General features: G+C 36.3%; 3 protein-coding genes across 3 annotated transcripts; 1 reads left to right on the top strand and 2 right to left on the bottom strand.

Moving 5' to 3' along the window:
* Nucleotides 1-9,011: 9,011 nt before the first annotated feature.
* On the top strand, nucleotides 9,012-25,816 carry LOC121411790 (synaptic vesicle glycoprotein 2B-like). The gene is given in 12 exon segments (XM_041604647.1): nucleotides 9,012-9,317; nucleotides 11,151-11,204; nucleotides 15,984-16,034; nucleotides 16,665-16,826; nucleotides 17,568-17,730; nucleotides 18,493-18,775; nucleotides 18,978-19,061; nucleotides 19,356-19,534; nucleotides 20,192-20,400; nucleotides 21,480-21,639; nucleotides 22,583-22,595; nucleotides 22,597-25,816. Coding segments are annotated over 12 exon segments (1,620 nt in total). The 5' UTR covers nucleotides 9,012-9,226; the 3' UTR covers nucleotides 22,768-25,816.
* A 3,980-nt stretch (nucleotides 25,817-29,796) lies between these two features.
* On the bottom strand, nucleotides 29,797-83,205 carry LOC121411789. Its single transcript, XM_041604646.1, has 8 exons — nucleotides 82,274-83,205; nucleotides 62,997-63,058; nucleotides 56,231-56,524; nucleotides 42,412-42,629; nucleotides 41,214-41,367; nucleotides 34,316-34,430; nucleotides 33,050-33,126; nucleotides 29,797-32,409 (listed from the first exon to the last, which is right to left on the bottom strand). Exons 1-8 carry the CDS (start codon nucleotides 82,516-82,518, stop codon nucleotides 31,322-31,324), a joined length of 2,253 nt encoding a protein of 750 aa, XP_041460580.1. The 5' UTR covers nucleotides 82,519-83,205; the 3' UTR covers nucleotides 29,797-31,321.
* Nucleotides 83,206-95,783: 12,578 nt separating this feature from the next.
* Nucleotides 95,784-116,058, bottom strand: LOC121411788 (UBX domain-containing protein 4-like). The gene is given in 13 exon segments (XM_041604645.1): nucleotides 95,784-96,471; nucleotides 97,231-97,472; nucleotides 98,909-98,956; nucleotides 98,958-99,041; nucleotides 100,215-100,317; nucleotides 101,776-101,924; nucleotides 102,304-102,447; nucleotides 105,166-105,282; nucleotides 105,773-105,904; nucleotides 106,175-106,296; nucleotides 106,821-106,849; nucleotides 110,948-111,053; nucleotides 115,829-116,058. Coding segments are annotated over 13 exon segments (1,506 nt in total). The 5' UTR covers nucleotides 115,911-116,058; the 3' UTR covers nucleotides 95,784-96,323.
* Between the last annotated feature and the right edge of the window lie 4,929 nt (nucleotides 116,059-120,987).

Raw genomic sequence — 120,987 nt, 5'->3', positions numbered from 1 at the left:
ATCTTAATTCTAATTTCATATATCACATTATCTTTGAAAGATTATTTGCAAAATTCACTCACGGTGAAAACAGATTATATGAAAATATAAAAAGGCTCAAAGTTATTTGATCACTGAGACAGTCAACAAGAAAGGGCTGTGCAATAAACTACCACATAAAGCAACATGCCCAACATAATGAGTACATGTGTTCTTTTTAGGAACCAAATGAAGAACAAACTGATGCCGGAAATGATCACACTATAAGCTGAGGCAAAAAAGGGAAAAAAGAAAGAAAACAAATGAAACATCATTGTGTGTCAAAAACTAGTAATTGTTTCGTCTTGTTTTGTCGGGGGTTGGGGGGGGGAGAGTAGTAAGGTAACATTTTGCATCATTTCACCGTTATATACAGTACATTATTTTCACTATTGAAATATCGTTGTTTAAGATCCCAAATGTAAAGGATGTGTTCTTGGAAGACCTCTGCTATATGACTTGCTAAGTTGCTCTATATCATCTAATAAAAAACTTTAAGACAAAACACACACAAAAAGCACCCTTCATTATTTGACCATTATTTTTCTTCATAAACCTTAATTTTCAAACCAAGTGATCTCAGTGGAATATTTATAAAAAGTCACTCAATATGCATAAAATTCAAACAAACAGAATAATTGTCGGCTTTGGCTCCCTTGTTGTTCCAAGAGTAGGTCTTCTTAAAAATTTCAAATGCTTCTCCTCATCACCTTTTTAACGAAGAATAGACATAATAAATCAAAATTAATGCCCATCAATACACCAACAATACTTGTAGCTTTTCAAAACCAGACAGACCCTGTAACCATGGTAACACAAAAAGACACAATAAAGCATTACTTGCAGTCTAGGGCAAACCATGTATAAAATATTTTCAATCAGTCGTAAATATTTAGTGCCTCCTTGCGATGTTACACCCCTCATAAAGCTATTTGTAAAGTTTCACATGCCCGACAATGTAACTACAAATATTTTATTGATATATCATCAAGGCACATATGCTTTCAAATTGGAAGTCGAGACCTACCCCAAATTACCTCAGCATCTTATTTTTGCCACTGTCTTAAATTGTTCTGAGGACCGAAATCAAAGCAGGAATCAGGCTATAACTTTGATTTATTTATTTACCAACAATATTCATGTTTACAGGCTATGAAATAAATTACATAACAGTTACACATACATCTATTTAAACAAATACCATTGTAAATGGAACCAGAATATAAAGTGCTAGTCGAGCCTGGCACCACAAATATTACAAAATCCACATTTAAGAAGGAAATGAAGTTAAAAAAAATATAAAACTAAATTGCATATTCCTTGTAAATCAAATTGGTAAAAAAACACTTACCTTAATAATATAATTAAGTCTCTCTGGCATGTTGTGACCAATGATGCAGATGGTATGCAACAAAATGCCACAAAGACTCCCTAGCTCTCGTAGCTAAAACCATCATCGGTGTGGAAACCAACATCCCTGGGTATGGTCAAGCGAGGGCAGCAGCCATGCTGTTGTCACACTTCCAGAAGGCACAGACAGTACTTATCTTTCCTTTGTGCCTGGCTGGTTGAAACTCGCCAGCATAAGAAAAGATGAGGGCATGCTTTCACCAAGCCTGGATGTTAAAAAAACAATGTCATAAGAGATTCTTGAATCACAAATTAATGAGAGATATCTAAATGAATCTTACCAAGAAAATTGAAATAAATCATACAATGGCTTTGTTTGTTGAGGACCGACTTGGAGTTCTTAATGGTATATTTGATATCGATGACAAACATTTTACATTACACTCACAGCATAGTCATTTTATAATTTTATAGAGTTTAATGAGAAGTTGAGGTTAACATGGAGATACTGCACTTGCATCAACAAAAGCATATGCTGCGTTTCTATGCATGGATTAAATATCTAGAGGTGTCTTTCCCAATATATATGCCATATAAGAATTTCATGAACAGAAATTCTGACAGAAACATGAAATGAGACTAAATAAAACACTGATGGCCAAAGAGTAGATGAGAAACTGATGACACCCCCAACCATCCGCAAAGCAACCCCAGACGTATCCTCCTAATAATATACATGCGTGAAAATAGAATCAAAGAAATTGAGACTTTATTGCACTTATTTGTCCAATGTACACATACACACAACAAATTATCAAGATATTTATTGTTACAGTTTCACCAGAATAAAGACAAGAACACAATTTTCAACTGAAAAATACATTTAAAAAAATACAAGCTCGATCTTTTAAAATTATTTATGTCCTCTTTATATCATTCATACACATGAAATAAACTTTTGATAAATTATGGCTATCAGTCACAAAGATTGCAAATTTCCAAATAATAATAATAGACAGTTCTTGTATAGCGCATAACACATTATAAATAACGTCTCTATGCGCTTCCAAAGGACTTGGATATTATTAGGTCCAAGAAAATACCACCAGTAACATGTTTTCGGTCCATTTTATCATACAAAAAGTCTGTAGTCTCAGTTAGATAAGTGGCAGTGGAATAAGACGGTCTGAAGTGAGATTGACAATTTGCAAGTAGATCATTTACATTTAAGTACTTATACAATTGATCATGTATTGCTCTCTCTAGTATTTTGAACAGGACTGGAAGCACAGAAATTGGTCTATAATAACTGTCAATATCAAAAGATCCTCCCTTATGTACAGGAGTAATTATTGCTGTCTTAAAATCTTCTGGAATAACACTAGTTTGTAAAGTTCAATTTCAATTTTATTTATTTCATTTTCAACAGAAGAACAAAGTAATGATGTCAAAACAGTTACATACAGACAAAATAAATTCAGGCATGCACAGTATATGATATTTATCTATAAGTCATGTAAGTAGAAGTAAAACAAAACATAGTAATATATATAAGCAAAATGTCATAAAGTTGCATTAAATAAATGGGTTAAAGGTCCAGTTATACTCTCTGCTGCCAGCTTAAGAAACTTAAGATGAATGCCATCTACTCCGACCGCTTTCGAACAATCAATATGTAATAGCTCTTTCAAAACATACTCCTTTTTGATTGCACAAAATTTAAATTTAATAATTATAATAATAATATATAGCATTTATGAGGCGCCGATCTATCTAGTTGCCTATTCAGTGGCGCACTATATTACCCGGCTGTAGCTCCAGCTGCTAAAGGCGCTTGGTGCATTCAAGGAATTAATCCTGCCGGGTACCCATTTACCTCACCTGGGTCGAGTGCAGCACAGTGTGGATAAATTTCTTGCTGAAGGAAAACACGCCATGGCTAGGATTCGAACCCACGACCCTCTGTTTGAAAGGCGAGAGTCAGAACCACTAGTCCACGACAAGCCCACTTTACACACAATTACACACAAAAGTAGAATGCAATGGAGCACATCTTGGCATTACGCTTTACACTGGTTGATTTCAAGTTTGGTGTTTGACTTTTCGTTTTTGGTGTTAAGTTGATGCTTACACCAGCACCAATAAAATTAAGCTGCTCCTGAGAAGAATCTTATTTAGGTGTTAAGTCATATACTACTGACATAAGGTGTTGTTAAGAAAGGTAAGCTAAATTATGTTTCTAACACTAACACCAGAACCAACACTGATCTTGAAATCACCTCTAATGTTGCTGAAAAAATAATGATCAAAAGGCTATCAAATTTCAAATTACCTGCTGCCTCGACTGTATCATTCAAACTTCCCAGACCTTTCTTTGTATTATCTGAAAAGACAAAAAATAACAATACCAAAGTTGTCATACACAAGAATTTGTTCCTTTAATAATACTAATAGCTAAAACTTAAAACCACTCAAAATTTCGTTTATAGAGTCTGGGGTGCAATTTTATACAGGCCTATCGTAATGTTAGATTATTGATTCACTGATCATAAAGTGAAAGAATTTGTCACGGGTATAAAGATCAAGGAGATAGGCCTACATAACAAAGAATATTGTGAGTGTTAGTGGCTGTATATATCTTTTTCTAATTTTATGCAACTGGACAGTTAACTGCAGAATAGCCACTTTTCTCCTATAAGTACCCATTCCCAGGGGCAGTAATCTAATTATAACTCAGGTAGTAGTTGTTTAATGTCCTCATGAAAGAAAAATATCATTTGAAATAAAACTTTTGGGGAAAATGACATTTTAGCCAGAATATGTATTGGAGTACATGGAAGAGTAGTCCTTGCCTTACATCACTATGACATCACATAAGCGGCCAATTTGAAGTCTCCATGGGTATAGTGATTACCAATATTTACAACTTTTAAAAATTCATAACTTTCTTGTTATTTGTCCAATATTTTTCAAACTTTCACCTATCACCTTGTCTGATTTTTCTTTTTCTTATAAAAACAAGTTTTTATTTGGGTTGGATTCCCCTTTAACTTAGCATAATTATATAACAAAAGCTTGTATAAATAGTACATATATTGTACTTGTATAAGCTTGTATAATCAGAAACGAATATGAACAATAATTATGAATAGGGATAATTATGCTCTTTAAAGGTCAAGTCCACCCCAGGAAAATGTTGATTTGAATAAATAAGAGAAAAATGAAAAATAGCATAACACTGAAAATTTCATCAAAATCGTATCATGTAAAATAAGAAAGTTATGACATTTTAAAGGTTCGCTTATTTTCCACATAAGTGATAAACACAATTCAGTGATAAGCAAATGAGACAGTCGAAGATGTCCTTCACTCACTATTTCTTTTGTTTTTTATTGTACGAATTATACAATATTTCATTTCACATATTTGACAATAAGGACCAACTTGATTGAACAATATTAAACAATGTCAATACCACATGTTCAGGGAGGAATTAATCGCTGTTTCACTTGACAATGAGGAGAAAATTAGAAAAAAATTTGTATTTCATACAATTAAATACAAAAGAAAGAGTGGGTGGATGACGTCATCAGTATACTCATTTGCATACCGACCAGGATGTGCATATAACTGTTTTATGAAATTAAGCAAAACTTTTACATCCGATTTTGATGAAATGTTCAGTGTTATGCTTACAGTTGGATTTTTCTCTTCTTATTCGAATCAAGTTCTTGTTTGGGTGGACCTGTCCTTTAAATATTTTGACATGCAAGATCTTGCAAAGAGGCAAGTCATAACTAAATATTTCGTCAAGATAACAGAATTGAGGATTAATAGATCACTTATTAACAAAATCTCAATTGATTTATTAACACGATATATATAAAGTACAATATACATAAAAAAAGTGAGACATAATATATATGGCACCCTAGAAAATGTGACCCTAAACAAAATAGCATCATTTTGATTGCATTAAAATAAGATTAAAAGTCAAAATGAATTATTGTCTTATGTTTGGTTTTGAACAAAATTTTAATTTAATGCAACATTAATGAAATCTTCAATCATCTTCCACTCTGTACTTTATTTTTGTTTCTAGCTTTTGTTTCTGAAATGTAAGATACTGATAAAAATACTGCACAAATTCAAAGAGAAATGCCACAAGATACAAAATTAAATGCAACCAGCAATAAGGGAATATATATACTAAAAAACCTTAACCACTGGATTTTTTCCCTTTCTAAGTATGAATCTTATCATTTTTACCAAACTTGTCATTTTCTAAAAGATGTAGATTTACTTCTGTCAGAATTCATGCTGAATGTCAATTTGAATAAATTCTAAAGGCGCGATGACTCAGTCGGTAGAGAAGGGTTCGATCGATTTCCACTTGGTGCACCGTGACTAGTGCCATTCGGTAAACCTTAATCCTCATGACCAGGTCATCCGGAGAGGACCTTAAGCCGCGTCGGTCCTCTGGTTGCTTGCCTACTCAAGCATTCATGCTTATTCCGCAATCAGGTGAAAAATCACCACCAAAATATGAATGAAATGTGAAAACATTACACTGACAGTTAGCAAAACAATTAGATTCCTATATATAACGCCTCTAATTTAAGCTTGCCGTGGAATGAGCTAAAACGCTGCATGACCTAAAACATCGGCACACAGCTAGATGATTGCCAAGCATCACTTTGGACTCAAATGCACCATGCTGTACAGTGTAGCCTATTAAGCATAAATTGAAATTATACCTGACTTGTGGGATGTTTAGATGTTTAATCAACTCATTTAAACATGGATTAGATTCTTTTTTGGTCAAGCAAACATTTTGAAATTGCCTGACATCCACACCCGCAATGTACTTGTTAGACAGTTTTAATTATGCATCAAGTGTTTACGACGGGAGACCTGCAGAACTATACCCTCCAGTACAGATGATGGTGGTGATGATGATGATATAGTAGTTACCAGCGTTTGTTTAGTCTTACATTTTTTTGTTTAATTTGCTAAACCTCCCGAGACCTACAGCCCACATTGGTGCCTGACAAGAGCCGGGTACGGGCACTCATCCAATGATGACAGAACAGTGCATTCATATCCAGCAGACACTTTGGAGAGCAGAAAGGGGGGCAGAAACTCCTGCAGAAAACCAGCAGAAACTAAGCCCGAATGCAAGCGGGATTTGTGTGTGCCACAGTGTTGTAAAATATAAATTGAATGTTAGCTTCACATAAGACTTCCTTACAGGGATGGTCTGGGCTGAAAATATCTATAATTTAATACATATGTAGAATTCACCCAATTCACGCAGCAAAATCCCGAAAATTTCATCAAAATCGGGTAACAAATGATAAAGTTATTGAAGTTTAAAGTTTAGCAATATTTTGTGAAAATAGTCGTCATGAATATTCATTAGGTGGGCTGATGATGTCATATCCCCACTTTCTGTTTTACATAAAATCATTTTTTTTTCATTATTTCATACTTGTGTGAATAATTGTCTCCCTTGTAATGAAATAAGTTGCAACAATAAATGTCTAATGCACTAAATCAGATGTCAATCCAATTTTTCTAGTTCTTGGAAGAAAAAAGTTGAATAAACCTTATTTACAAAAGAACAAGTAGGGATCAGCCCACCTAATGAATATTCATGACGACTGTTTTCACAAAATATTGCTACACTATAAAATTCAATAACTTTTTTATTTGTTATCCGATGTTGATGAAATTTTCGGCATTTTGCTCAGTGAATTCTACCCCGAGAATTCTACTCTATTTATTTTGCTATAAATACTTTCAGCCCGAATCATCCTTTAAACTCCAAGTCAGGATTCGGCCGTACATAAGGTTAACTTCTTTTTGGCTGCTACCCTTTCAGAATAATACTTTATTTATATCTATGTCTAATTTATTTAATGTTTGTACTATGTTTGTATTGTTTTTATACTGAGAAAATAAATTGAATTGAATTGGAATCGCGAGAGGGGTAGTTTCCCTACTGGAAGAATTGCTAGTCTACTTCGAGATAATTTAAATACAGAAATGATAAATTATAAATTGAACTTATCGACTTAAAAGTATTCATAGCAATAAAGCAAAGATTTTAACATTGCACCATAATTTTTGGTACGATCATAATAGTTTTCACCCAATAATTAGTACTTTATTTGAAAATATATATTTACCTTTTCATGAATAGATAAATCAAAGTCTTGTACGCGAAATACGTCAAATGTTTACGCTGAGCATGCAGCAGAGATCGAGAGCTGGATTGACGTTGGACTCTGAACAGTGTACTTGCATGAGCAGATGATTAAGCAGTTTTGTGTTGTTGAATTTATCTAGAAATGATGTTTTGAACTCTTCTCCTTCTTCTTCTGATAAAGTACAGTTCACCGACTGGTGTATTGATATATGGAACTCTTGTCCGATTTTAGCCGAGTTGTTGCTATTGGCCTGTCTGCATCTCACGACCAGCGAAAGAAAAACAAAACCCACACAGGCGCAGTTGCGGCCTGCGGTGGACTTCTCTGAGGACGGGGAGCTCACCCGCAAGGACAGTGCCATGCTAGGGCTCGGGCCAGTCTGGCCTGGGGAAGCTAAGCCAAGCTGGATCGACGGGTCAATATCTCCATTCAGTCTGTTTTTTCCGGAACCTTAGGTAAAACTCCAGCTTCACACTTGTTCGAAGAGCCATGTTACCATCCCGGGGGGGGGGGGCACTCGACCAAAAAAGTGGTGGGGGTGTGCCTCGGGCGAGACAAAAAACGGGGGCCTTGGAGCAGGCTTATTGTAAAAAGGAGGGTCCTCGGAACGGGCTTCGGAACGACAAATGTTTGTGAAAACGGGGGTCCTTGGACAGATTGCCAGCGTATGCATCCCTACAGAAGGTTCATGCGTGCATGATGCAGCTAGCGCGGCCTCCGCCGGGGAGCTCTGCGGCCGCTTTTCACCAAAATTGCAGCTCATTCAACGCGATCGGAGCGGCGTAACGAAAAATATGCGAAGCTTTGGAGCGGATTTCTCTCTTCTTTTTTCTCGATAAGAAGAAAATGCTATGCCTTGGAGCGGCTTTCTTTGTTCTTTTTTAACAAGGCAAAAATGCTATGCCTTGGAACGGAAATTTGAGTGTAAAAATGGGGGTCCCCTCCGCGGCACATACCCACTATGCATTATATACTGAGTGCCCCCCCCCCCCCCCGGGTTACCATTCAACAATCTAGGCCTATAGCCTAGGATTATGATTTGATTTTTAAAGAGGAAATATAGTCAATAATAAAGTTATAACTTATAATTTATTCAATAGAAATTTAGAGAAACCATATTGCATGCAACACTTGCTACAGCCACCCAAATTGAAACGAAAATATAGATTAGTTTATTCATCATGAATTTATATAATATATGACACTTAAATATTAGAGTTCTAAGCTAAAAACTTCAAAATTGTAAATCTTTAGTTTTATATTGCTCATCTGTTTCGTTAACATATTTGTTAGAAGTTTGCATCAACATTGGCAGAAACCAGAGAAGATGTACTCGCTAAGTCTGTCCTTTCTTTCCTTCTTTCTTCTTTTCTTTCTTTCATTCTTTCTTTCTCTCTTTTTTCTTAATTTCTTTCTTTCTATTTCTTGTGAAAAGAAGGAGAAAGAGTGCCCCCCTCCCTTCCTGATAAATCCTCACTCTGTGACTGGGTCTACATTTTGATGGCTTTGTTGATTTACTCTTTTCATTTTGACAGATTAAGAGTTCAGTTCGGCCAACTGCTTACATGTACTTATCAGTTCCTGTGATAGAGTTAAATTACATGTATATTAAGTGACAAACTCTGTTGTTGACAAAACTCATCAAGATGTCAGCTGAACATAATAGTTCTGTGCCTTACACAAGATTAGAGGTCGATGATGACGTTGATGAAGATGAAGCTAACTGCAATGAAACTAGTAAGTTCTAAGGATATCTGTTTGTTAATTCAACTCCAAATATATATTGTTAATTCAACTCCAAATATATATAAACTGGGTGTTGTGGCGTGCGCCTGTAATCCAAGCTGTGGGGAAGTTACAAATTGATGCAGAGGTTCGAGGTTCGAGCCCTGATCATGTCTTTTGGATGGTGACGTTAAAGGTCGGTCCCAGACGTAAATAATCATACCTGATTGATACACGTCTGTCAAAAACTCAAAATACACACACAAATATAGCACCTACTAACATAGAGTATCAAGGTCCTTATGTTTGCTTGGAAGCAGTCGTAAGAAAATAATATTCAAGTCAAGCCCTATATAGATAACAAAAAAATAGTAATCTATTTCATTTGTTTCTACTTTTGCCACCAAATTGTAAAACTAAGTTATTAAAAACAAAACTTCTGGAAACTATAGGCCTATACATAATCAAACCGACATACTATGTACTATAGAACTATATTTGGTGTATGATCGAAGTTGCATACATGTAAATTGCTTTCAGTGGGTATGTGAGTTAGGGATATTCACTCTAAAGATTTCTATGCATGTGACACTTTTAATGGGTCTTTTTTTCTCACAAGATCCTTGATATTAAATGTGACTTGTTGTTTTCCCAAATTTATCGCTGATTTAAAAAAATAAGATTAAATTCACTCCCCTCCCCCCACCCCGATACTTTACTATCTCTCAGCGTTTATGGTTTAAAAAACACACCCATATTGGATCCACATCATAAGTTCCTCAAGTTTGGTTTCAGGGCGTCTGAAATTGGTTATGGAATGTTGAAACGTCAGCAACCTTAGCCCACGGCTGCCCACCCCCTCCTTTCCTTGCCCCCTCCAGTTAAACATTTTTTTTGTATCATGATAGCACATGATGTGTTAGTTACATCAGAGTTCATGTCCCAGACAATAATTTTGTGTCATATAAATAAGGAATCAGAGCTCTTCATTTAAAAGGAATATTAAAGTCAATACCAATTAAAAATTTCCAATCAAATAGAAATATGGAGACCTACTTTTTATGATATTTACCGAGCGATAGAATTAGAGTTTAGAGAAAGACACATTATTTAGCATCATGTTATTGTTATCAAGAATAATTCAAATAATACATGTATTGTATGTATTACTGTATGTAACAATGATTACAAGTATATTAACAAGGGAGTGCATGTATGTATGTTGGTGAGATTCGGTAATGAATTCCATTCAATTCAATACAATATATTTCTTTTATTCCCAAGAGTCCAAAGTCTGCTTATGTTGGAAAGGCCTTTCATGTCATTTGGTTTCATTATACAGGAGAAACAAATTAAATCTGCAATATCCATTAACAGCCATTCTCTCTTTGTTAAGAATGGTTCATTCAGGTGCAGTTCCAGGATAAAGGAAGGGCAAACAAATTTAGTTTTAAGACAAAAAAAAGTCTTCATAAAGGGGGGGGGGCATGTGCCAACTTTGCCCCCATTCGTTCATTTAGCTCACTGGTTTTTCTCTTTTTCCTGTTTGATTGAAAATTCATTTGATGAATCATGAAGCATTAGAATGAGACACTGCATGTTCACTGATTTTCTTACTTTACATTATTCAAATCTCAGAATAACCTCTTTTGTCATTTTCTTACAATCTCTCAGGCTGCACAATATTTCATATATATTTTTCTTCATTTTTGTACAATTTGTGAGAGTTGATATGTTGTGGACCCAAAAGTTATTAGATCTGTCTTGAAGTTCCATTGTCCCAATATTTTGATATCATCATTTCGTGCAGCCCTAGTACATTCGCATGTCTTCTGATATTTGCAGGTTCCCTCGTACAGCATAGCACGGGAGGTGGAGACTCGGGCAAAATAAAAAATGGCATGTATTTTTTTTCCTTCTCCAATATATCTTTGAAATTGCCAAAATCAAAACTCATCTCAAAATAGTCTATTTTCTTGTTTGCTGTGTCTTTCTATACTCATTATTCCCCATGTAGCCATTATGTTCATCTATATTCATCACATTTAGATGTATGTAGTTTTAAATCCTTTTGATACGGCACCTTTCTTTTTTTCATTTCACTTAGTTTCACCTTTATCTCAAATTTAGTAGACATTATCTTAAATCTCAGTATTATTAGGGACTAAATTTGCATGATTGTTACCTAAAGGAGGCAAATATACAATATAAAGGTGTATTTTGTCAGTCTAATTGATTAACTCAACACAAAGTATGTCACAGTGGCCTAGTTATGGTTCAAATGTACTAGGGTAAAAAATGAAAAAATGAAAATCCATATTTTATTGTCCAAAATAGACATGAAATGAAATACTCTGAAAAGTTGCTTTGCCCAATTGATCATGGGTCCGGCAGCCGCTGTGCAGCGCCATATCGACGAGGCTCTATCCCTTTAATCATTGAACGCCAAACAGGGTAGCAGCAACTCCCATCTTTTAACGTCTTTTGGTCTGACGCGGCCGGAGTTTGAACCCCCGACCTCCCGGTTATGAGACGGACGCTCTACCAACTGAGCCAACACACCGGTTGGTAAAAAATAACTGCATTCCCACTTTATTGTACCCAAGTGCAAATTTTACGTTGTATTTCTACGCCATGCATGATGTGCGCCTGTTATGTATATACTTTATGTCAGAATTAGCCAGGAATGATGTAGGCCTATTGACTGACTTCGGAGTTCTGGAGATACCACAATAATACATTTCCTTTCTTTATATGCATTCAATTTCAACATCAAAACACATGATAGGCAGTGCATAATGAAAACTATACAATATCATGCATCACTGGAGGACCGTACATGAAACAACATCATTTTGAATTTGAAATAACGATATTCTTGATTAAATGCTTCTCAAAATGAATATTTTTCTCCAGTTTACTTTATAACATGCCTTCCAGATGAAACATTTAAAGGTTACTATATTATTATGTAGAAAATTTTACAAAACAGTTCAGTGAGCAGCACCAACAACTTGTTAATACACTGTTGCCAATCACAAATATGTGCAAACAACTTTTTAATATATTAATTGGTAATCAATGTATTAACAAGTAGCAAGTTTGCACAAAGATGCATTATTATTTTTTATTCTCATGCCAATACACGGACTACTTCAAAGGATCAACTGTAAAAATACAAAAACATCTAGCTGTATCATATGATATGAACCATACCATACTAATCACCTGACTGTTGTAGAGATCCATACAATATTATAAGTTTTACATGTACCATCATATGACCAGATTAAATATCAGAACTGATATGAATGGGTGCTCAAAGGGTACTTGAAGCACAGATTGTAAATATGGGTCACTTCCTCAGTATGCATAAATCATGAAAACACGCAGTAAGGTGAACAAACTAGCCCAAATGGTATAGTACAACAATTGAGGCTCTATTAATATACAATTATGTTTCAGTTTCCTTATCGCACTTTTGGTCAGTTTCCATGGTGTTGGTCAATAAAGCCCTGTGATTATAACATCTCATTATTTTTGTTTAAATAGTGTTTACTTTTTAGTATAAAAGGCATGCTAAAAAATTGATACATGTATGGCTGATCAATGTCAAGTGATATATATGTAATTGATATAAAGTATGATAAAAGATGTTTCAACCATACAAATATGAACTTTTGAATTAATATATATATTTTACACACTAGATTCATGATGAAAATATGAGTTTAGGCATAAATGCATGCATATCATGTATTATGCAGAATCCACTACACTATACATGTATAGGGCTTACAAGTTTTGGGTTGGTTCCTCTTTATTGGTCATCATTTGCAAATTATGCATTCATTATGCATTCACACCGCCGAAAAACATACCCTTCGGACAAGTTCCTGAATTTACAACGATGCGCAGTATGGTCTGATAAGGAGGCAAGGTGCGAGATTCAAAATTGCCAACTCAGCAGCCACCCAAAGCACCCATGTCCAACTACACACTGGGCTAAAAATTCTTGTAATTTGCCTTCACACTGCCAAAATACATGTCTGTGACCTTGCAAAAAAATCCCTGCGAAAGTTTTCATAATTTTGACAAGTACCTACTATTTAGCGGTTATTTTCTTTCAAAGAGATTATACCCGTAATAATCGTAATTTGCTTTCACACTACCAAAATACCTGGAACTGATAAACTTTGAGGCAGTCTGAAACAACCTACAGTGATTTTGTTTGCTTTGTGCCTTCCAGCACACAATAAATTTATAATGATAATAGATGCTCACTTTGTAATAGATAAATTGAACTAAATTCAGTCAATAATTTAAGGTTTGAACACTAATTTTTTTTGTGAATCTTGTCTGTGTGAACCTACATGTACATGCAGGCCAATGTTTTCCTTAATATTCTTATCTGTGCCTTTATGCTCCTCTTTTTCTCTAATATATTCCAATTTGCTCTGTGTTCAGAGACCTTTGATTATATTCATCAATTCCACTGCTATCTGTTTATCTCATTTTATTTCATTTTTTTTACTGTAGGTTAATAAAGTATCACTTGTTATCATTTAGTCCTTTCGTACTAGAAATTGTTTATTTGTTGGCGGGAGACACATTCATATATTTACACTTAGGTTATGTCATAAACGCATTCATGAAAGATGTGAAAAGTTCATATTTAATGCTTTAAATGTTCGCCAAACTTGCAGGGGATTGGAAGTGCCCCCCCCCCCCATTGTCCATGGGAGGCAGGGCAGGATATGTTTACCAAAAGTTTGATATTTGTTTAAAATTATGTTTACCTAACTGCAAAAAAAGGAATAACCTTTCCAAACCCCTGCACAAGTATTGCTTACTTTTGGATTGTAAAATTCAATTGTAAGGTTTTGCCATTGTCTATCTCCACTTGAATGATCGCATAAAAAACAACTACAGTGTAGAAAATAGACTGCTATACAGTGCATATCAAAAAAAGTTTACACTTTGAAAAAGCCCTTGGAATAAAAAAAAAATATATACAACATGTGGGTAATTTTTTTCACATATAATCTTTGGTTTGGGTCTCATGTATCCAATGAAAGTAAAAGTTTTGACAGAATGTTACACTTGAGTGAGCACTGTCCATTTTTGTAAAACTTGCAGAAATCTGTTTGCGCAGAAATGCTCCTTTTCACGCTGTGTCAAAGGGGAAAGGGCAAATGTCAAACTTACCTTGTGAAACTGTTCTCGTACATTTCCCTTGCACTTTTAGTCAATTGAAGTAAAACATACATTCAAGCATTTTGTAACAATTTTGCCACCCAAATTGAAATTTCAACACTTAGTAAGCACAACGTGTACCCTTTTTGTGCCAGCTGGATCTCAGGACATAACTGAATCTGAACTAAATTTTATATCAGACATCTCCAGCATTTTTTCACTAAGTTTTTATCATTTAGAGTGGGTTTACATTTCATTTATCATGGCTTCGGTGTGTGGGGGAGTGGGGTGGGGGTGCAATTCACTCTTTGAAGTGTTTTGGGCAAGGAAACGGGTTAAAAAAGGTAAAAGATATATTCAAATAAATTTTACTAGCTAAATTCTACATGTTCTTCATGATTAACGTCTATTTTTATTCCCATAACTATTTCAAAGTTCTGCGCAATTCATTTTTCACTAACTTTTCAAAAGTAAGTGGTGCTCACTCAAGCTGAAATATAGTTTTCGACAGTTATATCGTCATTTACTTAAATGGATCTGTACCAATGTTAAAATGTGGAAAAATCTTCAGGATATTGCAAATGTATAATTTTACAGGATTTTTTCTAAGTGTAAATTTTTTTTTGATACGCACTGTATAGGCCTTTCATGTGAACTCAGCCTCAAAAGGATTACTATCGGGTACTTACACACCAACTGACCAAGCCTGGGTTGCCAAATAATAAGATAAATGCTCAGTATGAATGGGGATGATAACGGTTTATCCCTGTATATTGCAAAAACAACCTCCCGAACATACCATAGAATTTGAAAGGAAATTTCGAATGACAGCTCAGAGGTGGGGAAAAGATCTTCCCTGTATATTCTTCTCCCCCTCCCCCCTCCATACTTGTGTGCAACTGCTGTACAAACTAAGCTGACATTCTCAAACAAATATTAATTTTTATCACCCTTTATAGAACTGCACTGGCTTCATTTGAAAAAATGATTTTATTTTATTAGCATGGAAGTCAATGCACAAATCTACCCTGCAATATAATTTATTTCTACCGCTGCAGTATGTACATATAGGCCTTTTATGTCTATGTATTTCTACTCCTTGGCCCGTTGCATAAAAGTTACTTAATATTATCGTAACTTTGCCATCGGATGAAAACTACCATGGTAATGCTGATCACCAACCAATCAAAATGTAAGATTTCATATTTCAAAGTTACCATAATGTTAAATTTTATACAACGGGGCCCTGCAATATATACTTCTGCAATGCATGTACAGTACAATTCTGACCATTTTGGCATTGTATCATAAAAGATACCATCAGAATGACTGTATTTCAAAGTTGAGTGTCATTTTAACATGATTTGCAGTCGATTTACATTTAGGCTTAATTGCGCCATCCGTATTTAAGAGCTAGTTTTTAAATCATTACTTATGTTGTCATATTATATTGTTTTATCTTGACTTTGTATTTTGTTCCAGGATATACAAAAGATGGAGAGGCGACCTACAGTGACGCTGTTGAAGCAGCAGGTATAGTTATATCGATTTTATTGTGTGTCTGGCTTGAAATAGTTTTTTCATTGAATAGATAGGTAGAAGAATGAGTAGATTGAAAATGGCATGAGTAAGTTAATGAATCAAGTGGTTAAATTCATAATTTTATAAAAAAGAAGGCATCTTAAGAGAGTCGGAACTGTATCTTTTAAACAGAAATCATGCAAACAATCTATGAGAGATGCTATTTTTTTTTTACATTTTTATGTTTTTTGTGTTTCCTTTTGGTTTTGGAAAGTTCCATGCCCTTTTACCAATAATCCATTGATGTGCATTATATATAATTAAAACATAAAACAAAATACCATTACTACTATTTTGTTTAGACTTTATTTAGATCGTACTACTGTCTCACACGTTCCCAGGGATATATTTTTAGCAAACTTGAATTAATTGAAGATGCCTTTTTTTGTTCAGATTACATAAGTTGCATTCAGTTTCAGAATGTCTCATATCCTGTTCCTGATAGTCTATGGATGTGTTTAACATATTTTTCAAAAATTGATTTCATGTGGTGTAATTAGTATACCAAGACCTCCATGATAATTTTCTTGTTACTAAGCTGTTTGATGATTCTACATTGTATCTTTATTTTGTTCCATGTAGGATTTGGAAAGTTCCATGCCCTGTTGCTGATAGTCTGTGGCTGGGCTAACATGAGCGATGCAGTGGAGATTCTCAGTGTATCCTTCCTCCTACCCGATGCTTCGGTGGACATGAACATCAACAGTGTAGAGAAAGGAGCTCTCACGTCCATCATCTTCGTAGGTCAGTACAGCCTTTTCTTTTCATGTCTTCGTGCACTGCAGGTGGTTGACCAAGCAATTATACATCAGGGTCATTTTGTCTGTCTGTCCTCATATTTTTTCCTCATGTGTACTTTGGAACATTTTCGACTGACCAACTTATCCTTAAGGGTTAGGGGGTGCTAGGGGTTCATGTCGAATAGTTACCCTGATACCATGATCTGCACACTCAGTCCTTTGAATTAAATTTATGAAACAATTTTAAGCAGAATTCAACTTTTTTTGTAATTACAAGACTTGTAGACCCAGTGCACTTGATATAAAGTTTAATAGCGATTGATTGTTTTAATGAATTAAATGATTGATCATACTCAATATTCCATGCATCAATCCCAGAAACCAGCTCTAAATCGCTTAGCTCTATATTACATCTCCTGGGCCCCATCTTACAAAGAGCTACGATTGATCAGATCATTCTCAAGTATATGGAAATCCATCCATGTCATAATTTTTCTTGAGAAAATTTGCTCAATGTCCTTTGAAAACAAAGAGAATAAAATTATATGACTTTACATCATTTCCAGAAAATATTCTGAACAAACATGTATTTTAGATGTTGACGTTGCTGGCTTTCCATAGCTGCGATTGATTGGATCAATCACACTTCTTTGTAAGACAGGGCCCAGGATTGCATGCATCATCATGATAAATGTAACCTCCGATCACCCCATTCTGACTGTCCACTGTATATGTGATTTTTCAGGTATGTTAGTAGGAGGCTACCTATGGGGCTCCTTGGCTGATATCCGAGGACGACGTCAGATCCTCATCTACTCCTTGACCTGTAATGCTTTCTTTGGTGCTGCTTCAAGTGTCTGTCAAAACTTCTGGCTCTTCCTCGCCATGAGATTCCTCAGTGGTGTCGGGTGAGAAACTCCTGCTTCTTTTAAAAATCTACCTCTTGTACTGCGTAGAAACGTAACTTTCGATCTCAACACACAAGAAAATATACCTCAGAATTTTATGCTATTCTCTGCTGCCTGTGTGACCTTATTTGGCCTTTCTGATATAACAGCCAGTGATCAGGTTGATGTTTCACCAGGAGCTAGGTGTGACTTTCATGGAGTTGTGCTTGAATGCCAATGCGCACACGGTAACAAACACATGACTTTATTGATGGACTATGCAGTAGTCCGGAAGTCCAACTTGTGTTGCAGTAGTACACTTCCTCTGAGCATGATGTGACTTGTGCAGTGATGCGTTTTATACTGCATGTAACTTTGAATATAAGAGCAAATTTTAGTCGGACATAAATCTCTATGAAACACCCCTTAGGTCATAGACATTTAAAGGCTTACAGCAGCCGATTCCTATCAAGAGAAGACTCTAATTTGTTAAGATCAAAGGTGGAATTCTGAATATCTTCACCTAGCACCAAAATTGTAACCTATATGATAGTTTAATTTTCAGGGAAGCAGAGAAATACAAGATAAAGAATGATGAAAGATTGAAAGAAGTTTGTTATTGATTATTTACAACTATTTGATATGTATATATGGACTGACGTATACCTGTTGATGAAATGCAAAACTGTCTTTGTGTTTGCTTTATATAATGAAATTCAATGTAATGAAATGCTGTATAAAAGTTTCTAGAGCATTTCTTTTGAATTGCTTCCTTTGCATCAGTGTCGGTGGATCTATCCCCGTCATCTTCTCCTACTTTGGAGAGTTCCAACCCAACAACCATCGGGGCAAGATGATCAGTGGCCTCTCCACCTTCTGGATGGGAGGCAACATCCTGACTGCTGCCCTCGCTTGGGCTATCATACCCAGGGATATCGGCTACCACAACGACGATGGCTTTAGCTACGAGAGTTGGAGGATCTTCGTGGCAGTTTGTTGCGTACCCGCCGCGTCTTCGGTCATCACGTTCATAATCATGCCAGAGAGCCCAAAGTATTTGCTGGAGGTAATTAAGTTTTCCTTCAATTTGTTTTTGGTATATTAGCCGATATCCTGACATAATGTTCATTAAAAATAATTCACATGTGATGATATTATATGTCATTCATTATCATTCAGTAAAAGTGTTCTCAGCAATTGATTAAAAGCAAGTTTCAGAGATGCGATGTACAGTATTCAATTTTGTATTATTTTGTATACTTCTACAGCAAGGAAATGAGGAGAAAGCCCTTGCCATTATGAGGAAGATCTATTCTTGGAATCATAAAGGAGCTAAACCCAGCGATTATCCAGTAAGTTATACTCCTATTTCATATTTTCATGATTTAGTGATCAGATAAATGTTACCATAATGACTTGACCTGAATCAGTTGGACCTTACAATGCAACTTGTCCCTTTTTTCAAATATACTGTTGAGAAATAATTTTTCCTGAAAGTTTGGTTGCTAGTCCTATTTGAAGGTCATATACATGTACTAAAAAGACATTGACAATACTGATTAGAAATATTAATTCCATGTCTGAATATCATTCAATTTGACAGAGATAGTCAGAATTTTAACTGATTTTCCAAAAATGTATTTCAGGTAACTCACCTCATACCATCAAGTACAAACAAAAGACAGCTCTATGCAGCAGATGGTACCAAGTTATCCTTGTGGAAACAGTTTCTTGCTCTCTATCATGCGACAAAACAACTCTTTAAGAGCCCATTGACTGGAATCACCATAGCTATGCTTGTCATTATATTCACTCTTTCATTTGGGTAAGTAGTCCGTTTTCTGCCCGAGAATGTCTGGTGCAGAATCTTGTTTTCATTATAAAAATCTATGTATGTCAAGTGATTGTTACGTGAATTTGTAGAAATGGGGAAATAAAGAAATAGATCAATAGTGATATTACTATGTTCGGAAATGAATGAATGATGAATAGATAAATGATTAAATGATTAATCAGATTAAATGAAAGAAATCGCAGTGAAGAATTAATTAAAAACTATTTATCGATTGTTTTTGTTATACGTGAACCTTTTGTTAGGTGCCAGGAGTGCCATATCTGATTCAGACGTCTTGAACTCTTTCCAAGGACCTACTGTTATCATTTGTCCATTCACATATGTCATATATGTAATAGTGATGCAACGTGGTACTTCACTCTGTTTTCCTCTTTGAGGTGTGAATGTTAAATACTAATGATAATAATAGTCAGTTCGTGTATAGAGCATATCGCATTATGAATAGCATCTCTATACGCTTCCAAAGGACTTGGATAAATGTATACCAGTAATGTATATTTACCCAAGTTGTTTGTAATGTTTTAAGTATGATATGGTGGCAGCGGTGGGATCAAACCTAATACCTCATAGGCCTACGGCAATGATTTTCAAATATTTCACTATTTATGTATTCTTACTCCATTCCAGGTATTACGGTTTGTTCATGTGGTTTCCCGAGCTATTCAAGAGAGTAGAGTATGGTGGTTCCGCATGCAGTACGTTCAACGAATCAATCAACATGACTGAACCGAGTGATCGTATCTACGTGGATGGGTTCTACACAGCCCTATCCAACTTACCTGGAAATCTCTTGACAATAGTTCTCATGGATAGGCTGAGCAGAAAACTCCTTATAAGTGAGTGCAATGTGGACTATTTCAGTGTAATGTATGTTACCTATTTTACCTTTGTGGACAAGATGAGAAATACATCATTATGATGTAATGATGTTATGTCATGTGAGTATGGATGAATAGGGGAGTTTACTCAAGTATCATGGGAGGAATAAAAGCTTATGCATTGAATTTTTGCCAACGTACAGTCTTAAATGATTTAAAAGCAGTAGGCCCATCAGATGATGATAGAAAAGCAGATTATTTTGTACTCGTAGAGACGTATCGTTTTCTTCCCAAAGTTCCATTAATGAGAAGTATGAGGAAGTTGACTCCAAATGAAAGCCAGAAGCAATCAAGGTGTGTTTCAACTGCTAGAGTCCAACAAAATTGCAGTTTAATACTAAGATACATTACAGTATTTTGCAGTCATCTCTGAATTGGGAGAAAATGTTTAGGGTACATGCAAAACAGTGTCTATGATTGGGTGCTTTAGTGGTCGTGTGTGATCAATCATAAAAATCGGTGCTACGATCAATCGCTAAGCTTTATGTTACAGGGCCCTGATGTCTTTCCAAAGGAAGACATTGCCTCTCTCAACCCAGGTGAGGTGTGTGGTTACCAGGGCCCTGTCTTACAAAGAGTTATGATTGATCCAATCAACCTAAACTATGATGAAATCTCAATTTTTTCTCCAGGGAATTTTGCATGATGTTCTATGTAACAAAGAGAAGCACATGTGATTTTCAAGAAAACAGTGAATGTATGTTTATATATCATCTCTAGAAAATATTCTGAACAAACATACATTTTAAATGTTGATGTTGTGGGCTTTCCATAGTTGTGGTTGATTTGATCAATCCTAACTCTTTGTAAGAAGGAGCCCAGGGTCCCCCCTAAAACTACGCCTAGTGATTTATGATACGACTAATTTTTCCAATTGTTTACAGTGATCATTATGTACCATCAGTTATAAAATCATTCATATAATCAATTGCTAAAATTTGTGTTATACTTATAGGACTGAATTCCTAAAGAGGACTTTTAGTAGCATTCTTTCACTTCTAATTGAATCAATTCCAAATCTCTTGAAAATGTCACAGCTTCTAGTATGATCATCTCCGGCGTCAGCGTGTTCTTCATTTGGTTCCTAGAAACGAGAACCCATGTACTCATCATGTCGTGTTTGTTTGGCGCCATCTCTGTCATAACTTGGAACACTCTCAACGTTGTTGGAGTGGAGCTCTACCCTACTAGCTGCAGGTTTGTGACCTTTACACTCAATTTGAATCTGTTGCTTATCTAAACTGGATTGTCTGTCTATTGATCTATGGAAACTTGATTTTTTAAATCAGGGTAATTCAGTAGTGCAGGGTCAAATTCTGTAGGAATGACAAGAAATGACTCATTGTGAATTCAAATCATTTTGTTGAAATTAATCATGAGGTTTCAAATTATTTTTGTTAAGTAAGGAGGGGGGCTATTGAAGACAAAATTTATTATCTAAAAGGTCTACTGAGAATGATTGCTTTTCAGATGGTACCCCATTTAAATTATGACACCCCCACCAAAAAAAATATATATGGTCAGTTCCCCCATGTCTGCGCAGTCTCCCAAGTCTGCGCACCCGCGTATCTGTGCGATGCTAGTAAAAGAAGATACACAACAGGCACGAATTTTACACATGCAATGCATAGACAGGTATTCATTAAAAAATCTGACTCAAAATGGTGGAAAAATAATGAATTCAGGGCATTTCATGTGATGGCCTCAAAATGCAGCCTTTGTCATCAAAATCCCCGAATCATGTGCAAAGTGAATGAGTGCGCAGACATGGGGTACCATATTTTTTTTCAATCTGAAAATGACTGCCTGTGGTTTTTTTAAGAAAATCTTATATTTTCTTTCATTTTTGAATGAGAAATTTGGTACACGTACTCTTAATAATGTAAGGAACACTATTAACCAAAAGATTTTGTGAAATAAGAAGAAATTCATGTTAAATCTTAACTCAAATTGTTAGGTGCGCAGACTTGGGGCCCACCATCATATTTTAGTTTTGCTGACCGGTGACTTGGAATATGATCAGTGATTTCAGTGGACCACTCAGTTACGGAACCTTGGCCGTGGAAATTGGACGAAGATAATTGATTGAATGTGCTAATCATTTATGTTTTCTAACATGTATCTTTTATCTTGTGAACAGGAGTACGGCATTGGGGAGTTCAATCAGTACTGAACCGACTGGGTGCTATAATAGGAAACCTCATGTTTGGTATTCTTATAGATCTGAACTGTGCCATTCCCATGATATTGATAGCTGTCCTACTAGCTATTGGTGGTCTAACAGCGCTGACTCTACCCAACACTAGCAAAAAGGAACTCAAGTAAAGTTGAGTGGAGTTGTCTTATAGTTTGTACTACCACACAAAGCCATTGTATGAAGCTTTTGAAATAGTGGGGCCTTATTAATGGAACTTGTATCAATGGAATAGGGTATGCTGCTGTGATAAGCTTCTGAAATTGTGAAATTAAAAAGCTGAATGTGGGTAAGGTATAGAATTCTAACATATTTGAAATTTTACTGAATCTAACCTGTCTTTGAACATTAACGTCTTCCAGTATATTCTTACATTATTATTACTTACGACTTCAGGGTCCTAAGAGGTTAAGAGATACAATCAATTGTAACGCCTAAAGAACAAGGTTTGCCATAGATATATATATATATATAGACTATAGCTATCAATCATAAGATTGTATGTTTTTTAATATGTCACAGGGCTTCTATCAAATGCCCTGTGTATGTCCCTTTTACACTGTAGTCCTAGTCCCAAGTTGAATTGGTGACACAGGGTTTAAATCCCACTGCTGCCACCAAAATAAAGTCTTGAAACTGTTAATTTATTGAAACTTTGAGTTGCTCTCACAATTGATAGAGAACAGGATGATGGCATGTGCACAATTCTTTCACAAGGTGGCAGCATTTCACGGGTCAATGGAGTCCCATATACTGAGAGAGACTGACTCAGAGCCACCAAGTATACTGATTTCCTGTATTTTGTACTGAAAATGAGAATACTGATGGTTTCTTGAAAACAACTGATTTCTAAAGTCTCAGTTTTATGTGTTGTCCTATGGTATTTGTTTGAAAATACTGAATTCCTCACCAAAACATTGATTTTCAGCTTTGTTCTTGTTCAAGTTTGCAGATCTGCTGACCAAACTGGTTTTAGTTACAGGTTACAACTTGGCCATTGTTTTGACAGGCAAAGACAGGAGAAAATATTATCAACGTAGACGTTATGACCAAATTTAATCAAGCTGGTTATTGGTAGAGTATGCCCAAATAGTTGGCAAGTTAAAAGTGAAATATTTTGTAATGCACTGATCTTAGAAATCAGGAAATTTGTTTTTCCATATGTGTGGTAGATTCCGGATGTATTGTATTTTGAAGCAAAATAAGTTATTTTGTCTCAATCAATTCTATTTGATAAACTCGTTTTCTGCTTGTGCCATGATTATGAAATGGGGTATCTCCAGATGAAGTTTTGACCTTCATTCTGATAATGATATTGTAGAACGTCATAAATTAATGATTTATTTGTTTTAATTTGTTTGAATTGATTGTGCTATACCTGAGCACTGAGCAGTTGTCGTAAAATTACAAAACATAGTTATCTTTGAAACAGAGTGCCCTTTAGGTTGATAGAAATGTGCACTGAAAAAAAATATAGCTTTTTTATAAGATTTGGAAAGTTCATGCAAATACTGAACATTTGTCATTTGTATGATAAGAAGTAAAATTGTTTAATTTTTAAACAACAACCAAAAAGTTGTTGCTGACAAATTGAAGAATTTTATTCTGAAATATTTAGTACTAACGAATGATTGATAGTTTATTGATGTCATAATGTGTGACTTGACCATGAAGCTTTCAATGTTCTGAGATGTTGAGAAGTACTCGGACAATGATGGTGATGAGGCGGTGACACCACGTTTGCTCCGGTCTCAGGGGGTTAGAGTTATACCCCTTTCATAAACCCAATTAAGGGTATAAGGGGTGAGTGTATGGTCCAGAATAATGTAAAAATAAGGATAACTGTTCATTTAGTTACGGACGTTAAGTTTAATCTTTGGCTTAACGTGCCGATTTTCCATTGGAGCAATTGCCTATGGAGCGAATGTCATGGAACTAATTAGTCAAGTGATTGGGAGACTAGCTCAGGAACTTTTTCCATTTTGAAGTAAATTAGAAGTACGTTGTACGTACTTATGTTTTCTACATGTATTTTATATCAATTATCAAACACATATATACTCTACAATTACCTAAGGCTTTTTTATGCTATAGTTCATAAAGTAAAACAATATTCTTTTACTCTGAAATGATCTGAATAGATTAATAGAAGATCATTTCTGATTATTAGTACTTTGATAAAAAGTAGGCCATTATTCTCTAGGGTAGCCAAAGTTATAATTGGTCATTATGTGAAGTGTTGGCTCAGTTATATGAGCCCTAAACAAAGTCTGTGTACTTACATATATTAATACACCAACTATGGTGTGTCTTGAGGGAAAATAAAGCCATTCCACTTTCATTTCTTTAATTCAATTTTGATACCTGATGTTGAGATATACATAAAAAGTTTGCATTTAAAAACATGTGTTATAATAAGCACTTAACATTTGATATTTTTATTATTAGTAGTAGTATTTTTGTTATTCTTTCTCAAGCTAGATTTGAGGAAAGGTAATTTTATAATGATTTTGTTATTTTAAGGAAAAACATCACAAGAAGAAATTAATGTCCTGATTTTGTTATTTAGTATTTGAGTTTGTTATAATGAAGAATTAAGAATAATCTTCTTCCAGTATAATATGCATGTAATTAATTATGAGGAAAGAGACTTTGACTTATATATTTTACTTATAAATCTAGTTTGCATGATATGTACCAAGGCATTTTTTTCATACTGAAGTTGGGATAACATACTGTGTGTGTGTTACCTTTTGTTTTAAAGGGAAGTGCTTTCAATTTTTATAAATAATATTCTTAGTATCATTCATGACAATTTGTCCTCATGATTTTGTACTTCCTAATTTTCTGAAAGTTGAACCAAAACATTGATAATTTTTGTAATGTGTGTTTCCTTTTCCATAGGTTTTTTTTTTTGAACAGAACATTCCTATGACCTAAATAATTTCAATTCAATTTCAATCCAATTTATTGATAATTCATAAAATGCAAAGCAGATATATTCAATAGAATGTGTATGGGTATCACAAATATCAACAAAAGCCTATGGCTTGCTAAACAGTGATCCCCTTACATACAAAATATACATTATGACATGGTAAATCAAGAACTTCAAGAACAATCAAATCTACAGATCAATTACAACCAGATTACAAAACAACAGACACACACACATCCCCCCAAAAAATGTTTGTGTAGGTTTTGTCGAATCACTATGCAGATAAAATAATTTTTCTATATTTAGATTTAAAAGCATATTGTGAATGTATATTTTTTTATTTTTGTGTAGGTTTTGTCGAATCACTATGCAGATAAAATAATTTTTCTATATTTAGATTTAAAAGCATATTGTGAATGTATATTTTTTATTTTTTGTATAATAATCCAAAGAGAAGTGGAAGTGTAGTCTGCAGGCACAGACCTTGATTAAAACTTTGATCAACGAGCGTGTCTCCACACAAAGACTAGCACATACAAAACTTGCTGTTCTAATACAGGAGCATTTGGTACACAAGGCATGAGTAGGCTGCACATTCAGACCCTTAACTCAACTGAAGGGTTTGCCAAGCAGACTAGTCGGAGTGTGTCATTAATTTTTCCTCTTTTTGTAAATTCTCTGAGCTAAAAAAAAACCAAACATTTGTATTTCCACTTAGAGAAATTCATTTCTGTAGTGTGATTGCTTATACTGCACTTTCACACTATCAACCAATATTTGCCTGCATCGTATTTGAATACTAGTATCATATCTGCATCCAAACATCTCATACACTATAGGAATCAACATCAAGGCCCATATTCTGAAGTCAGGTTTAACTTAGACCATGGTCTAAGTCTGTGCTAAAATTATGGATAGCCAAATGTTCAAAGATTCTGTTTATATTTTATATTTCTTATGTTCACTATTTTGTTTCTTTTTGCTTTCATAATGAAGAAAAATGCTTCAGTTAACATTCCCAGACAATTATGAACAATTTGGGTGTCATTTGAGTTAATAAATTTGATTTGTATTGTTAGGGATTTGTGAACCAATTGGCTCTCCATAGTTAAACTACAACTTTAAACCAGAGTTTATTTTAAACCCGAGTTCAGAATACGGGCCCAATAGTTCATTTTGCAAGACCATGACATGCAAGTAGATTCAGATGTAGTTCTCTTGATTGTATGAAAAAAAATGAACATAGTGTGCAATGGCAAGTGATTGTTTTTAAAACATTTTATATGATTTTTTTTGTGCAAATACATTATTTAAACATTGATTTATAGAAAAGTGTGAAGATATAGTATCATAACCTAATAGAAAGTTCTTGAATGTGCAATTTCATATAAACCTATTTGTTGATATTTTCTTAATGTCAGTACCATTATAGAATAGGAAAATTAAATTTTGATTTGTAATGGATTTACCAAGATGATTATTACATATCGTAATTCATCATGTTAAATGAAAGTCTGTTGAGAATCTGTGGTTCTGCAAGTATCATCATTTTTTTTTAAAATGGTGCAATTAATGATAAGGCTGATTTTTGCATTAGATCGTAATGATTATTGATGAGTGATCGATCCTACAAATCAGCTATAAGATTGATCATTCAGCATTGAATGGCAACTATTCAATAAGATTATAAGGTCTTTATATGTTGTATGTATTTCTTACATTATTTTTTTTGGGGGGTATTCTGTATTTTTCAAGTGTATTTGATAAAACAGAGACCTTCGTCATGACAATCAATCAATCAATCACAGCTATTCTGAAACTTGCAATCAGTTGATTGTGCCTTACATTTACATGATGTTGATTAATGTTCTTTAAATGTCTGAATAATTCTGATATCTTAGTGAACATCGGATCAGTGATATTTTTCAAACCTTGTATTATTTTTATATATTAGAATTATGGTCAGTTGTAATAACATGCTGAATGTATTTGTTAAGAACCCAAGATATGTGCATATATTGAATATATATTGGGAAATATATATCTTGACATTTATGTCTCTGTACAGTGCTGTTTTCATATAGGTGGATGTGGGTGCGTCATGTGTGAGTGCGTGTGAAAACAAAGGGATGTATATGTAAAGAAAAAAAGTAATGCATGTGGTGGAAGTCAGGCTTTTGAAATTCGTAAAACTTCGTAATTCCGAAGGTTCGTAATTCCAAAACACGTAAATTGCCTATACCTTGATGTTCGTTAATCCGAAAACGTAAAAGGGTTCATTAATCCGAACATTTGTGGCGTTATTCCGAAGGTTCGATAATCCGTAAAGCGAAATAAGGTTCGTTAATCATTTCGTTTTCGGACTAACGAACCTTTGGAATTACGAACCTCATTTCGTTTTTGTCTCACCTGCGAAGCAAAGTGAGACTATAGGCGCCGCTTTTCCGACGGCGGCGGCGTCAACATCAAATCTTAACCTGAGGTTAAGTTTTTGAAATGACGTCATAACTTAGAAAGTATATGGACCTAGTTAATAAAACTTGGCCATAAGGTTAATCAAGTATTACTGAACATCCTATTAGAGTTTCATGTCACATGACCAAGGTCATTTAGGGTCAATGAACTTAGACCATGTTGGAGGAATCAACATCAAATCTTAACCTGAGGTTAAGTTTTTGAAATGACGTCATAACTTAGAAAGTATATGGACCTAGTTAATAAAACTTGGCCATAAGGTTAATCAAGTATTACTGAACATCCTATTAGAGTTTCATGTCACATGACCAAGGTCAAAGGCAATGAACTTAGACCATGTTGGAGGAATCAACATCGAAATCTTAACCTGAGGTAAAGTTTTTGAAATGTCATCATAACTTAGAAAATATATGGACCTAGTTCATGAAACTTGGACATAAGGTTAATCAAGTATCACTGAACATCCTACATGAGTTTCACGTCACATGACGAAGGTCAAAGGTCATTTAGGGTCAATGAACTTTGGCCGAATTGGGGATATCTGTTGAATTCCACTTGTTGGATTAACGTACCTTCGGAATTATGAACCTCACTTCGTTTTCGGACTAACGAACCTTCGGAATTACGAACCTTCGGAACTACGAACCTTTGAAATTACGAACCTTCGTAAATATGAACCTTTGGAATATCCGAACCTTCGGAAATACGAACCTTCGGAATATCCAAACCTTCGGAATAACGAAGCTTCAGAATTACGAATGTATGCAAATTATTCTTGGGGTTATGAGCCACTTAATGATTACAGGAAAAACAGTTCGGCATTTCATATTTTTGGGAAATTTCACACCAAGGATTTTCCAGTTTTCTTCAAATGACATGAGGTCAGATGTGGTACCAAGATATGTCAATGTATTTTTTGTGGATGGGGGTAGGATGATGCAAAGGGCGGTTTTATTTTAATTTTGAATGTCTAGTGTTACTATTTCGTGACACAACCATAATATCTCTCTATTATGCTCCTTTTTCCAAATTCATCCGATTTCTCTCAAACTGTCAACATGTTTTCTTTTTAATTGTTACATTCTGACATGAATATATGTATATACATACCTATACATATATCACAATAAATGATAAGTGAAATAATGAAGCAAAAGATAAAGGAGATATTTCCACAAGTAAAGTATATTTCAAATTTTATTTTTTATCTTTAATTGTATAAATATTCAATCATCAACTTCATACATGTACTTTTTGTTACAAAAACATCATGATACATACATATAGTAAAGTACATAAATATATTGCCACGCATGAAAGAGTCTGTCTCAATCATAATAATGCCCAGTCGGATTGTGAACCAAAGAAATTGCAAAAATTCCAATATACAAATAATTATGATCGTACTAAAGAAACAAATATTGGTAATTGATCGCGATGCACACACTCAATTTCTACGTTAAAGTCGGCATTTAAAGTCATATGTAGTATTTAAGTAAGTTAAGTGAATAAAGAGATTGAAGGAGAAGAATAATGTGAAAGAGAAAGAAATGGAGAGGGACAGGGGCCGCGGAACGGTTTCCAAAGTGGGGGGGGCTGACCATGCAAAAATCACAATCCTATGGTTATTTTTACGTTTTTATACACGATTTTGGAAAAAAAAGTGGGGGGGGGGGCTGAAGCCCCCTCAGACCTCCCCCCCGCTTCCGCGGCCCCTGGGGGAGGGAGAAGATGAAAGCGGGGAGGGGTGGGAAGATAGAGATAGAGAAGTGTGGGGGCAGGGAGGGGAGAATGCGGATGGGTGTGTTTGAATGTGTAGGGTGTCTGAAGTTAGAGATTTGTATTTGGCTCGCATTTGGCGGCCTACTCGCACACCCCGGGCTCGCAGTTTTGAGAAAAAAAAAAAAAAGGTGTGAATTAATATTGGCAGTAACGATGTATTTTCTTCGAATAAATTAAAAAGAGAGACAATCACGGAAGGTAATAAAAAAAAACCAAGACTGGGATACGTGACATCTTAGTGGGCAGAGTGAAAGAACACTTCATCAAGATAGTAAAGGGGCGATCATACATCGCCGGCTTAGGCCACAGCACACTTCTTTTTACGACTGATCTACGATCCGATTTTGGACAAAACTGAATATTGATCATTCTCTAATAGAATGATCATATTTAAAGTTCAGGATTACTATTAGAATACTAATTTTAACATTTTAAGTAGTTGCAATCCTTCAGTTAAGAGCAATGACCAAATTGGCTAAATATCTTAGCTAATCGCACAATTTTTTTATGACGTCATTACGATTTTGAATTTAACTTTATACCTGTGAAGAGGAATGGAATAGCCATAAGAATGTATTGAAGTGTTCATAAGACGATTCGGAACTTTGAACTCTAGTTTGTTGCACGATTTAACCCTTTTTTCGATTGTTGTAACGGTCTATTTCAAAGTCGGGTCGTGCTGTGGCATAGATGGCGGTTCATGACTCGAATATTGCCTCAAAAATGGATGCAATTAGAGTACTTTATCACAGAGTATGGCCAATTCGTTTTCAGTGGGTTACATTAATGCAAGTGTTGCTTGGTTGGGCATGCACAAATTAAAAGAAATTGCGAAACATTGTAACCCACTGAAAGCGAACTGGCCACAATTAGAGCTCCTCGATGATTCCATCCACTAACCGCCTCGCCCCGTCACCGAGACCGTTGACGTTTGGTGTAGTGAATGGATGTGGGTTGCTTAACTTGAAAATATCTTACTTTTATGAAATGAAGCGAGGTATATTTCACTAAAGAGAATATGATTCCACTAAAGAGAATATGATTGACCGAGTTTGACTGTTCATTTCTTGTTAGCTTAGTCCAATATTAAGCATTCTTTGTAATGACAAATATAAAAATCCTTGAAAACTTAATTCCATAATATCCCATTTGCAGCCTTAATGTTGTGTTTTATAAATTATTTCACACCTTCATCCCACCCACAAGTACAAGCTTAAACAATTCGACAAAAACTTTGTTTTAGTAGATACACTAGATCAGGAACGCGTAAGTTGCATATTAGGATCGAACAGACCGTTTATGACACATTCGGTCGGATCGCGTTTTCGACGCCCATTCCTCGACGCATGGTGTCTACTTTTATCCTGCAAAGTATTCTTCCAAATTACCCATGGATGAGAAAATACTGTTGTTAATCCTTCAAAACCACAAATTATCGGGGAGAAAAGTTGTCACGAAGCTATCTTGTAGTTCATATCTCCATGAGATCATCAAGAACTCAACTGATCTGTACTGCGTGATTTGGCAAATCTGTAGCATGGTTTTCGAATTTGTGAGTTTTCGTAAATATGATCATCCGAAGAAGTAAGAATATCTTCTCCTTCATCGTCATCGTCTCTGTATGTTAACGGACTCGGGACTGTTCCGGGTCGTTCTTGAATGACGGGTTTAAGCTGCTGACACGAAATCTGTTTTGGATTGCTATTTGAGTCAGTTCTCATATCTGGGTTATTGTTCCGTCTATTCGTGCCGTTCGTTAACGAACAGCCATTGAGGATCACGTGTTCACTTTCTGATTCTGTACTCTCGGATTTCTCGAGGAGTCTTTGGTGAGGGCCAGACTTTTTGCTGGGAGGGACACGTTTCAGTCCGTCTGGTTTCGGCTTGATGGTCGGCTTCCCGTTCCGCCGGAACGCAGATTGGAGAATCTCCCTTGCTTCATTTCGACCACGGTTCGCCGCCGCCCCGACGACGACGGCTGCAGGCGTATTCGAGTTTATGGGAAACGGCGCCTGCCCGAACGGAAACAACCTCTTGCTGATATTTCTATCCTGCCACTTGGCCACGGAGTCGTTCACGTAACCATGTGGAGCATTGTTCAGCGCCCTCATCTGCCGTTGGACCATGTACTGTAATAAAAAACACTCCGGCGACATTTCGAGAGGATCGTCGCCGTTTAATCCACCTCCCAGCAACCCATTCTCTCCGTTCTTGTGAAGGTATTCGTATGGGTGTGAATAGTCAATGCTATACATGGAATCTTCGCGGTCAACTTGATCGACGTTCAGATAGACGTGTGAATCATCGCTACTGGTTGAGGATTCCAGGCTTCTGGAGTCTGCTGGTTCGGGTATCGGAGGGTCCGGAGGAGGACTGTGTTTCAGATGCGGGGAGGCGCCCCCAGCGAACCGGACGTGGTGCTTGTTGACATCCGGAGGTCTCATGGGTAGTGCCGGTGACGATGACGATGATGAGGGCGGCAATGATGCCGGAGGCGGTGGTGGTGGAGGTAACAGAGAAGGCGGAGGAGATGACGAGGATTCGTTTGCTGATGTGTTAATGTCTGATGCAGTAGTTACTGTATAGAGTATTGGAGAATAACAAAGGAGCGACAGTTAATAAACGTAAAGAATAACAAGTAGAAGAAAAAACATTTCATGAATAGAACATGTTTCGAGGTTATTCACATATAACCACATGTCTGAAAACTACATAGGGCCCACAGAGTGACAAGCAATCAAAGATGTCATAATTGGTGACAGAAATATTGGAAAATGCCTTAAATTTCTTTGTATAGTTCTGACCTGTACGAACATTGATAAAAGTGAAATATTTGTGGAATGCTGTCGTCACTTCAAAAGTGTAAGCGGAGGTGCCGTGGCCGAGTGGCCTAAGGCGCCGGACTCGTCTTATTTGAAAGCATTGGGTTCGATCCCCAGCTATATACGACGCCTTTGTCCGACTCCGTGAGCATGGCGTTTACTCGACAGAGCTCCTGTCCTACATTCAAATGGATTCAAATAAATGGAAATGCTATATTTTTGGTAACTAGGTGTGCACTTCTTATTCAAAAAATAAGGGGAAATATCAATGGGTCAAAAATCGTTTCTCTATAAGTCTATATTTTGATAAAACTTGAAAGTTTACACGATGCGTGACAGAATTTTACATTTTGATCCTACTACATGGTTTTCATTTCAAATAAACATGATACATACCTGTTGTAGGTTGGGTGCTGTTGGTCCCCAGTTCTGTCTCTTCATCCGAGTCTAATTCCTCACAATAATCCGAATCTCTGAAAGAAACAATCATAAAAGACGAAATGAATAAATAGAAATTAAGATTGAAATCTTGTGGGCTAATTTAAAGATTTGATTTTCGTTCTTAAAAAAACGTCTAAAAGTAAGCTTTTCAGAGCAACGTAAAACATAATGGGGGAAGGTAGACGGAAATGCGGACACAGCAGAAAAAACATCACTTTGCCTCAGGAATTCACGAAATATACGTCCGAAATAGCACATAGATAAACTGTAAAGATCTGAGCTTCGAAATATTTTCTGTCATTGCGTTCAAATGATTTACGTAATATTAGTGAAAAGTTCTTTAAAAAAATAAATAGCGTCCGGTCCGAACAAACTGCCTATCTAGGGTCGATATTCCAAATCTCATTTGAGTGTGACCTGGGGAGCGTTTCATGAAAGGACTTGTCGGACGTTTTATCCGACAAGTCCCATTTTATCCGACAGTTACCATAGTAACAGTGCCTCACAGCCAATCAGAGTCAGAGAAAGATGTCAGATCTGACAACTTGTCGGACAAAAATGTCAATGAAACACTCCCCTGGGCTCCGTTACACAAAGATTAGCGATCAATCGCTAAATCAACTGACCAATCATTATCAACGTTACACGCGCATTAGGTTTAAAATATTGACCAGGGACCAATCAGAGCGATTTTTTCATATTTGCAATTCATCGCAAACCTTTGTGTTACGGAGCCCTGGTTGAGGCATGTGATGACCAGAAGAAATATTTAAGAAGTCACTTTTGTATGCAATAAGAGACAAAGAGAACAAAGAATTGTGCATATGATCATAAAAAAATTAAAGACGTATAAGAATTTGAGGGGGGTGGGGGAGATGCATATACTGATTCATCCAAATTTCATTTACATAGGGGATTCCCCTAAATATTCAATTTTTGAAAAAGTGCCACAACAAAAAGAAAGGAACATTGATGACTGCGATATATAAGGGGATTAAAAAAATCCCAGGGATGCTCCAAGCTCTGCTTGGCGGGGAAACTCGAAAGGGATACCCCAAACTTTGAAGATTAAACCATGGGGGGAAATAATGGTAACAAAAAGGATTGGGATTTTAAAAAAAAGGGTAGAACATAAAGCTGATATGAGAACCCAAGACAAAGTAATACTAGTAAGCGTGGGAGGAGGAGGAGGAGGGGGGTTTCCCTTGATGCTTGACTCACCGTTTGTATTCAATCTTAGACTTATAGCGCCGCCTACGGATACTGCACACCACACAGACGCCCCCTAGTGTTATCCAGGTTGTTATGGAAACCACAAATAGGGCGATGACGTAACCTGTGAAGAGACATTAAAAGAAACACAAAGAAACAAATGTGAAAATAAGTAATATGATATATGAGTCAATCTTCGATTATTGTAAGAGAACGTGTAACTTGCCCGTATAGAAAGGGTTATGAAGAAAATAGAGAACAAATTGTCTCGTTGTCATGATGATACCCCGAATTCGCATTCGGGTTTTTAAAAGAGTAGTTTGTAGATTTCATTCCCACAAAGGTGTCTAGAATTATTAAATGGCAACATCATGTATCGCTGTATGCCCGGGGGGCCACTTCCATTCACGAGTGGATACCATGCGCGACCATGGGGTCTCGAAAAGCACCCTAAACACGTAATTTCCATATTCTGAAAATGCACCCCTTAACAAGTATTGGAGTGTGAAACCCTACCCTTAACAAGTATTGGAAACAAAACGATACTCTTGGCAAATATTCCCTGAAATGAACCCCTAAACAAGTACAGGAATGTTTTATTGTTACGGGTCCTTCGGTCGTCGGCTTTACCTTATTTGGTTTAGTACGACCCCGCCTTCTACATCTCGCGCAAATCGGACTCTAAACACTTAGTGTTGGGGCAAAAAGGACATCCTTTATAAGACATTTTAATTTTGTGCTATCATCCCCGCAAATTCGACCCTAAACACGTAATTTTCCTAGCGAAATAGATACCCTTTTTTCATTATTTTCGCGTTTTTGACACCCTTATCACGTTACGTACGTAACGTGCCCTATCGTGAAAAAGACATCCTTTTTACGTGTTTTTTTGGTCGCGCATGGTATCCACTCGTCAATGTAAGTGGCCCCCCCGCGGGGATCGCTGTAACACCAATGGTTTTTAATTAACCACCAAGTATGGTGTTAGTCATGGTAAAAATGGTGGTATCGATCTTCTCTCCACAATAGTAGTGAAGGTCTCAGACCGTGTTTAGGCAGAGGAGGAACCACTTTGTTTTTTCGGGACTCCATACCATTTTTTTTCTTGTTACAAGTCACTTCATGTCAATTTGTCAATCGTCGAGACTATATAACAGAATCCGAAAGACGTGCTTGCGGTTAGTCTAGCACAATCACCAAACATTATTATCAATGTATAGCTTGGTTAAGTCTTAATTCCTTAATTAGCCGTCATTGACGTAGAGAAGGTGGCTCCGCATCGCAGGTGCCTCCAGCGAGTCGATTTTTATTTTCAACAGTGATAATTTCTTATGTTTTATTTGACAAGTGCATGATGCGACAGTTATGATCTGGGCTCGTAACACAAAGGTTAACGATTAATCGCTGATTTGAAAGACGGATTCTGATTGGTTCCTAATCAGTCTACTGAGCAAATTGCGCATGCAACGTCGATCCTGATAGGCCATTTCATTTATCGATTAATCACTTAACTTTGTGATACGGGACCCAGGTAATTTCGTCAACGGACTGTTAATCTCCCATACGCCCCGTAACAAGAAAGGTCAAAGGCTAATTTGAAACTAGTATTCTGAATTGGCTACTGGTTCTCCTTTTAATCAAAATGCACTTGCAGAAGTGAGCCTGATTGGTGCAGCTTCTGCCATTGGTCGCTAGTGCCACGGTAGTCCAGATTGGACCTTGTTGTTTGGAAGTGCCCTTTCCCAAAAGCTAACATAGAGGGCACATGTCTCCCAATCTCTAATCAGCGACAATCCACTCATCTTCGCTCCCCACCACTTGGTGGGGAGCGAAGATGAATGGATTGTCGCTGATTAGAGATTGGGAGACATGTGCCTCATTGTTAGCTTTTGGGAAAGGGTACTTCCAAACAACAAGGTCCAATCTGGACTAGTGCCACGGCAACCGGGTCCGGCGAGAAATTTAGAACTCGAATTTCAGGTTTGAACGGGCACGTGGTCACATACACCTGTTCACATATAGGAAAGTGATTACCAGGGGCCCGTTGCATAAATTTTTTACCTGAGAAAACTCAGGTTGTTTTTACCGGAGTTTTTGCCCTGTGCTAAAGTCAATGGCGGAAATCAGAATAACCATAGTTTTCAGTTTTTACCAGAGTTTTCTCAGGTAAAAAGTTTTATGCAACAGGCTTCTGATGATAACTGCAGCTGTACAAGCTGTATAACCGCTTCTAATTGGTATAAATGGTACAACAAATTAGTATTACAGTTCGTAATCAAGGTAATTTTCTTAAAGAGGTGGTCGGGCGGACAGTATTCATAGCTTAATAAATAGAGTAGAATTCACTGAGACAAATGCTGAAAATTTCGTCAAAATCGGACAACAAATAGCAAAGTTACTGAATTTTAAAATTTAGTAATATTTTGTAAAAAAAAAACAGTCGTCATGAATATTCATTAGGTGGGCTGATGATGTCACATCTCCACTTGTTCTTTTGTATTTTTTATATGAAATTAGGTTTATTCAAATTTTTTCCTCCAAGAACTAGAAAAATTGGATTGACAACTGATTTAGTGCATTAGATATTTATTGCTGCAACTTATTTCATTATATGGGAGACATATTATTCACACAAGTATGAAGTAATGAAAAAAATATGATTTTATGTAATAACATAAAAAACGGAAAGTGGAGATGTGACATCATCAGCTCGCCTAATGAATATTCACGACGACTGTTTTTCAAAAATATTGCTAAACCTTAAACTTCAATAACTTTATTATCCGATTTTGATGAAAATTTTAGTGTTTTGCTCAGTGAATTCTACTCTGCGTATGAAGATATAAATATTTTCAGCCTGGACCACCCCTTTAAGCCTTAGGCGGTTAGGAGTTTCTTCCCCTTCCTTTAAGATTGGGAAGAATATACCGGCTATAGTCCTATGTATATTTCATTGTGTTAAGAGGACATAATTATGTGACGATCAAGGTAATGTGGTTCCCATTTGTTTTCACAAAGGGCCTACACGGAGAAGTAATAAACACGAAACCAAGCTTCAATATCTCCAGACTTTGCCAATGATAAATTCGTCGTCACAAGACTGTTACAGAAGAAGAGTGACATGGTTCTTACACAAAGTCGTGTCTATTTATTCTTGAACACTCATTTTAAAGGTTCCGACATATTCCCAAGAAAGTATTTCCATTTTTATATGTAGTCGGTTGATTCATGCATAGGCCCGGCCTATATAGGAATTAATTTGAAGGCACCGATGTATATAGACCCTGCAGGGATTTTTCAAAACGGTCAGTTTTTCATTTAGTTCATCCTAAACCAAAATTGTTTGACGATTTTCCTGGTTTGGTTCATTCGATGATACATTTCTCGTCATGCCGGGGGCCTCAACGCAGCTTGTCAGGCATTAGCTTACCTATGAGGGAGGGCAGACTACCCGCCCTGACAACCCATGCAAGGGACGTATCCCTGCCCCCCCCCCCCCCGACGAGTTACAACTGATCCCTGAGGCTCCTTTAAATTGAATACTTTTTTTTTTGCTTGTCACTTTTTTTCGGGTACGAAATCCTTTATTTGTTGTTGAAGACCTTTTTTTTGTTTGTCAAATTTTTTGGCGGACGAATTTGCCCCCCTTGGAAAATCCTAGGTACGCCACTGTTGTCAGGCAAACCATTTTTAAAGTAAAAACCCAATTTTCATCATCACCATACAGACAGAATTCTAAATGAATCTGTCATTTTGTTATCTAGATTTTCAATTTGATATTATGTAAATACCTAATATTCATCTATTACAGATATCAAATATTTAACAGTGTTTTCACTGCATTGACATTTTCATTCTCATGTAAAGCCTTTTTATACAGAAAGCATAACAGAACATTTAAAACGAAAAACATGAAATCAACGAAATTATCTTGATTTACCACAAATCTTATTTTGGAGCTGTTTTGTCACGTTTGTCACCTTTCTTGAATAGAATCTTCTTTATTTAGACCATCGCGTACAGAAAACCAATGCATGATTTTAATGTAATTAGTGTCCAATGCATGATTAAAATGTAATTATTGTCAAGCTCATAGTTGAAATAATTTCTCATTTATAATTGTGAAATCAAATCGGAATCAATCTTGCTGATTAATTGTCTGAAAAATTCGGCAGTAAACATCAGTAATATTCTATCCATCAATAGAATCTAACGAACATGACAATTGCAATGATTTCATCTGAAAAAAAAAAGATTACTGACAAACCTAAAAGTAAGTCGCCCCATGAACTGAATTAAAAATATGTATAACGCATGGTCCAAAGTCTTGAAAAATCTGTATTAAATTTGCTTCTTAAAATTCAACCCATTCACCAATTGCCGTGGGAAGGGTGCACGCACCTGAAATAGGTCACCCTTATACCTTTGCAGTTGGTATTAATCAAAATGAAGTTTGAAAAAAAAGATGATTGCCTTGTTTCGTTGAAATGTGGTTGTAATTACTGGGTATGAGTAAGCATGATTGAGATCAAACGGCTCTTCAATATATCATAAACCCAGTATTCTGAGCAGTTATATATGTTTAGAATTGTATAACACTACCGGAGAGCAGTAAAATAGAGTGAACAAATACAACCGGGCTACTTTGAATGGACTTGCACGTAACACACACCATACGAAATTTTGATGAAATGAAACAGGTTTTTATCGTTTATGAATTCAACTGGGGCGAGTAAAAATATTTTGTAAATCAGAACCACTCCGTTCCACCTTGCCTGTAATTTGATACCTATACAAACTTGATGACATTATCTACCTTTTTCATAAACAGGTTTATCACGAGTGGATTTAAACCGGGTCGGTGAAATTGTGCTGTGTCACAGTGTTGAAGAACGTGTTCACGGATTGCTTGAGGTACAGGGTGTATCTGCGCGTTGCTCCTAATACCGAAGGGGGAAAGATCTGCCTTTTCTTATTACCCGGCTGGTCTGCCAAAAATGTTCAAAACCATTTCAGTGTTGGTAAACCAACTTAAATTGAGTTTGTCAGGCTCCGTAGATTTGAAAGGAGATATGAACGGTATAGGGTATCTAAACTGTAGACGACTACAAAATTGTAGTTTTATCATTGAAGTGATGCATATTCCAGACGGTACAGAGTGTTGGCTTTTTTTCCTTCTCAGTGCCAAACTACATGGGTGTATTTGCAGTTGAGTGTTTAGAGGAAATGATATCAAAGGAGTAACTTTTCGAAAAGATTTCGTGAAAATTGGATTCAGGTTTTCCAAATACTTGTTAAAATTATGATATGCATTACGATTGTGTTAGACCGACCTTACGCAATTCCCTAGGGCGAATCTTGATTATATTTTATTATTGTTTATTAAACTATTATCTTTGAAGGTTTGCATGATAGTACAAAATACAGATTGCGTAGATGCTCAATCTTCACCAAGTGATTCGTCTTAAAGAACTGGATAGTTGAATGAAGAGAAAAAGTTTATAAGAAATTAAAATGGAAGTGATTGAGTTAATTGGAATCGGAAACTCTTCGGAAGAGGTACTATAGAAGATGAGAGAGGCCGAGACTTATATCTGTGAAAATAGGGATGAAATCCTTAAAAGGACTATAAATGAGACAAAATGTGATGACTTGGAGCTAAGAGTAGATGAGCTAAGGGGTCTGGGCAGCTTGACCTTCGGACTCTTGTCCTGATAGTCCCAACATTCCTTTTCAGGACTAACTACATGGTGACCCGAATTATACGCGAATTTTTTTCCCGTCAGTACTTGTGTACCCGACGCGAGGGGGCAGTATACCGTAGACGCTCTGGTAGCCGCCAGACCAATACCACCCTTCTACACAAACAGTTGGTTGAAAATGTAAAACACTGTCATTGGGCTAAAATGGCAATTGCATACTTATGACTAGATGTTACGGGATGACAACATAGTGTCAATAAATATACGATCATGTCCCAAATGCTATAAGAAGCAGTTCAGATTGTTATGAAATCTTTAACCATCTTGTTGAAGTCAGAATAAATAGATCCACACGCGTTTGATAATGAAATATGGTCTGATAAGATTTGAAAATACATGTGAGGGAAATATCGCGCGTAGGAGTAAATAAGTATGACACCTTAACGGGCAGATTGTATATCGTCTTGACTGCTTGGGGCCCCCGTAAATGGTTTGGGTTATCACTGATTCAAATGTTATGAATTGTGGCGTAAATATTACTGCAAGTCATACATCTTTCACGAGAGAATATGTTGAATGTATTGGCTAATACCTAGAATACGTTCTATTAAAGGAAGCGAAAGTGCCATGGGATCTCAAGCAAAGTAAAATCAAATTCGTAAGAAAAAAATGTTTATCGTTAAGAAGCCTATAGATTCGAGGGAATCTCGGAATGCATTTTGACGGTTCATACCATAGTCTAAAATACATTATGTAATTCAATTCATGCTGTGCAGTGTAGAAAAAAGACAATTCAAGCATAAAGGGGGGGGGGTTATAGTCTATCCAAGTAGTAAGAGCAGGAACATTACAAATCTTTAAGAGTTCGCTGGGCTAGTAGGCCTACTTATTTTACAGTAATGTAGGTAGGGCTTTTAATCTTCAGATCGACGTCCCATCCGGTTCCAACACTCTAAAGGTCACAACTGTACCTGTAATTAGACCAATATCTGAACACAACTACCTTTTTCTTTGACCCATGTCATAAAGAGTTAAAACTATTGCAGAGCTCGTTATGGTAACGACCATTGTAACAGGGCTCAGTAGCCAATCACAATGAAGGTTTTCATAGAAATTACAATGCAAAAAGAAGGAAAAAAAACCTTGCCAAAAAAAGTCATTATGAAACGGGCCCCAGTACTCAGCTCGTCCTGTGTTCAACTCACCTGGGCATTTACACGTCCCTCCATCCAGGGCACACGTACATCCTATCTTGCTAAGCACACCACAAGACGACCGGCACATGGCGGTTCCATTACCCGGTGGTAGCCGGTCGTATGGCCGTAGCGGATTCATCATCTCTTCACCGTCCGAATCATCCTATGATAAGAAAAAGAATGATGTGGGTGGAAGATATAGGTAAGATTGGTTCTGCTCCTTCATTTTCCAATCGAATCCATCTTTATATGCTTACGTCAGATTTTTCAAGATGCAATCGGTTTGTTAAATTGTGTGATGTCATTCATGTCGCTAGCTTATACAGTAAGTAGCACCAGGAAAGATGCAGATTACATCATCATAAGATATGAAAGAAGTGGCGTTACAAAAGGTTAAGGTCAGGCTTGATTCTGCTTCCTAATTTTCTAATCAAATGCATTTATGCCATGTCATATTTGCAAACACTCATTTGGTTTGTGAAGTTACGTGATATCATTCACGTTGTTCGATCCTTTGTTAGAGTAGAATTACGTCATCATTAGATGTGAAAGAAGTGGCGCTACAAAAGGTTAAAGGTCAGGCTGGAATGGCATCCACTGGTCAACGCTACCAAATAAAGATGAATTGGACCGTTATTATATTTGGACCTTGTGAATGATCTTTTAACAAGAAAAAGCGGCTGGCAATATGACATTTTACTCAACAGTTACTCCGAGGAAATACTTTTTTGGGAGAAACTTTCCAAAATTCATGAGAGCCATTTTTCCAATTTCACACTTCCATTTTCAACTGAGGTACTCTTAGGTCGTTTAGGCAAGAGTGCTTTAATCAAAGCCTCATTTTCTCGCTTATGGATGGCAATTGAGAAAATATTGCGGCAAAAAGGGCGCTTTTCTGAGTAATATTAATAGTAAATCAAAGATTAACCTAGCAAATGTAACTATGTCACTTATGACAAGGAAAATTTTTTCCGAAAAGTTAATGGACTTCCTCCTTTTAATTCATGAAGGCGGAAGAATTTCAATTGTATAATAGCATATTCAATAATGATTGAAATATAGTACTATATTGTGCTGTAGTCTGTTAATCAGTTTGTGATTTTCAGCCAACAAGAGGCCGAATGCCCGGAGACCAACAAATAGCCTGCTTAACAGCCAAAAAAGTCAGTATTCTACTGGGACTTCCCCGGCTATTTTTAAAACCCACCTCTGATGAGCTGCATGTGCCAGTGACGTGGTGACACACCTCGTAATGGCTGCACACGCACAGTCCCCGGCAGTCCACACCGTAGTGACCCGCTTCACACTTGCGGTCGCATCTCGGTCCGCGGTAACCCGGTTGGCAACCGCAAGTCTGGCTCTGCTCGTCGCAGATCTGACCGCGGTTACAGGTGACTTGACCGCAGCGGACGCGGTAGTTCGTAGCTGCAGAGATAAGAAAAGAGAATGGCGTGTTAAGATCATACATATGTGAATATAATTTATCTACAACATTGTCATGAAAGGACAGAATTCGGTCATGGGAATTATTTGGGGAATGCTCCTTAAGTCTTAATTCACAAGTATTAAATAACAACTATTTGGTTTCATTAATCCAGTTTTTGTGAAGCAAAATTGACATTTCTACAAGTTCCCCAACTGAAGTTGATTCAGACATCAAGGGGCAATACAAAGTTCACAAAGAGGTAAACAATTGTTCCGATGTATAAACGTTATTGCCCCTTGACAGTCCTCGTCGATTTAAAACTCCGAAAAAAAACGGTTCGCTCCAGCCCCGACTCCTCCGAGTGTTAAAAATGAGAATCTAACGATGACAGATCCGACACACTTATAGGGTTCTGATTCAGCTTGGAGTCATTGCATGTGTATTCACTCATGGTTTAAAAACGTGCTGGAAAAAAAGTTTCGTTGCCATGGCATCTGCAACTCATGTTCCCGCCGCATCCGGCCAGGGTAGCCTTGCGCTGCATTTTTAGCTCCATATTCGTCCGTTCTCGTGCTTTCGCCTATTGGATACAGGTTATGTCAGTCAACAAATAGCTTGAGTATTAATATAGTAACGCGAATGATCGGCGAACGAGAATGATACTTGTCCTTCTTTTACCGGAAAGTAACTTGTTGCTTTTAGATTAATTTTACCCTTCCTTATACCTTTCTCTCCTGGATCTTGTTCATTCATCCTTTTTTTCTATTCTAAAACCCAACATATCTGCTCTTACATATTTCTTATTGTAGAATCTCGCAATAGTTTTCTTGTCGATATATTCAGGCCTGTGCCAATTAAAAAAGGAACAAACGCCAAATACAACTGGGCAGTCCTCAACATAAAAAATGAACGTTGTGGCCTATTGTGGACTGAACCTATAAACTATATAGTTGCATATAAAAATAAGTACAAATCTATTCAGCGCTTCAAGATAAAAATTAACAAGATCTGTGCTAAATTTGTCAGTTCGACCAATTCTTCTTATAATACTGTAGACGCAAATGATCACGTCTGATTTAAATTCAATCATACTCTCATGCCCAAATAAAATGCTATACACGAAATATAAAAATAATGGGATCCTTCACATCTAACCATATACAGTCTTAAATTTCAATATAGGTGACATCTATTTAAGATGGTCATAAAATGATCATAATCTTTGACTAACAGCAGAAATCAATTAATATTTACGATGTATTTGAGTGTTATTTTCATTTGTTTAAAATCAACTTTACTTAATTTTTTTGTCTTGAATGCTTATCTCTCTATTTAACTCTTTCTACCTGTCTCTCGTTTCCTTAGTGCCAATGTCTCTCATTCTCTCCGTTTTATTATCTCGCTCTCTATCTGTATTCAATACTTCAAAGTTTCCCTTTTAGCTTTCATTCCATTCCTCTTTCCTTCCACTTTTCTCCACTGGGTTCGATCAGCGGACACGAGCGAGGCAGGTTCCTAAAATTATCCCACCGTGAGTCATTAGTTAAATTAGTGAGTTAGGGCAGACATTATAATTTCATGTTGTTCTTGCTGTCAGTCCCTTGATGGACCGCCTTGGTGAAGGGTGAGTTGTGTAAGGGATGTAGTAATGAAGAGAGGAAGAGAGAGAGAGAGGGAGCGAGAGAGGGAGAGAGAAAGAGGGGGAGATATAGATCTATACAAGATACAGAGATGACGAAAAGTAGGGACAAAATAAAAAGGGAGAAATAGAGGGATAAGATGAAAAAGAAAGAAGAGTGCGACAGAGAGCTAGAGAGAACTAGAATACACAGTAAAAACGCTGTTTAAATTTTTACACAACGCTGTTTACTATATGAACCTTACAGTAATTGTTTAAACAGTTTAAACAAGTGTTTAAATCTTAAACGGCAAAGTTTAATTTTCAATATCTAATCTTCAATAAATTAAACATGATTGTGCATATAAGGTAAGGTTCATATAGTAAACAGCGTTGTATACAATCTTAAACAGCGTTTTTACTGTGTATGAAGACCCTGTGCTTGCAGAGTGTAGATGCATAATGTGTGTGCGTGTTTGTGTGTAAGGGTGAGTGTGGGTGTGTAAGGACAGTGTGGGGGTGAATTTGCGTGTAAGGGTGGATGTTTGGGTGTGTGCATGCGTGAAAACAGCGTGCAAGTCGAGGAATAATGCTTGGGAATAATGTGCGTGTGTGTGTCTCCATTATGTAGAAAATAGCACTGGGTAGAAAGATGCAGCATGACGTGACAATGATGAAAACAAATTTGATAAAACATTAAAAATGTACCTCACCTCAGGGGTACAGCAAGAATATCAATTTACAATGCATAAAACTAATTTAGGCTTCAGTCGCTAGTCGTAAACGTATATGCACATCTTATTGAGCATCTGTAAAAATGCAAGGCAAAGGCTCAACGTACAAATATTCAGATTTATATATCAATTATACATATTTCTTTTAAATCTTAAGTGTGATAAATAAATTGATTGCTCTTATAAGAGGTGGATGTGTGATCAGCCCAAGACGCTACTTCGAGTATACTCTACCCTGACTGTATCCCCTCATCTTCAACATTCAGCGTTCAATAATTAGAGTATGACGTATGGGCTATTTTGAACGTGTTCTAGTTTGATAATGAAATGACAACAAGATGAAACCTTCATCTGACCTCGACCTTCAACAATTGGGTCAAGCTTCCAGACCTGATGACATTTTGATATGGACATGGTATAGGCTTGGTAAACGGTGAGGGAGAATGGTCATTACCGTGGAGAAAGATTGTTAATACAAGGGATCTGTTACACAACGCCCCGGCACACAGCAACCTTTCTCTACTGAAAATCATCACAGATTGGACTTCGCTAGGATGTGATACACACTGTTAGAATACTCAAATTTAACAATGTTCACTTCAGTGGCAGCAAACCTGGGGGGCGGAGGGCACAGTGCCCCCACTTTTTGAAGCACTAAAAAGTGTCTTTTTATGCACGAAAAGTGCCCTTCACGAAGGAGTGCCGTTGTACTATGCCCCTGTCACCTGAGGAGGACCCGTTTTAGGTGTTACCAAGTGCCCTTTCTAATAAAAGTGTCATTTGTTTAAAACGAAACAATGCCCCCTCTCGAAGGACCCGCTTTATGTAGATATTCATCGTAGATGTAATTTACACTATTAACATGGTCAAATTCAACAGAGAGGAGATAATTTAACGTTGCGTTCCACACAACTTTGGACACACTGCGGAACGCATTGGAGGACAATTTTATTTTTTCAGCATTTGCTATCAATGCCAGTTTGAGAGCTTTTATTACAAGGCACAGGTGTCATGGTTGGACGAATTAAAAAAAATAAGTAAGCATCTGCTGTTTAAGATCCTAGATGAGCAATTACAAATCTTTCTCTCTCTCTCTCTAAAAAGGGATAGATGGCAAGGCACTGTGACGCAAAAGCAGAAATCAACCGTAACACTTGCTAAGAGCGAAAAGTAACCAATCGAATTCGTCGTAACAACTTTTCAAATAGTTGCACGTCCCCGTGTAACAGGGAGGGCCAGCCTCGGATCTTGAAAACATGATAGAAGCAGGCCAGGGCTATCGTGGAAGGCGACCTGTTCCGGTTGACTATAATCCTCACGTCTACATGCAAGACTAATTACCAACATAATTTCCAGGGGATATCTGTGATGTACGTCGGAAGGAAGTCAAAGACAGCACACTGACCAGTCTCGACGATGATGAATTCTTGAAAAGAAAGTCTGTGATGATATCATAGAGAGGTGAACATTAAAGATAAATTCCAGTTCTGGTAACGATCTCAAAATGACTCTTTACAGAATCTAATATAATGACCACCCAAGTGTCTGTTTGTATGAATAAAAAATATGTGCCAAAGGGTTCTGGAAGAAATTGTGTAATTGCTGAGAAATAAGCAAAATAAGCGCGGATTCGGTCACTTCCGTCGGGTCTTTATTCCAGCAATAATAATACACTGTCCCACGTGTGCTATCTGTGTTGGTGATCTTCAGTGTGGACATTTTTCATGGTAGATTTCAAGATTTCACAAGGTTCAGTTCATGTAACTGTACCAGATCTAGATCCTCGATGATATACTGACAATTCTCTTCAACTCTAAACGCATTCAGCACACAGGGACAGCACACTGACCATTCTTGATGATGAGACATCCTTGAAAATAAAGTCACTGATGAGATCATAGAGAGATGAACTCTAAAACCCATTCAGCACACAGTGACCATTCTCTGGTTGGATCAAGTATCTTCCGACGAAGATCGCAAGAAAATCATGCACAATAATACATCAGGGGGGCGTTTCATCAACATTTTTGTCTGACAAGTTGTCAGATCTGGGGGCCGTTTCATAAAGCTGTTCGTAAGATAAGAGCGACTTTAAGAACGACTGGTGAACCTTTCTTACGCGCTTAACCATCGCCAATGTATATACCATTTACCACAAGAAAGGATCACCAGTCGTTCTTAAAGTCGCTCTTAACTTACGAACAGCTTTAAGAAACACCCACCAGACATCTTTCCTTGATTCTGAGTGGCTGAGAGGCACTGTTACTATAGTAACTGTCGGATAGAATGGGACTTGTCGGATAAAACGTCCGACAAGTCCTTTCATGAAACGCTCCCCAGATGAAAGAGGAAGGAAATTCCACGAAATATTCTAAGCTCAATATCATATTCAACATTATACAAAAAATTGAACTAAAATAATCATAACAATCAATGATAAAAACACAAATATTGTAACTTTCTAAAAGGTATAAACGTTTTAACTTTTCTATCATTTGACCAAAATCAAATGACTGTTGTCATCATGGTTCGTTTAAAGCCATTTCTCAAAGTTAAGCACATTTAAAAGTTTCGCAGAAGTATCATAAAAGGGGATTTTGAATTCGGGGTTTATGTATAATGATTGAAAACTCTAACTGTTAAGACATCAGTTGGAAAAAGAAAAAAAGAGACTTCATTTCGGGTTTGGAGCTGTGTCTGGTGTAAAAAAAATCAGTCTAACACTAACACCAGCTGTCAAAACCGAACGTAAAATCGGCCAATGACGCCCATGAATCACTGTCACGTGGTTAACCATTAAATGGTGATTCAGCAATCAATTAAAGACAACTACAGACAGAAGATGACGAAGTAACACTGGAAGTGATATATTTATGAGAACAGCCCATCTAAATCAAATTACTATTAAAGTAAAGAACATCGATAGTATTTTCTGTTATGGATTTCATTTAGGGACCGCGTTCTCTGCTGTGTTCCTTGATGATTTAAAGTAAGAATTCGCAGGTCTCGGAAATATATTTTCTACACCTTATTCTAATTCAGAAATGCAACATCAACGCTCTTCATTATGACGGAATGAAGAAATTTCTGGAGGGGGGGGGGCAGAATGTTAAAATGGTCAAGGCATACAATTAAGCCAATCGGAAAGGCATTTTGAGTTTTTAGATTGAGACAGAAAAATGTGGTGCACACTTTGATATGGATTTTGTAAAAAAGAATAAAAATAAAATAGGCATTCATAAAGATGTCGGCATCGTATCCCGTTCCCCATCTGCGCATGGATACAGACGCTGCATATATTGGGTTATTTCAAGTTCGGTGTTGACCTTTTGGTGTTGGTGTTATTTTTACAAGATTATAACGCCAAACATGAAATGAAGATGGTCCCAAAAAGTCAGTCACTAGTTGTTGAGATGTTATTAATGTGATCTGGATCAATTTTACAAACTCTGAATAAGTTTTGGAGCTAGGGGAAGCAATTCAAATTTCAACACCAACACCAAGGCCAACACTGGACTTGAAATCACCCAATGTTTTCAATCATCAAGTAATCTAAGCTGAGACTTCGGATTCTTTATTAAGTATTCAAGCATGAATGAATTGAGGATTATTTAGTTTCATGAATATAAATCTTGTGGAACAAACGAGCCTATTATTATATGCGTTTCATTTTTCTTGCTCGTCTATATCGAAGGTGCTACCTGTGGGAGCACATTATTTCTTATGCCTTTAGTCGAGTCTATAGTACCTGCTGGCTTCTCATGTTGTTATGGAAACATTCAGTTGCTATGTAGTTGAGCTCCCCCGAGTCTGACATAGCAGTATTGTAGCCATCCGTGTTCCATTGCATGTTATGAAGAGAGACACGAACATGGCGGTTACATGTAAGAAGATGGGATTAGAATGGGACAATTACCCCCCCACACACACACACCTCCCCGTCCCACACGCCTTTTCAAAATGAGATCTATCTCCGAGTTTATTTGATATTTATTTCTCTTCTCATCAATTTCTTTTTCACAGAATTGCTTCTAGCTTATGTACATTGAGTTCATTTAGTTTTTTACCCTTTTTCGAAGTAATTTGATTCCTCAACAGGCCTGCATTCTAATCTAATTGTTCGTATGATGCATGGATTTAGTTAATTATAGTTGCTTATATAGCGCTTAATACTTACTTTGTCAGAAGTCTCTAAGCTCTCTACAGTATATGCAGCATAATTACCCTGGCTTTAGCAGTGCAGCTGTTACGCGCGCTGCGTTTCAAGGAATAAATTCCTGCCAGGTACCCATTTACCTCACCTGGGTTGAGTGCAGCACATTGTGGATCAATTTCTTGCTGAAGGAAATTACGCCATGGTTGGGATTCGAACCCACGACCCTCTGTTTCAGAGTCCGGAGACTCTTCATCATCATAATCGTATGTTTATCATATGTTTATCTGTCGATTTTTTATGTAGCCCTTATATGATTTCAATAAAGAAATTCCACTCCATTGTTTTGCGGGGTTATTTTGACAATTATTTGACTGTCAAAGGATGGCAGCTCTCCAATAACCGTAGTATAAATCTCACATTCCCTCCCATCTATAGAATTTATGCCTGCATGTAAACATCGAAGAAAATTGCTTTGGCATATTAAATGATACCTAACAATTTCTTGTCTCGCAATGCTTAATCCCCCCTATCTACAATGTCCATAGACCCGCCATTTATACTGATCTCATCATCTTCCAAATATGCCATGAGGCCCCCAATTTCTGAATCAACATACCGTGTCATTCCCAAAGCCATTGGCTTGCGTTTGAAGATAAAACATGACTACTCATTCGAGAGGTTTATATCGTATGAAGACGTGAATATATTATTATATACTCTTGGGTATCAATTTTAAGTTTGAAAGTGATTGAAGGTGAATGGCAACGTACATATTGGTAGATAAAATTTCAGTCATAGGCTATTGCCTACATTACCTAAATTTGCAATGTCACCGACTGAACCCCTTTTTAATGAGAATTAAATTATGAGCATAAATTTATTCCAACAACTCTCTATTCATCAATTTATAAATCTATTAATTAATGTGTTACATCTATTAACATTACATTCTTCTACCTTTTCTGCTCACGCTATGACCTATTGAATTATATATCAATTCATTCTCTAAAATTCACTTACCAACGATTGGCAGCGTTTCGAATTCTTATTTATTCCTCAGATATTTCCTGACTGTCATACTTATTCAATAAATAATAAATTCATTCATTGAATTACTCATTAAAGGTCTTTATTTCTATTATTGATTATCTAAATCTGATACAAGAGCTGGGTAGTCCCTCATTAATGCCTTCGCGTGGAGCTCTTGGGCCCGTCCGAAACGCTTTTTAAAATGTTATATATGACTCTACGAACATCTGCTACATAAAAAAGTGTCAAATATGAGTCCAATGTTTATCCTGATACTGTAAAAAAAAGAAGAAGATGAAATGAATGTGTGTTGATATTAAAAACAATATCGATATCTATATCAGACAATGTTATCAAAATAACTGAAGAACGCATTTGGCCTGTCGTTGTCCACTCGCTCATAAAAGAACGCATAACTTTACTATGATGAGCTTTGTGATACGTTCCCCTAATGTATCGAATATGATATTTGTATGAAAGATTATGATATTAATAGGCACTCATCCAGTATATCTGTACTCATTGGACGCTGTCATAATATTCGTGACCTCACCGTTATAGAAAATTCACTTTGAAATAAAGCTTACATCATGGAATTTGACACTAGAGATGTTAATGATTTTATCTTTGAACATACAGATTATGACTTCTACGAAAGTTGATTTTGTTGGTTTGTAAGGTCTGAGATACTATATCTCAAATCCATCAATGCTGCTCTCTTTGAAAATACTAATCTGTTATTAGGAAGGTCTGTTTAATTCCTATTTAGTCCCGTTTTATGTCATGATTTGATTTCTATCTTCGATGTCTAATCCTTAAACTATAACTCCGGTATATTATTTCAGTAGGAATTCAAAGGCCTATCCTGCTTCTGTATCTCTTGTCTTATTATATTTCATCTTTTGCACCCTCTCATTTTCTTTCTCAATAAATCATCTCCATTACTATAATCTCGACGGTGAAACAGCTGTTTCAAACAATTTCTAATTTTCTCGGAAGACTATTCGAGCATTTTGCGATGGCTTTACGCGATAAAGTTGGGGCCTTGTAAGGAGTTAAGAGCTGAAGTATTATTAAACGTGTCGAATGAACGATCATGAAGGAATAACAGGAACCCTCGTTTGCAGGGGTATTTTCCAAAATAGAATGATTAGGGTGAGCAGGTGAAAAGACCAAGTGTCCCTAGCATCGATTGTGCGATAAATCCTGAAAAGGATTAGTAGAAGATTTAGTAGAACATGAATTACAGAAAAGTGAAAGAAGAAGGAATGATATATGGACATGGTTAAAAGGTTCTCTTCTTAAAAAATGTCTGATCAATGTGACAATGTATTCTTGTCTAACTAATTAAGGAGAAATTGTATTTGACGATTACGAAATTGAGTGTTCACTGGTCAGAATGAAAAGCATTTTGTCTAATGCAGTGATAATGCAGTGCAATGTAATGTAATGTAATGAAATGGCATGGAATGTGGTATAAGGTAATTTTATGTAATGTAACGTTATGTATGATACAATGTTATAATTATACTTGCTTATATAGCGCGTAATACTTACTTTGTCAGAAGTCTCTAAGCGCTCTACAGTATATGCAGCATAATTACCCTGGCTTTAGCAGTGCAGCTGTTACGCGCGCTGCGTTTCAAGGAATAAATTCCTGCCAGGTACCCATTTACCTCACCTGGGTTGAGTGCAGCACATTGTGGATCAATTTCTTGAAATTGATTTTTATGAAATATAAAAGAACTGTATTGGAATAAGATGTTGATTGTACAATGGGATGTAAGGTAATATAATGAAATATAGTAATAATAACAAAGAAAGTAATGCAATATTTCATTGTGCAAGTATGAGGGTGCGTGTGTAATGGAAATGAATTTTTGATATCATGGAAGTCGAAAATCCATTTTTGCTTTGCCCAATAATTGATTGTGAGCCCGGTAGCCGCTGTGCAGCGCCAGACCGAGGTGGCTCTATCACTTTAATTGTTGAACGCCAAATAGGAGTAACTCTCATCTTTGGACGTCTTTTGGTCAGAAGCGGCGGGTTGTGAGATTGACGCTCTACCAACTGAGCCAACATACCGCTGTAATGTCATATGATATAATTTATTTCATTGCTAAGTAATGTGAAAAGTGCTTTTGATACAGGTAAGTATGTAAAGATGAATGGAAACCATATATCATTATCAGTAGAAGCAGCAGGAGCATCATCACCACAACAAACACATTCATGAACCTACGGTGTAGAGATATTATAAGGTGTATATTCTCTTACGTGATACATCTGGCGGAAGCCATGTTGTGGAGCAGTCAAAATGTCAAACGCGATACATATGGCCGTGTTCATAGTATGTTATCACATTAAGACTATGGTAAAGGTAGTATATTTATCAGAGAAACCCTCACGCGGGTCGTAAAGTGTGGGAAATTTCCTTTCGAAAATAAATGGAAGGATGGGTATGAATCAACATAAATAAAAATCGACGAATAACGATTTTGTTTCAGTACCCATAGGTAACTGTTCTAAACTAGATTTCAGTCAAATCTTGGGTGGCCTTTCTCGAAAGAAGGCTCTTCATGACTTGTAGCTTACTTCGAAGTATAGACTGCTCTCCATTATATATGACTTTACTACTAAAATCCTGTCGTAGAGTAAACAAAATTAATATACATCAAATATTAGCACTATCGCAACATCAAAGTATCTCACAATGTGATAAATATAAAGAAAAAATATATATAAAAAAAACCAACAACGATCGTGAAAAAAGTTAGATGATTTATTAATTACTCTACACACAGCATCAAATTATCTTATGAAATGATGAATGTAAAACTTAAAAAATAGCATCATCGAAGTAGGAAAAAATGATAGATGATTTGTATACGAATAAAGCTGTAGTGTCATACAAGAAAACGCATCAATAATATATTATGAATGTTTGTTATATTCAGAGTGAAAATCTGAAAGTTAGGTAAGACTTTAAATTATCTATAGGGAACGATCGAACCTCTGACTTTTACCCCTCCCTTTCTTTCTCCACTTAACGGAAAACCCCCTTCCTCCTTAAGAGCTCTTGTCCTACAGATGACTATGAATCCACCCGTCAAATAGCTCCTCAGGAAATTGTTCTCATAATGTGGGGTATTAATCATAAATGGTGACAAAAATAGAATGGGATAATTTTACAGAGAGGGAGAGAGAAAGAGAGAGAGAGACGAGCAGCCCCAACATGACTCAAATTAAGCACCGCATCTCCCAGGGGTCCCCGTTCATTTTTCCGCAAAATGAATTAAAGAGTTTTAAAATGGTCCTGAAGTTTTGAGTGAATAAAGAGTCTTATCGTTCTATAATCTAAGCTGGATAATAATGGAAAACTTAAGGAGTTATACAACTTGACTCATCGACTATTAACTATTTAGTGGACAGAGGAGGACCATTAAGCCGTCATGCGGTAATTGGAAAGCAATGTTTCAACACGATATTTTGGGGTGGTGCTTTTTAGTTTTTACCATGGTGCCACATGGTGCAATCGCTGTATATATGCATCGCGATATTTCTTTTGGGGGAAGATAATCATTGTGATCAACGAAAAAAAAATCACTAATATTCAAGATTTATATTTCATGATTTAAATAAATCAATTGAAGGGTATTCTTAAGACATTCAATAAACATATAACATGTATAATTAGATCTCTTGAGACGCCAGAATTTCCAAAGCAGTTTCGGGATTTAAAAAAAGTCGAACATGAAAGTAATGAAGTAATAAGATATTATCACTAGAAAAATGTAAGTTTCAGGTTCTGTCCCTTTAACCACACTTCTCATGGATGTTTCATATCTATAGGGTTCATCAATCGTTCGACTTTCCATACAACATGCATTTCTTTCTGAGTGCTGTTTCAGAAAGAAGGTCCATTTTGAAGTTATACATGCCAAGGAATGCATTCCTTCGCCCCATCTTCTCTCTCATAATTTCAACAGCGAAACCGACTGCATGCAGACCGACTAAATAAAACACAGTTACAACGGCGAACTGACTCAAGCCCGACCAAATATAACACAGTTATAACGGCAAAATCGACTCCAGACCGACCAAATATAACACAGTTACAACGGCAAAACCGACCCCAGGCCGACCAAATGTAATACAGTTACAACGGCACAACCGACTCCAGACCGACCAAATATAACACAGTTACAACGGCAAAACCGATCCCAGGCCGACCAAATGTAATACAGTTACAACGGCAAAATCGACTCCAGACCAACCAAAACACAGTTACAACGGCAAACTGACTCCAAGGGCCCGTTGCAGAAAGTGTTGCGTTAAACGCAAGCCAAAAAATCAATCGCCGCAAGTCCCAAATGCGCGCTGTTGATTGGTTGAAATCAAGTTTCGCGTGATTTTTAGAGTTGCAATCTCTTTCTGCAACGGGCCCCAGACCGTCCAAATAAAATACAATATATTATTTCCTATGACGTAACATCAGTTTGTAAAGTTTGTTTCATCGGTGTGGTTGTAGCATTCGTCCATCCAAAAGCTATAGCCTAATGCTAAATTTACATTTTCTTCATAACGTTCTGACACTTCAATAATTATGGAAGACGGAAGATGATATAATCCTGACATTACCTGATCACATGATGACACGTAACTGACAAATTACAAGAAATAACTCTGTGTCATCCCTTTCCTTTTTCTTCAAAACCGGCCGACAGGTTATGTAATACAAATGAAATGATGATGATTGATTTCGTATTCTGTACTTGTTACTCATTATCTATTTTACCGGCTCGAATTTCAGACTGTTTCCATGCATTTGTGTATTTTTCATGATTTGATTTAAAAAAGGGGGGCTAGCTTTGAGAACGTCTTTCAAAAAGATCATCCATAATATGATGAAAATGGTTAAAATGTTAGCACAATTATGTTTTAATTGTAATTTTCATTATATTGTATAGTAAAAATACTATGAAGGTAAAAATACTAGTCAGCAAGTATGTTTATCACCAACAAAGAAAACTATTTTCCCGTTCGATTTTCCGCATTTTACGTCAAAATCATCCAGAACTTTCGAAAGGCTCGTCGTTGTACGTACAAAATCAATGTAATTATTCCTGTGCAAGTCAAATCTCCCTCGATCAGTACAAGTTCAGACAGGTAACATATTCTTCCTCAGTAATGATCAAGCTTAACCTAATTTAACACCTTACCACCTGTTGAATTATGGAGATGGAACTTGATATTCAAGCCACAAAACCGAATATTTACCAAAGGATGAATATGACGTCACCATACAACTTATGACGTCTACCAGTGTACTTTCGGTAACCTTGAGGTTGGAATGGAGTATTTGGCTTCTTTGTCTGTTGACCGTTATAAACTGAGGGTACATCATCGTGTTCCATTGAAAATTCCTGGCAGACACTTACATATGTATTAATTTCAGTAATTCTTTAATTTATTTATGAATCAATGCAAACCGAAGCATTGAAATGAAGCGTTGTAACTGAGAAATGGTTTAAAGGGAAATATTATGACTTTCAATAAACCAACAGTCAATGCTCAAAGTTTTCTTCAATTTACTCTAAGTACAAGAAATAAACTACTCCAAATTGAGAAGAAAAAAAAACATGGAAATGAATTGAGTTTTATGTAAAGTATAGGTTCTTTTATTTACTCATCTAATGATCTTTTAGCATTTGAACAAATTCAACAAGTAAAACAAAATATAGAAATAATGATGGAAGTTGAATTATCCGTAGAATACGGATTATATTGCATTATTTAAAAGGTTATATTACATTGTTTAAAAGAAGGTGTCAAGATATGTACTCTTTTTAGATCTCTTATAACATGATATTTTCGAAAGATGTGATAGCCAACATGCATAATGATGTCACCCCTCCACTCCCCCCCCCCCCCCCCCTCTATCGCTTATTCGATATCCTTAGCTTCCTCTATGTTCCTTCATGCATTCATTGTATGTCATCACTGCACCAACAGAGCGTTATTTATCATTTTGCACAAAGAAAACAAAACTCTTCCACTCACCCACATTACACGATTTTCTGGGCTTGCCGACGTCACAATACTCCCACATGATGACGTCACTATGTGGCCGTGCCTCGACGAAGCACCAGGGTATCGGGCGGTCCGACCACGGATTGCGGCATTTCCTGCCACCGAGAGCGAGTACGTGGTCGACCAGGGGCGTGATGACCATCGAAGCGTTGAGATATGGCCTGATACGGTGGCTCGACCACGGAATACAGCTTCGTCCTCGGATGGTTTTGTTGACGAAACCGTGGTAGTCCTGCCCCAGTGGCATCGAGAAGCACTCCTCGTCTACAAGATGACGTAAAAAAGATAAGGAAACAAAAATGGTTGTCAAATTATTGTTCAACATCAAAAGTAGATGGTTGTCAAATTATTGTTCAACATCAAAAGTAGATAACAATGACGGATTCTGGGGGGGGGGGGCGGTTAATTGATTCTGGTTTATATGCAGTAGTTCGTATAATGACAAAATCTTGAATATCAATGACGTTTAGAAGGAAAGTGTAATTCAAATCGGGAAAATAAGAATGACGCCATGACCCCACAAAACATAAAGACGATTATTTGAAAAGATCAAATGTCACTTCTGTCTCTTAAATTCTTAAAGTTGGCTAGTATGGTCGAAGATTTGGAAGAATCGGTTGGGTTTAATATTTTTCAAACTTACGTTGGATGATCCTTACCAATAGCTTTACAATGTAATGACGAGGAGTCCAGGTGGGCGTTTCATAAAGCTGTTCGTAAGTTAAGAGCGACTTTAAGAATGGTATACACCAAAACTCATTGGCGATGGTTTAGCGCGTAAGAAAGGATCACCAGTCGTTTTTTAAAGTCGCTCTTAACTTACAAACAGCTTTATGAAAACCCACCAGGTCTATATTAAATGAATGTGGAGCAACACTATCGATTAAAAGGGAAATGTGGTCTACATACTCCATAAATCACGTCTATAAGTTTGTCAGGTACACCTCGTGTAAGAGCTACCCTAAAAAAGGCTGTATAATTACGTTAAAATACATGTCTGATCTTATGTTGATCTATCTGTTATATGTACCTGCAGACATTCAACCATGTTTAATCCGTGTCAAACCTCACTCTACAGGGTGTCTATACAGGATATTGGATTTCGAAGTCGCTCCACACATCTTTGCTTGAATGTACATGAACAGGCAATCAACCAATTACAGCAAATTCCCTAAAGATTGTTTCCATCAGTCTATACGGTGACGTCACGAAATAAATTATGGGGTTTTTTTCAAGCAAAATGTGATTGTTTCTACTCAGCCGTTCAGAAGAGAATAAAAAATTATGAATCAGTTTTTTTTATATCAGACGATCTCGGGATTCGAACCAAAGAACTTTCCGTTTGCAGCCACGAACGTGACCATTATGCCTCAAAATAAACTTTTTTTTAAATATTTGATTGCAGCTTCTTACGTACGCTGTTTGTGTAATTGTTGCAAGCTATACTTGCGAGTATAGTAAACTTTCCTTTTCATCATGATTATGAATAATGATTTAAACTATACCAAACATGGCCTATCAGAGGCAAGCTAGAGGACTAGTTTACGTTTTTGACCTGAAAAGTTTCATAATTTTGCACTGCATTTCTTGTATTGTTCGTGTACTACTTATGATATAGTGAATATTACACTCCTATTTATTCTCTTTTGGCTGCGCGTAACCTCAACTCTCTTCATTCTATAGCTTTAAGATATATTACAAAGAAAGGTAATCGAATTGGGTGATCTCTGATCCTTTGATTATTTATTGTCACTGTCACCACCGCACAATCTTGCCTTATAGATATTGATGATTAGAAAAATGCTTATGACCATCCTCTGGGAAACATTTTTTTCCTTGACTGAATGAAAAGGGTTAAAGACGCGCCATTATATCAGATCCGCTTTGTTTGTGTAATAGTAATTCTTTTTGGTCTTTGGCCATTACTCCGCACCAGCCTTTATCATTGACAATTAGTGATATTATTGATATATTTGTTCCATTTAAAGTGTTTATTCTTTTTTCGCAAATGTTCGGTTGTGAAGTAAGATTGTGGACTAATCTCGTCAGACTATACCAGCAATCTTTCACTGAGTGTTATCGTGTTTTAATTTCTGTGCAAAATAAACCTGAAAAGTGCATTTATAAGATGTTAGCATTATTTATAGACCCTAGTTTTAAGTAAAGAAGTTTCATTAATTCTTTAATGTTCTAATGAAGCTTGTTTCATCCAGGAACCTTTTCAAATTTTCTCATTAAACACGTCTTTTGTAACAAAATTTAGGCTCGCTCGGCGCTTGTGATCTTATCGAGAATCAGTTAAATGTTTAAATCGGTTACATCATCGTGTTCTGGTGATATGCACTTTGTTAAGTTTTAAAAAGTGATGAGGCACCTGTCGTGTAGGCGTATGAAAAGTTCAACAGTTTATGAAAACACCACCCCTCCTTTCCTTCGCCCCTCCTAACAATCACGTAGCATGCAAATGAACATGTATACTTGTCAGTGAGTCATATCGAGTGAGTGATTTCGGTGTGTGTGTGTGGGGGTGTGGGTTAGGGTGTGTCTATGTGGGTCTGTATTTTTAAACATCAAAGAAACAGATGTGGTCCAAAGGGAATTTTTAACACACTAATGGTGCATAGTGGTCATTTGATGCAACTCAATACATTTTTTAGCAAATGCGGGTGTGCGTGGTGGGTTTTTCCAAAAAAAATGAAGAGGGGTAATCAAAACTTGTTTCTTTAAATCTTAATTAAACTGCCATAATACCGTTTCTTTGACCACTCTTCTTCTTCACTAGCGAGTCTGATAAACTTCTTTATATGTGCGTTAGTGTGTGGGTGTGTGCGTGTGTGGTTTGGGTTTATAGCGACGACATAACCGTTTCTATTCAAAGTTATGTAATCATATGAAAACTAATTTCCACAATATCCATTACCCATGCTCTCTAGCAATTTCTTTATAAATCGTATTGATGAGGTGTGTGTTAAAGATGTGGGTGTGGGCGCGTATTTGAAATGTCCATACCTATCTGGTTCTAAAGATGTGAGAGTTTTTTAAATAGTATTCATGTATACATATTTATACCGACTTTGCCATTCATCTCATGGCGAGCTGAAAATGTAGGTTGGAATTGGAGAAAGTTGTGTGCGTTGAAAATGTGGGAGTGGTTGCAGATGTGCATATGTATGGGTGAAGGTGTAGTTTTTTTTCAAACTTGGTCTTTGTACTTTAATTTACATTAAATCTTGAGAGCTTTAGAAAAATGTTTCAGAAAAGATCTCTGTAAAATTTAAAGGATCTCCGAAAAAGGCTGAGGAGAAATTGAATCGTTTTATTTGGGCGTTTAAATATGTTTCTTATCGCGAAAATCTTTCTTTGGGGATGATCTTTTACATAGAATATGTCCAGAGTTTTCGAAAAATGTCTGGAAATTTGATTTTTTTTCGACAACCAGCTGCTTAAAATTGGTTTACCAACAACCTAATGATGTGTATGGCACGAGAATGCAATTAGAATCCTAAACCGTGGTTCTTTGAGGGGCGAAAAATAAACTGAGGATTAGCTCTAACGAGTGTTGAAACACATGATGATCTTTAAAACCACTGTTAATCCTTGGATTAAGTAAGGGGATCGGGGCGCTACTGAACAGGTACATTCGCATTTCATGCACTCAACACTACGTCAAGTTTCTCCGGGAGCAAGAATGTGACTCACGGATAGGGCGACTTTGTTGTCAGTGGCTCAGACTTTATCCAGGTAAGCTATGTGTGACAATACATCCACATTCTTTGAGTTCCCATAGTAGCATTGTTTCCCCATTACTGGCAGATCACCTTCGCAAATTTTGAATTCATGCTATGGACCAACTTTAAAGTCAAATGAAACGTGAAATACATACTCAGAAGAGTCCTTCTTCTACGTTTAGGTTTGCTATAAACAGATAAAGCCGCCGTACATGCCAAATGATAATATGATGACAGAACATACTGGCTTGGAGAATATTCTTATACAAATGCTCCTTGAAATGATAAAAAACCCACTTCTCTATCAAACCAAAGAATATCTGAATCCATACGTATGAATATAGTAAATTAGAAAAGACATGTTCAAGATTGTCATAAAAATTCAACCGTATATCAAGGGTAAATTTCCTCTATAGTGATTTACACAAAATGCAGATTCTTTTTTTTTTCTTTCTAAACTTGTCTGTCCATAAAATCCCAGGGTTCGATATTCAAACTTTGTCTAATCAGTCTGAACATCGACACGTATTGCATTTGAACTGCAAAAAAGAGATTCTCAATTTTTTTTTATTGATGAAACATTGCTACTGATACTGTACACATCAACCAAGGCTAAAGATTTAGCCTCGAACTTTCCTCCAAAACACATAGGGAACGAGTATCACTCAACGAGTGATGACGCACCCGATATTAACCCAACGGTTATTTTCTTTTATCATCCTACATTTCGGAATGCATTAAAACGAAGATTGCTATCTTTCTGGGGCTTAAGTCAATTCAATTTGACACCCTTAATTTCTCCTGGGTTGTGCCCTTGTCCAAGACATTTCAACAAAAACAGACAGAGTTACACGTTTCGTTAAGGTATACAAGATTTTAATTCGAAGTCACTCTCGTTAATTTTGCAGGAGCTGAATCACGAATGAACGAGTAGCATAGTCTGGGTTCATTCGCTAAATGATTCTGTTCTTAAGTTTTTGATGTTCCGTTGGTGTAGAACACAATGAGAGCGAGGTTACGGTGTACAAGTTCAAAGAAATGTTAAGGGAAAGGAAAGTTTTATATAAAAAAAAATTAGCACATGGTTTTGTAATACGTCGGTAACAGAATTTATCTTTTTAGTATTCTGAAGGAAAACAAATATGAACAATTTACACTCGCATACTTGATTATTGATGCACTATGGTCAGTTTGAATACAACAAAAAACGGGCTGATAAACAAAATGTTATAAGTTACATGTATCTAAAAAATAAGTCTCATGAACTTGAAGAAGGGGGGCACTAATGCACCTTCTCTCCACCCCTGTCGTGTAGTGGTTGCTGTCTGTACCTAAATCTGGAGTTGGGTCCGTTTTATATAGAGCATTAAATTCAATTCATTTCAGCTGATTGAGAGCTATCAACCTCGTTATTTGATTACACGGCCACTTTGCTGAATGATACCACACGATAGAGGAGTTTGAACTCCGGAGAGAGGGTAAGAACAGGTTCACGCGATGTACCCTTTCTCATGGCCATACGCAGATTCTTTTCCTGGGAGGGGGACAAGACGCGTAAAACTTGTCATTGGGGTGCTTTTGCGTTTGATAAAGTGAAATTGAAGCATCTTGTGCACACTTTGGGGATTCTTTAAAAAAGTTTCATTTTAAAAAATGTAAGTTTTCATTCAAAAAAATGGGGGTGGTAACAGCCCCTGCCCCCCCCCCCCCCCTCTCGCTGCGTACGACCATGCCCCTTCAACAACAGGTGGATTAGAAGAAAACCTTCTCATTATACTTTACTTTTAGTGCCAAGTATTACTGCCAAATAAAACAGTATGCAAGGACTGAGACATCAATAGGGTAACAGCCCTCTTAGATCCTGCCATGATTTATGAAAAATTACACTTCCTCGGCCTGTTTTAAAGACCCATTATATAGACAATCTTTCACATGACGTTTATAATTATTTATGTATATAATATGGGAGATAGCAATATTCATATTTTCTGACGAATGAACGGATGTTTGATGAATGGAAAGCATTTTGCGTGATGGTAAATGTCTACATGTTGAGTTTCAATGAGTATTATCAGCTCATAACTAAAAAACAACCTTTTCACATACATAGAAAATCTGTGTATATTTTCATTCCTATCTGAGAACTGTATTTTATTGTTATTATCAAAGTTTATATCATTCAAACAATAGATTGAATACACATGTACATGTATAATAAAAAATGGAATTTACATAATAATAATAATAATAGCTGGATATTTATAGCGCTTTTTGCCTGAGGATACAAAGCGCTTGCTATTATTACGCCGGCTTTAGCTCGAGCTACCATCAACGGCGCTCAGTGCATGCAAGGAATTAATCCTACCGGGTACCCATTCACCTCACCTGGGTCGAGTGCAACACAGTGTGGATAAATTTCTTTCTGAAGGAAAACACGCTATGGCTTGGATTCGAACCCACGACCCTCTGTTTGAAAGGCGAGAGTCAGAACCACTAGACCACGGCGCACCCACGATGCGTTAGTTGATGTTTTCTAGCCGTATACAAAATATATAGATCAGAATGATTCTGGAAATTGCTCCCAATCAAACACCATGCTCATAATTATTAACACGAGAATGTTCTTGAGGATTGTTTTTCAAACATTGAATCGAAATATTAATGATTTGAAATTAATCACAATGGATTAAAATAAGGGAGGAATACGGTTTTAAATATACATAGAACTAGACTCAAATTCTGATTTTGATTCGATCATTATCTACCTTATACCACAATCACTAAAATGTTCCTTTCAAGTAATTCATAACGAGAATCACTATCCACATAGTGAATGGGTGCTAATACTTTTTTGAGTGACATCTGTATACACTTAATGTATGATTCATGTAAAAACTATAATCAACCTATCCTTGTTTATGCTATGAAATGTCATTACGTATAAATGCAGAAGAAAAAAAAATAAAATTATGAAATAGAGACACCTTGAGAACAATAAGCTTTCTCACCTGGAATGCATTTATTCTTCTGTAGCTTCCAGCCCTCACAACAGGTGTAGAGTGATGGCCGACTGGAATAAGGAGACATAAATAAAAAAAAACCAGGGTAAAAGAATAGACAAGCAATTCCACAAAATGATCAAGCCATGGTAATTAGAGAGTATTATAAAATTTTTATGTAAAATGATAACCACAGACAAACATGGGCCCACATGAAGGGGGCAGGACGTATACACATTTTATGAAATAATTGTTTAGAATTGAGATGACAGGATTACATATTACAGACTAATATAAAACGTTTCCCTTAGGCTTACTTCAACAATATGGGGGTTTTCGCAAATGGCGACGGGGACAGATTCCACAACACAGAAAATCTATTGTAGAAAGCCCTTTATGAAAGAGCAGTCTTTGTCGAAAATCGGTGGATCAAAACAGCAGTTTCGTCCTGGAGTCTGGACAAACGACATATTTGCAAGTTTCCGTCAGCTCAGAATCTTACGATGATCAGCTGCCACGAGTCACTTAATTTTCGACAAAGACCCCTCCACTGTTCATTGTGATTTGACAGACATTTTCAATAGATTCTCTATGTTCCAGAATCCGTCCCAGTCGCCAAGTCGCTAACAACAACCTTATATTGTAAAGATAGAGAGCATGGTATCTATTAACAATACAAACAACCAGCCAGGGTATTTCATGGTTTTAGGCAAAATTTGTGATTGCAATAAAGCTATTTGCAAAATGAATCATGATGTGAAGTTTTCATAATTTATTTTATACTCTCTTTCTCTCATTCTCTCTGCCCCCCCCCCCTTGCTGGATACGCATCTCTTGGTGCTCTTTTTCATATCATTACCATGTATATACACTAATGTTAAAGATACCATTTTTGTTCTGTTGTACAATGAAACCATGATTTATATCGTTTTTTACATTAATGATATGCTTTATAATCCGATGACTATCATCAGGAGATATGAATGTAGTCCTAAATCTTCATATTGTATCGAGGTTTGGTTCTAATTTCAACATTCTTAGATTTATGTTTACTTTACCTACTTACTACTTATTTCAATTTCCCTTTTGAAAATGCGATTTTTACTTAAAGCGAGATGTTTTTAACTCTTACAAGGATTTACTGTACGAAAAGATGAGGAAGATATTCTTTTCGTTTCTGCAGAGGGAAGTGACGATTATTAAGCAATTTGCCCCGGAGATATCGTGGAAGATACGAAATTAATAACATCCTCGTCAAATTAATTTACCGTCTCTGATAACTGCCATCTTTTTAAGAAGCCGCCGTTATTTAATTATGTCGCAAGACTGATTATAAGATCATCAATCGCTCTACTCCATATTTTTGTTTGTTAATCATTTATCATTATGTATCTTGTTCATAAAATCTATTAATTGATAATGTGACACTAACATTTTATTTGTTATATTACGTGTAAACTATATCTTCGATTCTTTTAATCCCGATTTCTCTTATCGGCAAGTTTGGATTAAAATATTAGGAAAAGGGTGTCATTTGGGTCATACTTGATACGGAGTTGATTATGTACTCAAGATGTATGTACCATTTAATCTCCTTTTAATTTCTTTATGATTTGCTTATAAGTTGAAAAAGAATAACTCTAAATACTTAAAAATCACGTTATTGGGACCTTCCCTAAAAATTCAATGTAGCTCGATACAATAACGTACTATTATTAAAGTTCGGATATTCGTCCGATTAAATTTCATCAACTTCCTTATTCAGTTTTGCTCATCTTACTCGAGTAATCTTTGATGTCTTCGAATCCTCAAACAAAAGTTAAAATAAACGACCTTTTCCAGAAAAAACGTATATATAAGGCTACAACTAAAAATTTCCCCGTCAATCATAATACATCTAAGCTTAAAGAAATTAACTCCACCCCGGAAACAATCCATTTTCTTTTAATAGTAAAGATGATTCTCTTAGAATCAGTTTCTTGACAATCATACATGTATATCCATGCCAAGTAGTTAATACACCTGCCGCTTTCAAGATACAAGAGGGAAAATATCTTCACAGGGGTTACAAGGGTCAAGCGGGAAAACCCTTTCCCCTGGATCTTGGATCCATGCCATGGTGAGGGGGGAAGGAGGGGGGCAAGATTTCACCCTTTCGGTGGAGTGTTATCAGTATAATACTCTTTTCATGGCATAATACCTTGTCTTTCTTTCAGTCTCCTGATATCGTAATAGGAAACTGTTTCTGACTGAATAGTATATGCTTTACGTTTTAAGTGCCGTTGTATTGCTACATGACTATATTTTTTTCGAAAATCAGGTTCACCATCAACAACCATCCACAAATCTTTTTATGCATTCTCCCTTATCCGGTAATTTACAATTTTACTCTAGATGTGCCACCCCGACTATTCATAATAATCATTGATGTCGATATTGAATTTCGCCTGCGTTGTATTTTTTATGACATAAAGTCGAACTAGCTTCAAAGTCAAGGGAAGACAACGAATGTCGAGGGGTTTTCAAATTATTCCGATACAGACATGACAAAAACAACATGAAGGCATTTTCGTATAGAGATTGACAGAGGCTAGACCTAAATATATCCCAATCGAATGAATCATTGAATGCAAATGCTAAATTAGCAACTCCTCATCAACCCCCCTCCAAGGATGCCTGGCTATATATGGACTTAAAGGGGATTTACTGTTATGGAATGGAAAGTGCAAGCGTAGGATCTTTAATGTCATTGTTTCAGAGCCATCGACTGAGAGGCATGCATGATAAACCTGATAAACGTTACGTGCAGTCATTGTTATGAATTAGTTAATTGTGTCCTTCCGAATTGTATCGGTTGTAATTAGGACATTAAAACGTTTTAATGTCTTCATCATGCTTGCTCTGGTAAAGGAATGTATTAATTTCCCGAGTCCATACGATCACGAAAGTTCATCTGTGTTGGTTGAAAATAAGGGAAAGTTGAACTTTTGTTCTCAAGATGAAGTCTCAAAGTCGATCTTGTCTTCCCAACACATAAACATTACGTTCAACTTTTCCCTCATTTCCGAGTCCATATTGCTCATTGGTAGTAGTACCGGTATTCACCATTACAACGTATAAAGCGAGTCCAATAACGAATATTTAAGAAAATAAAATCATATATCTGCGTTTTAAGAATACACAATATTCATAACGGATAAAGATAATCATAGGATACATGTCATCAATTGGACATAAAAGATGGAAACATATTTTAAGAAATGTACATATTCATAAGGAGGCGCGATAGCTCAGTCGGTAGAGCGGGGGATTCGTATTCCGGTGACCCGGGTTCGATTCCCACTTGGTGCGCTTGTGCCCTTTGGTAAGGCATTAATCCTCAGTACCAGGTCCTTCGGATGGGACCTCAAGCCGTCGGTCCTCTGGTTGCTTGCTTACAAGCATTCATGCTTTCTTAGCAATCAGGTAAAAAAATCACCAATCACCAAACGTAGCTTACGCTAAATCACCAATAAGTGAAGGGCTGCACTCTTGGTCAGGTTGTCATCATATATGTGCCAAGTCATGGACCTAGATTCAGACGTTGGACATGAGAGGAACCCACCACCCCTTAATTCATACCTTAAGGTGAGTTTCTAAAAAAGCAAGATTGTATCTAAGCAAGGGGGTTTTGCTTTCTACACGGGCCTTCCCAACCTGTTCGCGCACTTTTTCGCACTCTACACTTTCTACAGAAAGTCACTTTGGAACTCGGTCGTTGCACTTTCCTCATGTCAAAAGTACAGTATTTTATACATTTTGAAAGGCGCTTGTACTTGGCACTAAACATGTGATTTTCTCTCCAGAATGCAAAAAAATTCCAGTGAAATTAAGGATTGGTGAATAATTGTCTTTATAGTACATCTGCAGACAGGAAAGTGTTAATCGCTATCCTGTGGTTTCTTTTGTGAAACTGACTCACAATTTTTTTTTCAAAAATGTCATCATTTGTATTTAAATGCTGTGCAGCATAATGGCATTTGTCATGTCTGCCACAATAAAGCACAATTATCATGTTACCCATGCAAGTAGGAAGATCCAGTTGCCTACATTAAAAATGTAATCATATATCTTTCAAACAATTCTATTAAGAATTCATGAAAAGTGTTGCTTGATAAAGGAAAATAGAATGTGATTGTAGACTGTCTCTTACTAATTTAATTTAAACACGATTGAAGTGTAGTATGATTGCATGATTTCAAAATCATTTCATGACTGACATAAATATCGATAGCACATATTTATTATCGTAGTTCATCGTGGTTCATGAAAGTTAAAAGCACAGAGATTAAATCTTTATGTTTGAACACGGAATTTGTCCTATGACCTAGTTCAAACAGTTCGATGTTCAGACTCGAAGCACCGAGATTCATCTTTAAATGTTTCAAAACGATGTAACATTTAGAACCTATTGCCCAGGCCACATGGCTGGGAGACTGTTATGAAGTAAACAGCCATGTGCCTTCCTACGCAACCGTGCTAAGTATGTTCTAGATGACTATCACCACAGGAATACATCCACAATCTTTGACTTTCGAAAGTTCATGTTGTAGCGCTTCAAAGTGGGTTAGAGTCTTAACGTGAACTATTTCTCTACTTTTTTTTTCTTTATGGCTACACATTACGTCCCTGTGAGAAGAATTTTCCATTAGTTCCAGTAAAATTTTCAAGGAATTTCAGATAACACGTTTTGAAAATTCTTGAAAATCTTCACCCCCAAAATTACCAAAATATTACCCAACAATACAAACTATGATTACATTAATACCGTAATGAAATATCCACAATATAGAGATTTACCCATAAATTGGGTACCTTTACATTGGGGTATCTGGGCAGTAGACCTTCTGATCTTACGTACAAGTACACCTTAAAAGAGGTGTCAAAAAATGAACGCAAAATTTAGTAGATTCTAACCAATTATCTAATTAACATGCAATGTAGAAGATTTTAATCATTTCAATTTTCAGTTGAACACATACTGTGCATATTCATCAACATATTTTTGAAAAATCTTTTACCGTCCTTTCTAAGAGTGAAGAGTACGTGAAAATGTTAAAAGTTGTATAAGTGGACTGTAATTTTAATCCGATCTTATTATGTTACGTGTATTTGAGTGACCTTCATAAGGAATTGCATTGTCACACAAAACTGCATCAGAACACCATATCATGAAAAGCTCCAAGCTCATCAACTGATCGGACAGTTGACTGTACGGTTGATTTCATTTGATTACCAACATGATCTATGCAATCAATCCATAAAATTAGCCCAACGATCAACCACTAAGTTTTGTGTCACCAGACCCAGGTAGATGCATGAAAGATCCTCAAGATAGCACCTTTTCCCATCACTTTTTTTTAAACCATCCCTCCGGGCCTACCACTCCTGTTATTTGATACCCTACCTGTCTGTTTGGGAAGAAGATCGAATTAAATCTCAATTGATATACCCCTTTATCTCTTGGGAGGTCTACATGCTATAGAGAAAGACCCTCGATTTCAGCGATACCTCACAGCCTGTGGATGCGTAGGAGAAAAGTTTAGAAGGTGATTTCAGATCAAAGGTAGATAGTCAAGGGATGCATGCTGGCATATTGACTTCCGGGCATTTTAGATTTTATTTTGATTTGATATGCGTTTAATTATTTCTGTACAATGGAGAAGACTCTGCACTCATACTGCAGATACCTTTTTCTTCTTTAAAAAATCGCCTTCTGCATCGTTTTGATCATATTTTTTTTGGTTAAGTGAATAGAGTGATTGACTTTAATTCTGATTTTATTTTCACTTCCAGATTGTTAAACCAATTAGTGACTAGCTGGCATGAAAGTTTTGAAATTACAATATTCATTTCATTACATACCATTTATGCCATAGCAAGGTTGAGGTGTTTATACCACGATTCATAATACACGTATAGAGAATTAGACACCTGACTGTTATATGCAGTTTCTAAAACAAGGGACGATTTCCCCAAATTCTATATATAATAACAATGATAATATACCTCCCTATACTGTTAAACCAGAGAGATATTCTGTGTTAGAAAATATAAAATGTCGGAAAAACACGTCATAATTGAAGCAGTAAAGGTATAATGTTATTACTCATCTCCTTTCGGAAATTCTTTACGAGGATTCCACACGAGCTGGCATAATATATTTTCTTATGTCATGATCTATCAAGTTGTTATAGGTTGCCCCTTCTGTCGCTGCGCCCTCTTCCTATTACATCTTTAAGTTTCATCCTAAAAACCTGTGGTTTGCATTCTTTAACCTAGTTACATTATTACATGATTTTTGTCATGACAACACATAAATATTACCAGTAAGTCATGTCGTATTTCAACAAAGTGAATAATATAGATAAATTTGAAAATTGAAGTGATATTCAGAGATATCTTGCTGCCTAAATATGCTGGTTAACCATTTTCACCTCCCTCTATTTTGTGTGCTGTCTAATTTGATCGTTCATTTGATTTTTTTTTTTACCTCGGTGACTAATTCGGCACTAAAGCAGACAGATTTTCCCTCTTCCTGTCCGCTGTCACCACTCATTCCCCGAGAAGAAACAAAATGCTGATTGTCCAGAGATATAACGACACCAAGGAAACTAGTAGAAGAACCAGATCTTTACAAACCTCGTCTTTTGTTCTAAAAGTCGTTGTTGTTTATACATATCGATCGAACATTAATTGTTAGTCATCAAAGTCTTTTAACACGGTTGCACGTAGACCAGTATCTAATTTTGGACGATGTATATCCATTTATGTCATGCTGATTACTGCATTCTCTCAAGACCCAAATAAAGACTTCGTTCGTCGTTGAAGTCTGTAAACATTTCTCTATTTTCCCTTTCTCTTTCTTCCCTCTCATACAACAGCTAACATTTTGTGTCACTTCTCACTGATAAATTCACATAGAATTCTAATAGAAAGCTTTATTTTTCATCTTCATAAATCATAACATCAATTTTTAATACTCTGTTTCTTTTTGCAGTAAGGTGGAACTACGTAAAATGGCATGCCGATGTTAATTTTTTCAAATATATCTTTATGATATTGTTGAGAACCTCTCATTTGATTTCTTACTTTAGGATGCGTTCAGATGATACTAAAATTATTAGCTTCAATAGAAAGAATAGAAAGACACTTTTTAATTTTTTGTTCTACTTGAAGTATATTATTTGTATTGGCGTCACGCTAACCGCAATTAGAACGAGAAGGCCCCCTTGAAGATTCTCCCCCCCACTGTTACTCCCATAAGTCTTTCCAAACCCAATGAAAGATACCCAGTTTCTACATGACACCCACGTCCTTTGTTTCTCCCAATCCCGTGTAATTATATTGTCTCAGTTTTGGCTGTGAACATCTGAAAGGGAAAACAATCTGACCGTCCCTCGGGAGGACGATCTGGCTGAAGTTCAGAGGCTTTTCTCCAGACGCTGGATTCAAGACACTCTCCAACCATTCTGCAAACGAATTCTCCGTTTTTCAAGATGCTTGAAATTCAAGAGCCAATGTATCCAAGGTATTTTCTATTTTAAAGAAGTTAATATTGAATCAAAATCCAATGAATAACAAAAAAATTGTGGACACCTTAAAGGAACACCTGCCTATATAAAACTAAGATGCTATCATTGAGAATGGTCCTCCATTTAACACTTGTTAACCTATCCATTCTGTTATGGGTTTCAGCGTAAAGATATCACGCCAAAAGTTGTTGTATCTTGATTGTTTTAAATGGCAGCAGGGGGACCTTCTCATAGAGAGGTTTGAAAAGAATTTATGAAGTGATGTAATAACGATTTATAAAATGTACTCTACAGAGAGGCCTTTAACATTTAGGATCCCCATCACACTGTTACCATGGTTACTATGCAGTGTGAAAATGAACATTTTGAACCGTCATCACAAGGTCAAGGCCAAAGTGTTACGAAGCATTATTTACTTCCCAACTTGGTGTGAATATTTTCCCTGTTTTATGGAACTTAAGATGCCTTATCTGGACATGAATGTGCATATGATGACGGGGCTTTAGCCAGGTCAGAATGTTTAAAGCATGCATTCGTAAATGCTGCACCCTGAAGATTTGAATTGTGCCTTGGATGCCCTTCTCTTTCAACAAAAGTATTTGATTTTGGCGATAGCTACATGAAACGCTTCCTGCATGCGTGATGGCTGCAGTTTTTAATACAGCGAGCCAAGGGCATGCCCGAGATATGCATCAGGAAAAAAATTTCAACAATATACGAAGAAAAAAAGCGTTTCCACTCACTGAGTCAGTTCACTTCATCCACTGTGGAACGCTGGATGCTGATGCCTCAAGATAAAGAAAGCTTCCGGTTGACCCTACACGTCACTTCCGAACCGATTTAAATGCATCATGTATATGGCCTTTGACAACAGTATTCAGACGATTTCCACACTGAAGGGTCTGGATAATCTGAAGCCAATCTTGCCAGACCAGTACTTCCACGATAGTTTGAAGATCACCAGAAGATTAGACTGTTTTTTGCCGGCCCTCCCTCCGAGACACAAGATAGGTAACCTCCATTTTACCTAAGGACCTAGGGAGTATTTCATGAAGTAAATAGACGGTGATTTTTTACTGTCAAATGTGCTCTCAGTCCATCAGATGCAAGAATTTCAGTAGACTATAACAATCGTCAGTAAAAAAAAATCACCGATGAAATGCCCCCCCCCTGATCGTGGCCAGAACGCTGCCAAAGTAGACCATAAAGTTCATACATGTAAGTGATCGACGATCACCATCTTTCATGATCTAGGCTATACCAACGACTTGACCTTCAAGAATCATGGATCTCTTTGCATCAATAATGAATAATCTTGAATAAACATCAATTAATAGTTCATTGGAACATTGAGCTTCTGTGTGGATGTTGGTGAAGGAGTGGTTACATGAGTTAAGGATGTTTGCAGTACAGAGATAAAAGGACTTGAGGCCCCCATTCGCAGGGACGATGTGAATCCTGCTCGGCCTCTGAAAAATAATTATCGGAGTATTCTTGTAATGTAGTACTCCGCAATAATCCCATGAGGCCAAGGATAGGAATGGAAAATGAGTGGTTATCATTCCGAATAATGTTTTCATTTTCAAAGAATTTACGCCGTAAATATTGCTTAAGACATCGGATTCAACTTCCAGTGTCTGTAACTTTTTCATGATACGATGTGCAATTGCAAAAACAAATTCTTTCATCCTACATCCCTCCTAACATTGGCGGCGGAAGCCAAAAATTTTAGGAGGGGACAACCAAAAAATTTTTGACAAGCAAAAAAAAAAAAGGTTCTCAACCAAAAATTTTAGGGGGACGTAGGAAAATAAATTGACAAGCCAAAAAAAAAAAAAAAAAAAAAAGGTCATCAACAACAAATTTAGGGGGGACCGTCCCCCCCCTCCTCAAATTTAGGGGGGACACGTCCCCCCCGTCCCCCCCGCTTCCGCCGCCTATGCCTTCTAATGTTTAGACTGCTCTTTTAATCATTATATTAAAGCTAGCGCTGCATGGGCCTAAAACCAATCGAATTGTTGTTGGAATATTTTAATTTCAATTGGTTTGAGATCTGCTATCATTGTATTGAAAACAATTTCAATGAAAAATTCTATATTGGGACGGGTTTCTATTTTTTAAACACCTTGTATCGTCGTGTTTCAACATCCGCCCCTGTTTTGATCAAAGGTCATCAGTTTACATGCTTTAAATGTTTTTCATACTGTTGTTTTCTTCCCAGTTGAATTTCATTAATTACAATCCTAAACCTATTCAGGAATACGATTAGACAACCATTATTGCGTGTAATGATGTGTAAATGACAAACACCATTTGCTCTTTTAGAGGAAACGATGCAATCACTACTTGCTTCTTTTGCCAAAATGGGAGTAGGACATCGTGAAAGGTCAATTCATTAGGTCAAATAAGTCAAGCTTGCTTGCATGATCTATCTTAAATCCATTAATATGTATTACACAATCAATGATGACCAATGTAGTTGAAAGGATCTTCACCGGAAACAAGACAGATTACCTAGGCGCCACAGAATAATCATTCTGATGGTCTGCATATAGGTAGGTACAGGTGTTGTATTTTTAGGTCTGTTCAACAGCCACCTGTCTCATTAATTGGTTAAGTTTTCAAGGCTTATAGGAGACTTAGACCGACTTCTTTTTATTATGATGATAACAAATAATAATAATGATACTACTACTACTACTACTACTATGATTTTTTTTAAACCCAGTACAAGCCATAAACAGAACACAGTGTGCTTAGAAACAACAGTAGTAAGCGCCTTATAGATGTTATGTATTATTATTATTATTATTATTATAATCGCAATAATGATAATAACCCTGTTACAACTATTACTACTTCTACTACCAATAGGCCTTATGATATAAATATCAATAATAAATTACTTACGATGATCGGACTGGCAATGACAATAAATAGCCAATTGATCTCAGCAATAAAGATAATAATTACAATCCTACATGTTACTGTCAATTAATGAAACAAATATATCAATAGTAATCAAATGAAGAGAATGACGCTTTCTTCCTATCACACGCACACACACACACCGAGATAACACCACTTAACTCCATTATAACACGTATAGTAACAGGATATAAGGAGTGACAAAACAGTTACATCTCATCGTATATAAGACGTCAAAAGACGTATGTTTTACTCGATCTGTTAAAGAACAGAAAAAGCAGGTCATTATTTCAGTATTAATGGTGACGCATGTGTGTATGATTCAGTACATACTGACCCTTTTAATTTGTCTTTCTTGTAATTTTTGGGGTCAAATTCTCGCATACATATTTTATTGCAATTCAGCCTAGACATAGAGTTCTCTGATTTTTAATGCTAAAATCGTAACGTTTTTTCTTGTATCAAAATTTGGCAAAGACATCTCCGATAGCAGTTATATCTTTTTTTTAACGTTCAAAACGGACGCAATTTAATCTTTCATTCTTTGATGTAATTATTATAAATTTCTCCTTGTTTGCCATTTCACTATTGCTTTCTTTAAGTATAAACAGTCTTAAAGTCATTAACAGTAATACCTTATTATATGATCATATAAATCTTGACCATAACGACCAATGATAAGGCTAAAAAAATACATATTAACCAATATTTATTGACAACTTTTCAAGATTAACCATTTTGATGAATTAAAATCAACTCGTTTACTCCGAAACTGCTTGATTAATCAACTGCTTTATTCCGAAACTGCTTGATTAATCCATTTTCATGAAAAAGGGAGAGTCGTCTAATTACAATCAGACGAACACTAGTAACATAAGTTAATCCTTTCCCTTTGATAGTCTTTTCAATATCAAATAATTGAGGTTTTACTTCCACTACAACAATTTTCAATTTATCAACACCATATTTCACGTCGGATAAACTATCCGAAACTCGGGAACCGAAATAATTTTGCTGCTAGAACGGGGAAAGTCATATAATAAATTCCAGTTTAACCAACTATAACATTAACTAAAGCAATGCATAGGGGCTATACAATAATCTCGAACACTACTCTTTTCTAGCGGGGCATAATGACTAAATATGTTGAGTCGATTACTCAAAAACATGATACGAAACACAAACACTGACAGAATGCACCTAAATTCATAACCTTGAAATAGGATGTGGGACACGTCACCGCTAAACCTGATACGCAAAAAAAACGTAATTTGAATAACAATACATATTACGGCATCGCGAATCTAAATCTGAAAAAGCAAACTCTTGCATTAAACGTTTCCAACATCACAAACTTTGCTCAGCAAAACAGTAATGATACTTGTAATAGCTATAATATTAACTATTAATGAATGATTTATAAAAAAATATATATATAAATGAACAAGTTTTCTTGTACTAGTAAAATAAATTGATAACATAGTATACAGATCTTAACATCATTATACGAAAACCTGACAAAGTGGAAAATATTTCCCCTTTCTACCAAACGCACTCAAAAGTCAGCAAGCAAATCCACATCCACACACGCACACTCCACTCACATACCTGAAATATGATAACGTTTATCATTTCGCGCTGCAGCTCAAATACACATTTTGACCAGTAAGGGAAGGACTGCCACCTTTGATCTGAATTATGAGCGATTGATGATGCACTGAAAAAACTCCGGTGTTGATATAACACCAGACAGGAATCTATATGTCCACACCAGAGAAGTGTTAAACAACACCGGTTTGGTTTTGGTCTAACACCAGATAGGTGTTTATACAACACCAGTTGGTATTTAAACAGCATCAGTTTGATTCCAAACTGGTGTTGTTTCAATACTTCTCTGGTGTGGACATATATAGATTCCAGACTTTTCGTAGTGTGGCAAGTCAGTCATCTAGTCACTGCATACGGGTGATTACAGAAACATGTAGTCATATTTTGCAGAACGTGCTTCTGGATAATTCTTGCAGTCAAGTCATTCAAATATTTAATCGAGAAAGTATGAGAACATTATTTGGGGGTAAGATTATGATAATCATGGTATTAAGATATATCTTGGCAAAAAATGTGGTTGATTACCGTTACGTGACAGGGGTTAATACAGCGTTACACGGTGATGACGATCATGAATGATGGATGCACTTAATTAATAGCTGTAGAGTTAAGTGTCAGAGTAGTCCAGAACATTTCAGTTCTTTGAAAATGAAACATAACCACGTTCTGCATTTCTTGTTTGATGTTCGCAATATCATATTCAAATACATGAACACCGTTGAGTATGTTGCCTTTAAAACCTTTTAATAAACGTGGATAGGGCTCAATGGTGTAAGTTCTATGTAAGTACCATGGAAATTTGGATTTGACCTAATTTAATCCAAACTTAAGAGAGCTTTAAATATATGACATACATAACGATTACTAAAGTGGCGCATGCTTAAGAATATAGGACTAGTTACGTTGTGTTATCTTCGAGAATTCTACAATCAACGCTACTTGACAGAGGTTTTTCGTTTCATCTAGTTTAGACATCACCTTCCGACCATCAGCGGAAGGATGTTCCACCAAGTAGCTTAATATTCTGTCTCAAAACTGCACCTGTCTTCATACGACATGGACCTTTCACCTAGTTCTACTGAAGGTGTCATATAGCGTTAGAAGTATATATGCCAGGTTTTCTGCAGTATACCCACTTGTGTCCAGACGGGGAATTTGTCCGGACAAAGCGGCAATTTAAGGAACTTTGGGATTAATATTTTATTAATTTTCATTTTCTACTTCTTTTATTTCTTTTTTCTTTCTCATTCCTAGTCTCCATCATCTCCAACATCTGCTTCTTCTAATTAATTATCATCGGTTTCTCTCATAATCATATATTTTCCTTCTTTTCTCTTTGCTTCTTTTTCTCTGCACCATCCCTCTTCGTCGTCTTTCTTCTGCTCCTGCTCCCTTCATCTTGACGATTTCTACATATGCTCACAGAAATCATGTCGTCAGGAGATAATTAGTAAAATGAACTAAAATGCAATTGAGAACATCAATGTACTTGTCAAAGTTTTGGCTTCGTGGTAATCCTCAAGCACGGTTTCCATCTTTAAGGTGACAAAAGTCTTTCACAGGAAGCGGAAGGCTTTCTTACCGGTCTGTGCCAAGGTGTGAAATGGTATGTTACACATTCACCTGTATTCACATAGGTACCACTAAATATGACGTTGCTTTAATTCTCAGTTTGTTTGAGGGTGTGTGTGTGTGTGTGTGTGGGTGGGTAAATGTGCGTGAGTTTGTAGAATATCGATGTGCGAGAGTCGTAGAATATCGAAATGAAGAAAAAGCAATAGCTATTAAAAGGAACAAGTTAGACAAGCATTTATTAAAATGGAGAGAGAATGTACCGAAATGGCAGGACTGAGGGCGATATCCAGGTGTGATTTGGGAGAAAGTGACTGTGTAGGTGTGTGTGAGGGTGTATGTGTGTATGTGAGGTGGGTGTATGTGTGATTTGGGGGGAGGGAAAATGAAGTTTTCCTTTGGGATGGGTGATTCTTTGGATGTTTTTTTTTTTTACTCGTCTATTTTTTTTATTTGCTTTGTTTTTGATGAGTGCAAGCCAATTAATTTTTATATAGTTTTAAATCATTGTTGAATATTTGATACATGAAAGGAAAAGTGTTAGGCATATCATATGTATTTTTTAAGGGGATCCTAGTGTCAGTATATCTATTTGTTTATTGGTTTGTTTTGGATTTGGGTCTCCTTTGTTTGTTCTTTCTTTGTATTCCATGTGTAAATCGCCCTCCAAAAATGAGCAAGGGAAGACTTTTTGTTTGGGGCGGGGGGGGGGGGGAGGAGTGGTGTTCCAACAATTTTTATAACTGATTTCATTGTTTCTCCTTTAAGTTATATATGATTTATGCTTGTATTAAGTTAGTGAAAAAATTCAAAAGATGAAATGTAAAATATTATTTTATGTGTTTTGAAATGTTATATTTTTGTTCATGGAATCAGAATAAAACAGTATGAAAAAAAAGTTTGCGGTTATCACAGTTAAAGATGACTTTCTCTGTTCATGGCGATTTGAAATACCGATTTTGAATAGGGGGAATGAACATAAAATCTTGAAAACAACTTGATTTTCCATTTCTAGCAATTAAACCGAAGTTAGTCATCAGAGTTTAAAATGTCGTCATTAAATACGTATATGAAACACGAAAAGACGTTTAGTGTACCATAGACTGTAGTAAAGTATAAATTTCTTGAATTGTTGAGAATGAGATACAACTGATTTTATATGACATCATTATTCAGATATTTGAACACAATGACTACTCGCATAATTTTGAAACTTTTTTTGTTTTTTATGTATATATGCTCATGTATATGGATACACCCCCTAAAAAGTATCAAATAGATCAGCGGGCACTCTTTGAACGTGTTGAATAATCAAAGAGGTCTTTGTGCGCCGATTGAAAACAAAACATATAGAGTGGCTGGTATGTATTCCAATTTAAAACAGACATGTGAACATTTTGACAGCAGTTTCCTAAACTTACAATAGTTGACCGGGTTTCTTTTTATATTTAACAGGTGGTAATAGGGTAAGGATTGGTAAGGTGCTTTCACACGCACAAACACAATGCATTGAAAAACAAAAACTGGGAATATTCTACATTTCCCCCGGCATTTTCCAGAGTTCAAGTTTGGTGAAATAGCTATACAGGATAGGTAAGGTTATTCATTCACCATTAAGCGGTAGCGACAGTTATACTAATTACTTTCCAAAGATGGGTAGAATTTGCTGAAAGAATGTATAAATCGCTACTTGTTTCCTATGGCATTGATTATTCATTTATCTTTTTTTTTCTTTTCAAGGTTATGCTCATGTACTTAGATTTCAAAACGGAAAAAAAAACGGAGTCAAGTGCCGGGTAGGTTGAAATCAGTGACCTCAGTGGAAGGTTAATTACACTATTTTTTTAGAGTGAAAATGTAGGTCGGACTGGAAAGGTCACCACGGGTGGAGAGTTTGGGGTACTTCACTTGCCCCCTTCCTTTACCTCGATCCCTTATCCCGTTCTCCCCCCCTCTCTCTCTCCCTCTGTCTTTCTTCTCTCTCCCTCTCTCTAATTATATCTCTCTTTATCTATCTATCTCGTGTGAACTTGGTGCCCCTACTTTCAACTCTCCGTGAGAGTTCCAAACTTAGACGCCAAGGAAGCGTAGCAATATGCCTTCACGGGTATCAATTGCAACAGAGTAAAGGAAGTTTGTTAAAGGATTGTATGATTTTTTTTATAGGAAAGGGAGAGGACGATGGCTAGATAAAAAGACCAAGAGATTCCATGATACCTTCCCATTCATTGTCAAAATGATTTTTATCTCATAGCAGCTGTAGTATGCTGTTTCGCGGTAAACCTTCGTTCTTTATTCCTGGTAGGTGAAAGTTTATTACCCATAATTCTCAAAAGTACAATGCAATACACACTGGAATTTATCTTGCCAATATGAAGGGCCTCATACCAAGAGAGGGGAGAAAGTAAACGTTTGTAATTCTCATTTACTTTTTGTTTAGAATTTTAAGTCACGCACAGCATTTCGCTCCTATCGGACTTAAAATCAAGAGAGTTATAAATTAAGAATTATACTAAAATGGACTTGAATATTCAAAATCGACATTTGATTATAGTCACTTGTCACATCATTTTTTTTAATTAAACTCTAACAATAGTAACATGTAAATCCATCAAAATATATGTACAATTATCAAAGTTTTCCAACAACATTTTTGGGGTCTCAATAATGAAACAATGAGTACTTGTTTAATTATTGGTAAAACTGTCTGTAAACGGATGTAGATCTCTGGTTTTGAAAGTGCATACATTGTATGCTGGTACGCCATAATCCGATGACTGGGGTAATATCTGAAAAGCGCTTAATTGGAGAGAGTACTTTCTGATGTATTAAACGCTATATAAAAGCGGAATATGATTTTCGTTATTAATCAAATCAAATCGTATGATGCGCCTTTAATTGTAAGAAGGGATCATTACCATTCTCCTCGACCGAATTTAGCAACCCGCTGATTGGGTAGGACGGAAAGAACCCTGAAGGTTTAGGATCCCATCGGGTTTTGAAGGTTATTCACGCCTTAACATGGGATTATGACGGCCCTCATCTAACAATAATAATATTCCTCACTAATCGTGCACGGATTCTGTTTGATAGTGACAGTAAATTGGCAAGGTTGGAATTTAAAAGGAGACTTGGTGGTTTAGTGGTTATTGTTGGTATATGGTTCCATAATTTTCTAGGAATACAGTGCCTAATGTACAGAAAACAATACGTTTCTTTTTTGCAAAACAACCATTACTGGTCTTCTTTATTCATTTATTTTCAAACAGGTAAACTATCAAAGTAAATTTGGTGAATAAATTATTACTACCATCAAACATTATTTGAGAAATCGGTCTATATGTTCAAGAAACTGTTATCAACGTTGAATTTTTCGATGTCAGAATAGTATGTATCTTCGTATATAGAATTAAAGGTAGATAATTGTCAAAAGTAATTTTGTAAAGAATACAGAGGGAACGCAGAATGGTAAAGTATCGTCAAATACTTTGCAGATGTTCTGCGGTGTATCGTGTGAAGTTTTATTCACGAAATATGCTGTTCACCCAATATTCTATCAGTTTATGTTAACCTTTAACCAATATTGGAATTGTTTTACTCACACGTTTTCATGAAGATGTCATAAACATCCAGAGGTAAAAATTTTCATTTATAACAGGAATCAACGCTTTAAATAGCCTTTTTTTAAATAAGAGATTTATACATTTTCCCGCCTGGTGACTGACGAATGAAAGTTAAAATGAATATTTTTTTGTATATATTGTCTTTTATTAAATGTCTCCTTAACTGGGTGCCGGGTAACATCCTAAATATTATGATTTTGAACATTCATTCCTCTTCCATACTCCAATCTGCAGGTAATGTTTCTTCAAAATCTAATTCGAGGGACTGATGAAATCGAAACAAGGTACTCACGAGCGAAAAGAAACTCAAACATCATGGCTGTGGAAATTTGCCAAATTCACACAGTTTTTGGCGGAGTACGAGGGAATGAAGCAACTTCAAAGTCATGGCGTCGTTTGTGTACATGTTACCATGGTAACAGAAATAGCGGTAAGTGCTTAATAACACAGATATGCAGTAATGTGCACGATGGCAAAAAGTACATGGAATGAATGAAATCATGAAGTGCATTACGATTGAGCAAGGATGTGGATTTCTAGTGAAATGTAAATTTTCAGAGTTGTTTCGAGGGGAAAGGTGTTAACAAGAGCAGGGTCCCGTTTTATAAAGATTTGTTATAATAAACATGGACAATTTCTATAACAAGTTTACTATCAGCCAATGAAATTGATGCAATTCAGTAGCTTCACACTGTGATTGGAAATTTGTTATAATAACAAGTTTCATGAAACGGGCCCCCAGCAGTTCATTCAGTCTGCTGTTGTCATTGTAATTTCAATGAGTGAAGATTATCAATCGTAAGATGAAAATGAAAATCAGCGCTATCGTTTCTAAGATATCGTACACTTCACTTACACAAATCAAGAATTAAAAAAGCGTATAAAGCAAAGGAAACGTATGACTAATCATTTGGCTTGAAATTGTCCACATTGAGAGGACGGAAGCTTGTCAGCATTGCAAAGCTTGACTTTAATATGATCATCTTAATGCGACATCAAAGAATCGACACAGTCTCACATCTGTGTCTGATACAGAGACACAGTCAAACCTTACAAACCATTGCAACTTAGGACTACTGATGGCTACAGGGTACATATATTTGGTGCTTACTGCAACTCCGAGCTAAAACTGCTTATTTAATCCGAAAGGGTGTTTTATAGTCTGATCATGAAGGAGAAATGTAGACTCCTCATCCTTTTACCTCACTCCTCAATGTTTACATGGGGTGCATGACATTCTACAAATTGGATGAGTAATCGTCCGAGTCGTTACAATTAACCTGTTCGTCCGAGTTCAGCCTGGACCTCATGGAGTCTGGGAGAGGCCTGCCTACAGCCGACCGGATACATAGACATTAGAATAAATGATAGTCAAGGGCATTCTACTTAAGACACGGAGATTTTGTAGGACCGGTAGGTCTAGAGCAGGTCTGAGCCATTGAACGGTTAGCTAGATGCCCAGCCAAACATCCATGACAACTAGAGAGAAAGTGATATCATAGATGAGATTAATAGACTCTGGCATCACCTTCCTGTCTGCATTGTGGTTGTCCTTCTTGGTTAAGACCAGTTAGGGCCTATGGCGAGTAACCTTTCTACTTATATATAGAACAGCGCATGAAAGCCAGAAACAAAGGCAACTTTTCACACCATGAATCTCGATCGGCCAAGATTTCACAGTGTTCATAAGCAAATCATGGCATTCATTTACCTCAATAGATAATAATAGGGTGTGTCCACCACATTTTGTATCGTCGGAAAATACCAAGACCATTCAACCTCTGCCAGCATGTCTCTTGCGAATATTGTAAAACTGCATTTTGCAATTGCAAAGGACCTCTAGATAAGTCGGATACCGGGTAGTTATTTTTAAACTATTACTTACAAAATGTCAAATTAAGTATAGATTTACCTTGGCTAAACTTAGGCGTCGCCGCTACGGATTACCCGACTGATCTTGACAGAATATCATAACACTTACCTTGGGGCTCGACTTGGTATAATCTGCGGCCTTGAACAATCCCTCGTCGAACTTCCGACGGTGAGTTGCCTGTCGTAGATGATTGCTCCAGGCCGAGAACTGGACGACGACGGTGATGACGACGTAAGTGTCACCTGGTGGCAAATGGATATCCACAGAAGAACTGTCCACCTTGCGTGACTGATGCCAGCAAGATAGGATGCCATTTCAATGGTTATTGTAGGTATATCCGATATTCGAACCATAAGATATTCTTCAAATGTACATGCTGTTTGACATCTTTGATTAAAAAGTTCTGGATCGCATGGTTATCTTGGAATAATAAAAAGACAGATCTATCGAAAATGTATTGTTTGAAAAGATAGAAACGTTCTTAATCCTCCATAATCCTGAATATGAACAGATGTCAGACCGACTGAATATGCATCCAAACATCCGTGAGGCCTCTTACATGCGAAATGCAAAATATACAATGCTTGAAGCAGATGATTTACCTCATTGTGGCGCCAAAATGTGAATAAATTTGTTGCCAATATTTCCTCGAGATCTTAATGCTATAATTCCAAATGCGTAGGCGAACTGTACAGCTGCAGCAGCCTAGCAGGGGAAAATTCCTCTATGGCTTAATCGAGCTGATTTTTTTTTATATCAGGGTTTCTATACGATGTAATAGCTTGGGTTATTCCGTTTAGACTCGGCGAACAATCTGAAACAGCTCCTTTGCTTCGATCGTCCACCGGTTGGTTCGCATGTAGTCAGCAACTAGGGTAACCAGTTAGATTAGGTTTCTGCTTCTCAGAGCCTGAACTTCACCTCGCTCACTCTGATCCGAGTTGATGCGTATTCCGTAAACTTGTAAGAAGTGAACCGAGTTGTGCAGTCGTTCTGTATCATCTAGCTAGTCATCTCGGCCGCAATGGAACACATGGCATGCTGTCAGGGTGATCCTGAGTCATCCCCACATCAGCTTCCGTCTGCAGTAGAGGAGCGCGTCATACGCTCTTTTTCATTTTGCACCCACTCTCGGGATACAAAATCACATAGACGAGTTGGAAAAACGGATTGTCGAATTCCCTCTCTCGTTTCCTTGTGTCTCTCTTTGACATGTTTCATTTTTATCTTCTTTTTCTTTCTGTTCTGTTCGTTCTTTCCTTTTCTTTTAGCAACTTGTCTGCTTTCCTCTTTTTTTCTTTTCTTTCTGTTCTTTCACCTTCTTTTCTGTTCTTCTTCTTGGTTTCCTTTTCTCTATGCCACCCATCCTATATCTCATCTGTCGTACACTCCATTTTCTAGTTATCGAAGATTCCTCATGCTTTAAATTCCTTAAGGAAAGGTTGCGATTGGAAACCTAAGCATTTGCTCAAAGTTTGATATGAATTTTGTTTTCTCATCATTGAAACCTGCATCAACTCGCAGCTTATTTTTTTCATAATGATCGCGCACAGCTACTCTCCAACGCATCATTGATGGCACTAAACATCTCCGAACCATATAAATATCGTACCACGAACTAAGCAGCCTGTAACTGAGGCCAGTAGTTCTTTGGCATTATTGGGGACAAATTATCATCTCAAATGTTGTCGGAACGTGGGCGTGCCACAAAAATCTATTTTGATTGAAAAGAATTAACAATGGAGTGAACGAGCATGGGATTTATAAGCTCAGGAAGGGAATCATTTTTTACCTCGGGAGGGGCACACTTTTCAATTTCTGCCGACCTAGGGGGGAAATGCACCGGGTTCCTAATACAATTACGTGAAGCTATATAATTATCGAATATTATTTTTTGAAAACCACTGAGGAGGTAAAACACTAGTTTACCCGCAGTAGAGTAAAATAAGATCTTAAAAACGGGGAAAGAAAATGTCAATTGATTCAAACCATGGAATGTTTTCTTAATAACGATTATTAAGGTCCCATGTATAAATATTTTATTCATTAAAAACAAATAGAGTCGACTTTGTCTGACAGGAACTGTTTTGTGTTAGATCACAATAACTATGATTACAATGACATTGAGTATTAAAATTCTATATATAGACAAAAAATACAGACCTTTTGTAACGTAAGTGACCACAGTCATGTGCACCAACTTAAAATGAAGCGATTTCGACGAAAACTAGTTGATTTTTCACATACAATTCTGAAAATCTCGATTAGATTTGTCTTCACTCATTGAATTAAAAAGTTGCTTACCGCCATTATACGCGCGCAATTTTTTTCCATCTCTTCTAACGTATTTACTCTGTTGGGTGCAAGTCAAATATCTTTTGTATGTCTCTAATTAGTTCTGAATTTTTAGATCCTTATTTTAATAGAACGAATGCACTTATGACATATCGTGAAATGTTCTATCATCGGGGTTAGTTTTATGCTTCTTGTATTTATGGAAATCATTTTTTAAGCATGATAAGAAGGAAGTAGGGGAAGGCGGGGTAAGTTGAGCATAGGGGCAAGTTGAGCCACCAGCCCCAGGCCAATAATGAATGAGTCAGACATTGTGGTGGTGTCATGTATTGATGACCCATAGCATAACCCCTAACCCCACCACATTGTTTCCAACTTTGAAACAAAAAGTAGTTTTTTAGAGGGAAAAATATGAATTTCAGCCAAAAAAGTAAAAAAGAGTGTGAAATAGATAAGTGCTTTATAAACACACACATCTTTAAATGTAATAAAGACATGATAACAACATTATTAGTCCAGGTATGGATCTTCATTCTTGTCATAGTCTTTTATACGATGGATGCATAATAAATGTGTGGATACAAAATTATCACACTTAGTTCGGATTGGGGTAAGTTGAGCCAAACAGCATGGGGCAAGTTGAGCCATGGTAATTCCTATGGTAATGTATCTTAAAAAACAAACAAACCATAAAAATTGATTGAAATGCAGGCTGAAAGGAGCAAATTTACATGACTGCTCTTTTCCTTTTACAGGATGTTAGTATTTATAGAGAATTAGCAAGTGAAAAGATTTTAAACAAAATATTGACATGCTGGTTCTCCCCCATACATTTTGTACATAGTTTTGGTGGCTCAACTTACCCCAGAAGGTGGCTCAAACTTACCCCATATATGGGGCAAGTTGAGCCATTTGACATCGTTTTTTTTCAAAGGTCACGATGACTTTCAGTGTGGGGATAGAAAGTTATATATAGGTGGAAAATATTTCAGAAGAATTAAGTTTCAAGGCAAGGTACTTATTTCGACAAGATTATTAATCATATCAATTCTAACATGCAAAAAGCAAAAACTGTCACAACTTACCCCGCCTTCCCCTATATAGATATGGACATCACATTACTCTATATCGATGCACTGTGTCAAACGTGGACAGTTATTTCTATACAATTATTTACACTTTACTCGGCGCGAGAACTTTTGAAACCTTTGGTGTTAATAAGTAAATGCGTCACGCGTTACCCTGCGTTCGCCCTCGTCTTCACCTTTCTCTTCGTTTAGCGTGGCAAATTAACACTTTCTCCGTGATCTAATCAGAGATGAAAAACGATTGTATCGCGGATGCCTTAACGCATAATTCTTAACCGGAGTATCAACTTTCTCTGTCATCATTGCTAATCCAATGTTTCCTCTTGACATTGTTCTAACTTGTCTGGTGAAGGGATCTAACACACAGTCAATGAGAAATATTTTATAAGATGTATTTATAAAGACAGACGAGAGGAGAGATCATCGCGGTTTAGGATTCGATACGCGATTAGATTAAGATTACAACGAATGGATTGATATGTATTTATTTTGTCGTCGCTTGCTAAAATGAGAAGATTCTGATAAGTGTATTTATCCCATACCGATGTACAGAGTACAGTAATGAGTAGTAGATTTATAATGTATGCGATTTGGCAATATAAATTTGACGGAAGAAATAAATTAAGAAGGCACACATTTTTATGCTTCCTGATGCTTCCTCTCACATCAAGATGCCGACATTTGGCACAAGCATTTGACATATGCTCCAAAACAGGGTAGATATCCGATTTATGATGAAAAGTGTATATTTGCTTTGTTCTACCCTTTTCTCTACATGCGAATTTTATCATAGTCTCAAAAAGTATTCATTAGCTCTTGGTTTTGAAAAATCGATTCATGAATCCTTCACAACTTCTCGTTGTTCTATTGAAACGCAAGTAACATGAATGTTTTATTGGATGAAGGAAATTCACTATTGCATGGGGTTGGATTCGAACCCATGCATGACTTGTAATAAAAAGGCAAGAGTTGGAACAACTTCACCACGACATTTTCATCAAAAAGCAATACTTAATTGGTTTACTTATTGAACCAATGTGACACATAAGTCTAGTAAATCAGCCCTTGCGCAATCTTACAATAAACTTGATCAATCTACACAACTATGATTAAATACTTATATTCTTTCGGAAGAGATATTCAGATTATAATCAAAATTTCTACATTTCTTTGTTTATTCCCCAACAAAACAGCATCCGTACCTAATCAGAAACCGTCAATATAAGAACACCGATATGACGTAACCAAACGTCATAAATTTCGTTAACCTTGAAGTTCATTGACACACTGGTGTAGAATAGTGACGTCATCGCAACTTCTTGCCAAGTCACGGCGTTTGAAAAGAGAAATACTGTAATTTCAAGAAATGGCTTGAAATCAAGTTCATGACAGACAGGGTTAAATTCATTTATTAATGGGAGCAAAGAATGGACGATCAAACGCATGTTAAGATTGTATCAATAAAATATTGATTAGCAAATTCGTTAGGCTATTCCAAGTTGTAAGATTTTTGGGGTGTCAAGCTTTTATTTCTATTGTATGGAGCAAAAAAACACCGAACAAGACATGATATTTAACTGATAAATTCATAACTTGTAGCTCTTTAAAGTAAATTATTTGAAAAGATATAAAACAATAAAATTATACACTCCTGAACCATATTGGTCATTTTACCTAAGTTGTAATATTTATACTCAATTTATAGGCAAAACCACCGGAGTCCAAAGAGGAGCAATATTAGGTAAAACCGATTCTGACGAAAGATCAAGATACCCAAAGTCCATTTAATACCGGTACATGATAAGTACATATTAAAACACACCCACACAAAGCCCATCAAGGCAAATAAGAAGAATAAGTAAGAATTTACTAAATGAAAGCGTCATGCAGCTTGGTGAAATTGCTTCAGTTATTTTACTGTTTTCTAGTTGCATATGACTAGAACACAGTCATTTCTCATTAGCATGTAGTCAGATTATGACTTGATCAGTTGTTTATATCTAAATTGCACCCAGCTGATAGTCATTCTAACTAGTTTGTTCTTGGTGTCCAGTGTCTACATTCGTAGAAATTGTATGTGCACTTGTCTTGCAGCAAAAAAAAAAGGGTTATTTTTAGATTAATATTAATGTTTTGAAAGCAAAGTTCTGTTGATCTGTTCGGTAACGTCACCCCTCCTGAAGGCTAAATGATATCGACTCTTTATCAAGATTTCCATCGTCACAACGTTGGGATTCTCGCCTGGATTTATATTTTTGATTAATAATTACAGTTCCTTTTCTTCGTGATGCTTCAAGGAAAGAAAAATGTAAGAACCAATTTGTACCTGTACGTGATAATTATGACACAGCATATTTGACACTGTCAGTCCTGTCAGGTTCTCTTTTACGGGTTTATAGACCCTGGCTCGGCGGGCTTACCTGTGGTATCAGATGATGAAGGAGGCAGTCCTAAGAAGATTTCCGCCAGATCTCTGTATCGTCCTAGCACACGTTAACATGGGATTTGGAGACGAATCTCGGATCTCATCGTCGGGGGTAGTTTAAGCCTAAGCTGAGATCACCGTGCTTCTTTAAGAGAGGGGATTAAGCCAACGTTCCTGAAAAAGAAACACATATTATGGCATGGCTATGATAGAAGAAAACGAACAAAATAAATATGGAGATAGAAAAGAGGATAAAAGGAGAAGAAAAGAAGAAGAATGAGAATGAGAAGAAGAAGAATGAAAAGAAGAAGACGTATAAGAATAAAGAGACGAAGAAAGGGAACAAGAAAAATAAAGATCACGCGAAAAGAGAAAAGGAAGCACAAAAATAAAGAACAATATTATGCAAACTAATACGCCCAATCAGAAAGCGAACAAATATGTTACGTTTGATTTTGATGATTTGCAAACCGAAGACAAGATTAATTTATTTGTTTGTTTGCAACTAGTTTCTGCACGTTCTACATTGTGTCTGAGAATGGATCTTTCAATTCAATTATTTTTTTCAATATTATTTACAGAAACAGCCACAAAAACGCCGCTATCATGGCTATTGAATACGGCAATGCTGAGTATTATCAAATTATATAGAATGCCCATTTAAGATTTCTTACATCTGAGAGGAAGAGGAGGAGGGTGTCCGAACATCATTTTATATTCGCACGGTGACAAGAAAGGAAATATGAAATATTTAACTCAAGGTAAAAAAAAAAACAATGGCGCGGGGAAAGGGACGAAAACGACCATCGTATCTCAGTTTATATTTTCTTCTTCACTTCTGGCCGGGTTTGGACAAGGATCTTCGGCGTCTTTAAGCTTAATTTGTACTTAAAGACAATGTAAAAGTTAGAACTGTTTGGCATATTGATCAAATTCTCATGCACCCCCCCCCCACACACACACACACACACTCACCACCTGCGCCAATGTGGTGGCTTCCCCTGCGCTGGTCAGTAGACTAATTGCGGTAGAAGCTAGCGAGTACAGACGCAGCGCAGGCAGCAAGGGAATCTCTAATTTTTCAATGGTGAGACAGCAATAAATCTTCCATGACGAGATGAGTGAAGATCAACCACCATATGACAGGGCAAAGCGTGTCATTTTAATTAGATTGACCAATAAAAGCTTAACAGATGTCCAACGTGTTCAAAGTGACCGTTGACATATTTTACCGTCAGTGCAACCATGGACATGGAACTAATAATAATAATTAAAACAAAGTTGAAAATATCTGGGGCGAAACTCAAGCGCCAACCCCCGGGGCGCCAACATAGTGAAGACCCGTGGGTACGACACCAAGATATCCACCAGCATCGTCGATTTTTGTTCTTCAATACCCCACCCTCATGTCAACGATAAAATACCCCTTTTATTGGTTGTTTGGTTGATGGAGCATTATTTTCAAGAATATTCGTTTTACTACCATGTTCTTTATACTTGAATAATATTTATGTTGAATGTATCTCTCCATACCATAAAGGTATATATCCCTCTATTCATGTATTATGCTATGTAGTAAAGTCAAATGTATTAATGAATAAAGATTTTATTACTTTATACTTTTTTACTTTATACTTTACATTTCATTCCTTAAATGTGTAGAAAACCATGTTTTCAGCCTGAATATCAGCATTACACGTTGTATCAAGAGTGTGAATGAGTTTTATTGTTGAGGTTATAAAATTTTGCAGTCTTCAGTGGACCCATATGGATGAGGGGGGGGGGGGCATTGGAAGAAACTTGTGATCAGTTGCAATCTGCAGGGTCTCAAAATCAATCAGAATTATAACAGAATTAATAGCAAATTAATAGCAAAATAGCAAAATAATAGCAAAATGACAATCGAATGGTGCTCCGCTTCTTGTGACAAAGAATGCAGACTTGATTTGCTACTGCTATCAAAATTGATTACACAATTGTCATCAACATTTGATGTTGGTTGCAAATATTTTCCACATACAGACTATATGCAAAATAAAAGCGCACTGAAATTGATGATGTAACTTTCTATTCAGCATCTGCAGGAAGGAAAGTTGACTATTTGAATGAATTTTCAAATACATGTAAGTTCACATTGAAAGTTCACAATTTGAATAACATTCTGTCCAGTCACGAACTACTCATTCTTTCCCACAATGCAACAGTTTGATCATGTACTCTCATGTTGTATGCCCACTAGAATGATATTTTATCCTGCTTTAAAACAAATAATATTCATACCACCAACAATATGACATACATATTACAATATGAACAATTCCCCCTAAAAGAATCCTATTTTCTAAAAATTTTGCAGGTATATGTATTAAGATTCTATATACATCCTGCGGTAACCCTTTTTTCAAAGTCTTGTTTGGAACTGTACACAACTCGTTGTGTGTTCCAACTTTAATCAAGATAAACTGGGCCAAAGTAGATGCAAAGAAGGAAGAATAGTTGCACGCAAATTTTAATGCGATGACAAGCTTCATTATGAGATGTGGTTAAAAGATCTAGATCATGTTAAGTTCTATTACTAATGTTCTACTTAGTATTTGAAATAAAATTGTGTCATAATTTGGAGTAAGGCACTAACTTTGCTGTGTGGCTGAATTTAAATAGGCTCCTAGATTCTCTTTTTATGGAGAAATATTTTGACTTTATTTGATGAAATGTCAAATTTGTACTAAAAGAAATCATTTGGCCTATTACTTTATTGAAAATCCTTTGTAAGAGGCAATAATGGTTGAAAAGGACAAATTATTTAGAGAATATGATGTCTGGTATAAACGGAGGCAAGAAATTGTCATTAATGACCACACAAAAATATTTTCTTGATTTCCACACATTGCCAAGTTTCATTCACTCATCAATAATATCAACTGACTTTCTATGGTAAATTTGTGTTAAACCAATTAAATGACATGAATTAAAGTCCTTATAACATTAGCTTGTAATCTGATATTGATAATACAGGTTATAAAACAGGGCTGTGATATGTACCATCATTTGCAAAAGTTTTTAGACCAGCTGAAAATCTGTGTGTATAGCACATGTATGTAATTGTGATATACTGCAATAGTTGCATTAAAAACTGGCTTGTATATCATTTTTTGGTGTTGATTCCATGTTTGATTTGAACATTTAAAGGTATATAAGTTTACAGATATTGTCCAATAGCTTGACTGATCAATTAAAAAACAACATTTTGAAGTAAAAATACTTTTGAAAACAAAAGGATTAGTCAAGCTATTGGAGAATTTCTTAAAGCTCACTTCCCTTTTACCATTTAAATTAAACACAGAACCAACACCAACAAATTATATTAGGCCAGTTTATTGAATGAAACAATTATTATTATTATACAATACACAAACAAGTTCAGGAGGGCTTAAAATTTTGCAAATGATCATATAAGGAGGCTTTCAGTATTCACAAAAGAGCAAAAGGTTTTAAAGGGTAATGAAACCTTTGGAACAAGTGGGGCTTGTGTGAAAACAGAAAACTTAAGAATAAGATTTTTTTTTAAAAGGCTTGAGAAAAATTGGACAAATATTGAGAAAGTTACGAATATTTGAATATTGCACGATCACTAATGCCTATGGAGATCCTTGCTATTGGCAATGTGACAAAGACATGTGAACAACTTTTCCTTTGATGGACTATAAAATACCCCAAAATGTCTCTTTTTGCTCTTTCTCTTGGTGATACCAACTCTTTATCCATAATGTATTCTTTAAAAATCTGTATTACATGCCCTCATATAGAAAGAATACATGATCTGATAGATGTGATAAAAGAGGCAGTTTAAGTGAAATATATACAAGAGTAATGGCAAAGTTGTTCACATGTGACATCACACATCTTTGTCACATTGCTATGGGAGGATCTACATTACAATGATTTAAACTTCATAACTTTATTTATTTATTCAATTTTTCTCAAACTTTCTTTGATCCGTTTCTTTGATTATTCTATTTTCGCACAAACTATCTTGTCCTAAAGGTTTCATTTTCCTTTAAAAGGATGGTCCATGCTGAAAATTTCATATCTACAAGATTGGATATCAAATAATGTATTCAACAAATAATATAACAAATTTTAAAGTTTATCAATATTTTGAGAATATAGTGATATGCACAACATCATGAATATTAATTCATTCATTTTTCTTATGTTATCACATGAAATCATAATTGTTTCATTTTTTCATACATGTGTCTCCATTATGATAAAATAAGTTGTCGCAATAAATAACTAATGCTCTTAATTTTTATTTTGAATAAACCAATTTCATGTAATAGAATACGAAAGAACAAGTGGGGATATGACATCAGCCCACCTAATGAATATTCATGATGACATGCCTAGAGAACTGTTTCACTGGAATAATGCAAATCTTTAAAATTCAATAGCTTTGCTGTTTGTGATCCAATTTTGATCAAATTTTCAGCATTTTGCTCTGTGAAGTTTACTCCATTTATTGATATATAAACCCCTCAAAAAAAGTTCTGCAACTCAAGTTTAAGTGCTAATAAATTTCTTAGTGTCCATCATCATAAGTGAAAGTGGTATCATTGGAAAGTATGATTATTACTCTTTACGATCATGTTATTTGTAATGCTGGTGTTATCATGAAATACGCAGACATGATAAATATGCAGCAATGTAAGAAATGAAATGTTGCAAAATTTGTTGCCATGTCGTGTTTGAGTTCTGCAACTCAAATTGCAAGTTTGAGTGCTAATAAATTTCTTAATGTTCGATCATCATGTGTAAAAGTGATATCTTAAGAAAGCATGATTATTCTTCTTTACAATCATGTGTCATTTGTAATGCTAGTGTTATCATGAAATACACAGACATGATAATACGCAGCAATGTTAGAAATGAAATGCGTCGTTTCCTTTCCAATTGCGTATTTCCAATTGTTTCGAGGATGGACCGAGTGCATTCACTGTCACCTGCATGGTGGAAATTCTATAGAAATAGAGACTCTTGTTAGAAATCAATGCATTTTGCAAAATTTCACTTCTGACTTTTCTCAATGTTCAGGGTGATTGCATATTCCATGATTACATAATCACAGCAAATGGCATGTCATTGTAAAGAGGAATAATTCAGCTTTCCAATGATACCAGTTTCATCTTTTATACTTCCTTAACCAAAAAGATATCATCCCCCAAAACTGAGTTGTAAAACTTTTTTTGAGGGGTTTAGGTATCTCCAGCCTGGACCATCCCTTAAGTAGAGAAATGAGAGAGTTCTAAAAAAAGAATACAGCGTAACTAATCTGATCTGTGAGAAACTTGCAAAAGTATGTTTCCTGTGTACCCTGTACTTAGAATACTTCCTAAACCTTAAACATTGAAAAGGGAAGAGCATTGAGTCATTCATCATTCTGTTCATAAGAATATCAAATATTATTGTAAAGTATTAATAACAATTCAAGCCTAAGATATTCAATTAACACAAAATATTTAAGCAACGGATGTTCAACAGAAGATGCACATCGTTGTCACACTTCCAATTAAGAAAATAACAGAATAACTTTCAAATTTCACTTTTATATTTATTTGCAAGACATGTATATACATATGATAAACCATACCCCTTTTTATAGAATAAACATTGAAACAATAATTCTGTCAACACTAATAATGATAATGAATTTGTTATATTCAAAATGATCTGAAACCATCAGGGAATTATTTCATGACAGTCGTCAGCAATGGACAAGTTATTATCAAAATACTATAGTAACAGTCACCCCCAATTAAACACGAAAAATATTATTTTGAATGTAAATTACTTCATGTTCACATATTTTAATGGTAAAATCTGTGATGACCCCCCCCCATGAAAAATTAAAATGGGCCTGCATACTACCGTAATTACCACAAAGTAAAGTTAAATCAGATGGCATAGTTCATGAGTACAAGAATTACGACTGAGTTAATTGTCAAAACTTTCAAGTTAAAATTTCAGACCATGTTGTTTTCCTAATGATATTTAAGAATTGTCTAAACTTTCAAGTTAAAATTTCAGACCATGTTGTTTTCCTAATGATATTTAAGAATTGTCTATGACGTCTCATAACAATGTAAAATGCGGTTTTGACAGTCAATGATGAAAGCTCAAAACAAAGAGAAAGTGATCAAAATAAATATGTACTAATGTCGACAAAAAAATGTGTCTGTGATACATGTATATACTGTAACACACAGAAGCATAATTTTTGCATTTAACAAAGTTCAGAATATCAAGTTAACACATTCCCTAAAGAATTTATTTGAAAAGCCTGTATTGGCTGGCTGTCATATAGTTGGCTTAAATTGTTTCATATTCATGTTTCTGGATGCACATTTAAATAGAAAAAAAGAGCAGAAAATTTCCACAAATTTGAAAATAAGAAATATGTCTAAGTTTATGTAAAATTGTCACATATGGTTTTACTAATAAAAACTTGTTTGTGAGGTGTTTCACTAAGAGTGAAGAACGACTTTCAGTCATTTTTAAATGCCAATGCACACTTGTAATTTAACACATCTCATTGATAGACATGCGGTAGTGCGCGTCTCCTGTGCTGGATCTGACCAATGCGCTAGAGCATTATTTACCACATGCAAATGGGAATTCAAGAGTGAATTTTAGTGTCAGTGAATTATTTTGTGACACCCCCCCTCTACTGGATCAATAAACAGACTAATTATTGAACCATATGATGAAGTGATGTGATGATGTGACGTAACTGATGTTTTACATTTGATGTTTTCTGGTGGAATGCTTTACCAGAAAATATCAAATGTAAAATATCAGTTTCAAAAATCATGCAAGAAAATGAATAACATGTTTCTATAGTGTATATTTACATGTAAATATGTCAAGAAGTTTTTGTTTTTGCGATTTACTTCAATTTTTTGTGCACATTGTGCCTTTATTCAATTAGCTGTCGGTATATTGAATGCAGTCCTTAGCTAATACACATTAGCATGTATCCATTTATTTTGAAGAGTTGTACAGTAATACTTAAAGGGTGCCACACTCAGCAGCTATTGCTATTTTGTGGTCCCCTTTTATCACAGATATCATTTTCTTGTTTGCACTTTAAAGGCACTGGCTCACATTAATTTGACTTTTTTTTAAATCTGAGCTGCAAGGTCCCACTTGTCACCTGCTTCTGTGATGTTAAAAAAAAATCTGAAGCCCAGGAAAAATCGCGCCCAAAAATCATTCAGTGCTTCAAAAAAAGTGAAATATAAAGTGACCAGAAATACCATCTTACTTTCATCACATACACTCTTGTGTTCTATTATCATCGGCACGATAGAAATTACACAAAATCTTCTATTTCAAGGTATCAAAAGCATTTCTTATTATTTGTTTGTTGGTTGCAGAGTTTTTAGGTTGATAGAAAGGCATCCATGTACATATTTCATCTCTCCTTTATTTTTGTTTTTTTTAATTACATGTCTATAACGTTAACTTATGCCTTTCAACACATTGTCTTTATACATATTTTTTGTAAGTTTCAACTTCATTTAACATGTGCTTACTGTCTTTTTCACTCCCCTTCCAAGCATATTCAATGAATTATAACCATATTGGTTAAAAATTGTGTCTATATTATTGTGCACGTATCCACCAGAGTAAATGCTCAAGGGACCCTAATAAGACCCCGCCTCTGCTTGGCTACTGATTCTGGTGCTCACAGAATTCATGAAATTATCAAATCTTATTGGTACCAATTTCATGGGGAATTCACTTTCTGAAGCGTGTATATATATCAACAATTTTTCTCAATTAAACAGAGTGGAATGGGGTGGTACTTAGTTTTATGACCAGACACCATGTAATCGTTTTGTGTATTCTTCTCCTCACCGCATCTGTATGCATCCTCTAACACAGAGCATCATGCTTATATCGTCATAGGGCTGATTTTTACACTCGATTACATTTGTCATTATGAACAATCAATGTTCACAGACAATGTTTTTTTTGCCCATGAGCTGGTTATTCAAGCAAATAAATCATCGGAAAAAGAGAAACTGTCGGTAAAGAGACAACACTTTCATGACCCTTTCTCTTGGACTCTGGTGTGTTTGATTAAGTGGACATTTAATACATGCATGGCCAGCTGAACTGCAATTTAAGCTCGTTTTGAGATGTGTCATACAGAGAAACTATCATACTGTGAGAGTAAATAGCCTACCCAATATCATCTATTCATTGATGACCAAGGACAGGACACTTTGATATCATTATCATATCGTATAGTCCTAACATCATTTATTATATTTCTACTGTCTGGTTACATTTGTTGGGTAGAGTTTCCATTCCAAGTATTATTTTCATCATCCTCATCTTGCTGAGTGTTTAACCGATGGACGTTGCCCTCCCGTCGAGAAAAATCAGCGCTGTTGCTTCCAGAAGCTGGCGTTCTTCTCCTTGCGTATGAACTGAAAAGAAATTATAAAATGGTAAGACTTGCATCGTTTGTCAATGGAAGTTGGAACATATCATCAGCATTGTATCACACGCATTATTATCATAGAGTTTATGAGAATAAAAGTCTTCTTAATCAAAATGACCATAATAACAAACACATTCATCTTCATCATCATCAGCAGCATCATCTTCAATACTATTATCAATATCTGCATCATAATTGATACAATAATCATAATCATCACAAACATCATCATCAATTCTATATCGTCAGTATCGCCATTATCACCATCATCAACATATCGGCAACATCACCATATCCATTATCACTACCATCATCATTGTCATCAACATCATCAACATCAATATCATCAACATTATCATCATCATCATCCCAGCCATGGCGTAATTTCCTTCAGCAAGAAATTTATCCACACAGTGCTGCACTCGACCCAGGTGAGGTGAATGGGTACCCAGCAGGATTAATTCCTTGAATGCATGAGCGCTGAGAGGCAGCTCGAGCTAAAGCCGGGGTAATAATAATAACAACGCGCCTCGGAATAGAATATTTCTAGATAGATGGCGCTATATAAATGCCTATTTTTTATTATCAACAACATCACCATCATCATCATCACCATCAACATCATCAACATCAAAATCATCTTCATCATCGTCACCATACCCATCATCACTACCATCATCATTATTACCCATCAACATCATTCAAACATCGTTCTTTACGTCCGCAAGCAAGATACAAGATCTACCTTTTCGGTCTAGCCCCTGCACCCCTGCTACTCCTGTCTCCAGCGGGTGACTCCATACCCGAATGGGTCTGTGATGGTGAGGGTGGGGTAGGCTGGGGGCCGGAGGGTGACTCCGAGGAACCAAAGAGGACATTGTAGATGATGTTGTAGATGAAGAGGAATGGAGCTAGGAGCCAGGAGATGATGCCTCCAGCGTTGGATGCGGATACCTGGGACTTGGATGATGTAGGAATTAGCTTTCCCTGGAAATATTGATAAAAACCGGTCATAAAATACTTCATGAATTTCCAAATTTACCAAATTAGCAGGCAGCATAGCATATAAGGATATGCAAATTTAAATAGTTATTTCTAAGGGATGTGAGTAAATCAATTGATATATTTAACCTCTTAGAGGAATATTACAATGCAAACCAGTGGATACAAATACAAACCCATACTAAACACAAATGTATAAAGACAGAAAAATCTGGGGCTATTTTTGTTTTTTGTTTTTTTAAGGGGTTGGTGTTATTCTACAATGAGAAAGCTGATAGATCAATCTTACTTAACAAAATGAAATATTACATATATAAAATGTATTGTATTTTTCAATATCTCTATGTATAAACCAGCTTCAGAAATATAAATGTATATTTATCTATTTATTAAATATTCTCTCAATAATCTTGCTTATCCTTTTAGATATTTCTTTCACTTCAAGAATGATTCATTACATAATATTGGATGGCCTTGAGGTTAATACAAGGAAATATTGGACGAGCTTTGCATAAATATTGGATGAGTCGAAGACGAGTCCAATATTTTGCAAAGCGAGTCTTATTTTTCCTTGTATTGACCGAAAAATGGGACATCCAGTATTATGATTATTATTCATACAGAGAATTTTAGCAAATAATTTTTAACTTACCCTCCCGCCCTGAGACTCTGCTGTATGATGGGGGACCTAAAGCTACGCACTTTGTTTTCAAACAATAAAAACTGTCCCAATTTTAATATTTCAACAAATTATATTTCACTAATTTGTGGCAAACATTCTAAAGATCATTAACCAAGTAGAAAATATCACAAAACTCACTAATACGAAAATCCTGTCGTGTTTTTCGAACACCTCTTGATTTCGCCGCCCGATGTAGAAGGGGTCCTAAAGCTACGCACTCGATTTATCATGCAAAAAAATAGTATTTCCTGTGCCTCAATTTCTAAAATATATTCAAATTATTATAGGATAAAATGAAATTAAAGCGAATATAACTCCAAACTTCCTAACAGTTGTTGGTTTTCTCTGAATTTAGAGATTTATTGCAGCCTCTGTAGAAAATATTTAATAAGAATTGTTCATCACTCTGCAGTCACAGTTCCACACACAGAGTGCGCATTTGCCATTGAAAACTGCATGCGCGCGCGATGAGTGGTGCGTATATAGGGTGCGTAGCTTTAGGTCTGTATGAATAACAATCACTAATATTAGTGTTCTTCAATAAAACCATGATAACAATAAAAGAAACCAAAAAAATGATATAACAAAAATATCAAGTACTATACAACTCACATTGTTGCTGCCAATTTTCAATAGAACAAGGAAAATAATTACTTCTGGACAAAAACTTTCTTCATTCTTCCCTCAAACAACTGCTAATCATTGTAAGACAAATATCACAAGGTAAGAAATCACTTACAGGTAATACAACTATTGCTGCTCTTGGAGCTAAGCCTAGGTCAAGGAAAAGACGTCTGCATGTCATCAGGTCCAAAATTTCTTCTCGGGTACGTGACGGACAGTGTGAATTCAGGCAGGGTTGTCCCAACGTTCTACAAAACAGAGAAATTAGAAATATATATTATTTTGATAATCAGTGGAGAAAAATCATTGGCCTCAACTTACAAAACAAAAGATACTTAAGATGTTGTTTGAAGGTTTGCATGGTGGCATGTACAATTGCTTATGTGGTTTACGGTACACCATGTGGAGTGTTATAGAACAGTGGATAGAAGAAGAGAAGGAAGTGGATAGGCGAGAAAGTGGAGATTTGAGAATAGAGTATTCTTTCTTGAGAATAGTCCTGAAAAGGACTGTAAACCAGAAGGAATGTTGAGTGAGAACAGCTTGAGTAGTAGAGCTGATGAGGAGATGCTGGCTTGCGTCGGCGAGTAGAGATGATGAGTAGTAGAGAGACTTGACGTTTCGGACAGGTTGACTGTCCGTCTTCAGGAGACTCGACGTTTCGGACAGGTTGACTGTCCGTCTTCAGGAGTCTCCTGGAGACGGACAGTCAACCTGTCCGAAACGTCAAGTCTCTCTACTACTCATCATCTCTACTCGCCGACGCAAGCCAGCATCTCCTCATCAGCTCTACTACTCAAGCTGTTCTCACTCAACATTCCTTCTGGTTTACAGTCCTTTTCAGGACTATTCTCAAGAAAGAATACTCTATTCTCAAATCTCCACTTTCTCGCCTATCCACTTCCTTCTCTTCTTCTATCCACTGCTTCTATAACACTCCACATGGTGTACCGTAAACCACATCAGCAAAAGATACTTGGTATATTAGCACAACCATCAAACAGCCATTCATAAAAACAAACATCTCACAAATCTAAATCTAAGTCAGCCAGATTAGTATTCATAATGTGAACTACATAGATAATATGAATAGTTGTGCAGAACAGCCTTGGGACTTGAATATTCTACAGGCATGATGTGGTGTCACTCAGATAAAATCAGATACAGTGACGAGTTTTCAGGTTCAGGGAAGAGGATACTTTTGAGACATTTCAATTGAGGATATGAAGAGCCAGAATTTTTTTTTTGTGATTCAATGTGAATTACCAGGTTATAAAAATTTTAATACAGGTTTTGCTTAGTTACCAAATTTATGGAAATTTATTTCCTTTATATACCAGCTTTAATAATACCTGCAGCACCACATTTGGTGGACAGAGACCTTAAAAGCTAATGACTATGACATCATTTTTCATAACTACCTCTTTTACATAATCTTGGGCTTCTTGAAGGGGTGCCTTGGAATCAAACTGATTGGTCATGGTAGAACCATCTGGGAGCCGGAATTGTATCCTGGCTGTATCACTATACAAAAGAAGAAAATAGAAAATATTAGCAATAAAACACATAAATTGTGAGAAGATTGAATATTATGGCCCGAATTCACAAAGGTGGTTTTGAAAACCCACGGTTGAGTCCATGGTTTATGCAGATTTCCTGTATAAATTACGCTTATTTTACCGCGTATCGGGTGCGTGTATAAAAAAATGTCCAATGCTGATGCGCGCTTATGTCACAGTGCGCCAAATTGACTCCTGTTACCATTGTTCAATTCAATTCAAGTTTATTCAACCATAAAAATGTGTATATACAAATCATACATAATTATGCAAACAAAATATGGCTAGGACCATAAAAAAGCAAACTGCTTGTAGATAATGGCCCCCAAAACAATATCATTGACATAATTTACAATCAGAAACAGAAAACTAAGAAAACACAAATTTTATCAGCAAATATATAAATGTATAAACATACACACATACACGCAGCATCACACACACATACGCACACAAACCCTATTGAGTTTATAGATTTTCCATTTGCCCTACAATATTTTTTTGAAACAGGATACAGTTGAACAATCTTTTAGTGAAGTTTTTTTTATACCGACTAAAGCTAGTGAATTTAAAGAAGAAGAAAGTCTCACTTTCAGAACATAGAAATTATCTTTTTGTCTAGTAGCATAAGAATGAACATTTAAATTGAGTGAAAACATATTGCAATACTTCAATGGAAAAATATTATGTAATTAAACGGATTGATTTTTTCTGTAGGATATATGGCTTTAGAAGGCGTGATTTGTATGCATTACCCCAAATACAATTACAATAATTCAGATGTGGCAAGATAAGGCTACTATAAAGGATATTTAAAATATTAGAAGGTAATATGAATTTCAATTTATATAAGAAATTGAAATTCATATTACCTTCTAATATTTTAAATATCCTTTACAGTAGCCTTATCTTGTTAGATACACTATTTTATTCATGAGTCCACTGTTTGAAGAGTGGACTCATTATTCAAAACAGTGGACTCATTAATAAAATAGCGTGGATAACCACGGCAACAGGCGTCCATTTGGCGCACTGTGGCAAAAGCGTGCATCAGCATTGGACATTTTCATCATACGCGGTAAAATAAGCGTAATTTTATACAGGAAATCTGCATAAACCATGGATAAAGAGAAAAGACAATGATCAGAAGGGTTGAGTAAACAGAACTCACAGAATATCACAGAAGAAACAATATTTCTAAATAATATAAAATATCTACATAAAAACACAAATAGAGTGAGAGAATGAAAGTTAATATGCATTGCACATCTTTTGACATAAACCATCTAACCTTAAGTGATAACCTAAATCTTGGGTATATAAATATAAGAAAGAACAAAAGAGGAAGAAGCAAAGAAAGAAAAGGAAAGAAAGAGATATGATAAGAGAGAGAGAATGGCAGGTGTGAAGAAACAAAACTTACAGCTTGGCAGCTTCCTGCCTGGCCTGTGTTGCTTTCAATGTTTCTTCTTTTTCTTTCTGAGCTTGCATCTTCTTCTGTTCTCTCTGCTCTTTCTCTGATCTGAATCGAACCTCTTTTTCTGCCTTATCCCTGGCTAGCTGCTGAAGAACCTATTCCATATTAGAGAGAAAATGATAAGTCAATTACCTTGCGAAAACAGACCACAGTGACACTAAAATCAGAAAATGCTTGGGTAGTAAATAGGTAATTGTATTTCTTTTCATGAAAACTGGTGCTGCTGAAGAAGCCTTTATCATCATAACCATGAATATCATGATTATTATGCTTATCACAATTATGATTATTGGCACATGATTATTATGAATATTATGATTATTACAAATAATACAATTATTATGATTGCATTATTACTATGATTATCACTATGAAATCATTACTAAGAACCGTTCATATAAAGGAACCTTTCATAGAAACGTGCATAAACTCATATTCATCAGAACACATAAAAATTGAGTATTTTCTTTTTACCTTCTCTCTTGCTAATTTGTCATCAAGACGTTGTTTGCGGAGATCATCTGCTACTTGCTTGGCCTGTAGTTCAGATCGATGCTGATCAGCTTTTTGAATTTCTTGACCTACTTTACGCCGTTCAAGCTCCTTTTGCTTCTCTGCCTAAATGTAAAAAGGGTTAGGAATATTTGTTATTTATCTTATTCTTTCTATTATAGACCTCCTTGGCAATATGCATCAGAATGCAGTGACAGCACTTAAAGGTATTGTTTAACTTTGTGAGCAGCCAATTTAAAAAATTCTCAAACCAAGATGAAACATGTGTACACGTGCATGTATTAGATCTAACAAACCCTGAAAACAACCATTGTGAATGAAAAGCTAAAACTACAAGGCAAACCCTGATTTTGTAAATAGCCGTCTTATAGACACCTAAATACTACACATAAGTGTATGGGATGAAATTAAGATGGTGTTTCCGGTCACTTTATATTTACATTTTTTAAGCACTAAATAATTATTTTTAACAAAATTTTTTCTGGGCTTCATTTTTGTAACATATCACAGACACAGGTGACAAGTGTGACCTTCTAGCTCAGATTTTTTAAAAGTCAAACCAATGTTAACCAATCACTTTAACTGTATATTACTCTTGCAAGATTTCTTACTTGCAAGGTCGAAAGTACACGTAACACAATGACACAATTTTTCAATTTGATTAAGTAAAAAATAATAAGATTAAGTGAAAATTAGACCAACTGGGTATTAGCCTAAATGAGAATTAGACTAAGTGGGTATTAGACCAAGTGCAGTGTAGACCAAACTACAATTAGACCAACTTGATAGTAGACCAAATAGGTTCAGCCCATGTGGTATAAGACTATCTGATAGTAAATAAAGAGGCTTTAATAGGAGAAATTATAATTTGTAAACAAATTTTCTGCATTACTTCTATGTCCACGGCGGACTGCAAGAGGATCGAGGGTATTTTAATTCCAGTTCATCGTGACTTGGCCGTGACCAGAATAGCCTGGTGGTTAAGTCGCTGACCGGCAAGCAGCAGATGGCAGGTTCGAATCCCACCGGTTCCAATTTTGTCTGACTTTTATGATTTCCAATACAGAACGAGCATGCAAACTTAACACACAGAAGTAATGCCAAAAATTTGTTAACAAAAAAAAAAAGATTCTGAGAAGTAGAATAACTGCTTGTAGACCCGGACCCCGTCTTACAAAGAGTTGCGATTGATCCAATTAATCGTAACTCTATGGAAATCCATCAGTGTCATAATTTTTTCTACAGGAAATTTGCAAAATGTCCTTTGTAAACAAAGGAAAACACACCAAATTGTCAAAAAATCAATGACTTTATGGATTTACATTCATATCTATAATTTTTTTTTAACAAACAGCATTTCATATTTGACTTTGCTGGCTTTCCATAGTTGCGATTGATCGGATCAATCGCAACTCTTTGTAAGATGGGCCCCAGGTGACTATATGACCATCTGCACTGAAGAGAGGTCTGGGGCGAAATTCTGAACATTGTCTTTTCTCCATATTCATCTTTTCTCAGAGATATGACAAAATCAATATTCTGGTGGATGTCATAACTTTTGTCACAAATTTTGTCTCTTCTCTTTAGCGCACACCAAAAATATGCGGCTTTAAATAAGCATAATTCTTTCATACAAAAGTTGTGACATGAAAGAACTTGTCAGACGTTTTATCCGACAAGTCCTGTTTTATCTGACAGTTACCATAGTAACAGTGCCTCTCGGCCAATCAGAATCAAAGAAAGTTGTCAGACCTGACAACTTGTCGGACAAAAATGTTGATGAAACACTCCCCTGATATCCTTCCAACCGAATGTCAAGCATATAATGATATTATTTAGATTTAGTTTACTCATCGTCCATGACAATTAGTTAGGCCCTACATATTAATTCTTCCCTTTTTTCTCTGTTCTCCTTCTTTTTCCATTTTCTCTTTTGAAATCCTTCACAGCTCCCTGTCTCTCTTTGTAATTAAGCGCATCAATATACACGTAGTTGCGCGATACCAGCAACTGTATTGGGGATACGCCCTACCTGCCACAGGGCCTCCCTATTGGCTAAAAGGGCTCCCACTGGGATCTAACAATAATTTTGATTGGTTTGCTTCCGAAAAGATGGGCGGAAACTTAGGGAGATATGACAGGGAAAAGACAGTGTTCAGAATACCGATTTGTGACAATCATGGCGGTGTCACATCTCGGAGAGAAATTACAAAATTTATGACAAAGTTATGACAGTGTTCCAGAATACCACCCCTGGTTTTCATCTGCTTTTTTTGTTTTTATGTAGGATCTTGCATTTTTCCCCCCTTTTAATTTTTGTTAACCAATGCAGCAATTTGTATAATAATAATTTTGTGCCTTCTTAATGTCAATTTGAATTCAATCACCTGAAATTTATTTAGAGTTATTTTACTAGCTACACAAATTACACAACTTAGTTCCTGATCTGAATTAAGGTAAAAAATATGAACAAACTCCAACTGCAGAGCGTTGTGGCCCAATGGATTAGTCTTCTGACTTTGAACCAGAGGGTCGTGGGTTCGAATCCCAGCCATGGCATAACTTCCTTCAGCAAGAAATTCATCCACATTGTGCTGCACTCAACCCAGGTGAAATGAATGGGTACCCGGCAAGAATTCATTCCTTGAAATGCCATCGCGCTGTACAAGGCTGCGGGGCTAAAGCCAGGGTAATAATATCCAAGTCCTTTGGAAGTGCATAGGGATGTTATGACAAAATGTGAGATGCGCTATACAAGCACTGCGTTATTTTTTATAATTAACCCGGCTCATCTCTTGAGTTTTCTTTCCGTCATCTTGTTACCTCTTTTCTCTGCTGTTCCTTCTTCCGATGAACCTCCTCCATCTTCTGTCTCATCCTGGCTGCTCTCTCTTGAGCACTCTCCTTCTGAGCTCCGGATGAGGAGGATGTAGATGGCACCTGATGACGGAGAATACAAAAGAATATGTTATACCTAACATTGGCTAAGCATCAAGTGCTTTCCTTCTCTTCTTTTTACCCATCATTTCAGGACAACTTATTGACCAGTGCGCCATTTCATAAAGCTGATCGTTAGTTAAGAGGGACTTTAAGGACTTGTGATCCTTTCTTGTGGTAAATGATATTGACCTTGAATGTTCATTGGTGATTATTTAGAGCGTAAGAATAGTTCACCAGTCGCTCTTAAGAATAGCTTTATGAAACACCTACCAGGATTGGGTGAAAGTAATCATATATGAAGATGACATGGCATTGAACTGCTCAGTGACAGAAAACTATATTCATGATTACCAATATCATACAAATATAAGTAGGTTAAAGATAAAGAATATATGCAATAGCTACTTGCATCTATGAAATGGCATCAGTTGCTTAAAGAGTGGGTACCAAAAGTGCATTATAAAGGTAAACAAAGAATTGTGTAACATACCTCTGGTTGGCTGCTCTGTTGCACAGGAGTTGCTGACGGCTGTGGTACTGGTGGTGGAGTGGCTGCAGCAACTTGTGGAGCAGCTGCAGGTTGCTCAGGGGGTGTCGATGCAGACTGATTCTGTTTGACAGTCTGTAACATACAATCATCAATGAAGAAAATATTCTCTTCAAACAGTTTAGGAAGTTACAGCAATATCTTGCTATATGTATGACTTACAATAACAATATGAAGTTAAAAAAAAATCATTAATGCCTGTGAAAGATCATTTCAGTATAGTAAGAACATGAACTATTCTGGATATACAAAAATGTTGTTTTCTCCTGAAATAAGTTTTCCCTTTCTGTGTTAACATTGAATTGATTACTGACCCAGGCAACAACAATATCGTTTGAGCATTACCTCATAGACTTTCTTGATTTTCTGCACCAAGTCTGGAGCTGAAGCAAATCCTCCAATGCTCTCGATCAAGACTCCAGTCTCACCCGAAATTAGATACACACAAGGAACGCAAATAACAGGGTCTAAATGAATGACAGTTAAGGATTATCATCTTCAAAGTGGCAATATACATGTATGAGACTTCTGATCACAACAATGTCATCTGGTCAAATTTCTATACACTGTGCAGGTTTGGGGTAGAAGCATGAGCCTCCAGAAAAACTAAAGGGTTTCGATCAGTTATAATAATAATGATAATAATACTGTCATATTTTTACCCGGGGTAGCCACTTCAGTTCTGAAAACTGTTCTACCAGCGGGCCCTGCTTAATATGATAATGTTATTATTACCCCGGCTTTAGCACTGCTACGTTGATCGGGTGCTCGAGCATTCAAAGAATTTCTTTATTATCTTTCACATGTTATTCAGAAAATATATATATTTAAGAGGACAATTCCAAATTTGTAAACTGGAATGAATGTGATACAAATTTCCTGATGAATTGTAATAAAATGAGGTATTGACTTCCAACATTACAATAGGTAGATTAATTGCAAATTTTACTACAGGTCAACATAAAAGTACAGATGATAAATCAAAGGATACAATATACAGAAAACTGCTTGCACTCCTCACTGCAAAGAAAACAAGAGAGAGATGTATGTTTAACATAAAATAGAAACATTACTTCATTACAACCATGCCTGGCAACAATTAGGGGAGAGAAAAAAAATGAGAAAGGTTTAAAAGGTATTAAAATCCATTTGCATCATTTTGGAGACGTGATTGAATCTTGCAAGGATCATCGTCATTGGGCTTTGTAACTTTCATGAGAGAAAGGAGTTACCAACCAGACTAAGTTGTACATTACAAGGAAGTGACACTACATCTAGACGTTACTGCTTGTAAGCGATGTCACGATACCCCTTTCCGAGACCAACCATTAAAAAGATTTTTGTCGATAGGGCTTTCCATAGATTAACCACAGAATGAGACCATGTTTTCAGTCAAAACCAGATTTCATGATACAGGCATAATACTGGATGGGGACAACATCTCCCAACCCTGTTACAGGTGAAAAATCAATTTCACATCCCAGAGATACATATAGTGTGAGATGTAGAACCTAAAAAAAAGTCCAGTTGACACGTTTTTACCCAGTACATACAACCTAATCTACCTGGATGATTGAGAACATTCTTAGACATGGTCTAAATTTTTGCTATTAGTGTTAAGGGGTGTTGCAAGAAAATATTTGCAATCAATCACAAATATTCTGTTGCAAATTTGCAATGAATAAGTGAGTTTTAGCTGTAGTCAGAGATGCCAACCTCTTGACACAAAAAATCAGACTGAATATCCTGAAAAATCATATTTTTTAGTGAAAAATCAGATTTTCACAAAAACTCAATATGACCAGTGCAAGCCTTGAATTAAGCAGCTGCAGGCGGGGGCAATTTAAAAAAAAATTGCCCCGGTCGCGAGCGTTTTACAGGAACCGGGGGGCAATTTTCTGGAACAAGGGGATTAAAAAAAAAAGAATATAACTGTGAACCAACCTCCAAATTTGTTTATAGTAAGCGCAGCTCCGGCAATTTTCAATTAGTACAGAAATAGCATGCTAAGTAATAGGCTTATTCAAACAACTAAGAAATCAGATTTAAATGTTTAAGTGTGTTTTGACACCCTCACTCCACATCCCCTTTACATGGGCTTATATTTACTTTTCATCTTTAATGAACCACAAACAATGAACCCCCCCAAAAAAAAAATCTAAATAAATGAATAAAATAAACATATAAAAAATAGAGAATTCAGATCAAATAATAAATTTACAAAAAAAATTTAAGGTTTTTTTTCATGGTTAGAATCACGGGTGTGGGTGAGTGTTTGTGTATGATTGTGACTGTGAGGTGCACTTGGATTGCATATAAATTATGTTCAAGAAATGAAGAAATTAAATCAATATCTAACTCAGTCTATTCAAATTCCAGCACATAGCCACAGCCCACAGGCTACATGTAAATTTTTAAATGTACATGTATTGTAGGTTCATGTTCAAGTTTTTCACAAGTTATTTGAAAAAGCAGATCTTCACAGAAAATGCCTTTCATTCTGGGAGTCTAAATTCTGTAACAAGTGGAATGCCTCTGGCCGTCTCACCTTCATCACGCGGTTCAATATAGCAGCAGTGCTGACTTTGAATCTCGCACAAGATGTTCAGTGATACATGGTTACTCTTTTGTCCACTTTTTATGAACTAGACCAATAAATTTACAGAGATATGATGGTTATTCAACAAAAAAACCCAACATGGCCAAAGTTCATTGACCTTACATGACCTTTGCCCTTAATCGTGTGACCTGAAACTCGCACAGGATGTTCAGTGATACTTGATTACTCTTATGTACAAGTTTCATGAATCAGATCCATAAACTTTCAAAGTTATGATGGTAATTCAACAGATACACCCAATTTGGCCAAAGTTCATTGACCTTTGACCTTGGTCATGTGACCTGAAACGCGCACAGGATGTTCAGTGATACTTGATTACTCTAATGTCCAAGTTTAATGAACTAGACCAATAAACTTTCAAAGTTATGATGGTAATTCAACAGATACCCCCGATTCGGCCAAAGTTCATTGACCCTAAATGACCTTTGACCTTAATCATGAGACCTGAAACTTGCACAAAATGTTCAGTGATGCTTGATTACTATTATGTCCAAGTTTCATGAATCAGATCCATAAACTTTCAAAGTTATGATGGGAATTCAACAGATATCCCCAATTCGGCCAAAGTTCATTGACCCTAAATGACCTTTGACCTTGGTCATGTGACATGAAACTCTAATAGGATGTTCAGTAATACTTGATTAACCTTATGGCCAAGTTTATTAACTAGGTCCATATACTTTCTAAGTTATGACGTCATTTCAAAAACTTAACCTCGGGTTAAGATTTGATGTTGACGCCGCCGCCGCCGTCGGAAAAGCGGCGCCTATGGTCTCACTCTGCTTCGCAGGTGAGACAAAATGTATTCATTAATAACTTAAATATTCATCACAATGAAGAAATCATGAAGTTTTTTTTACAGTTTTCAAAAATTAACATGAAATCTAAACTCTATCTGAAACAGAAAATCACCATCACTTAGGCCATTACTGATAGAATTCTCACCCAGAGCTCTGGCAGAGAATATGAGCTCAAACTGGCTAGCTAACAGCATCCAAGTACCACACTCGCGTGCACGGCGTCCTCCTATTTTTTTTTAGATGGAGCCTTGTTTGATGATTTATTGTCTGATATTTACCCCTCACCAAGAAAGAAATTAAAAAGCTATAATTCACAACTATTGACTTTGGATTAATAAGGCTCCGATTTGACAAGCAAAGTCGGCGACTGTGAGGATACAAGACTCGCATATCCTGTGTTGTGAACGGGGATTTATCTCCTGTGCAATTCAAATTACTATATCACAGAATTGTGATATCCTGACTGGAAATGTGTGCATTAGAAATTGCACATGGTGAAGTTGGGAAAAACTGTTACCGCTATTGGAAGCACGCGCGTACATGAAACACGCACTTGGCAATTTGAAACTGTGCTTATCGTAAATTGAAAGTTACTTGATTTTGGCTTTTCAGATATTTAAATTACATGTATGATATGGCTTCACTGCTCACTCACGGGCGGGCGCATACATACACAACACATGGGACAAAAACAGGACTATGACAGAAAGTCGGGAAATCGTATTTTTGATGGCCAAAATCGTACTGTCGTATTTTACTTGTTTTATCGTACTAAATACGATAAAATCGTACTGGTTGGCATCTCTGTGTAGTAAATCAGATTACACTACTTGTTGCAAGGAGCAGTTCAGCTATCAATCACAAATTTACATTTAATTACAAGAGATACGATTGATTTAGGCACCGAAAATAGACTTGCGATTGATTGCAACTTTCTTGCAACGCCCAATTAGAGTATTTTTAATGGTCTCCTGATTGGTTCATGTGTTTGGATGTAACCTACTTTCCTTCCATGAAATCTCTGTCTTACGTATAAATATATACAAGTCTTACATATAAATATATATATATATTGACACACTGCATGTAAGATCTTCATGAATCATTTGTCTCAGTTTTCTAATTCTCATGAAAACTTGTCATGATCTCAAATCACTAATGACTCGGGCAATTCACAAAGTGAAGTGAGAATGAAGAAAAATAAGCATCAAATGTACAAAAAAGGTTGGTTATTTCACAGGAATCGCCCCATTTCAAAACGTAAATCAGGGCTACATAACTTTTCTGAAGCACTTGCCCAGTTGGGCAAGTAAATTTTTAAATAGTTGGAATATACTTGCCCAAAAATCTATTTCACTTACCCCCAAAATCCTTGAAAAAATATTTTACCTCTTCAAAACAAAGTTTTGCGGTTTTATAAACCATTGACCCTTTTCTCTCTTTTGACATGAACTGATCTACCTTGTTATTGCATTCATTTTTCCAGAGAGATTTTATCTTACCTGCCATGACCAAAATTGGGGTCAATATCATACCATCGACCCTAATTTTGGTCATTCTACTGTAAGAATTTTGCTTGCCCAATTTGGGCAAGTAGTTTTGGTCTTCAGTTCAAAATACTTGCCAGACTCTAACTTTTACTTGCCTCAGGCAATCGGGCAAGTGCTTATGTAGCACCCTGCGTAAACTGATTCCTACCTATCTGCTTGGAACCGCATGACAACAATCCCCGATTCTTGGCAAGTTTTGTTGACTGCATCTTCCTCCCAAGTAGCATCCATCTTCTGGGAATCCTCATTTGACCCTGGTAAATACAAATGAAAAAAAGTTTGGTACTAATATGAAAACCATATTAAAGGACAAGTCCACCCCAACAAAAGGTTGATTTGAATAAAAAGAGAAAAATCCAACAAGAATAACACTGAAAATTTCATCAAAATCGGATGTAAAATAAGAAAGTTAAGACATTTTAAAGTTTTGCTCATTTTTCACAAAAACAGTGATATGCACAACTCAGTGTCATGCAAATTAGTCAGTCAATGATGTCCATCACTCACTATTTCTTTTGCTTTTTATTGTTTGAATTATACAATATTTCATTTTTTACAGATTTGACAATAATAACCAAGCTGACTGAACCATATATTCTTAAACAATGCTGATTCCACATGTTCAGGGAGGAATTAATCATTGATTCACTGACTTGACAATGAGGAGAAAATTAGAATATTTCATATGTAATAAAATACAAAAGAAATAGTGAGTGGATGACGTCATCAGTTTCCTCATTTGCATACCAACCAGGATGTGCATATAACTGTTTCGTAAAATTACGCGAAACTTTAAAATGTCATAACTTTTTTATTTTACATCCAATTTTGATGAAATTTTCAGCATTATTTTTGTTGGATTTTTCTCTTTCTATTCAAATTAATTATTTTTCATTTTAAATACAGAAAGACAATATGTAGGCCTACTGTTGGGGAAAGTGATGCAACAAACTATCATTACCGAGGTTACTTTTAGGAACAGTGAGAAAAATTCACCCATGAGAGACAAACGATTGTGCCATAAGGCCAACATCCCCAACCAGACAACTGAAACAATGCCCTTACTCAGCAAATTGATATGTCCGACATGTACCCTGCTGATGAACATTACCAATACTTGACAAGTGGATACCATGCGACCAAAAAAACATGTAAAAAGGATGTCTTTTTCAAGATAGGACACGTTGTCGTTACATACGTAACGTAATAAGGTGTCAAAAACACTTTAAAAAATGGAAAAAAAAAGGTATCTATTTTGCTAGGAAAGCTACGTGTTTACGGTCAAATTCTCAAGGGTATAAAAAAGACTAAAATGTTTTATAAAGGATGAACTTTTTGCCCCGTCAATGCTACGTGTTTAGAGTCCGATTTGTTTGAGGTGTGGGCGGTTGGGCCGTCTACCAATGATGTAGGTAAAACCAACGACCAACGTCCATGACATAACTAAAATACATGTATCGCTGTACTTATTTAGGGGTTTAATTCAGGGAACACTTGCCAAGGGTATTGTTTTGATTCCAATACCTGTTAAGGTAGGGTTTAAGTCAACCCAAGTGCTAAAATGTCCCGCTTCAACCATTGAACTGAAAATACGTATTTCTAGTTCAGTGGTTGAAGCGGGACATTTTAGCACTTTTTAATCTAGCACCGCTCATGATTATGCGTCACGTAACTAGGTTGCATTAACAAAGGATCAAAGATGGCGATGACAACAAATGTGAGTAAACTCTCTTCTACATGTACTTTTATTTTTTTATCGCATTTTGGCGATATTTTGTAACCATAACTATCCATTTTTTGCCAAACGCTGCCAACCGATATTTTTACCCATGTACAGAAGTGTTAACCTCAGATTCTAAACATAACTAGCAGTTTGGTGCATTTTTATAGTTGCCTTTTCCCTTGGTGCGTGGGAGCCATATATTCGAGCGCCAGGCGTTAGGGGAGTAACCCAACGTAGAGTAGATGACTTTACTCCCCCACGCCTCCAGGCTAGGCTCATGGTGGCTGCACGATATAGATAGCGAGCCATCTGTGTACGAGAAGAAATCTTTAAAAAGTTAAAAATGTTAAAAAACTCCTCGAAACAGACGGCTGCCAGCTGCCTGGTTATAGGTATGTGACAAAAAAAATGAAAATCCTCAAATCTCAATGAATTTTGTATCATTTGAAAGCCCTTAAAAAGACCTTTCAAATGATACCAAGAACTCAAATTTTCATCAAGAAATTATAAAGTTATTCCAGTTTAAGTCGCGCATATTTATCCAAATTTGTGGTCATTGTCTTAATGTAAAGTCAATGGAGTGCATAACCGATTTTTGTGACCATTTTGTGACCATTTTGAACCCAAGTCTTCAACGGGCTCTAACTTCTTTGTTTTTGAGCCCTTTGAAGTAATTTAGGTATCAATGGAAAGGTGAAAGAAAACTCAATTGATGTGTAATCATTTCACTTGGTAATTTTTCTTCTTATTATGTGTAAAATAATTTTTTTTAATTAATTCTAATTAATTATGCAAATTACAATTACTCGCCTCTTTTTTTTGCCAAATGAAGGTGATAATGAGAGATAATTTGTATATAATTTAGTTGGCATCAAAACAGCATCATGTAGATAATTTCCTAAATGAATTTGTTTAAAGTATTGTTTTTGTAATTTCTAATGTATTTCTTTGTTTTTCTGATATAAATTACAATTAGCTCTTTTTCAACTTTAGTATTGTGTACATGTATGTATGGGGTCTTTTTTTACAAATGAAAAATATCATTCCTTTTGTACATGTACTTTGTATGGTATAAAAATACAAGTGTGCTTTTCTGATGTATTTGATTGTTTCACCAATTCTTTATGTATTTTATTGTTTCAACAATTTGTTTATAGATGGATAATGTAGCTTTCATTTTGGAGACCGTGGGCATTCGATTACAATTTTTTTTAGGAAGGATGAGCAGCAGAGTCTGAGGGTGTAAAGATGTAGCATTGCATGTAATTCAAGTATCAAGAAGGAAACATAAAAATTAAGCTTTAATATATGCATTTCTTAGATATGTATGATTACAACAAAGGCCATGTTCGAGCACTCCTTTTTTAATGAAAAATAAGTTCATATTCTAGCATGAAATCACTGCACATAAATAAAGCTCTGAACAGCAACAAAAACAGGCATCAAAGCTCCAACACTCAAAACAAGAGAACAAAAGTGACACAAAAACTTATACAAATCCCATCCCCATTTCAACTTATGAACACACCCCCCCCCCCTGCACCCTTCTTGAAAAAAAAAAAAAAAATTATAAAAAATAGAAAAAAATGAATAACACAATAGAGCCATGTGGAAGTGAAATATTTCCTCTGAGAGTGAAAAATTAAACAAATTTTTTGCATTTTAATCATGGGCGGAAATTGGCCCCAAAGGTAGGGGGACGCTGGCATCGGCGGCGAAAGCCAACAATTTTAGGGGGACCACCAAATTATTTTGATAATCAAAAAAATACACCAAAGGTTATCAACCAAAAATTATAGGGGGACGCAGAAAACTAAATTTGACAAGCAAAAAAAAAAAAGAAAAGAAAAAAAAAAAGGTTATAAAAAAAAAAAATTGAGGTGGGGGAATCGTCCCCCACCTGAAATTAAGGGCGGGGGGGTACACTTCCCCCAGCTTTCGCCGCCTATGGATGCTGGCAACTCTGACAAGTTAAAAAAAAAAGTTTATCCCCAAACTGTTGTAAGGTCATTTTAACCCCAAAAAGTTTGACCAAAAAAGAAAAAAAGAAAGAAAAAAAAAATGTATTATTGTTACATGTCCCCCTATTATTTTGGGTAGGGGGACGTGTCCCCCTGGGATTTCCACCCATGAATTTAATTTTAGAAAAGTCAACATTGATATTCCACTGTCAAAAGCAAATCCAGTTTCCAAATGAAACGATAATCAACCACCTAGACTCTTGACTTGAGTCACATAACCTTGGGATGATAAAATCTTTCTGTGACAAAAGTATGTATTAAAATCAATATCAGAATAATTATCTACGGTATAATGACAGAGATTTCCCAAAAAAGGCACAACATAATCATCAAGTAAGCAATTTACGATCTAGTTCAATCCAGCATGAACGACTCACTATCGACCGCTCCCATCACCCTGCCAACCGCAGGCGCATCGGGCAGCTCGACTGCCGAGAGACCGGCTGTGACAAGGGTAGCTGGCATCTCTTATATCTGGACTGCGCAACGTCAGAATCGCGTAAGTTTGGATTTTTTGATAATTCAAATATATTTCCAGTCAAATTGTATACCTAATCGGATTCTTGTTTTACTTACCATAAAAAAATTTCGAACATTTACGCGTCCAAAAATTTGATGAACTTTCAAGCTCCGATATCCACACTTTACAGGCGAGTATCCACATTGAAACTTATATGTACAGAAAGAGCACATCTTCAGCTGTCTGATAAAAGGCACGAGATTGCACCTACAATGTGCGCATGCGCATTAAACCCCATTTTCAATGAGCCGCCCAGACAGAGGCGATGCCACTCGCAGCAAAACCCGCGCGAAAACCGTGCCACCAAAACCAGCGCTCGCGATGCCCCGTATTCGCACATAGCTACTGGTTAGACCCTACGGCTACGGTATTTTAATTTATATGACAACCATTCAAGAAATCTAGTTTTCTTTATTTGTTTGAAGTTTGAGTTCGACTTTCATTCAGATTCAGTTTCAAATCAAATTTATTTACCAACCATGTACATGTTTACCAAAGTCATGCCAATTTGCAATGCAGTTGTTCATTGGCTGTTCATTTTAATTTCATCTACACATTTTGTAAAATAATAAGAATGAAATAATACAGGGCACAATTTGGAATGCCCACAATTTCGCCCCCCCATGCCATGCACAGCCACAGCGCAATACCGCCGTGCATGCCCAGGAGTTGGCGACACCGTCACCGGGTAGCTCCGGGTAGCTCACGGGTTGCAACCCCCGCATGCAGGGATGACATTGCGAAAACAACACTGCGCGAGTTTACCTCGAATGTATACCATAAATACACTTTTCTGCTGCCTGGCCTGAGCGATAGCACTAGAAATCTGTCCTTCAAACCACTTCATTGTAGTTTCCACTCCTCTTCGTGCCTGAGAAAAGTTAGAATAATGTTCACTACTTGAAATATAAGAAATAACCTCGGAAATTCTCTCCAAAAATTCAACAACTGAAAATTCACGACACGTAAATGTTAGGCGTTTTTCAGCCGTTTATAACGTATTAATTTTCTGATTCGACGATCAGCTAACTTAGTGTACACCCCACCCACGGGGGCACCTCCCCTTACCCCTTCTTTCAGATTCTCATATCTCATACATTGATTTCCGTCCGGGAACTTTCAAAGTTGAGGATGCATGTTGAGCCGGGGAATTTGGTTCCAGGTTTTGGTTTCTTGAGCAAATTTAATTAATGGAAAAAAATAATTGAAATTCAATGCATGAGTGAACATATATAATATATTGCAATTTAGTGCAGCATTTTAACTCATTCATGTGGATCCCATCAGCAGTCATTTTAGGGGTCGAAATAAGGACTTATGTGGGTCAATTAAGTTGATGGCATGAGTGAACTATGACCTCTACTGGCCTGGAGTGAACATGAAATTGATATGAAAATTCAATTTTAGTGTCGGATTTTAACTTTATCATGAGGATCTCATGCCACAGTGTGTTCGTGAGAGCGGCGTACGTGACTGAGAATGTGATAGTATTATGTTGCATGCAACTAATGCAAGGGAAAAGATATAAGACTTATTGGTTAAACGGACATTCTAAATCTTCGTGTTTAAGTTATACAAATTCAAATTCAAACTCCCACCTCCACCCCCCCCCCCCTCCCTCCCCTTCCTTCCCCTCTCCTCACTCTCTGTCTCAGTTCTTGGCTGGTGTTCAAAACTTTACTGCTAAATGACCGATGGTTGCTGGGTCATTTTTTTTTATATTGATCGATGATTACTGAGAAGTTCAGTGATGATCTTATGAAATAATTTTTTGAAAAAGTTGAATGATGAGTGAATGTTTGATCCGATTGATTGTTGAAGATGCCCTAATTTCAGAAGAAAAGGCTCGTTTCTCTCAACAGGAAGGGAGGGGAAGGAATTAAGGTGGGGGGGGGCTAAATATTCTGTTGATCCTTATCCCATCAACTTACTTCGGTCATCCACTGTGAACTCACGGAGATCCACATGATAAAGTTAAAATGCGCACCGTAAACTTGCAATTCATATTCACTCCTGCATTAAATTTTAATTAAGTAATTGATGAAATTTGCTCAATAACCAAAACTGATCACGACACCCTCAACTGATCACAACACCCTCAACTTTGCAAGTTGCAAAGGATTCGAATTTCAAAAACTGAAATGAATTGGAAGGCTAATTCAATTCCCAGCCTTTAATCCCCAGGACCAAAATCCAATTGAAACCAGTTGGATTTCCAACTGGTTTCAATTGGTTTCAATTGGTTTCAACTGGTTTCAATTGGTTTTAACTGGAATTTAACAATTTCCAGTTGAAACCAATTGAAACCAGTTGGGCAACTGGAAATCGTAACTGGAACCAGTTGGGTAACTGGATATGACTTCCAACTGGAAATGATTTCTAACTGGATCCAGTTGGGTAACTGGAAATCCTAACTGGAACCAGTTGGGCAACTGGAAATCCTAACTGGAACCAGTTGGGCAACTGGAAATCCTAACTGGAACCAGTTGGGTAACTGGATATGACTTCCAACTGGAAATGATTTCTAACTGGAACCAGTTGGGCAACTGGAAATCCTAACTGGAACCAGTTGGGTAACTGGAAATAACTTCCATCTGGAAATGATTTTTAACTGGAACCAGTTGGGTAACTGGAAATCCTAGATGGAACCAATTGGGTAACTGGAGATGATTTCTAACTGGAAAGATGGGTAACTGGAAATGAATTCTAATTGGAACCAGTTGGGTAACTGGAAATCCTAACTGGATCCAGTTGGGTAACTGGAAATGATTTCCAATTGGAAATTTTCCAGTTGCCCAACTGGATCCAATTGAAACCAGTTAATTTGCATATTTCTGCCAGTGTGCACAGATTAATGTTTTATGAGATTCATCATAATTTACAATGTATCTATTTAATTTTTTTCAATTTGAAGTACCACACTTTTTTCAGATAAGTGTTTAGAATACTTAGCAATGAAAGCCATGTTCATAAATATAATAGATTATAATTAAAACAGATTAAAAGATAATTAGTACACCACTAACTGTTACCAAATTACATTAAATAAAAATACATATATTTGAAGATCTCCCCTACAATTATACACATATGAAAGTCTGTATTTTATCGATGCCCTTTACATTGGTATTAATAGACAAATAACACTGCTTCTGTGTTGGCATGAGCAATAGTTAGTGCAAATGCTAATTAATTTGTAACTAATTAAGTTCATTCCAACTGGAAGTTCCAATTGGATCCAGTTGGAAACCAATTGGTTTCAACTGGTTCCAGTTGAAACCAGTTGCCTCCAACTGGTTCCAGTTGAAACCAGTTGCCTCCAATTGGTTTCAACTGGAACCAATTGAAACCAGTTGCCTTCAATTGGTTTCAATAGGGAAATTGAAACAACTCGAACCAATTGAAACCAATTGCCAACTGGTTCCAGTTGCCCAATTGGTTTTAACTGGAACCAATTGGCAACTGGTTTTCAATTGGAACCAGTTGTTCCAATTTCCCTATTGAAACCAGTTGGCCAACTGGTTTCAACTGGTTCTGCTCTAATTGGTTTTAACTGGATTTTGGTCCTGGGTCATACCCTTTATTTGGGAAGTGATCACTTTTAAAAGCATGAACAGTTTTCAAACTTTTTGGTGTCATTTGAAACTTGACTTTATTGGCTTCCTCAATAGCCCCCCCCCCCGTTTTTTTATTTGGCAGCCATTTCAAAAGTGTATAGTTTTCTTAAGACGCACTGTTAAAAATATGCTCTCATTTCCAAGCATCCTGTTAATACTCAAATTATGTTGTTCATATGCTATTCTCCAAAACAACAGAATGAGAAGAAGAAAGAGAAGAAGAAGAAAGAAGAAGAAAAAGAAGAATGATAATAATATGATTGCATTTTTTGTATAGATGATAACCAAAGAAAGGTATTATTAGGATTACAGCAACAACAAGAACAACAATGATGATAATGATGATGATAATAATAATGATGATATCAATAAGAACAATGATAATAATAATAACTAATAATAATAATAATACAAATAATGATAGTAATGATAATAAATGATAACAACAACAACAACAACAATAATTCACATATTGACATAACACAAAAAATGTCCCTCTGATATGCGGCTAAATAACTTCCAAAAATAAAAATTGTTCTCAATGAAATGTATGGATATATAGGAAGCCCATCTCATGTTCTAACTTCTATAAAAAAAATGTCATTGGTCTCGCTTCAATGGTTTTGAATACACAGCCTATTATGTAACAGTGGTGCTTTTCAGTCCATTCCAAGTTTGCATGCATGCAGCACTGCTTTGTGTTCTGCATTTTCTTGCATATCAACCCCCTTTGACCATTCTGACCAAGGAGATATTACCTCTATCTCCTTGTTCTGACCAAGGAATTCCCTGATCTGACCAGGGAAATCTCCATGATCTATAACCAGGCTCGTCAACCTGGAGCATGTTCAGAAGGGAAAAACAGTAATTGACAGTACATTTCATGATAAACGGGAGATGCACAGTGATTGAGACAACAGGTCCCAGGTCATGTCTATTTCATGCATAATTCCAACAATACTGCATTTTTGTTTACATTACTTTTTTTTAGTTAATAAGATACTGAGGTCAAGTTTAATAATTCAATATAACTTTTTAACTCTAAACATATTTATCAAACCACTTTTTCTGCGTATCCACTGGATCTCGCAGTTCTCCATGACTGGAGGAAATCAACAGAAGAAGAAGAAGGTAAAGTTCCTTTACGCATAGGGTAATTAACTTGTGGATTCCCACCTTTTTTCAGCCTATTTTACTCATCCATCATTCACATTTTCTTTCAAGTTGGTGCACTGATTCCCCTTATCAATCATCAAACAAACTTAATTTTTATGTTTCTTGTCCTTCTGAACATGGTCAAGTTTATGATTTAATGAGCCTGGATATGATTAGGGAAATATCCCTGCTCAGATCCTTGATGTAGGAATAGGGGTTAACATGCCATAGACAATTAAGAAATGCATCAATATTGCAAACTTGGAATGGGCTAAAATGCACCACTGTTACGTAACAGAGTGTGTATTCAAAACCGCTGAAGCGCGACCAATGAAATTTTCATAGAAGTAGATCATGAAATGAGCTTTCTACTCATGAACATTTATTTGAGAATCCTTCCACATTTTCGAATTAATCCAGTCCTATGTCAGGGACATTTTCTTGGGACGCGCTGTACAGGCCATGGTCCTCACATCGATCGGGATTTACACCTGTGGCATGATCGAATGCTGCCCATGCAGTGCCCAGTTTTGTTTTGGATTTAACATGATTTTAAACATCAGAATGTATATGATATACCATAGGAGTGTCTTGAATTAAAAATTTCTGAAGAGTATAATTGCTGCTGTGTACGTCCTATGTCGGGTGTCGGTTTTTCCCCTTTCATTTGAGGGGGGGGATGTAAGCCCGCTTAATTATTCTAAGGCACTGGCAGATCGAGGGGGGGGGGCACAGCCAGCCCGTGGCCCTTTTGAGAACCCTAATAAAAATTTGCAATGCACATATAACTTTTACCCAATTTTGCCCCCCCCCCCCTCATGAGGTCCTTTTTTGTTTGCTTGTCAGATTTTCATCGGAAAAAGGTGTCCCTGGCTCCCCCTTTTTGGAAAATCCTGGACCCGCCCCTGGTCTAATGTGAGAGCAATCATTATCATGGTGTATTGTCTCAGAGGTATTTCTTTTTTTTTTTGGGGGTAGGCTGGATGAGAATTGGGCCCGGATCGATAAAGAGAGTGCACATGTAGTTGGGAAGTGTAATTAGACCTAAATCCTTGAGCCTTGTCCTTTGACGAGTGGATATCGGGGAGGGGGGGGGGGGTGACCAGGGATTTTTGTCCGAGGGATGATTGTGTTGGGGGTACTTGTCCGAAG

The sequence above is a fragment of the Lytechinus variegatus genome, chromosome 3, assembly GCF_018143015.1.
Source record: "Lytechinus variegatus isolate NC3 chromosome 3, Lvar_3.0, whole genome shotgun sequence".
Taxonomy (NCBI): Eukaryota; Metazoa; Echinodermata; class Echinoidea; order Temnopleuroida; family Toxopneustidae; genus Lytechinus; species Lytechinus variegatus.
This window is presented reverse-complemented; position numbering and strand designations above follow the sequence as displayed.

What these genes read in the sequence shown, in the direction of transcription:
- LOC121411789 (XM_041604646.1), bottom strand. Translation starts at nt 82,518, where the DNA reads ATGGTTCGAATATCGGATATACCTACAATAACCATTGAAATGGCATCC. An exon ending in GAAGAATAAATGCATTCCAG is followed by an intron (nt 56,525 to 62,996) that starts GTGAGAAAGCTT and finishes GTCATCTTGTAG; the next exon opens with ACGAGGAGTGCTTCTCGATG. An exon ending in GCACATGCAGCTCATCAGAG is followed by an intron (nt 41,368 to 42,411) that starts GTGGGTTTTAAA and finishes TTCTTATCATAG; the next exon opens with GATGATTCGGACGGTGAAGA.